This window comes from Eptatretus burgeri, chromosome 13, assembly GCF_056783735.1.
Source record: "Eptatretus burgeri isolate ZD-2024b chromosome 13, Ebu_testis_v1, whole genome shotgun sequence".
Lineage (NCBI taxonomy): Eukaryota > Metazoa > Chordata > Myxini > Myxiniformes > Myxinidae > Eptatretus > Eptatretus burgeri.
This window is the reverse complement of record NC_140973.1, coordinates 68,525,157-68,659,672: the sequence shown is the minus strand read 5'-3', so window position 1 is coordinate 68,659,672 and position 134,516 is coordinate 68,525,157. Positions and strand designations below refer to the sequence as shown.

General features: G+C 43.2%; 1 long non-coding RNA gene across 1 annotated transcript; it reads right to left on the bottom strand.

Annotated features, from left to right (window-relative positions):
* Positions 1-14,823: 14,823 nt before the first annotated feature.
* On the bottom strand, positions 14,824-84,563 carry LOC147014710 (uncharacterized). Its single transcript, XR_015050873.1, has 3 exons — positions 84,289-84,563; positions 54,223-54,374; positions 14,824-15,682 (listed from the first exon to the last, which is right to left on the bottom strand). It is a non-coding gene; the product is annotated as an uncharacterized LOC147014710 (long non-coding RNA).
* Positions 84,564-134,516: the final 49,953 nt, after the last annotated feature.

Below are 134,516 nucleotides of genomic sequence, written 5' to 3'. Positions count from 1 at the left end.
GTGGGCACCGAGCGTCAGGCTGTCCTGGACTCGTACAGGGCGCGCGCCGAGCCGCGGGTACAAAGTGCGGCCTTTCCGAGGAGAAGTCAGATCAGGAATGATACACGCCCACTTCTGATCCGTCCAATCAGCAAGCGCGGGGCGGTTTGGCCCCGCCTCCAGGCGCTTCGGTGTCAAATCGATATATGCAAATTCGAGGATCAGGGGAGACACGCCCCTTTTTCTCCGTCCAATGGGCGAGCGTGGCTCCACCCCCGAGCTCGTTCTGATCCAGAAATTTGCATATGGGTTCTCCTGCCAGACTATAAAGCGCCGAGCGCGGGGCGAATTAGTAACTTTGAGTTGGAGAAGGGTTGGAGGCAGTCGGCTGAGGAGAATCGGGTCTGGAGAGTGGCAGTCTGTCGGGGTTCGGAGACTGTCGGGGAGCTGCAGAGAGAGGAAGCCTGGAGCACGGTCGAGGTGATTTGCTGCAGTCGGCTGAGGAGAATTGGGGAGGAGGTCGAATAGCTCGGGTCCGAGGCAAGGAAGACGGCGGTCGGCGACGAGGTCGCAGTGGAGTCGCTCGTCGCGGGACCCAAGCAAGCCAGCTATCCTCTTTCCCCAGAGCATCAACAATTCCCCCCTTTTTTCCCCCCCCCCGTGCTGAGATAGTGCGAAAAGGGGGCCCCGTTCCCACCCCACTCCAAGCAGTGCCAACGAAACCCGTGAAGGAGCACGGAGTCGGGGCACCGCCGCCACATTTGCGGCTCATCACAAGACACGGGTAGGATCCACCCGGTCTCACGGCCCACAGGCCCGTCTACCCCCTTGTCTTTGAGGGTGGCCCTTTTCTTTTGTTTCTGTGTAAACGTGTGTTGTTGGCGCCGTCTGTAAAGTAAAACTGTGTAAGTGTTGCCGTGTGCTCGCGTAGTCGGTAGTAGATCTGCATTGTTGTGTTTCTTTTGTGACTTCTGCTTTTGGTGCATAATTGTTGTAATTGTATATGTGTGCTTTCCGTGTGCCGCGGAATAAATGTGCCTTATGTTGAACTGTTTTCCCATTTCGCTTCGTCTTTTCTTTAATTGAATCTCCATCTTGCTTCACGTAAAGGGTTGGTAGTGGGCTTAATACGCCCGATAATTAATCGGAACCGTCGAGGTCGACGATAACACCGCTTGGTTATCCCGATATTACGGAACGGGTCGCTTAAGTGGCCCGTGTCCGGAGTCGACCTGCGGCGATGTGCGATCGCCTGGTCTACCCTCCGTGTGGGTACTTAGGTAGGTCGAATTTGGCGAACAACCGTATCCCACGCAGGGGGCCGATTGGCACGATCGTGGTGAGGCCGAAAGGCCCACCCGTGACTAGTTCCCGGCGTTAGTCCGAGAGGGTCACGACAGAATTGTCCGTCCGGTGGCCGATGTGCCGCGATTCGAGTTACGTGGCCGCTCGCACGCCGGCGGGCGCGAATTCGCAACAATATATATATATATATATATATATATATATATATATATATATATATATATATATATATATATATATATATGTTGTGGTTGTGGGGGGAGATGGAGGAATTTAATGGGAAAGTTAGGATTGAATGGAGTTGTGTGGTGTGTGACGTGTTGGAGACATCTCGATGCAATTAAGTTGGGAGACTGTGAACTTAAGTGTAACGTGATACCACACAGGGGTGGTTAGGTGTTAATTAGATAGGGATTAAGGATAATTCCCCCCAGTGTGTGATTGCCCCCTGTGACATATTCTTATGTTTTTGTATTTACAAGCCAACCAGGAAGAAGTGCGTTTTTATAATAACTACAACTTTAACAACAAGCAAGCAAGACGTGCCAAGCAGGCAGAGGCCCCACATTCCTGGGTTTCCGTGTGAGCAAGCCACGTCCAGGAGGTGGGACGGTTGTTCATTGTGACGTCAGGAGAGATAGAGAAGTGAGAAGGTTGGTGGCTTCGTTGGTTCAGTTCGGTGTGAGGTCGCATGTGGTCGAGAGAGAACGTAGCTCGGAGATGGCTGGGAAGAACAGGGTTTTATGGCTGGCTTTCCTTTGACACATGAAGAAGACAACACGATTCTTGTATTCGTACTGAGACGAATTGACTCGCATACTGAGCAAGATGCTGGCCTTTGGCTCTTGATTGGGTCATGAGAGACGGACCCTGAGCCTCGTGTATGTCACCGAAGGGGATGGCACCATTCTGAGAGTGGCGGGTCTGTGAGGATGATCGACACATGAAGAGGCCGCGCGGGGTCTCTGAGCCCTAGTGCTGAATACCGCTCATGAATTGCCTGACAAACGTTCCCACTGCGAGAAACCGACTTGGCACAATATTTTGGGCATGCATATACATGCAAGATGAAGTGCCTCGATTTCAAGTTCCATAAAGACCATCTCTGGACCAAGCTAAGTGCCAGAATAAAGGGAGGATTTGCTTTTATTTTGTTTCCCCTTGTCTGTATTTAAGTCTGTGTGAAGAGGCACCTCCACTTTCGGGTAAATTTATCTCATGATTATTATTTTATCTGAATTTGTGTCCCTTTTAAATATTTGTCATTTTCATTAAATCCTGTGTTTATTTTAAATTGTTGTGTCCATGTATTTGTCGTAGGGTTCGAGTATAAACTCCCCTGTGCTGTTTTCCCCCTTGCCTCTGTCGCTTTGTCAGTGCCACGCTCCACCCCTCCCGCGTGCGTTAAAATCTCCGAGGATTAACGTGTCCGCCCCCTCAGGAAAACTGCTCGGCTATCCAACCTGGCGGTGTTAACTGCCCGTCACCACAAATTGAGTCGGGGGTTTAACCATAACTGCCAGCACCACGAAAATATGTACATGTATATGTGTATATATATATATATATATATATATATATATATATATATATATATATATATATATATATATATATATATATATATATATATATATATATATATATATATATATATATATATATATTGTTGTGGTTGAGGAAATTCGCAAACCACCATTCAGGTCCCGTAGGTGAGATATCTCTGTAAGTACATGTGTAGTTAGCCCCAAACCCGTTGTTTCGAGGGAATAAATGTGATTCATTCGGGCTGCGACCCTTTAAGATAGCCGTTTTTCTGTTCTATCTTTATTTTGAACCAACCACGTCTCAACCGCCATCACACAACAACCACCAACCGCAACGCCGCTTCACAACAACAGCAACGCCAACAGCCACGACCTTTACCTTCACAACTCGCTCTCGCAACCATCGCATCACCGCCATTCCAAGGGTCACCGTGGCCAGGGACCGCCACTTTAGACCCTCCACCACCTTCGCCTCTCCTTCTGCGGCCATTCCCGCACCGCTTGTGGGCACCGAGCGTCAGGCTGTCCTGGACTCGTACAGGGCGCGCGCCGAGCAGCGGGTACAAAGTGCGGCCTTTCCGAGGAAAAGTCGGATCAGGAATGATACACGCCCACTTCTGTTCCGTCCTATCAGCAAGCGCGGGGTGGTTTGGCCCCGCCTCCAGGCGCGTCGGAGTAGAATCGATATATGTAAATTTGAGGATCAGGGGAGGTTCACGCCCACTTTTCCTCCGTCCAATGGGTGAGCGTGGCTCCGCCCCCGAGCTCATCCTGATCCGGAAATTTGTATATGGGATCTCCTGCCGTACTATAAAGCGCCGAGCGCGGGGCAAATTCAGTTTCGTTTTGGGTCGGAAGCAGTTGGAGGCAGTCGGAGTTTTGGGCTCGGGCGAGTTGGAGAGGTGTGGCGGTGGAGAAGTGTGGCAGCGGCAGGGAGTTTTGGGCTCGGGCGAGTTGGAGAGGTGTGGCGGCGGCGGAGTGTGGCAGCAGCAGTCAAGACGGGTCTGGAGGAGAGTCGGTCTGTCGGGGTTCGGAGTCTGTCGGGGAGCTGCAGAGAGGGGAAGCCGGGAGCGCGGTCGAGGTCGCAGTGGAGTCGCTCGTCGCGGGACCAAAGCAAGCCAGCTATCCTCTTTCCCCAGAGCATCAACAATTCCCCTCTCCCCCCCCATGCTGAGATAGTGCGGAAAGGGGGCCCCGTTCCCACCCCATTCCCATCAGTGCCAACGAAACCCGCGGAGGAGCGCGGAGTCGGGGCACCGCCGCCATATTTGCGGCTCATCACAAGACGGGTAGGCTCCACCCGGTCTCGGCCCACAGCCCCGTCTGTCCCCTTGTATTTGAGGGTGGCCCCTTTCTTTTGCTTTTGAGTATATGTGTTGTCGGCGCCGTCTGTAAAGTAAAACTGTGTAAGTGTTGCCGTGTGCTCGCGTAGTCGGTAGTAGATCTGCATTGTTGTGTTTCTTTTGCAATTGCTTTTGGTGCATAATTGTTGTAATTGTATATGTGTGCTATCCGTGTGCCGCGGAATAAATGTGCCTTATGTTGAACTGTTTTTCCCGTTTCGCTTCGTCTTTTCTTTAATTGAATCTCCATCTTACTTCACGTAAAGGGTTGGTAGTGGGCTAAATACGCCTGATAATTAATCGGAACCGTCGAGGTTGACGATAACACCGCTCGGTTATCCCGATAGTACGGAACGGGTCGCTTTAAGTGGCCCGTGTCCGGGGTCGACCTGCGGCGAGGTGCGATCGCCCGGTCTACCCTCCGTGTGGGTACTTAGGTAGGTCGAATTTGGCGAACAACCCTATCCCACGTGGGGGGCCGATTGGCACGATTGTGGTGAGGCTGAAAGGCCCACCCATGACTAGTTCCCGGCGTTAGTCCGAGAGGGTCACGACGGAATTGTCCGTCCGGTGGCCGACGTGCCGCGATTCGAGTTGCGTGGCCGCTCGCACGCCGGCGAGCGCGAATTCGCAACTATATATATATATATATATATATATATATATATATATATATATATATATATATATATATATATATATATATATATATATATATATATATATATAGTATATATATTTTCTGTTTACATACACATATAAACTAATAAATGTAAATGTGTCAGTGTGTCTCCTCCATACCTCCAAAACCATGAAACCAAGCAGCCTGAAACTTTGCATGCATACAAATGGAACTCCAAGGAAGTACAAGAGTGAAAATTGGGTTTTTGCGTTAATTAAAACACCCCTTTTGAAGATAATTAACGGCCTTGTTTAACCATCTGAATACCATGAATGACCCCGACGTTGAATGAAAGCCGATTACCAAATGATGTTGATACTTGGGCTGCCGATTACCAAACAATATAAAAAAACAACAAGAATGAATACCATGAATGATCGGGTGTCAAATAAAAGTTGATTACTATATGATGTTGATGAAACTTGTGCAGCCGGTTACCAGACAATATAAGATGAATACCATGAATGATCGCGAGGTCAAATAAAAGCCGATTACTGAATGATGTTGATAATACTTACATAGCCGATTACCAAACATAACAAGATGGCGACTATGCATGACCCCCACCCCTTGTACATCATGACGTCGATTTCTTCGATAAAATAAATGTAGATACAAATTAATGTCAGCTTGACTACACAATGTAAAGTGACATTGCGTTAATGAAGACAGAAACACAAATCTATCCATATCTTAACGAAGACATGTCCATTGTGCGTGACTGTTTAAACGGTGAAGACGGACTGACCACGTGCCTGGACGTGGCCTAACTCTATGATTGACAGGAGCTTTGAAGCGCTCGAGCTGTGATTGGTTGCTGATCTTGTGGACGATCTGACGACCAATCACAGCATTGACGTAAATGTGAGGAGGATGAGGAGGAGAAAACAATTTGAAAATCCCTCCTAATGACAGTCAAACCTTGTGGTAATTATCTATCTATATATTACTTAAACTTTCATCTTGTATGTATGTATGTATGTATGCATGTATGTAATGATGATGATGAGGCATGTATGTTCACAAAATACAGCCAAAACGGTAAACGATAGCGCAAAAGTTTTCGGCCCACCTTACTCACCATTCGCCTGCGGTTTGCAGTATCAAGTTTCGTTCAAATTGGGCAATGAAAAAAATTATTAAAAAATCAATTCCCGATTCAGTCAAGTACTCTTCGGGAGAATTTTATCAATGCAAACAACCTCAGCGGTATAGTTTGCTGGAGCTATCTTTTTTTTTTTCTTGAAATGATTTATTAAAAAATCTCAAACACTTAGTATGGACAAAGAACGATTTATTTTTAAGCATAAAATAAACATCGCCATTTTGATCTAATACTTCCGTGTTCATTGATAAATAAAATTGTGTTTAGAAGATCATGCACAATAATTTCTTCGACTTTCTTTTCTCCGTTTTTTAGGTCATCTCTATCATCTCAGTAGAGATGACCTAATAAAGCCAGTCTTTAGGTCATCTCTATCATCTCAGTAGAGATGACCTAATAAAGCCAGTCTCGAAGTCTGGCTTCCCGTCCGTCCACAATCAAACCAAGTGGAGACAAATAACCAATAGTGGAATGGATAGAGGTCGATGAGACATGCACAATGATATAACCTTCAAGGTCGTCCAAGGTCGAGGTCAAGGTCACGAGGCTGTCAAAGTTGCGAAAATCGTCGATTTCAAATCGTATCTCCTCCCTCATTTATCAAGAGAGATCAAATGTTATTAGTGATTCAGATACTATGGACTATTATCTAGAACAACATGAGCCATTTTTTTGAAATTTGCTCTCGTTCCGATTTTATAGCCCTTCAAACTTCACTCTGATTCTTACATGTCCGGTGCTAATTTGAAGTGGTCATCCGGAGGCCGACGCCAATCTCTGAAGATGCTCCGGGTCCTGCGCAAATTTTTGCATATTTTGGCCCCGTATGGGCCGTTCATAAAGTACATACAAAAATGAGGAGGGTGGGTGGTTTAAAGCCCGCGTACGGGCTGCGTGCAGGGGTGGGTGGGTGGTACGACGGCTGCATACATACTATATGAAAGTGGTGTCGGACTACATGAAAGCATTTGAGAAGATGAAGGTGAGCCTGTCGTCATCGCGAGGGGGAAAATTATCCCCATTCACAGGAGCATTTTCGACGTGATGTTGAATCCGTGGATGTCAATAATTGTTCCATATTACTGTATTACCATTGTTAATAATTACTGATGCATTTGAGATAAATCTACAGTTCGTTGTAATCTTCAAGTATTGTGATGTGATATGAGACGCATATGGGGGTGGGTGGGTGGTCACTAGCCTGCATACAGAGGGGGGTGGGTGGTTTTGAAACCCGGAAGTAGAGCGTACGTACTTTATGAACTGCCCCTATTCCAGTCTGGCACAGAGTTACTTTTTGAACTTTTTTGAGTTAGGCAAAAATATGAGTTCTGCCGAGTTGTATTGATCATTACGATCACTGGTTATCGACTCGGATGCACACAGCATTTTGGTATGAGTGCAGACACTGTTATGCAACTCATGATTTTGCTTCTGTCGACCTCTGGCAGAGATGACCGGCACTCCCGCTCGGGGGTATTTTTTTTCTTCACATTGACGCACAATATCAAGTTTGGTTCAAATCGAGCAACGAAAACATTATTTAAAAAATCAATTCCCGATTCAGTCAAGTACTCTTCGGGATTATTTGATCAATTCAAACAACCTCAGCAGCATAGTTTGCTGGAGCTATCTTTTTTTCTCTTGAAATGCTTTTTTCATCAACCGCTGTTACAACGGGAACCCAATGGGTTCACGGGTCGTCTCGTATCCTTTATAAGGCGCATGATCGGCCACCTCATTCTCTGGGTACTAAAGGAATATCCTGAGTTTCCTCGCTGTCGTCTAAAGCCATCATATTTTTTGGCCTGCTCAGGTCAGGTCAGGTCAGGTATGGGAGCATGTGCCAGAACAGCGCGTCGCTGCGTCCACTTTCCGCCGGTACTCCAGGGGCCTCCGTCTGGCCATCCCCCAGGCAGATGCCAGGCCCATCCCCATCTCCTTGAGATGATGGTCAACCTGCTGCAACCACGAGGCATGTGGTCGGCCCACTGGCCTCCTCCACTCATGAGACTCCCTCGCTGAGAGAATCTGGTGAGCAGGATCAGCGTCAGGAAAACGAGCCACATGTCCATACAGCCGCAACTGACGCTCACAGACTATGCAGGTAACAAATCTCATCCGAGTTTCTCTCAGCAACCGCTCGTTGGACACAAAATCCGACCAGCGATAGCCAAGGATTCTCCGAAGAGACCTGGTACCAAAGGAATTAAGTCTCCGTCTCAGATCCTTGGTCAGAGTCCAAGTCTCGTATCCATAGAGCAAGACTGGAAGTACCAAAGACCTGAAGACTCGGACTTTCGTCCTCCCGCACAGGTACCGGCAGCGCCACACCCCATGATCCAGTGAATCCATGACTCCCTAAGCCCGACCCAGACGTCTATTGACCTCTGACTCGCAGCCAGCAGAGACATGAATGTCACTGCCAAGGTAAGTGAATCTCTCCACGACCTCAACATCCTCACCACAAACAGACACAGACAGGGCAGCAGCATCCAAGATGTCACTGAAAGCCTGGATCTTAGTTTTGACCCAAGAAACCCATAATCCCAGCGGCTCCGACTCCTCATTCAGCACCCAAAAGGATGTCTAAAGTCTCCGCAAAGATGACTTTGTATGTCAGATCAAGTTCGATCTGTGACCTGCTACAGGTACCATGTAAACCTGTACTAACCTGTTCCATGGTCGTGTTGTCGGCGACTAAACCGTCTCCCCCACCAGGTTTTCTGGTGAGGAGGGTGTTTGGATATGGACACTCAGCAGGATTAAAAACAAAACCTGTCAAAGGGCGGAGGAGCTCCTTGTGAGCCAACGGCCATCCATATCTAGTGCCCAACTGTGTCTGCGGACGTCCTCCTGCAGTTGGGTTACTTTCATGAGGAGGTTGGTGGCAGGATTTGCACTCCGGCCACCGTAAAACCCTTCATTCCGCAAAACGCAAAAATGCAAAAAAATCTGAAAACCCACTCCGTGGGAGTACCTCCTGTGCAGCTTCCCTTCGCAGGGCAGCTCACCGGATGACGAGATTGGGGCAAAGCCTTCGGGACCCCCGATCTTTGATGATAGGAGGGAAACCACGGGGTAACATCCCTGGGTCAGATTGCGGGAGAGCGTGTCGGAGTGGTGCTGAGATGTCGTCCACCAGACGGCGGTCTCCTTGGGTTAACCTGAGGCGGTCCCTTCGGGTGGGTGCCTGGAACGTCCTATCCCTAAGAGAGGATGATCACCTGTCTCTGTTATCATCCGAGCTCAAGCGTTTGGACATTGGGATTGCAGCTCTCTCTGAGGTTCGGAGACCAGATTGCGGCGAGATAATGGTGGGTGGTTACACCTACTATTGGTCTGGTCCCTCTGATGGTTACCATACCCAAGGAGTTGCTGTAGCTGTGTCCAATAAGCTGACCCCAATGATAATAGAGGTAACACCGGTCAATGAGCGTAAATTTGAGATTAAGGATTCGTCACTCCTTAGGTGTCATTTCCCTGGTCTCTGTTTATGCTCCGACTGAGGCGAGTGATCTCACCGTGAAGGATGCATTCTATGCCACGCTCGAGTCTGTGGTTGATCACTGCCCCAGACGAGATACACTTCTAGTCTTGGGGGATTTCAATGCATCGACTGGAACTGATAGGGATGGTTATGAGGTGTGTGTTGGTCCCCATGGGTCATGAGCTATGAACCAGAATAGCACTAAGTTCCTTGACTTGGCAAGAAGTCATGGACTTAGGGTGGCTGGAACCAGAGGCTCATCGCTGGACTTGGTATTCCAACGCTGGCGGTGTGGCAAAGGAGATTGACCATGTCCTCATTGACGGTCGTTGGAGGATGATCCAGAACTGCAGGGTCTACCGGAGTGCTCAGTTCCTCAATACCGACCACAGGCTTGTTGTAGCAACTCTAAAGCTGCACCTTAAATCTTGGAGAATGGTACCATCCCAGCCTCGGCTGGATGTTGGCAAGCTCAGGGATGAGAGAGTAGCTGAGGAGTTTGCGAACAGGCTGAGTGGACACTTTGGGGGTCTGGGTGCTTTGGGGAGTCCTGAAGAGTTGTGGAGTTCCTTCAAGACCACCGTCCTTGATGTTGCCGGTGGATGTCTTGGAGCTCACAGCAGGGCAAAGAAGAATTTTGTCTCTCAAGGGACACTGGATACCATTGACCAGAGTCGCAAGGCCAGGCTGAATGGCAGAGCTGAGCTGTTCAGAGAGCTGAGGCATAAAACTGTACGTGCACTGAGGGTGGACAAGGAGGCCTATGTGCGAGGAATCTGTGAGGGGGTAGAGCATCACCTGTGGACAGGTGATTCTCGTCCCGCTTACAGGATAATTCGCGCATTGCATTCATCCAAGCCCATCCTTCGGAGCACTGCACTTCGAGCGGAGAGTGGTAGGCTCTTGACAGAGGAGTCTGAAGTGAAGGCCCGCTGGGCCGGTTACTTTGAGCGGTTGTACCAGGCTGATCCACCAGCTGTCGAGTTGGACGTCAGCGGTGTTACAATCCCTTTTGCTGACCCTCGAATCAACTGTGGTCCACCTTCGCTTGTGGAAACACGGGCTGCGGTGAACCAGTTGAAATGGGGCAAAGCTCCAGGGATCTGTGGCATCCATGCTGAACTTCTCAAGGCTGGTGGAAATGCTGCACTCGTGTCGTTGCATGCAGTTTTGTGCTCTGCCTGGAACACAGGCATCATCCCAACTGACTGGAAGAGGGGCCTTGTTGTCCCTCTCTGGAAAGGGAAGGGTGATCGCCAAGACTGCAACAACTACCGAGGGGTGACGCTGCTCTCAGTGCCGGGCAAGGTCTTTGCTCGGATAATTCTTGATAGGGTTCGCCACCATCTGCTTGAGCACCAGCGTCCAGAGCAGTCAGGCTTTACACCAAAGAGGTCAATGATTGACCGTATCCTTGCCCTTCGTGTCCTCACCGAACGCAGACGAGAGTTTCGGCAGGGGCTGCTTGCAGCCTATGTTGATCTCTGTAAAGCGTTCGATTCACTGAATCGGGATCTCCTCTGGAGGATTCTTGGTCTTCGTGGGGTGCCACCAAAACCGATCGATCTGATGTCTGAACTCTACTCTGGTACTGAGAGTGCTGTGAAGTGTGGTGGTACCATCTCTGACTTATTTCCAATTGGTACTGGAGTTCGTCAGGGGTGTGTACTGGCCCCCACACTTTTCAGCACTTGTATGGACTGGATTTTAGGGAGGATGTCGGAGAGATCAAGCTGCGGTGCATCGTTTGGGAATGTCAAGATCTCTGACCTTGATTTTGCAGATGATGCCTGCTCAACCATGCCTTAACTTGAAACAAGCCACAACAATTTCCAAATGACAGTTTTTTTCACTTTCCTTACTCTTTTTTTGAATGCCTGTTCATCATAGCTACAAATCATTGGGTATATTGCAGTGCTTATAAACGCCTGGCGATGGTAGTGTTCGTGGATTTATTTCATTTCGGCACATGCAATAACCTCAAGAATCTCTTAAACTAAGCCAAATTACAAAATTTGAACTTGGCAGCAGTCCCGATGCTAAAAAAAATTGTTCACTTGACCAATTTGGACATTGCTTAGACGTTTCCGGGTGCACGGGTTTATCGACAATAATTGGTAATTGCTTGCCAAGCCAGGCATTCCATTGGAGTGCTTGCTTGAGTGCTTAAGGCACTTTCTGAGCACCTCACAGTCGATAGCGCTACAGTTCGTGTCCTGATCGGGATGTACATTCGACAGTTACGACAAGGTAGAGATAGTTATACAGCACACACAGATGTGGTACATATGGATCTGTAGGGTCTCTCCTTGGGTGTGTGGGCATGCCATGCTTGCTATGGGTGCTGTGGTGGCAGTTTCATCCCGTATATTATGTAATGGAGGTTTTATCAGGTTTTCCTTTGTCCTTACCACTGTTTCTAAACCATTTGGTCATCGGGATTGCTTTACAAAGGTTAAATGTTTCTCTTTGTGAGTTTCAAAGCAAAATATATTTGTTAACACCTCAATTCCGAGCCGTTTGCCATATGAACGTGTTATCTAAATTACCAAAGCCAAATTTATTTTCCACCCATCACAAGCAGCTGTTATAAATATTAATGTTTGTGCACATCCCCTTGAAACATCTATATAAAAGCAATGTTGCTTTTCAGTGAAAGCGACTTAAGGTTTTTGGGTTGTATACAGTCCGTGCTGTAGTCGGTAATCGCACTGATCCCAATCTGCTGATTCCCCAAAATTGGCGATGTTGGCCAAGCGTGTGTGTGTGTGTGTGTGTGTGTGTGTGTGTGTGTGTGTGTGTGTGTGTGTGTGTGTGTGTGTGTGTGTGTGTGTGTGTGTGTGTGTGTGTGTCTGTTGTTGTTCATAAAGCTTGACATCATATTCTCTCTGCTAACTCCCCTACCCCCACTCCCCTCTCTCTTTATCCCATCCTCCTTGCTCTACCCCCTCCCAATACAATGCAGCACCCTCCTCTCACATCTCTCTCTCACTCTCCTCTCCACCCTCTCTCTGTCTCTGGACCAATCAGGACGGTGGTTATTTCTGGGCCAGGTTTGTCTCCAGACGTGTCCGGACACGAGTTTGTCTTCGCAAGTGTCCGGGCAGTGTTTATGTTCAGACGGGAGTGTGTCTCTGGACGTGTCCGAGGAGTGTTTGTCTTTGGACAGCTTGGTTCCGGACGTGTCTGGGCGGTGTTTGTCTCCGGATGCGTCCGGGCAATGTTTGTCTCTGTGTGGTGTTTGTCCGGTGAAGTATGACCGGTCGAAAATGGATTTCAGGCATTATTTTGTTTCCGTCTTCACAGTTATTCTGTGCAGAATCATTTTGATGAGATGGTATGAATCGTAATTAATGCTCCACCATATGTCTTCCTTCCCATCCTCTCAGCTCACTTTGCCTTCTCTTTCCCCACACCTCCTTACTCTCTGTCCCTCTCTCCTTGCTCTGCCTCCTTCCTCGCTCACCCTTCCTCTCTTTTCTCCTCCACCTACTCTCTCTCCCTCATCGTCTCCCCATCTCAGTACTCTCCAGACACCAAGAAAAATTACAGAATTGTTGTACAACATCCATGAATGAAAATATAAAAAAATGAAAAAAAAAATGAAAATAAATATATGAAAAATCAAATGCAGGTGATTGACCTGAGACAATAGGGAAGCACGATTCATACGCTTACACGCACACCCCACTAGTATTACATAAAGCTCTTTCTCACCACTGACTGACTGACTGATTGATATTACAGATCGGTACCTTCAGGGTAACGTAGAAGGCTGAAAATTTGCGGGCCTATGGACATTGAAGCCGATATACCAGGAAAAATTACAGAATCATCATACAATCTCCAAAATTAAAATATATATATATATATATATATATATATATATATATATATATATATATATATATATATATATATATATATATATGAAAAAAATACAGGTGAGTGACCCGAGCCAATGGGGAAGCACAGTTTGTATGTTTATTGTAAGCATATCCTGCTAATATATATATATATATATATATATATATATATATATATATATATATATATATATATATATATATACACATACACATGGTGTGTGTGTGCGCGCGCACGCACACTTATGTACTACATGGAAACTCCTGTTTCAGTTTATGCCATCATTAGGTTTTAATGCAGGTTTTGTGGGAAAGATAATCTCCAAATCTCAGCGTGCCATTCAGGCGGTGTTGCATCATCAATCCTTGCCCATAATCCTTGTTTTACCCTCATTAACCTTACCTAAGCCAATCCTCTTATTTGCAGGTGATTGTGTTTCCTTCCCTCTCTCTTTCCCTGTACATCTCATTGCTTCTTGTATCCTACTGCTCCCCCACTGCTTCACTGTCAGTTTTTTTTTTTGCCTTTATACTGTCTGTTACCTTGCTCTTTCATGAGCCTTGACTTTGTCGAGAAATTATATATACTAGTAAAGAACTCATCCTTACAAATGGGCGAATTCCCCCAGAATTACAGGCATGATGGCTTGTAATATCCCCACCAGGTGGCACAACACGATACACATTTACACAATATTGAGCTCCCCCCCTCCCCCACACCACCCTGAACCTCCCAGGAATATTAAATTATTTTACCCCCTCAAACCATCCCTTCCACACCAAGTAAAACCAACAGTTTTAAACCCATTAACTCCAGTGGTTCAGGAGTTGCATATGCAGTAAATGAAATGAACCTACAAACAAACACACAAGCAACCACGCAGACACGCAACTAACACACAAGCATACATACGCACACAAACAACACACAAGCAGATCTCTTCCAACACTTCCCTTTCCCTCCTCCATCCTCGTCTTTTCTTGAGTTTTTAACACTAATTTTCCTGATTTAGCCCCTATCCTTGTGCATACACAACATTACAGCTAGATATTTGACTTCACAATGATATTGTAATGTTAATGTATGTAAATCTGTTAAAGACGATAAGAATATTCATATTTTACCATTTGTAAAAGATGTGGAAATACCTTAAATTGGCCCATACATTCAAACCAAACATCCAGTAAGTATCAAGTCATTAGTAAACTCCAGACTGATAAATATTTTCTTAAAGGAGAGTTCAAAGAACACCTTACCCCGCACAGCCTTGAGGAAAAGAACATGGGAAGGGTCTATTAAACTCTTGCTTTGCGTTTTGCACTAAACAAACAGCACTGGGAACTGCAATATTTGGCTGAATGCTGAATTCCACAATTACTCTACCCTCAGGGCATGAGGTGGTGTAAAAATTTTTCCCAAGTACTGATAAACGGAAGGTTTTTGAAAGTGCAAAGAAGGCGATTTGTGTTCTACAGTGTGCAACTATATGATTAAATTGAAATAAAATGAAGCTTTTAAAGTCTGTAAAAAAAACAAAGAAAAAATTGTTTTGCTGGAAGTTTACTTCCATCGATGCAGCATCTTTTATACCACCTTATTTAACATGTGACATGAGCTATTCGTGCCTGTTGTTTGTGTCCTTTATGATGTCCCTATAACAGTGCGTTTTCCATTTGGAATGGTTTTCATTTTTGTTTGACAGACGGACAATAAAACAATTACTCCTCTGTGTGCATGTGCGCTCGTGATGAGATTCCGTACAATTTTCTAATTTCGGAGCCAAAGTAAAGTACTGCTAAACTGTAGGTTCGTTTTCCGATTCATGTTGCGATTTGTGTTCAAAATATCAAATTCAATTGAAGTTAAGTAGTGCCTTGATCATACAGAGTGTTGTCAGGAGACAAACAGACAGACAGAGTGAACCAATTGCTTAACCCCACTTTTCACTTGGCACGTGTGGGGTAATGAAAAATTAGTCTTGCTGTTGATGGCTCTTTTGCTCTGAGGAATCATTAATTCCAGCAACGTCAGCTTCTTCTTGCTTCCCATAATGGTTAACATGCCTCGACGTCATGTTGATTTCATCTATCTTTAATCATTTGCAGTGGCTGGAATAATTCATGACGTTAGAATTGTTTTATTTCTTTTATCAAAATATAAAAGACCAAATATCGTGCAAAATATCTAAAAATGAAATTCTGTCAAATCCACCTCGAGTTGAACAATCGATGAACCAGCAGCATCGTGGTAAATGAGGAATTTTACAGGGTTTGGTCCTCAGGTCATATGAAAGGTGATGGAACCTGGGCTTGTCTTGAAGAGCAGGGAAAAGTGAGGGGACATGGACTCTCAAAGAAAATGGACCTGCAAGAATAGAAAAATAACAATTGGGATCAACACTTTAGATTTCTTTAATAATATGTAATTTTATATCGAACAGCAAATACCGCCCGTCGCTTAACTGATGGGAATATTAAGGGGGGTGGGGGGACAAAGAGGTGGAGAGAGGGAGAGTGGTGGGATAGAGAGAGAGGGTTTTTTTATTTATTTATTCATGAGCAAATACAACCTGTCGCTTCGCTGACGGGAATATTAAGAGGGACGGGAGAGAGAAGGGACAGGAGGGATAGAGGAGGCAGTGCGAGGGAAAGTGGAGGGAAGAATGTGGGGAGTGCAGGCAGACTACCAGGGCATTACCAGAGCAATAAAACGTGCCCAAACAGCAACATATTGTTTTTAACTGCTGTGTTCCATGTCTGCCAGCAACCCATTCTGGTGAAACGACCAAAATCAAGAATCACTGCTCACCTTCACTCATTCATTCCTCATTTTCCCCCACCTCTGGAACAAACTACCACACATTCTTCAATCCTACTCTTCCCTCCAGGTCTTCAAAACAGCTTTTTACCACAATCTCTTTTCCTCCCCCATCCAAAACAATTAACTTTTCTACCCCGATTAATCCACCCCAAATGCACCTCCTTCAAATTCCCTGCTTTCCTTTCTGAAAGTCCCTGTAGTGTCCATCTTGTTTACCCTGTGTACCCCATTCCATCCCTCTCCCTTCCACAGATCTCCTAATGTCTGTTCTCCACTATTTTGTGCTTCCCTCTCCCACACCTCGTGTCTCCTGCTTTCGTCGTTTTCCATTCGGTGTATTAACTCTTATACGAGTCTCGATGTTGTACACAAGAAAAGGCATTGCGTGTAGAGAGAAAGAAGGCAGCATGAGGGGAGAGTAAGCTGTGTGAGGGGAGGGGAAGGCAGCATAAGAGCAAGAGAAGGAAGCATGAGGGGAGGGTGATAGAAGGCAGTGTCAGGGGAATGAAGGTAATGTAAGGGCAAGGGAACGAAGCATGACAGGAGTGTAGGCAGAGTACCAGAGCAATACCGGGGTGATAAAATGTGCCCCAAACAGCAACGTTTTATTTTTAACCGCAGTGTTCCATGTGAAACCTGGCAGGAGCATTTGTATTAGCATTGCAACATACCCAATGATTCATAGCTATGATGAACAGGAATTAGATTATATGAGTGAGGAAAGTCAAATAGAAAAAAAACTTTATTGTGAAGAAATTGTTGCGGCTTGTTCCAAGTCAAGGCAATGTTGAGCAGGCCAAACAAGATGGTGAATTAAGACCCCATCGAGGGAGAGCAGGGTGTCCAAGGATGTGCATGAGAAAGGATACAATTAAATAAGACCGTTAATTATCTTCAAAAGGGGTGTTCTAATTTACCCAAACACCAAATTTTCAGTCATACACTCTCTTGTAGTTGCCTTCGTATGCATGCAAAGTTTCAGGCTGCTGGGTTTCATGGTGTTTGGAGTTATGGAGGAGGCATGCACGTGCACCCACACACTAGCATCGAGAGATGGATCTTGTACGACTAAATAAATAATCATTACAGAGATCTAACCAATCTAGTCTCGGACAGGATTAGCCAGCTGTTATCCTCTGTATTTGAATATTTACATTTGATGAGGAATCAGGTCTCAGACTAAGAATATTTCAATGATCACGTGGTACAATATAACACAAGCTAGCCAAGGTGATTAGCCCTTAATAAGGACATATATTGCAAAAATTCGGCTTTTCTTGGTTTTGCAACTGCAAGGCAGTATAATCCATCTTGCAACCTGAAAAAGCGATTTAAAGTACACCTTCATACAGCATAATATATATGCTTAGTGTGGAAACATCGGTTAATGTAGGTTTGGGAAACGCTGCAGCCAGTGATTAATAAGAACTTCAAATGATTTAATTGCGTCCTTGCAGGCAACTTTGTGTGCTCAGCATCACGCGCACGATGGGGGTAAACATATTCATTTCTTAATAGGATATCGATGCATTTAATGTCACCATTAACTCATGATTTATTACAAGAGACTCGGCAATACATTTGTTACACATATGCATTGGCATGTCTCATGTAGCGTAGTACGAATCGCATGTAGCTAACACTGCAAGAGCAAAATGTATGTACACATACTTGATGAAACTATTGTTGGTAGCAGAGTGGATTTTTTAGAAAACAAGAATGTTCATTTCACAAGCTCTTTGTTTGAACATTGTGCATTGTTAACTGTTAACTGTTCTCCATCTTTGTACACAGAATGCATGTGTTATAACACTCCTGTTCATCCTTGGGAGCCATCGACTTAAAACGTACTCAAATATATCGGGGAACCCCCTCCATCCTTTCTCTCTCCTATCATCCTCCCATCTCTTGATTTGCTGAATCCAACCACACCCATGCAAACATAATGAATAGATTTCTATTGTCACAATTTGACAAACGTCCAGGCAGGGAAAATATTCCTGACAATACATTGACATAAAAAAAACAAAATAAGGATCAATGTTTATTTTTGACATGAAAATGTGAAAAAGAAATTGGAGGAAAAATTAAATATCAATTGAATTGGGAGAATATTTCAGCCATATTGTTTGCGATGCAAAGATTCATGGGGGAATAGTTACAAGTGTTCAAATGATAATCGTGATGGAATTTTTCCTGGTAAAAAAGTTTTTACATTTTAATTTAATTTACCAGTTTAGCCGATGAACAATGTATAACAGCATCATATATTGACATTTTTATATATATTTTGTTATATTTATATATATTTTGTTATATGTATATATTTTGTTATATGTATATGTATATATATATATATATATATATATATATATATATATATATATATATATATATATATATATATATATATATATATATATATATATATACACGTAAAGTTAAAAAAAGTAACATCTAAAAATAATGGGACTGACTTCATGGAAATTTTATTCCAAAAAATATATTGAAATCACAGCTTGTCCCCTTCAAAATAGTTTCCCTCCAGTTTCACACACTTGTCCATCCTCTTCTTTCACGCTTCAATGCACCCACGGAAGGTTTCTTCTGGAATCCTCCGGAGCTCCGTCGTCACAGCCCTTTTGATGGCCTCCACATCAGGAAATCGGGTCCCCTTGATCACCCCCTTGAGCTTGGGGAATAGGAAAAAAACACAAGGGGCCAAGTCTGGCGAATACGGGGGTTGATCCAGAGTTGGCACGTTCCTCTCTGCCAGAAACTGTCGGATGATCAGGGCACTGTGAGCAGGGGCGTTGTCATGGTGGAGCACCCAGGCGTTGTTCTCCCACAGATCCCTCCTCTTGTCCAGGACTGATCTCATGAGGTGCAGGAGGATCTCCTTGAACACGTATTGATTCACTGTTTGACCCTGTGGTCGAAACTCAAAGTGGATGATGCCCTTGATGTCAAAAAACGCGATGAGCATCACCTTGACCTTCGACTTCGGCATCCTTGCTTTCTTTGGTCTTGGTGATGCCGGACTTTTCCACTGACGACTCTGCCGTTTGGTCAAGTAATCGTATTCGAATATCCATGATTCATCGTCAGTAATGACTCCAGAGCAGGTCTGGATCATCCTCGAGGCGCTCGATAATGTCTTGACAGACAGTGACTCTTTGCTGTTTCTGATCCTTGGACAACAGCTTGGGGACAATCTTTGTGCACACCTTGCGCATTTCGAGATTTTCAGTGATGATGATCCAGACAGTGTCCTTGTTGATGGAAAGTTCCTCAGCAATCATCCACACCGCAAGTCGATGTTCTGCACCCACCGTCTGCTTCACACGCTCGATGTTGTCCACCGTTCTGCTAATTGAAGGTCTTCCACAACGTGGATCGTCATCAACCACCTCCTGTCCCTCTTTGAACCTCTTGTGCCATTCAAATACACGTGTACATCACATGGTTTCTTCCCCGTAGACTTGCTGCAGCATTGCGAAGGATTTGGAAGGTGTTTTGTCAAGCTTGGCAACAAACTTCAGATTGGCTCTCTGCTCACGACTCATAGCGTGACGACTCAGCCTAGACAATGTGTAAAGCACGACTTGTAAAAAATCACACAATGAGTGCAGTCAACCATCACCAATCATATATATTGCTGGAATGTTGCGAAAGACTGTGACGCAACTCGTTCATTCAAGTTGTGTAAGTGGAGCACACAGCAGGCTCAATCCCCTTACTTTTTAGATGGACCTCGTATATATATATATATATATATATATATATATATATATATATATATATATATATATATATATATATATATATATATATATATATATATATATATATATATATATATATATATATATATATATATATATATATATATATATATATGTGTGTATATATATATATATATATATATATATATATATATATATATATATATATATATATATATATATATATATATGTGTGTATATATATATATATATATATATATATATATATATATATATATATATATATATATATATATATATATATATATATATATATATATATATATATATATATATATATATATATATATATATATATATATATATATTGTTACGGCTGTGGAAATTCGCATTACACCATAAAGGGCCCTCAGGTAAGATATCTCTGTAGGTACATGTGTAGTTAGCCCAAACCCGTTGTATAGAGGGAATTTTTGTGATCCATTCGGGCTGCGATCCTTCAGTTAGTCGTTTTTCTTTCTCTATCTTATATTTCAAACAAAAAAACCACCAACGATGCTCGTGGGCTTTTCCCGCCTGTTTCTTCCATTTGAGTTCCCCACGCTTGGTGTGAGGGAAGGGGGAAGGGCAGCTCGCCACCGATTGGTGGATGAACAGTGTGAGGCGGTCGGGGTGAGGGAACGCCCCTTTTCGAGAACCTCATCAAAGGAGGGTGGAGCCAAAAACGGGGCGGAGTGAAGGGCGGAGCCCCGCGCTATAAAAGACGGACACGGGCGGGGCGTCCTCTCTCTCTTCCTCCTCTCTCTTCCTCCTCGCTCTTCCTCCTCGCTCTTTCTCCTCTCTCTTTCTCCACTCTCTTCCTCCTCCTCTTCCTCTTCGCTCGTCTGTGTGTGGTTGTTGCTGTTGGTGGATCATTCGTCTACGAGTTCTTCAGAGAGTTCTCCTACGAGTCCAGCAGGAGGGAGTCGAGTCGGCGCATCCTCGTCCTGGGCCCTGTCGCCGTCTACAGTGGAAGAGGGCGAGCCTTCTGCCAGGTGCCGGAAGCCCCGTTCGTGGCACGGAGCGGCTACACATGCCGGCGCGAGGTGCGAGTCGCAGACCACATCGGGGAGGCTCGGATTCGAGGTCAAGGACGCGACGCTGGACGACGCGTGCAGGGAAGTCGCAACTTTCTCTTTTCCTTTGGGTTCGTGTAAATGACTGTGGGTGGCGCCTGTCCTTGAAGTAAAACTGGTTACGTGTTGCCGTGTGTCGGGTTTAGTCGGGACATCTCTTTTGCCTGTGATTGTGTATACGTGCCATTTCTTGACTTGCTTTTGCTTTATTGTACATGATTATTGTGACTGTAAATACGTGCCTTCCGTGCTGGTCTGCGTGTGCAATTAAACGTGCTTGTGTGAACTTGTTCCCCGTTTCGCTGCGTCCTTTCCTTTGTTTGAATTTCCATCTTGCATCACATAAGGGGTTCGTAGTGGGTTTAAAACGCCCGGTAATTAATCGGAACCGTCAAGGCCGATGATAACACCGCTCGGTTATCACTGTAGCATGGAACGGACCGCTTAAGCGGTTTGTGTCCGGAGTCGGCCGGTGGCGTCGTACGATAGCCCGGTCCACCACTCGCGCAGGTACTTCGGTCGATCGAATTTGGCGAGCAACCCTATCCTGCGTGGGTGGGCAATTGGCATGATCGTGGTGAGGTGAAACCCCCATCCGTGACTAGCTCCCGGCGTTGTTCCGAGAGGGTCACGACTGAATTGTCCGTTCCGGTGGGCGAGGCGGCCGCCATTCGAATCGAGCGGCCGATCGCACGCCGGCGGGCGCGAATTCGCAACAATATATATATATATATATATATATATATATATATATATATATATATATATATATATATATATATATATATATATATATATATATATATATATATATATATCATTCTGAGCAAATCATTCATTCACTGTGGACGCTTTTGCCATGCCATGTCATTCAGAGCGATTGGCTAGTGCTCTGTCACCCTGAGCAAGTGGTTCATGCTCTGTCACCCTGAGCGAGTGGTTGGTGCTCCGTCACCCTGAGCGAGTGGTTGGTGCTCTGGCACCCTGAGCGAGTGGTTGGTGCTCCGGCACCCTGAGCGAGTGGTTGGTGCTCCGTCACCCTGAGCGAGTGGTTGGTGCTCCGTCACCCTGAGCGAGTGGTTGGTGCTCCGTCACACTGAGCGAGTGGTTGGTGCTCCGTCACCCTGAGCGAGTGGTTGGTGCTCCGTCACCCTGAGCGAGTGGTTGGTGCTCCGTCACCCTGAGCGAGTGGTTGGTGCTCCGTCACCCTGAGCGAGTGGTTGGTGCTCCGTCACCCTGAGCGAGTGGTTGGTGCTCCGTCACCCTGAGCGAGTGGTTGGTGCTCCGTCATATTGAGCGAGTGGTTGGTGCTCCGTCATGTTGAGCGAGTGGTTGGTGCTCCTTCACCCTGTGCGAGTGGTTGGTGCTCCGTCACGCTGAGCGAGTGGTTGGTGCCCTGTCACCCTGAGTCTTTACCCTGCATTCACGAACACCATCCTTGATGTTGCCGGTGATTTTTTTTGGAACTCACCGTCGGGCGAAGAATAATTTTGTCTCAAGGGACACTGGACACCATTGACCAGAGTCTGCAGAGCCAAGCTGAATGGCAGAGCTGAGCTGTTCAGGGAACTGGGGCATAAAACTGCACATGCACTAAGGGTGGACAAGGATGCCTTTGTGTGAGGAATCTGTGAGGGGGTAGAGCATCACATGTGGTCAAGTGATTCTCATCCTGCTTACTTGGGAATTTGTGCATTGCATTCCTCCAAGCTCATCCCTCCATGAACTGCAGGAGAGGGTGGTGGGCCCTTGAAGTGAAGGCCCGCTGGGCCGATTACTTTGAGCAGCTATACCTGGCTGATCCACGAGCTGTCGAGTTGGATGTGAGGGGTGCTACTATCCCCATTTTCTGACCCTCCAATCGACTGTGGTCCACCATTCGTTTGTGGAAACACAGACTGCGGTGAACCAGTGTAAATGGGGTAAAGCTTCTGGGATTTGTGGCATCCATGCTGAACTTCTCAAGGCTGGTGGAAATGCTGCACTCATGTCGTTGCATGGAGTTCTGTGCTCTGTCTGGAACAGGCATCATCCCAACTGACTGGAAGAGGGGCCTTGTTGTCCCGCTCTGGAAAGGGAAGGGTTATCGCCAAGACTGCAACAACTACCGAGGGGTGATGCTGCTCTCAGTGCTGGGCAAGGTCTTTGCTCAGATAATTCTTGATGGGGTTCACCACCATCTTCTTGAGCACCAGTATCCAGAGCAGTCAGGCTTTACACCAAAGAGGTTAACGATTGACCGTATCCTTGCTCTTTGGGTCCTCACCAAACGCAGCCGAGAGTTTCAGCAGGGGCTGCTTGCAGCCTATATTGATCTATGTAAAGCGTTTAATTCATTGAATCATGATGCTCTCTGGAGGATTCTTCGTCTTCGTGGGTTGCCACCAAAAATGTTCAATCTGATGTCTGAACAATACTCTGGTGCTGAGAGTGCTGTGAGATGTGATGATACCATCTCTGACTTATTTTCAGTGGCTATTGGAGTTTGGCAGGGGTGTTTGCTGGCCTCGACACTTTTCAGCACTTTTGTTGACTGCATTTTGGGGAGGATGTCGGAGCAATCAAGTTGTGGTGCATCGTTTGGGAATGTCAAGATATCTGACCTTGATTTTTCAGATTATGCATTCATCTTTGCAGAGACTCTGGATATCCTTTTGGGGGCCCTCAAGGTGCTGAATGAGGAGTCGGAGCTGCTAGGATTATGGGTTTCCTGGGTCAAAAATAATATCCAGGCTTTCAATGACATCTTGGATGCTGATATATTTTCTGTACCTGTTTGTGTTGAGGATGTTGAGGTCATGGAGACATTCACTTACCTTGGCAGTGATATTCATGTCTCTGCTGGCTGTGAACCAGAGGTCAACAGATGTCTGGGTTGGGCCTGGGGAGTCATGGATTCACTGGATCATGGGGTGTGGCGCTGCCGGTACCTGTGTGGAGGATGAAAGTCCAAGTCTTCAGATACTTGGTGCTTTCAGTCTTGCTCTATGGGTGTGAGACTTGGACTCTGACCAGGGAGGGATCTGAGACAGAGACTTAATTCCTTTCGTACCAGGTCCTTTGGAGAACCCTTGGCTATCGCTGGTCGGATTTTGTGGCCAATGAGCGGTTGCTGAGAGAGACTCGAACGAGATTTGTTACCTGCATAGTCCGTGAGCATCAGCTGTGGCTCTATGGACATGTGGCTCGTTTTCCTGATGCTGATCCTGCTCATTCTCTCGGCGAGGGAGCCCCATTAGTGAAGGAAGCCAATGGGTGGTTAGAAATTTTAGAAATGACTGTCGACTTTTTTGGCCTTTGTTGACCTTAACAATACTTGTTTGGTGAATTCAGTGACCTGATGTGTAAACCCTCTTAAAATTTCAAGTCAATGGGATGAAAATATAAAATTTTAGAAAGTCCACCTAAGTTGTTGACCATTGGCCTACCTACCTTTTGTTCGATGTTGACCTCAAAAATAATTGGCTGGTTGAATTCAATGACCAAATATGCAACTCCTCATCAAATCTCAAGTCAATCAGATAGAAATTGACAATTTTAGAAATCCGGCCTATGTTGACCTCAAAAATAATTGGTGGTTGATTTCAGTGAGCAGATATGCAAATCATCTTCAAATTTCTAGTCTATCGGATGAAAATTGAAGATTTTAGAAATTCTGCAAATTTGTGGACCTTTTTATCTCAAAAACAATTGGTTCTTACTTCTGACAAACTCTACCATGTGGTGAAGTTTTGTGAAGATCGGTTTAAAATTGTGACCTCTTGACGATAAGCATAAGTACAAACACAGACAGACGGAACAACGCACACAACCAACCAACCAATATACTTGAGAAATCTTCGATTTTTACAAGTAACAGACAGACAGACAGGGGTGAAAACATAACCTTCATCCACCGTCGGTGGCGGAGGTAATAACTCGTCCACTCTTCATCGAAAGACCCCGTGTGTTATTTGACTTCCACCAGCAATCAATGCTAGCAGATGGGTCTACAGCTTAACGGGTCTCCAGCTTAAAGGTTCTCCATATTTACAGGTCTTCATCTTGATTGGTCGGTGCACTCCTTAATGAAACGCAATACCTGGCTTACCTGGAAAACGTGAACTTGACACGTTATAGTCGGGTCAGGAATCGAATCCAGACTCGGAAGCTAAAAGGTGTGCTATCTCAGAGTTATCTTGGCAGCCAACCAAACTGGTTGTGCAATACAAAAATTATATGAAAAATTGGTAAACGTTTTGCCAAGCAAAGGTGGTCACATATCACAAGTCTCTGAATGATCACAGTCATCAGAAAACCCAAATCGTCCATATGTGCTTTAAATTTTGATTGCAAAATTGTGTGTGACTGCACATCATACTGTGTTAAACAGGTAATACTGTATTAACTTAGAGGGGTTTACTGGAGCAAAAAGTCTGGTGTTGGCTGAATGGTTAAGGTGGTTGGCTTGAGATGTCGGAGTCTTTTGTTCTGGCCCATCTCACCTCGTTGAAATAACACCAGGTGGGTTGACTCAGCCTGTCATCCCTCAAAGGTAAGCAAAATGAGTACCAGCTTACTGGTAACAGGGGCACAGCATCAGCGGTACAGCCACTTCCTGGAAAAGATGATTTAACCAGCATCCACAGGCTGCATACTAAACAACAACAACAACAACAACAACAACAACAACAAAGTGTGCTTCCTGGAATTGCTCGAGAATGTCAGAGGGCTGAGTGCAGAGGGGGCAAAAGCCAGAGTTCACTGACCTGTCATCGATGTGAGAAAAACAGGCTTTGAGTTTCATTTCAGAAGATGCCAATAATTTTGAGAGCAACAAGTTCTGCAGAATGCAGGAGAGATGGATGTGATGATGGGGCACCAGCTACTCCATTCAGCTATGGACTGTGAGTACTTCTCATTGTTCTTGGAATAACTTGGAACGATTGAAGATGACCAGTCTGCGAATGCCTTTGGAGGCCAGCTTTGCTATTAAGGTTAGTGTTAAGGTTTGGGTCAAGACGCCCTCGCAGAGGTCCTGGTTGATGATGAGGCTGAGAGGTGAACAGAAGACTGAACCTCTTGCAGTTATTGACTATATAAATAGTTTATATGTTTGTTTAATGATCAGTCTGGAGTTCAAGAGTGACACTGTGAGATATACAGTACTTTAGTGAATCTCAGCACATTCTCATCCTTCCTTCACTGCTCCACGAAACCTCCATCCGGCACAAACAAAATTTTATCATTTACAACGGATATGATTTTTGGTTCAATGACTGATGATAATTTATAAAATTTTTGATATCTTCCCCTGTTGTGGAAAAATATATAATTTTTGTGACAAAAGAAAAGTGTGATATCTTGGGAGTTCGATCACGTTCAGGACCCCTGACAGCACCCTCACCTCTTATTCTATCTGACCACTGGGCAACATTTAACAGGTGATGATGCAATACTGAAGGTCTTGCACGAATATATTTGAGTAAAGTCCAGTATTGCATGTCTAAAATCGTTTGTGTTTGCTTGTATTGATTAAACCGAAAGTATTCATCTTCTTTTCTCTGACCTTCCGTGCGTATTACACTTGTGACGTCATTGTGAGCTCAAATCGGTGACCATGTTTGACCAAAATCGCGTGAATGATGCATAAAATGACCTCATGCTCTCCTTCAGACAACTCTCACACGCAGACCGACGGACAGGGTCGGCCTGTACATCTAATATACATGTCGTACATATCGGTGTCTACTAACTCACCATCCAAATCGAATCGGTTCGTTTGTGACCTGGTCTGTCCAGTGCGTGGTCCTTTTGCATTAAAACACGTCACGCACATCGTACAAAAAGGAGGGGGAAAGAGAGGAGGGAGGAAGAGCTAGGGAGGGAGACGCAGAAGGGGAAAGGTATAAAACGGAGGGGGGGGCATAGAGAGAAAAGAGAGATGTTACGGGGGGGGGTGGGATGGAAGGTACAGAGAGAGAGAGGGGTAGCGGGGGGTGGGAAAGAGAATTTCCATCACCTTGCATCTCATTTGATCTCCTCCCCTCTGTGTACATGGAACCTGTTTGTTTTGTGATGGTGCTTTAAATTCATGGAAGGCGTCAGCGGGAAGATGGATGAGGCTCCTCCACATCTCCTTCCCTCCCACTGTACTCAGCCAACCCCCCCGCCCCCCCCCCATGGGGGCCGTATGGGAAGCGCCTCTGTCGCTTGAGCCTCTCGCAGCTGCCTCCCACGGCCGAACAAACACGGGACATAACACAAAATGGAATTATACCGGAGATCGTCTTCCACCACGGACGCCATCGGTGGTGCCAGATAATCGATGTCGGGTATTCATTATACAAGGAGACAATCATTGATGCGACTAAATGTCTGTGCCTCAATCGATGTACACACATATACACATATACACATATATTTATATATATATATATACATATATATATATATATATATATATATATATATATATATATATATATATATATATATATATATATATATATATATATATATATGTACAGGCTATGTTCATGGGTCCTTGTGGAAATTGTCCTAAACAAGGTCTGCAAGAGTGTTATGAAGGGTTCATTTTTGTTTCATTATGGAGGATATGTGTTTGATTCACATCATGAATAGCCTCACGAGCAGGACGCCCATTCTTACTGCAGATCGTACTAGGGTGATCAGTAAGTCAATAGCTTTGACAAGCCATCACCATACTCATGAACCTTCATGGCTTTGTATCGGACATGTCCGTGTACATTCAACATTCATTTACGATACATACAGAGGGTGGGATTTAACAAAATGAGCGTTTTTGTACTATATAAAAATATTGGTGATAATGTAGATAGGGGTGGGGGACAGAGGAAATATTTGGTGATCTTTGGGGTTGTGGTGGGGGGGGGGTGAAGACCCCAAAATAAATAATATTGTTGCACTCACGAGACCGACCCGGTTGCATGGTTCGAATCCGGTGAATCATGTGAAACGATCATTACAGTCCCCAGCCTCAGCAACTTCCGGTCGGATCCCATGTCCAGAGCCATGTTACCATACAGATTTAAGACCTCAAGCTAAGGAGAGTGCTGCGCTAGTGACAATCACAAGGCAGATCTTAATATTTGGCCGAGCAACCAAGCCACGTGATGCCGGCTATCTAGCGGTACAGGACAGTGACCAACCTATCCTTTTAATTGGTTATCTCAGATACACCAGACAAAACTGTCAGATCAGATAGGATCAGCCAGGAGCCCAAGTCAGGTTTATACATGTATTGAAAATAAATACAAGAAGCAAACAGTAAATGACTCCCAAGTTACCCACGACTTGACACACACACACACACACACACACCCATGGAAAGGATCAGAGATGTACAGTCAACTTAGCAAATTAACTTCAGCCCGTGCATGTGCTCGACAGAAGAGATACATTTGGGATAAAGATGACACTGCTATTGGACCTTGTGCGACGAGTTCTGGAGACTCCGCTGCATCTCTCAATGGAGGTTGCATGAGTTGGAAGCCCAGGGCACATTGAGAGGTGTCGGTCCCCACATGACCATGGCGAGGAGGTGCGTAACACTCGCTCTGATGTCTATTAGTGACGCTCAGTCTTCAGGCACTTCCCACCAACGGCTGCGAGGTGTCTATCAATGACCCCTGGCCCATTGAGATGTAACTGTGGCACTGCTTCCCTTCACGTTCACACTAGATTCAGCATTGTGACAATATCTCGTGCAACGTTGATGTACGGCACAGCAAGCAAATGATGAGGCAACGGTGAGTGAGCAGGAATGAGGCAATGGTGAGCAAGGAGGAACGAACGATACTCCAACCAGGCAGCCACACGGAATGAATAATAACATCGTCTTTTATTACAGTGCTTGGGGCATGTAACCGTGTCTTACCCTCTTCTCAATTCACACACTGGCATAGACACCTCGGCTCGATTGGCTACCCAGTGCGGTGTGGGGGGACATTGTATTCTCTACGATCCGCAAATTTGCATGGGTGCCCAAAGCCGATTGGCTGCCTATGTGGAGGTCATGTATGCTTCTTGATCTGCTCATGCTCTTCAGCTGATTGGTTGTTTTTCTGTGGGGAATGAACGCATTGTGATCCATTCTTTGCCCCAAATTGACGCACTATGCTGAAAATTCAGTCCACAATTATTTAAAGCTCACTTGTGCCGGCAAGTTCAGTCCATAAGGGGGAACAAAAGACAGATGTAAGAAAAATACTCATAACATGATGGGAGGCTGGGGTTAGAAAAACAATAGGGAGGTGGATATCTATCAATTACACATGCAATGCATGTCTATTCACACATAGTACAATACACTTAACCAGACACTTAAGAAATAACTGGCGCTATACTAAGGATTCTTTCACCCCCTGAGGATCATTTCTGTAACACTACCCCCACAATCCTCCTTCAGGCTTCAGCCACTCCTGAGGCTTCACTCAAAATGGGGGGGGGGAGGGGGAAATGCCAGGCATGACACAATTTATCCAACAGTACAACTCCCACCCTATTCTAAAACAGCATGTATATCAAAAATTCAAAAATAGTTCATTTTTTATGTTAATTGAGTTGTGTCTCTAAGGCTACGCATTGACTCACTATGCACAGACTTAATAGCACTAAATTTGGATGCATGTAATTTAATATGTGGATGGGAAGAGGAATGGCTGTTTCACACCAGTGTTTCACACCACCCCCCACCAACAGCCGTGAGGTGTTTATCAATGACCCCTGGCCCATTGACATGTAACTGTGGTGCTGCTTCCCTTCACGTTCACACCAGATTCAGCATTGAGACAATATTGAGCACAACGTTGATGTACGGCCTCACCATGAAGGCCTCTTCTTCTTTTGCACAATAGTCCATTGAAATATTTTGAGTTTCTGGCCTGTCCTAAGTCCGAATTGGTATCAGACCCCCCCACCCCACATTGCTGTCTCTCAGGGCCCTTGTCCTGGCACAACATGCTTCGCTGGAGACCTTGACCCTAATAGCCTCTTAGCACCGGAATTCTTCGGCCTGGAGGGCCCACAAAAATAATTACACTCGGGTCACATGGCCTCTCAACATGGTGAGTTTAGGTCCGGTGTCCCCAAGCATGCACAAAAAGGGCCCACGTGGTCTTTCAATGATGGTCTTTTTCGCCCATATGGCCTTCACAATTAACAAGAAAATGACCATAATGGCCCAATAAACAAAAGGCCTTGATGTCCCGCAATAACTTGAACAAGAATGTGGCACAGCGAGTGAATGGCAAAATGGTTGGCAGGGCAAGCTGTCAAGGCATGGTTCGGCTTGTTGGCAAAGCTCCAAAAAGGCAAACAGGTGAGTGGGCAGCAGATGTTGCACACCAGCCTCCGATGGTACGAGCCGGTGCGTGACAAAATTTGGGAGTAAATGGGTCCTTGCAAACTTCAATTGCCCGACTCCATTACTTCAGCAGCCGCGAATGTCAAAAAAGGTACAAAGGTGGAGCATCGGGTTCAGAGTTTGAACGACACTCGCCTGAGGACCATTGATTGACACTCGCTCCTTCCAGTTCATACAGTGCCTTCAGAAAGTATTCACACCCCTCGACATTTGTCACATTTTGTTTTGTTGCATCCTGAATTTAAAATGAATTAAATTTTTAACTTTTTGTCACCATCCACAAAATACCACATAATGCCAAAGTGAAAACATGTTTTGAGAAATTTTTACAAATCAATTAAAAATGAAAAGTTGACATGTCTTGTGTCAATAAGTATTCAACCCCCTGAGTCAATACTTTGTAGAAGCGCCTTTGGCAGTGATTACAGCTTCGAGTCTTCTTGGGTGTGTCTGTATCCACTTTGTAGATCTGGATTTGAGGATTTTCTCCCATTCTTCCCTGCAGATTTGCTTAAGTTCTGTCAAGTTGGAAGGGGAGCGTTAGTGAACAGCAGTCTTCAAGTCTTTCTGCAGATTATCAATGGGATTCAAGTCTGGCCTTTGACTGGGCCACTCAAGGACTTTCACATTCTTGTTCTGAAGCTATTTCAGTGTTGCTTCGGCTGTATGATTGGGGTAACTGTCCTGTTGGAATGTAAATCTTCACCACAGTCTAAAGTCTTTTTCACTCTGAAGCAGGTTCTCCTCAAGGATTTGCCTGTATTTGGTTCCATTCATTGTTCCCTCTATCCTTACAAGTCTCCCAGTCTCTGCCGCTGAAAAGCATTCCCGTAGCATATTGCTGTCACCACCATGCTTCATGGTAGGGATGGAGTTAGCTGTGCTCAGTTTCCAGCAGACAGTGCTTTGTATTCGGGCCAAAGAGTTAAATTTTTGTCTCATCAAACACAGAATCATTTGCTTCGTGCTCTCAGAGTCTTTCACATGCCTTTCTTTTTGCAAACTCCATGCGTGCTGTCATGTGCCTTTATCTCAGGAGTGGTTTCCGTCTGGCCACTCTCCCATAAAGCCTAGATTTATGAAGTGCTGCAGAGACTGTTGTCCTTGTGGCAGGTTCTTCCATCTCAGCAAAGGAACTTGGTCGTTCTGTCAGAGTGGTCATTGGATTATTGGTCACCTTCCTGACCAAGATCCTTTTTGCTCAGTTTGGTTGGACGACCAGCTCTAGGAAGTCTGGGTAGTTCCTTACTGTTTCCATTACTTAATGATAGAGCTCACTGTGCTCTTGGGAACTTTTAACATGAGAAATTGTTTTGTACCCCTCCCCAGATCTATGCCTCCTCACTAGTTATATCTCCGAGTTCTACGGAGAGTTTATTGGATTTCATGGTGGAGTTTCTGCTCTGAGATGCACTGTCAACTCTGGGACGTTATATTGATAGGTGTGTTTCTTTTAAAATAATCTCCATTCAATTAAGCTAGCCACAGGTGGACTCCAATCAAGTTGTAGAGACATCTCAAGGATGATCAAAGGAAATTGGATGCACCTGAGCCCAATTTGGAGTGTCATAGCAAAGGGGTTGAATACTTATTGACACAAGAGATTTCAGGATTTCATTTTTAATAAATTTGAAAAAAATTCTAAAAACTTGTTTTCACTTTGGCATTTATTGGGTATTTTGTGTAGATCTGTGACAAAAATTCAAATTTAATCTATTTTAAATGCAGGCTGTAACACGAAATGTGACAAAAGTCGAGGGGTGTAAAGGCATTGTCTAAGCTAAGTTTGCCAGACCAGTTTTACTGGTTTTTTTATTCCGTTTTTTTTTGCTGGTCATGTTTTTCATCAAATTTTCTGTCCCAAACTGTATCATGCTATGTTGAATAATTTAGTTTGTGGTAGAGTTAAGTCAGGCCTACTGGTGGTAGTCAAGTTGTGCGTACCCTCTGTTCTTTGCCTTGTTTTCTCTCCTTTTGTCCCAGGTATTGTTATTTCTGATTCCTCCACACTCTGCTCCCCTTCCCCCCTCCCAGTTTTTGCCCTGACCCCTCCCCTTCTGGCTTTGCCCACTGCCCACATTCCCAGACCCCCCCCCCCGCCCTGCACCCTCTCCTTGTTCCTTTCCACATCCCTATTTCCTATCAGCAGCTCCTCACCCCCTCTTCCCCTGTCCCTAAATGTGTGGACCTCAAACATCTGAGGCCGCCATTCCAACCTGACATCTTTTAATCCAGGCTGCTGCTGACAACCCAGACATAATCTGTTTAACAGAATTCTCCTCACCACAGGACATCCCTGACTCCTTGGTGTCTCTCCAGTCTCTATGGCTATTGTGTCCTCTGGTTTGATCAACCTGAACCCTGTCCTGGCAGCAGAGTTGCACTGTAATCAAGAACTCTATTTCTCACTCTCTGTTTATTGCTCTTACACCTCCCAACCCACAGGAGTACATTTGGCTTCAAATTCCCTTCCACACCCACATCATGTTTGTCTGCACTGTCCTCCCAACAGTGATGACTCCATATACCCCTCTATCTGAAAATATGGACCAACTTTTAACCACTCATATTAACATGCAAAATAGCGAGGTGTTGGTACCTTTCTCACAAGCTATGGCACTTCAGCAAAGGGCTTCTCTGACTCCATGGTACTGACTCAATCTGTAAATTTTCCCACCCAGATTTCTGTCAATTACAAGACCATCCCTTTTGGATTTGGCAATGACCAAGTTCCTTGCCAATGTATCTTGCTCTTCCTATATCCAAATTTGTTTATCTGATCATGTGCTTGTGAAGGTCAACATCTCTCTGGCCATTCTCAGAGAACAACCTCAGCACCGGAAAGTCTGGCAGTTCACTCAAGCAAATTGGTAGGGACTGCAAGCAGCTATCACACTTCAGGATTGGTTTCCTATGTCTACCGCCCATGATTAATTCAGCATGGGAATTCTTCCACAGAATCCTACTCTTCCTTATGCACAGATTCATCCCATCTTACCCATCCTCCCACCCTTGGTGTACTGAATCCTGTGGTGATTCAGTCGCTGTAAAACAACTTGCACTTTCTTCCTGGAAGGCAAATCCGACTGAAGGCAACCTTATATCAATCCACAAAGCCCACAACAAGTGTGTGTCTATTCTCAGGAGAGTCAGAAAACAACATCTGTCCAACCCCAAGAATGAACTTTCAAACTTGTCTCACTCTAAAACTTGGTGTTGCCTTGTTAAGTCTATCTCTGGAATATGCTCCCCTCCACCCCTTCCTTCAATTCAATGGCACCACAGCCGACTCTGCATGTGAAATGGCCAAACGCCTCAATTCTGTGTTTGCTTTCAAATGTTGTATCCCCAATCTCTCTCTCTCTCTCTCCCTCTCCCTCTCCCTCTCTCTCTCTCTCTCTCTCTCTCTCTCTCTCTCTCTCTCTCTCTCTCTCTCTCTCTCCCTCTCCCTCTCCCTCTCCCTCTCCCTCTCCCTCTCCCTCTCCCTCTCCCTCTCCCTCTCCCTCTCTGTATACCCACCTTTCCCAATCATACTCTCCCTCTCCCTCTCCCTCTCCCTCTCCCTCTCCCTCTCCCTCTCCCTCTCTCTCTCTGTATACCCACCTTTCCCAATCATACCCAACTGCTTCTGGATTCTGTGTTTTCACCTGAGAAGGTGGGGAAGTTTCTGGCAACCCACGATTCTGATTCAGCAACTGGACTGGATGGCATCAGCTCATGAGTTATTAAAACCTGCTCTGCTGCTTTTACACTGGCTCTGTGTCCATTTCGCTATATCATTTGCACAAGGTCATCTTACATTTGCTTCAAAGTCAGCCAGCATTACAGAAAAAGGTGGAAAATGCATCCCAATAATAACAGAGAATTTAGATTCCTTCTATTCATCAGAAAGGTCATGGAATCCATCATCACAATTGACATAAAATAACCTTTACTCCAAGAGCCTCATCTCAGATCATGAATTCGGATTCAGACCTGGTCACTTTACCTTGGACAAGCTGCTTCTACTCTCCAAACAATGGATGGAGGCCCTCAATATCAGACATGAGATCAGAGTTGTCTCTCTGGACACATCTCGAGTTTTCAATACAGTCTGGCATCCTGAATTGCTTTCCAAATTGTCTGCCTATTGAATCCAAAGCCGCCTCCACTAATGGAGTCATGACTTCCTCCACTCTTGTAGCCAATATGTGGCTCTCAACTGAACCCTTTATTGTCCTCTTCCTGTCGAGGCTGGAGTCGCCCAAGGCAGTGTTCTAGGCCCCATCTTATTCCTAATCTTCATGATTGCTCTCACTGACTCTGGAAAATCCTCTTTATCTCGATGTTGATGACTCCACTCTCTGCCATAACATCCCTCATCCTTCTGACAGATAGACAGGCAGGCAGCAGCCTTTTTCCTCTCCTCAGACCTTTACAAAATCACAAACTGGTCAAAGACTTGTCATATATCTTTAAACCCTGACAAATCCCACAAAGTCATTCTCTCCAAAAGGACCATACTGCAAACCCTCCCATCTACTTTCCCAAAAACCCTCTCAAAGAAGATAAGTCACTCAAACTGTTGGGTCTCACTTTTGGCTATGATCTCTCTTGGGCAAGCTACATTTAAAAATTGGCCTCCAAAGTCAGATGCCGACTGGGAATCCTCCATCGTGCAAAGTCCTTCTTTGGTGCATCTGAGCTGCTATCCACCTACAAGCAGGGGCGGTGCTACCATAACGCCAACTCGGAAGCCGCCTCGGGCACAGATATCAGAGGGGTGCATTACTGACCTTTGAGGGACACAGTTTAATGCAAATTATTGTTTTAAGAAAACACATCATAAATGGAAAATATAACATTTCATTGTTCATAATAGTTTTTCGTTCATTGTTAGTTCATCACCAGTTTATTGTTTTCAACACTAACAATACTGTTTCTTTCTTTATCTATCTATTCTTCTTTCTTTATATATTCTATTCTTTCACTCTCAGCTTGGTGACAAAATTTGCAAATAAAAGGAAAAAGCACGCAAAGTGAGATTTTAATGACTCTGAAATTGAAACTTTTATGAGACGTTTTTAACTCTGTTTGTCTTGTTTTTTGTTTGTTTCTTTGTCTGAAAGCAAAATATTGTGGTAAAATAAATTTAGCAATTTAAAGTTTTGTGCTTTTTATTTTTTCTTCAAAACATCTGTTTTAAAAAATCGAAGTTGGCAATTTTTTTTTTTTGGGGGGATGGCATGCAAGTTGCTGGCATTGCCTTGGGCACAAAATAGTCTGGTGCCGGCCCTGCCTACAAGGCTTTCATTCACAGATTGATGGAGTTCTGCTCTCCTCTCTGGCTGGTGCCCCTGCCTCACATCTTGCTCAGTTTAATGCCATGGTATCTAAGGCCTCATAGAAACTTCAAAATCATTGGAATTTCTCACGATGAAGCCGAGTTTATGGGCCTATTACTTTACTAACGCAAACAGGTCTGTGGTCTTTCTGTCTTCTTCTGCCTCCTTTGTGGTGTTGCACACTCTCCCCTCTCAGTGGTTTGTCGTCCCCTCCCCACCCCAAGGCATCTGCAGGATGCACATGGTGCACCAGCAACCCCATCCTCGTGAAACTGCCAAAATTCAGAACCACTGCTCACTTCCATTTATGTGTTCCTCTTTTTTTCTCACACATGGAACCAACTTGCACATTCTCTTCAATCTCATTCTTCCTTACAGGTCTTAAAAGACAGCTGTTCACCACCATCTCAAATCATCCTCCATCCAAAATATTGATCTTTTCTACCCTCATTAACCCCATCCCCAAGCTCACCTTCATTTTCAAATTTGTTTGACTGACAGATAGTAAAAAATAAAATCACTCCTCTCTGCACAAGCGCAATCAGGGCAGATTCAGAGACAAAGTACTTACTGCCAAGCTGCAGGTTCATGTTCCAATTCGTTTTCTGATTCATGTTCAAAATATAACATTGGTCTCACTTTTCAAGTTGTTCCACGGACAAGGCAAGAAAATTGCCCTCAAGTGCAGGATAATGGACAAGGCATAAAACGACAAACATCGACAAGAAATTTTGACCACCTTGCATCATTATGATTATTTTTGGTCTATAATCGCTTTAGCAGCCCCAAGTGGCGTGCCTCCTCCGGGCGATCTGATGCGAATCAAACTAAGTCTGCAATTGAGAGGAATTTTCAATTTAAGGACCGGACTCTCTGGGACACAATTGGTGAGAGAGAATTACAATCTGCTCATCATGAGAGAGGTTGAGATTTTTTTTATCTGAAGTTTTATTTTTCACACCTAGTGAAACAAAAGAAGAAGTGAAAAATCATATTGCTTTATTACTAAATGGAGCAGCATCCGTCTGTGTGTCCCACTCCAAAGGGTTCCCACTTTTGTAGAATCATCAAAATGGTACCGTTGGAAAGCTAATAACTGATTTACTTGGAACAAAAAATTCAAAATTGTAAAATGTTATGTTAGTTTAATCATAAATATTCCTTTTATCAGGACTTGTAGCTTAATATGTTGGTTCCAATGGTGCCATTTCTATCATTCTATGACAGCTGTGACCCTTTAGGATAAAACGTGACAGACACGAAAGGAGCACACAAAATTATACATAGTAATACTTCTCGAGGCAGAGAAAAATATCTAAAAATACGTGGAAGCAGAACATAAACAACAACTGTTTTTTCCCCCAATTATGCAAAGACTAGCATATCCAATCAGTGAGGAGACTAGTCTTCTGTGCTATTTGTTCATATTTGTTAATGAGAACAAAGGAAATCTTTGCTATTTTGTGGTAAGTTTTTTTCAGTACATTTTAAAATTGCTTCGTTTACATTCCTTGTAATATTACATTACCTTACATTAATGTTACTTTACATTTTCATCACATGTACAGTGGAATAAAAGTTGCATTTTAAACTTTAGGTTTTTTTTTTTTTAACATGGTGTTATGTGAACCAATTTTACAGCATGGCCCAGAACAGTCAAGCACAGGGTGACATGCTGAGGATGGGAGAATATATTTGGTTGCCCTTTGTATAGTCGAAGATGGTGGTTCACATGAAACGTGTGAACGACCTGCTGAATATGTTTGTAGTGCAGAAGTTACTATGCAGAGAGCAACCCCACTCTAAGATAGCAAGCAGCGTAGCCTATTGTCAAATAACCTCCAAGATTTACTACCCACAGTTTGGGCAGGAATTTGTAATTTGTTCAGGGTGCTGGCGACAACCCATCTACTCTTCACAAAAGTCACCGTGGGATATTTAACATCCACCAACTAATGCTGGCAGATAGAATGCCAAGTTTAATGTCCACCAGAGTGACGGCATACACATTGATGAATCACCCTGCCTGAGAAACACCAGGGTCGGAGTCGGAATTTGAACCCTGGCTAGATAGCTTAGAGGTGAGTGTACATTCCTCTAGTCTAGGCCACCCTCCCAACCTATGGAAAGGATAATAAGTGTGTTAAAGTCGTATTTCAAAATGTTCATAATTACGATATCCGATTGTAATTAAATTTGTCACTTCACATCCTAAAACTATAAAATAGTCCAGCAGGTTAGCTCTTTCGTTCAGAAGATTTGTACACTTATCCAAAAAACAAATTTGGCTCACATGTTCAAGAAGCTATCTATCTTCTATCTATATTATATTACTAAAACTCTCATCTTGTATGTATGTATGTACCCGAAATACAGCCAAAACGGTAGATGATGGTGCAAAAAATTTCGGCCCACCTTACTTTATCAAGTTTCGTTCAAATCGGGCAACGAAAAAATTATTTAAAAATCAATTCCCGATTCAGTCAAGTACTCTTCAGGAGAATTTGATCAATGCAAACAACCTCAGCGGTATAATTCGCTGGAGCTATCTTTTTTTTTTAATGATTTTTTTATCAACCGCTGTTAAAACAGGAACCCAACGGGTTCACGGGTCGTCTGGTACCAAATAAAATTAGATATATAGGCATTCGGAAAAATGTCCTTGGGCAGCCATTTTCCCAGATGGCTACCAAATGTGTAAACGTGCTTGTCTTTTTCAATTCCAACATCCCATTTTGAATAGTCCTTCCATACAAGTCACCATTTTTCAAAATGGCCACCAAGATAACCGCCACATCAAAAACAGAAACATATTCACAAAACCTCCTGCGGACTACAAATCAATCCAGTTTCAAAGAGTACAAGTAATATTTCCATGGACAAACTCCTATATTGGACTCATGAAATGAAGTCTAAGTTTTTATGAACATTCTTCTTCACACGAACAAAGAGTTGTGGATTGGTGTGTTGACTTTTTTTCACTTGCATTGTGAAGACCTGCGTCCTTTTATACACCCACAATAAATCAATTCATGACAGGCCTTGGATGCCTCGGGCAGCGTTGTCCATAGATGCTGGTATATCCCTCTTGATTATTGGTCCAGCCCCACCCAAAGGAACGACAGGGAAGCTCGGGATGTGGAATTGTGCTTGACCCCACACATGTCCACCTTCATGTGATACCCATCTCACGTGCTAGTGAAATGCAGCTTTTGCAGGGAGGGAACCTGCTCAACTGCATTATTAATTACAAACAATGTTCTTGCAACATCTACATCCATGCACTTGCTTGTCCTGTCGTGCAGAAGAATGACAAACCTCTCAATTGTCTTCATGCTCTCCTCTGGAATGTATTGCGGGCATTAGATAGGCATAGACTGTGGTAAGTTCCAGCAGAGATGTCCATGCCCCCTGTGTCATTCTTTTTCCATGCCCAATGAAGGCTGACACTGTTACACTCCATCAAAGCATGATACATCGGAAATGCACGAGATCTATCTGGTCTATGGCTGACTGCTATCTCATGGGCTGCCAGGTAACTAAACGCTTTTTCCATCCCATAGGAAATCGATAACTCAGAGTTGTCAGAAATTACTCGAACAGCCATTAATGCAAGAACAGTCCATATAATATGAGAGTTCTATGATGACCATGCTGTGCAGCGTGAACCACATGAAGCGATGAATGGGTATCAGCCTCTTCATGGTTGCATGCTTTTGAAAGATCACAATCCTCTGGGGATGGAATGCAAGTAACAAGTTAATCAAATGGAACAAGTTCTTTTCCCATGCCTTGGTGCTCACATATGTACCATGCGGTTATCTGACAGAAAGCTGAACAGTTCCTCCTTGTTCTGATCCATGTGGAGGAAATTCTGCCAGTTTTTAAAGAGTGGCATGTCCAACAACCCTTCTGCGCACTCCCTTGCCACGTTTTATGTCAGCAATATACCTGTCCCAAACAAAAATCATATGACATTTTTCAACTGTGACAAGATGTAGGGGATGAAGACCTTGTCTGCATATTCCTTGAAAGTTTTTGCACTGGCTTGAGTAACTGGACAAACACAGCCCCATACAATATTACTGCTGTCACCAAAGGAGAGGAGAAATCACCGCACCGACCATCACCAGGGCCTTTGTCCACACCTGGATCGCATGTTTTCGTGTTCCATCAACCATCATGACTGATTGTGGTAGCCAGTTCGAATCTGCTCTATTTCATGAGCTGACTCAATTCATGGGTACCAACTGTTTGTGAACCACTGCTTACCATACAGCAGCGAATGGTATGGTGGATTGTTTCCACCACCAAGTGAAGTCTTCTATGAAAGCGCATGAAACTCCACACACTGGACAGATGTTGTACATATGGTCCTACTTGGTCTGCAAGCTGCTCTAAAAGACGACCTTGGATGCTCTCAAAGACGACTAGAGAGCCAGTGTATGGTGCATCACTTTGTCTTCCAGGATAATTATTCTCAGTTATCCGATGACAGCTTTCTCAACACCATCAACTATGCCAACCAGCTTCATTTAGCCATGCAAGGCCTCCAGGCAACACCGACACGTACGCCTTCGTCACGCCCGATTTTTGTTCCCCAGGAATTTTCTACGTGAACCCACATATTAGTATGGCATGGTGCTGTCTGGATACCCTTACAGCAACCTCATGATGGACCTTCAAAGTTCTGCAACACTCCGATAAGACCTTCATACTCGACATTAATGATGGTCGTGATCCAGTCTCCATAGATTGCTTGAAGCCAGCTTTTCTTAATGCAGCACCAGTATACCCACTCACTGACCAGCGGGTCAACACCTACTACAACAATACCCTTACCATCATATACGACTTGTTCTGGGCATCATATACCCTTCCTAGCATGATACCTATGAGAGTACATTTTGCTTGTTGACCATTCCTCTTTGCTGTGACCTTTTTTGTTTTTTTGCATGAACAGTGTACATCTCTTCTCCTACTCGAAATTGTAATTTGTTTGTACCTTCCATTCAATGAATGCACTAGGATGGGGAGTCGTGTAGCAGTATCATTTTGCCTTTGGGTTCGTGATATGTGCATTTGCTTTAGTTTTGGTAAAACGGGGTTTCCCGGCAGGGGTTTTGAGAGCTTTTACGTTGCAGTTGAATAAAGACTTGACTCGGAATCTGAACGTCTCGGACATATTTTCTTCCAAACTAAATTCTCCATTAAAGTGTTCCTTGGTGAAGCCATCACATTGCTCCTTCATTGTTATATGTGCTTTTTGCACTGTTACCACAGAAGGGTCAGCAATCATCTCCTTTGTATCAAGAATCACCTTTATAATTAGCTTTTTAATTAAGATGCATGGCCAGCATGAAGGCAGAGATATCATGTTTTTATGTTTGTTCGCCATTTTGGAAAATGGCCATCCATTATCAACACGAAGCCCCTTATAAAGTTATTACCCCAACCACGCGAAGCGAAAAGCGGGGTTAAGCAATTGGTTCATGTCTGTCTTTCCATCTGTCTTATCAGTTTATGATTGAGGAACAACTTATTTCAATCGATTGTCATATTTTGAGCAAAAATCGGAGCATGAATAGGAAGATAAGTTTGCTGTTTTACTGCACTTTGGCTTTGAATTTGGCTTGACCACCCATGTGCAGAGAGGAGTGAGATAATGTTTTCACTCTGTGTGCCTGTTTGGCAAGCAAAAAAATTTAAAACTCTCCCAAACGTGAAACGTACTGTTTTTAAGGACGTTATAAAGGACACAAGCAACAGGCACGAAGAACTAATGTAGCATGTTAGAATGTGTGATGCAATCGTCACTGCGTCAACGGTGGTAAAAACCCAGAATTAATTTATAATACACTTTAAACTTCTGGAAACCTTTATCTAAACTTAATTATATATACTTGAACACTGTAGAACACAAATCGCCTTCATTATACTTCAAAGAACCATGCTATATATTGCATGAGAGGACGTTGAATGTGAGTGGGAAAAGAAGAGGCCGCTGATATGGCTATATCTACGATTGCAATTGATGCTGCGTTCTATTTCAGTCACGCTAAACTTCCAAACTTTTAAAACGATGTTTAAAATTTTTTTTTTAATTAAAATTGAAGTATACACTTAAATGCTGTGCAGGGTATCGTGTTCTGTGAACTCTCTTGGGATCTTTAGTTTTTCTAAAGCTGTTTGCATTCCTTTTTTATGAAGATGTATATTTAGCCACGAAACGAGGGTTATACCAAATGTACCGTTGGAAATAATTGTTTTTATATACTCACCAACATACAGGTGGCCATCTTGGAAAATGGCCACCATTAAATATTTCAAGATGCCCCAACATCTATAACACTGGTCAACAACAAATTTGTTGTCTGCATTTTTTAAGCTGATTTAGGACGAATCTGATGCACTGAATCCAAAACTCACATTAGTTTTGTTCAATCAGGTCAAGTTTTTGAAATATGGCCACATGTCGTTTTTTACAATTTTTATTCACATGTACGCATGTGTGGAGCATTTTAGAAGAAGTTGGTGGGGGTAAAATGTCATGTCAAATAATTGTTTTGATTGGAAATAATTATTTTAATGACAAGAAGTATTCAGGTACGATAGTTCTGGGTGATTATGTCGAAAAGGGATCAGTTTGAAGTCATAAAACCTCAAAATCTTCCAAAAATTGGTGAGGCAAAGCATAAAGTTCGTGGATCAAAACTAAAGTTAATGGGGCAGATTTTGTAATAATGTGATACAAAAAAGTTGTATTTCTTCAAATCAGGCATCAAGAGTACCTCCGTTTTTTCTCTGAAGAGAAGGACTTGGTGTACTGTGCTGATATTGCGCAGCTTCTGCTCAAGCTTGGAGTGCCACAGTACGAACCCAAAGATTGGAGACTGTTCATTGACAGCAGCAAGCGATCACTGAAATGTGTTCTGCTACACAACGGCAACCAGTTTGCCTCTGTACCCATCGCTCACTCGACTACACTGAAGGAGAAGTATGAAGCGGTGAAGTACGTGCTGGAGAAAATTGGTTATGATCAGCATAAGTGGTTTATTTGTGTTGACCTGAAGATGGTGAACTTTTTGTTGGGACAACAGTCTGGCTTCACCAAGTACCCATGTTTTCTGTGCATGTGGGATAGTAGGGACCGTGCTCAGCATTACACGAAGAAGGACTGGCCTGTGCGGGAGGAATTGGTGCCATGCAAAGAAAGGAACGTCATCAACGACCCTCTGGTGGACAGAGACAGAATACTCTTCCCACCGCTGCACATCAAGCTCGGCTTAATCAAGCAGTTCACCAAGGCTCTGGACAAAGATGGTGACTGCTTCACTTACTTGTGCCAGGCTTTTCCAGGATTGACCATGGAGAAGTTGAAAGCTGGCATCTTTGATGGTTCTCAGATCCGTCAGCTCATCAGAGATCCAGAGTTCAAAAACTCAATGAACGAAGTGGAACTGGAAGCGTGGAAGACATTTGTTTTGGTAGTGAAGAACTTTCTTGGCAACAATAAAGCCAGAAACTACGCAGAACTTGTCAACAACATGCTGACTGCTTTCAGAAACCTGGGCTGCAACATGAGCATCAAGATGCACTACCTATTTTCACATATGAACCGGTTTCCTGAGAACCTGGGTTCAATGAGTGACGAGCAGGGGGAGAGATTCCATCAGGACATGAAGGAGATGGAGACCAGGTATCAGGATCGCTGGGACGCAGTCATGATGGCTGACTACTGTTGGAATCTGAAGAGAGACCTCCCTGCCGCTGAACATTCCAGGAGTTCGAAGAAACGGAAGTTCAAGCCCTGAAGTTTGAACAGTGGTGACGCAACATGCAATTTACTTGTACTTACCTTTATCAATGCCCACCATTCAGATGACAGTAATCGATGTTTCTATCATGTAATCAATAAATGTTGTTGGCAAAACATTTTTTTTTCTTAAAAACATGTTTAGGATGATATGTGTTGACAAAAATCAGCTGATAATGCCACAAAAATGTAATTGATTTTGTCACAAGATCTGATTTTTTCAAATCAACCTAGCACAAAAACCTGACCTGATGGAGAGAAACGGATGCCATTTCCTGATTCAGCAGTGCCAGAATACCCTAATTCACTTGTAGAAATCTAGACAACATTCAGAAAGTAAAAAATTGTTGACCAGTGTAATCATTTGAAATACACTTCTTAACACATGTATAAAATTTGATACTTATATAATAAAGTGCACAAGTATTATGTTATGCCACCGTGCCATAACAAAGTAAGAAATAAACCATAAAGGAATATAAATGTTAACTGCAGTAAATGATATGGAGAAAGCCACCAAGTCCTCTCCGTGATTGGGTGAAACACATGGGATGTCATGTCATCATCACAACAGTCTCTGACGCTTTAAGCTGTGGAACTCTTTCTCTTTTTTTTTCTTTCTTTTTTTTTCTTTGTTTCTTTTTTTTCTTTTTTTCTTTTTTTTTTCTTTCTTTCTTTTTTTGTTTCTTTCTCTTTTTTCTTTTCTTTCTTTCTCTCTCTATCTCTTTCTTTGTCTTTCTCTTTGTCTTTCTCTTTGTCTTTCTCTTTGTCTTTCTCTCTCTCTCTCTCACTCTCTCTCACCCCCTGCTGGCTGTTGGTTCGTTGTGTGTACTGTCATGGCCGCTCCTTGCTTCATGTCGTGAGTACCCCTCCTCTGCTGTGCTGTTTGGTGTTTCCACTTTCCCCATTTTTCGTTTCCTATGTGTTCGTTTTCTACTTGTGAACTTTTCCCGTGTTATTTTTTTTCCTTCCTATCTGGAAGAGAGAGAGAGAGAGAGAGAGAGAGAGAGAGAGAGAGAGAGAGAGAGAGAGAGAGAGAGAGAGAGAGAGAGAGAGAGAGAGAGAGAGAGAGAGAGAGAGAGAGAGAGAGAGAGAGAGAGACAGAGACAGACAGAGACAGACAGAGACAGACAGACAGAGACAGACAGAGACAGACAGAGACAGACAGAGAGAGACAGAGAGAGACAGAGAGAGACAGAGAGAGAGACAGAGAGAGACAGAGACAGAGACAGCCCACGGTCTCGTGTCGAGAAAATCGTAGGCCGAAGGCCTGTCATGGATGCCGGGGGAGGTTTTTCTTGTTCACTGCGATCATGTTCTTTGTTAATTCTCAACTTTAATCATTGATTTATTGGTGTTTGTGAAAACGCCTTATTTATCTCGGTAAAGTTTACTCACTTGTTTTCTTGAGTTAGAATGGCGGGTGAATGTTTCCGTGTCGAGATGTTCGAGTCACTAACTCGTAAAAACGCTGCTTTTTTTCTTCCCTCCCAGTGAGGTGGAACTTAACGATGTGTTTTCCGCCATCGGTAACATCGTCGGTTTACATAATATTCGTGCTGCTTGTCGCATGAATAAGAAATGTGTGGTGTTTGTGTCGGAGGAACACGTGGTCGCCACGGTGGTTGAGCTTGGCCTGTTTATCGAACCGAACACTTACCTCTCTGTGTTCGCTTTACAGGCCCCAATAGTTAAAGTTAACATCAATAATATCCCACCATTTATAAGGAATCAGGATTTGTGTAACCAGTTAAACAAGTTCGGTAAGGCTGTGTCGAGGATTTCAATGGTGCCGATGTGTAATGTTTGCGATAAATTTAAACCCGTCATGTCCTTTAAAAGAGTGGTTTATATGATACTACCTGAAAATGGAAAAACACTGAATGTTGTACTCAGTGTAAAAATCGACGGGTTTGAATATAAAATGTTTGCCTCCTCAGAGGTTATGACGTGTTTTGGGTGTGGAGCTTACGGGCACGTGAAGAGTGTTTGTCCCAATGCGGTTACACAGCCAGAAAGTGAAGGTGTGGTGAGGAACGATGCTTCCTCACCACAAACTAATGGGGAGAAGTTGAGTCAGGAGCCTAGCCCGCCCCCCCCCACAGGCTGAGGTGTTCGACGAATTGGACTCGTCCACCCCGACCGAGTTGGAGAGAGGGTGTGTAATCATGACGTAATTTATCCACCCCCACCAAACGAGGAAGTGAAAGTGGTTGCTTCCTCTCCTTTACCATCCACTATACAGGACAGTGTGGACGATATGGAGCTATCTGTTACGGATACCAGGAAAAAAGGCCAAAAACGGTCAAATGTTGATGCCTTTGATGCTAAGGAGCAGAATAAGGTCCAGATCGTGTCAGGCTCGGTGGATCTCCAAGGGACGTCTCACATTGGAAACCCCTTGGTGGTACCGGAGTCGTGTGCGGATGTGGAGACTTCGCTTGCTCCACTGGCCGACTCTGAGTGGGACACATAGAACAGTGAAGTGTCTCAGGATGTTTTAAGTGTTTGTCCTGTTAGCCAAACTTGTTCAGACGATTTAACAGTTATGTCTGACAGTGATGGAGAAATAGATAAAGGCGAAAATCCCTGTGAGTTAAATGTCAACCCCTCCCTCACAGATGATGATGTAAGGGTTGCAGAGGGGAAGGATATGGACAAGGCAAATTCGGAGGGGTCCGTAAACAGAGCAGAACTTTCTGTTGAGCCAAAAGTAAGTGTTCCACAAGTAATAGGAGAGGCCATAGATGAAGCACTTGATTCAGATGAAACATCTTCTACCCCACATTTCAGTGCTTTAAGCTCTCAAGAGGATGAAGGGGAAACGACACAACCTTCGTGTCTCAAGAAAATGTGATTAAATTCCTGGATGATACATTCAGGAAAAGATACGTAAAAATCAAAGATTACTTCCCGAATTTACACGATTTCTTTAAAACTGCAAGGAGTATGATTCGTGATCCTTATCAGGTTAACATGTCAGACCCTCAATTCCAAAGGTTAAGGAAATGTGTTACTCGGGCTGGTAAAGAGCTTCAAGAATAACTAACAGAATGAAGATAAAAGTAGCATCCCTGAACATCAATGGAGGCCGCAGTTGTGTGCGTCGCTTCCAGGTATTTCAGCTCTTCCAAAATGATAAAATTGATGTGCTAATGCTACAGGAGACGCATGCAAATCAGTCTTTTGAGGATGAGTGGTGTAAAATCTTTAAAGGTTGTCTTTTTTTCTCGAGTGCGCTTGTTGAGTCCAAGGCTGGTGTGGCAATAGTGTTGCATCCTCGACTCCAGCCTTCGGAGATAACTTGTAAGGAAATTTGCAAAGGTTACTTACTGTCTGAATTTGTCAGTCGTAACCTAAAGATTTGCATCACAAATGTTTACTGTCTTAGTGCTAACTCTGAAAGAGGTGCCTTTCTGTACAAGTTGGCAGAGTTTGTAAGCACCATTGACTTAACTATGTTGTTGTGTCTGGGGGGGGGGGGTTGACTACAACTGCACCCTCAACCCACAACTTGATCGGAACACTTGTGAGCCTCTTCCCCCCCAGTGCAAGGCAAGGCCTTTGGCACAGATTGTCAAAAAGTTTAAACTGGTGGATGTGTGGCGGGTACAAAACCGTAATATCCGTCAATATACATGGGTGCTAATATTAATTTTTACGTTAATCATGAAATGGTAAACATTTTTAAGAACTCTTATATAAGGCCGTCTGGTTTTTCCGATCATCACATGATTGTTATGGCGTGTGGCTTTCCTCATCATGTCTGTGGAAGTGCATATTGGACTTTTAATTTGAAACTTTTACAAAGTGCACATTTTATAGAAGCTTTTAAAATGGTTTGGGAAAAATGCGAGTCACAAAAGGATTCATATTTGAACTTAAGACAATGGTGGGACTGCACAAAGTGCTAAATCAAATGTTTTTGCCAACAATACTGCTCTTACAGCACATACAACGCTTTTGGTGTGATATCTGCTTTAAAAAACGATATACTTATCTGTGAGCAGAAAGCTGGATTGTCTAGCGTGAATGTCCAGCAGTTGTCGGAGAAAAGGACCCTTCTGGCTGAAATGGTGAAAGAGCGGGCGGTCGGTGCATTCGTCCGACTGCGGAACGAAAAAAATCCAACTTGACACACCAAACAAAGGGTTCTTCAATTTGGAAAAAAATGGCCAAGACCTCTCAACAAATCCATGCTTTGCGCTCTTCTGGTGGTGATTTGTTGACCTCCCAGAGTGATATCAAGCATGAACTACAACACTATTTTTATAAACTTCGCAAAAAGAGCTGTGAATAAGGAGAACAGGAATGTGATGCTTGAACAGCTCCCTTCTCTGTCTGAAGACCAACAACAATTGCTTGAGCCTGGCATTTCTCTTTGAGAACTTACTGCTGCGCTCAAGGATAGCAAGGATGGGAAAGCCCCTGGACTAGACGGCCTTCCGGCTGAATTTTATAAGGCTTTCTGGGACATTCTAGGCCCTACTCTTCTTTAGGTCTTTTAGGAGAGTGTTGAACAAGGTGAATTGCCAATGAGCTGCCTGAGGGCAGTTTTGTGTCTCCTTCCGAAGAAAGGAAACCTGCATGAGACCACAAATTGGCGGCTGTGTCACTCCTCAACACGGACTATAAAATATTGTCAAAAGCACTTGCAACCTGTCTAAAGGAAGTCATATCTTTCTTTATTGGCACTGATCAATCGTACTGTGTTCCAGAACGTTCCATATACGACAATATTTTTTTGGTGAGAGACTTGATCAGTCTCGGTCGAACTACATCTCCTGATTTTGGTTTATTACTTTTAGATCAAGAAAAAGCTTTTGACAGTGTTAACCATTCTTTTTTGTTTGATGTACTAAGGAGAACAGGGTTTGGGGAAAAATTAATTTCTTATGTTAAGTTATTGTACAAAAATACATCTTGTCTGCTGAAGGTTAATAATAGTCTTTGTTACCCTTTCCCCTTTCAGCGAGGCATCGGTCAGGGCTGTGCGCTATCAGGTATGCTCTGAAATCTATCCGTTGAACCTTTATTAGCTTTACTTCGGAACTCCGTGTTCGGAGTCTCTCTTTCACAAAACTCCAAAGTCGTTGTTTCAGCTTAAATGCTGATGATATTTGTGTTGCTATTGCAAATCAAAAAGATGTTTCTGAGGTCTCTCGTTGCCTTACCCAATTTGAACTTGCTTCCATTTCAAGGGTTAATTGGAAAAAAGTATAGCTTTTTGGGTGGGCCCCAGATCACCTTCCTCGTCCCTGCCTGTTTTACCAGGAGGAATAGTGAGGGGTTTAAATATTTAGGCTTATTTCTAGGAATTGAAGCATATGAACAAAAAAATTGGGAGAACTTCCTGGAAAAAATTAAATTGAAACTGGTAAGGTGTAGAAGATTGTACCAACTTCTCTCACTTAAGACACGGGTGTCAATCATAAACAACCTGGTGGTTCCATTTATTTGGCATAATTATCCCACTTGAACCTCCGAGATACTTGGTCACAGGCATTCAGAGGGTTCTGACTGATTTTTCTGGGGTTGCCACCGTTGGCTGAGCCCAGACGTGGTCTGCAGAACCCGAAATGCGGGTGGTCAAGATCTGATGCATATCCCAAGTCGGATAATGGCATTCCGAATTTCCACAATTAAGCGCCTACTGTACAGTGAGTGTGTTCCTTGGCGACCTCTCACAAACGCCTGGTTGCAGAAAGTGGAAGGTCTGAAATATGACCGTGAACTTTTCCTCATCGACCTGCAGCACGTTGACATGTCTCAGCTCTCCAGTTTTCATCAGAGCCTTTTGAATGCTTGGCAAGTCCTTGGAGTGCAACGTTTCGAGGTATCATACGATGCCCAAAAATTTGTACATGAGTCATTAGTTCGGAATCCTTTGTTCTCTAGAATTTCAACCTCCAGGTCGTTTATGCATTGTTTCACCAGTGTTGGAATAAACAGAGTGCGAGACCTGTTGTAGCCATCCTTGAATGCCTGGCTACCTGTAAGTTCACTTTCATTAAAAACTGGTGTTCGTTCTGCTCGTATTGTGGAAAATGTCTTGAAAGTAGTAATTCAAACCTTTCATAGACTAAACATCGGGTGGACTGGGGTGGATGAAGTGGTAGACTCACGTCTCTATTTCCCTGAACTTCAAATTTCCGCAAAAAAACAAGAGGGTGTGTTCTCCTCAAATTTAGAGGAAATTGGTGTGTTTCACGTAATGTGGAAATTGGCTATCTACAACATATGTCTGGAAGCATGTTTACCTGGTTTTACAAAACTGTTGAAAAATTGGTGGAATGAGACCTTACCTGCAGGAGCTTTTTAACTCCAGTGTGGAACAAAATGTATAGTTCTCCAACTCTTGGGTGAACTGGAGACCTGAATTTGAGACAAGCACATCAAGTGCCCTGGTCACACAGACATTACTCGATAAGTTTAATTCTTCTGTTCTAATTTCTTGTCCTTTTTGTGATTTGATTGAAAATGTTGCCCACGTTTTTATTGAATGTAAGAGATTGGTACCCCTCTTTCTCTTCCTTCAACAGCTTTTATATTGGTTCACGAGTCAGTAGGTGACCACTATATTCGCTATATGTGTGTGTGTGTCTGTCTGTCCCGAGCATAGCTCCGTGGGTTTTGATCCGATCATGATAAAATTTGGGTGAGAGGTTTGTATCATGATCTAGTTGTGTTTTCCTGAGAATGGGCGTGCTGCGACCATTATGGGTGGAGTCATGCCCAAAAAACATTTGTTTTTAGGGGGTAGCCGATTTCAAGTTACATCTTCTCGAGGGGGTTTGTCGAATCTGACAGGGGTTTCGGTATTTGGTTAGCCCAATGGCACCTGCATAGCCCCACAGAGCTCGATTTTTTTTTTCATTTTCGTCCCAAGGTCAAGGTCACAAGGTCACAAACTTAGAAAATGTCAAAAATATCAATAAATTGGGCATCGAGCTCCTAGGGTTTTCATCTGTTTCGAATGAAAGTTGGTATGCAAGTAGTGTTCTTTGAGTACTACAACTTTCATCATTTACGTTTTTCCCGATTCCCACCAGTTTGCCCATGGCGTCCCCTCGAAGGTCAAAAAATAAAAAAGGCGAACCGTGTTCAATGCTCGTGGACCATCGCCGTCTCCAGAATTGTTCTATAAATTTAATTTTGTTTTTTCCTTTCCAGTCTTTATTTATGGAATCGGGGGGGGGGGGGGGAATTATAAAAGTAAACCAGTCCTCTCATTTTTTGTCTTTTCTGTTGGGCATTGCTAAACTGGCAATTTATAAAACCAGGAAAGCAAAATTGAAGGGGAAAAATGCAAATGTGCTTTGGTGCTTTAAAGGTATGGTTTCAGCACGAGTAAAAATGGAGCAGGCTTATCTTTTGAGCCTGGATATTGTGGGTGATCAGTGGTACACTGATGAGGTTTTGAGTTTCTTTTCGTGATGGAATCTGTTTGTAAAAGTGTAAAGTACTTGCATTGGGTACTTTTTGCAGATATGTATTATTCTGTGGTGGTTTTGACATCAACAGACACCCTTGTTTGTTTTTCTTTTGTTGAATTTATTTTCGCTCGAAAATCTTTACCTTCGCATTCTGTGAAAGGTTATACCGGGCGTAGTGGCGTGCGCCTGTAATCCGGCTACTTGGAGGCTTGGGTTGGAGGATCGCTTGAGGACGGGGGCTCTGCACTGGGCAGGGTGTAGAGCAGCCCGGAATCATGGCAAAACCCAAATCCTGATCCCTGTGTCGTAAGAGGCGACCAGGGTTGCGTCAGGAAGGGCATCCGGCGTAAAACCTGTGCCAAATCAGTATGCGGATCATAAAGGATGATCCGCTGTGGCGACCCTAACGGGAGCAGCCGAGAGATAAACAACATTCTGTGAAAGGTTATGTTTTGGTCGGCGTGTATTTATTACCTTCGCATTCTGCGAAAGGTTATGTTTTGGTCGGCGTGTATTTATTTATTTATTTATTTATTTATTTGTAATCTTGTGATTCGTATAACTCAAAAAGTATAAAACCGAATTGCATGAAATTTGGTGGGATGATTGGTTATTAGCCAGGAAGCATTTGATTAGATTTTGGGATCGTTCGGGTCAAAGGTCAAGGTCAAGGTCACGAAAAGGTCAAAATCGTCTTTTTACGATAACACGGTCAATTTTTATTCAATTTGCATGCAACTAACGCCAAAATGTTCATAATTCAACGCCTCATCTTGCGATATGCAATATGACACAATGACGCCCATACTCTTGTTGCCGGTTAGGGGTCAAAGGTCAGGGGGGTCACGACCTTGAAAACGAGATTACCTTCTCTTGTTGAAACGTTGTATTCACCGAGCTTGTGAGTGAAGACTCGCCAAAACGACGTTAGTTGATTGTTGTTTAGTCCGTAGCCCCCGAAAGTCGGGGGGGGGGTCATGACATTATAGATATGTGGTTTGTGTCATAAGACCATTCATATGAAACCAGTTCCCCACACTCATACCAAGAACAAAAAAAGTAGTGGCGGCGAAGGTATGCACTCTATGAGTGCCCGTTCTAGTTTGGATTTGTTTCGATGGAGTGTGCTTTTTCTGGTGTGTTTTGATCTGGATTCTGGTCTTGTTCTGTCTCTCTCTGTCTGTCTGTCTCTCTCTCTCTTGTTCTGTCTCTCTTTCTCTCTCTCTCTCTCTCTCTCTCTCTCTCTCTCTCTCTCTCTCTCTCTCTCTCTCTCTCTCTCTCTCTCTCTCTCTCTCTCTCTCTCTCTCTCTCTCTCTCTCTCTCTCTCTCTCTCTCTCTCTCTCTCTCTCTGTCTCTCTCTCTCTCTCTCTCTCTCGCCCTCTCTCTCTCTCCCCCTCTCTCTTGTTCTCTCATTCTCTCTCTCTCTCTTGTTCTGTCTCATTCTCTCTTTCTCCTGTTCTGTCTCATTCTCTCTTTCTCTTGTTCTCTCTTGTTCTGTCTCATTCTCTCTTTCTCTTTCTCTCTCGTTCTCTTTCTCCCTCATTCTCTTTTTCTCATTCTGTCTCTGTCTGTCTCTCTCTCTCTCTCTCTCTCTCTCTCTCTCTCTCTCTCTCTCTCTCTCTCTCTCTCTCTCTCTCTCTCTCTCTCTCTCTCTCTCTCTCTCTCTCTGTCTCCCCCTGCTGGTCATTGGTGAGTCGTGCATGGGTGTGGCGTCATGGCGGCTCCGTGTGTGCAGCTGTGAGTACTGTGCTTTGTTGGTGCTGTTCCTATCCCCATTTCGTTTCCCTCTGTGTCACTGTACGTGTTTGAGGAGTTTTTTTTCTTTCTTTTCCCAGTTTTTTTTCTCTTCCTGCTGAGATGAGGGAGAGCATGCACGGTAAGCGTTTTTTCTTTTCTAAGGCCTTTCCAGAGCTTTTGAGGCCTGCGTTTCCTAGTTGGCAGCTGCCTTATAATCTCAAAAATACTAAAGTAGTCGATTGTTCTTTCCTTTTAGTTGATTTCAAACAGTGATACGTGTTGCACCAAGACCGAGCAAATGGCTAATGGGGATTTATCTCGTAAGCACGGATTATGTTTCGTCCCGCCCGAAGGTGTAATGATGGATGCCATTCTTCTCAAAATTGGAGAACAGATAGGAGTAGAAAACATTCGTGCTGCTTCAAAAATGAGCCACAAGATTGTAGTTTTTGTTTTACAAACGTGTTTAGTCGACATCGTTGTCCAAAACGGTTTATTCCTGGGAGATGATGAAACTTTTGTCCCTGTCTCATCAATGGATACTCCTGCTACGAAGATAATATTAAGCAATGTTCCGCCTTTCCTTTCTTATGAAGCGATTCAACAAATGCTTGGTGATTATGGCACTGTAGTGTCGAGAATTATAATGGCCCCGTTACGGACGAGGAACGACAGATTAAAGCATGTGGAATCCTTTAGACGTTTCTGCAATGTTGTGTTAAAAGACGGTAGAACACAGTTGAATATCTCGATGACCTTAAAGTGGCGGAGCATGACTACAGGATTTTTGCAATGACAGAAACTTTAATCTGTTATAACTGCGGGGCATATGGTCACACCAAATATTATTGTCCTGGCGGTAAGAAAGAAACATATGCTGCAGCAACTGCAGATGGACTGGGTCATGCGACCGCAACTACCACAGGCAGGTTGAGTAACGTGACTGTAGAGGCTGCAGGTAAACCAAAACATGTGACTACCCCTGTTGAAAAGGAATTGGGCCACGTAAATACGGATGCCGGAGGATGATTGGGTCACGTGACTACAATGGCAGAACCTCCCCTTCAAACCACAGCCATGTCGCTAGATTTGCCAAACCAGCCACAGATAGATAAACGACATACGTTAAAATGTTCAGGTGGGATTAGAGAAGGTGTCGATAGTAACCAAGTTGAAACAGCAGAAGGGCTGGAACCCTTGGAAGTTTTTTTTTCAGTGATGACGATAAAGACATGGAAATTGCTTCAAGGAGAGTTTTGAAATGGCCCAACATAAGCAATGAAAGTAATTGTAAAGGCAGCAAAGTGTTGATAGTCCAAGAAGATGGTGGTCTCGACAAGCCTTCACATACTGAACAGAATGGTGAAGCACTTGGAGATGAGCTTCCACCCATTGCTAATGTTGAAGGAGATGAGACGATGGACAAGAATGCTTGTATGCATGAAACAGAAAGCTTGGTTATCGAAGATAACAGTCAACTTGAGACGTATGACAAAAAAAGGGGAAAAAAACAAAAACTTACAGTGATAAGGAAGAAGATTCCTCCGTGCAGTGCCAGCAGGAAGAAAGCACCACTTCCGATACAAAAGGGGTCAAGGAACACAACTTCAAGTAAACAACACAGGTGTGGTCCCCGATGAATGGTCCTCCTCCTGAAGTGAAACTTTGGGGTCACTGCAGGGGGATAACAAGCAAAACGTAGTAGTAAAGGAGGAAATTGTTAAGTTTCTAAACTAAACCTTCAGGCAACGCAAGGTGCAAATTAAGGATTATTTTCCTGATATTAAAGTTTTCATTGCGACTGCAAAACATATGATACAGAGGAATGATGACTCTGTGGAACTTTCTGAACCACAGTTTCAACGCCTCAGGAAATCTTTGACAAAATCAAACAAAGAATTGCAGGAAAGAGTTTCTTTTTAGTGCCTGGTCCTTTCTCACCTAAACTTCGACAATGATGGAGTTAAAGATTGCAACCCTGAACATGAAGGGGGGTCGAGCCCCATTGCGAAGAATTCAAACGATCCAAGCTTTAGAGAGACCAAAGGCTGATATTATTCTCTTACAAGAGACCCATGCTACAAACACTAAAAACTGAGTGGGAGAAATTTTTGAGAGGGCAGTGGTTCCTAAGCGGGTTTTCCACACCCAAGGCTGGGGTTGCCCTGTGCTTAAATCAAAAGTTTTCCACACAGCAGGTTTCCTTCAAGGAAATACACAAAGGGCATCTTATATCTGTGGAGTTCTTGTGTAATGCACAAAAAATAATTGTGGTGAATGTCTACACTCTGAGTGATCCTAGAGAAAGGAATTTTTTTTCCTATTTTCGAAGAGTTCATTAAAGACCAGGACCCGACTGCGTTTGCTTACTTTGCTGGAGACTTGAACTTTACTATTCGCCCAGAAGTTGATAGGAATGGTCATGAGCCCCATGTAGCCTCAAGTAAAGGGTTGAAGGACATCATTAAGAACTATTGTTTTACAGACGTATCGAGACTACAACACCCATACCTGCATAGCTACACATGGTGCAGATGTCAGGACAGGTTTATATCAAGAGCAAGACTTGATAGAATATTTGTCAATAAGCCGATGCTAAATGTTATAACGACATCCCAAATTTTACCAACCGGTTTTACAGATCATAGTTTAGTTGTGCTTTCCTTTAAATTACCATTGCCATCAACCGGCAGTGCATATTGGACCTTGAATACTCGTCTTTTAAGTGACAAAAATTTTAAAGACTATTTTAAGGCTGTGTGGAAAAAAATTTGCACTTCCAAGTTTGAGCATGTAAACCTCCGAATGTGGTCGCAAAGTCCCAAATAAAATCCTTTTGCCAGCAATATAGTCTATACACAACAAAGATGGAATCTTACTCAATAGAGTTGTTAAAATCTGAAATTGTGTCTTGGTAGAAGGGAATATTGACGATGCTGGGAAGGACACACGAGATCAGCTGTTATGTGCAAAGAGAAATGTGCAAAGAAATCAGACCTTTACTCCCCTAGGAATGTAGAAAATGGAATGATACAGTAACTGATTGCTGGACTTCCAAAAATTGAAGAGGACCAACAACGAGTGCTCGACTCCTTAATCACGGCCAAGGAACTCGAAATGGCTATGCGAAGTTTAACAGACGGGAAGGCTACTGGGATTGATGGCTCACCTGGAGAATTTTACAAGACCTTTTGGAGGGTTATTGGACCTGAGTTGCGTGATGTTCTCGACGAAAGTATTTGCGCTGGAGAATTGCCACTGTCATGTCGGAGAGCAATTGTGTGCTTAATACCCAAAGCTGGTGACCTTCAGTTCGTTGAAAACTGGCGACCTGTATCGTTATTATGTGCTGATTATAAGATTCTCTCGAAAGTTCTTGCAAATCGCATGAAAGATGTGGTCGGTTCTATTGTACACACGGACCAGACGTATTGTGTGCCGGGAAGGTCTATACATGACAACATTTTTTTTAGTAAGAGATAGTCTTTCTTGCAATAACTGTTTGCTTGATAATTATGGGCTAGTATTTATTGATCAAGCTAAAGCGTTTGACCACATTAATCACCAATATCTTTTTTCTGTCCTTGAAGGGATGGGTTTTGGGAATTCGTTCATATCATATGTGAAATTATTGTACTCTGGCACTTTCTGCATGATAAAAGTTAACAATAAGCTATGTTCCCCCTTTCCCTTTCGGCGAGGCATTCGTCAAGGGTGTCCTCTTTCTGGCTTATTGTATGTGATAGTGCTGGAACCACTCTTGGTCTCCATTAGGCAACAAATGCCCCAGAATAATGGAGGCGTAGAAGGTCCAAGATTTGTGTTGACTGCTTTTGCTGATGATGTTTGTGTGTCAATTAGAGACCAAAACAGTGTCTTATGTTTAAGACATTGTTTGGGAAAATTCTGCACAGCATCTTCGAGTGAGGTGAATTGGAACAAAAGCACAGCCCTATGGTGTGGTCATAAGGATCTCTCCTCAATACCACCACCTCTACTCCCACAGGGTATGGTATGGAAAAATGATGGGGTCAAATATCTTGGAGTCTATCTTGGCAATCCTGAGATAGAATCGAAAAATTGGGAGGGTGTGGTTGAGCAGATTGGAAGTCGGTTAAAAACATGGAAAGGACTACTTAGGTCCCTGTCCTATAGGGGATGTAGTCTGGTTATCAATCATCTAATAGCAGCTAAGTTATGGCACAAAATGATTGCCTTACAGCCACCCAAAGGGAAAGTCCTTGCCATCTAGCAAGCACTGGTGAATTTCTTCTGGAGTGGCTACAACCGGCCATATTGTACTCTTCCCGGAAAGAGGGTGGCCAGGGCGTGATGGACATCTTTGGCCGAATCACTGCTTTTCGTCTACAAACAGCGCAAAAACTGCTGTTCACTGAACGACTGCCATGGTGTCCCTTTGCTTTCTTTTTGCTGCAACAGGCTGGAGGATTGCTGTATGACCGACAACTTTTCTTGATTGATCTGGAATGGATTCACCTTGGCTCACTTCCAACTTTTTACCAAAGTTTGTTGGAGACTTGGAAGGGTTTTAGCGTCCACCGTTTAATTGATGCTTATAACTGCAGAATGTTCCTCCAGGAACCTCTTTTCTACAATCCATTTCTCCCAGGTATTCCTCAGAGTAATGCCTTGATCAAAAATTTCGTACAAGGACGAGTCAATAAAGTGTGTGATCTCAGAGATTCAGCAGGACTGAAATGGAGACCTGTTGGGGAAATTGCAGCAAGCCTGGAGTCGAGATCGCTTCGACTCGTAGACCAAGTTATCCGAAGTGTGATTAGGAAATTCCGACTGCTGAATATTGGTTGGGAACGTGTTGGTATTGAGGAGGATTTTAGACTGGGGCTTCCAGAAATTAAGGTGCTCCCCCTTGTTCGCTTAAGCAGTGATCACCCCCCCCCCCCTTTCACTTGCAAACTAAAACTGGGCTTCATGATCTCTGTAGACAAAGACAAAGAGTATTATCCCCTTTTGGATCAGCACGTATAGCAAGGTGGTCAGAAAAGCTCGGACCTGGGTGCCCATCAGCTCCATTGTGGCCAGTGATGTACACATTACCGATTTATGGCCTATTAGCGGATATACAATGGAGACTAGCCCATTGGGCCCTCCCATCCAACACCCTGATACACCTTTTCAATAGCTCAGTGCAAATCACTTGTCCTTTCTGTGAACACAAGGAGGACCTTTTTCATGCATACGTACAATGCAGGAGAGTAAAACCTCTTCTTTCTTTACTTTCAAACCTTTCTCATAAACTGTCCTTTCCTTTCACTCTACATAGGTTTGTTTTTGGGGTACTTTTTAGCCTCCCATGCAAGGATTCTGGGGTCTTGATTAATTTCTTGGTGGCTGTTGCAAAATATAGTATATATAAATCTAGGAAAATTAAGATTGATAATGGTCATAGGTCCAATGTCATGCCCATTTTTAAAGGGTTCGTTGAAGCAAGACTTAAGTTAGAATTTAATTATTATGTAAGTATGGGGAATGTTAAGCTTTTTGAAAAGAAATGGTGCTGTGGTAATGCTTTGTGTCTTGTGGATAATTTGGAATTGGTGATAACCTTGTAATGATTAAATGGACGAAGATGCCTTTTTGCATGTTGCAATCAATAAACGGTTTTGCAAATCAAAAATCTCTCTTTCTCGTTCTCTGTGTCTCGTTCTCGTTCTCTCTGTGTCTGTCTGTCTCTCTCCCTCTCTCTCATTCATTTTTTCCATACTTTTCATAGATCTCTGCCGCCGAAGCAACTTCGTGAGCAAGGGTTATGCTGTGTGGTTTACCATTGCCTTCAGCAGTGGTTAGTGCAGGAATTTTGAATTTGCTCATGGTGTCAACCATAGCTCACCTACTCTTCGCTAAGGACACTGTGGGGTCTTTAACATCCACCAACTTTTGCTGGCAGATGGGACGCCAAGTTTTGACGTCCATCCGAGTGAGGGACAGCACACATATTGATGAATCACGTGTGAAACACCGGGATGACAGTTTATATAGCTGTATCGGGAATGGAACACAGTCAAGAGAGTTTCCAGGCAAGTGCATACGTGTCCCTCCAGGGCCTCGGCCATCATGCTACTGGGCAGGGATTTTGGGGAAAAAAAACACCTAACTCTGTTCTAACTTCTAAACACTCCACGTTAAGCTGTTTCAATCTTCGAAGTATGGGGTTAAATTGTTTCCTTTGCAGAGACGTTTTCTGATCTATTAGATATGAAAGTTCAGCAAGTTCTCGACATGACGTATTGTTGTTAATAATATACCGATTAAAGCATCACGTCATCGCCGGAACACAGAGTTTATAAAGGTTTTTGGTGGGAATTCAGGTGAAAAGATGAAAAGTTCTCTCGTGAAGAATTCTCAAAGCAAGTGCGAGTGTAAGACGAGCAGTCTCAGCCCTGGTCGGATTGAAGTGCAAGAGCAGCAGTTTCATCAGACGTTCTCCTCCCAACAGCCTTCAGGTAACCTTTAACCCCAGACCTGAGAGACATCTGTCAAGGTAAGTTCAAAGGAAAGCGGGAACCGGTAAGAAAGAAAACTTTATGATAAATTACAGACGGCACTTACTTGGTGGAATTGATCAAAATCAAAGGCCTTTTTATTTTTGACATTTTCATAAATTAAGTTACGTAAACGAACTCGAGGTTTACCTTCATCTCTTACGAGCCAAACGGGCTGACGGACGTGGATTGATCAGCAAATCCATGGCTTAGCAACAAAAACATAAATAGAGGTGATCCTTCAGTTCAAAGTTTTTTTATTTTATTTTATTTTTTTTTAAATCATCAGAGTGATCTAAGGCACGGGGTGGGACTTGCATATTGAGTTGCATCACCTGTACAGGGTAATGACGTTAGGAGACATGAATGTACCTTTGCATGCATTACAAGGATATGAGGAGACACAAGACGTGTATATAGTATGTGTATGGGATTTTAATGTGGGGTATATGGGATTGAACTTGGAATATATATGTATGTATATATATATATATATATATATATATATATATATATATATATATATATATATATATATATATGCATATGCATAGAGGAAATACTACACAAGATTGGACAATGAGTTACACGGGTACATAAGGGATCTGAACTCAGGGTTAGAAGGGTACATGTGGGAATTGAACTTGGAATCATATAACATTGTGACCAAGGTGCAATGGGAAAACCAAACAGTAAAGGAGGCTTGAATTGTAGTAAATAGGTCGACGTTCGAAAATTGCAATGAAAATAGTTGTCGAACAATAAGTTAATAAATTATGCATTCAGGTTGCTTCTTCTTGACGATTTAAAGCAAGGCCACGGACTTACTGATCAGTTCTCATTACACCCTTCACAGACATTTAGCATTTCCTTTAATTAATATTTGCTCGTATGTACATCGTTTGCCCCGAGCACCTGCGATCATTAATTTGAAATCTCTCGGTATAAGTGCCACGATAAGTAATTTGTTGTTAAAAAGGAGAAAAGTCAATAAGCCGTAATTTCTGATTTATCTGTTTGCTTGCGACTGAAATTAGCATAAATCAATGGCATCGTGAGTTTGTCTTGTTTAAGAAAGCTCAAATGGTGTGCCTGGTGAGCTCGTGATCACGATGGGGTGCATAGGTCGAGTGGTTCAGGAAGTTTGGTTTGGTTTGGTTTGGTTTGGTTTGGTTTGGTTTGGTTTGGTTTGGTTTGGTGGGGGGGGGTGGGGTGGGGTGGGGTGGGGTGGGGTAGGGTAGGGTAGGGTACGGTTGAAGGGTTCGGTGAGTTTGGTGAGGGACAGGTCGAGGAATGTGGTGGGGTAGGATAGGGTACGGTCGACGAGTTTGATGGGAGTTAGGTGGAGGGGTTTGGTAAGGTAGGGGAGGGTACAGTCGCGGTGTTTGGTGAGTTTGGTGAGGGTTAGATCGAGGAGTTTGGTGTTGTCGGGTAGAGTCAGGTGGAGGGGTTAAAAGAGTTTGCTGGGGGTTAGATGGAGGGTTTGGTGAGCTTGGGTTGGGTATGGTCGAAGGGTTCGGTGAGTTTGTCGGGGGTGGGATTCAGTTGGAGGGTTTGATTAATTTGGTGGGGGTCAGGTTGAGGAGTTTGGTGGGGGTTAGATAGAGGGGTTTGGTGAGGAAGGGTAGGGTATGGTCGAGGAGTTTGGTGAGTTTGGTGAGGGACAGGTCGAGGAATGTGGTGGGGTAGGATAGGGAACGGTTGACGAGTTTGATGGGAGTTAGGTGGAGGGGTTTGGTAAGGTAGGGTAGGGTACAGTCACGGGGTTTGGTGAGTTTGGTGAGGGTCAGGTCGAGGAGTTTGGTGTTGTAGGGTAGAGTCAGGTGGAGGGGTTTGGTGAGCTTGGGTTGGGTATGGTCGAAGGGTTCGGTGAGTTTGTCGGGGGTGGGGGAGGGGTGGGGTTCAGTTGGAGGGGTTCGATTGATTTGGTGGGGGTTAGATAGAGGGGTTTGGTGAGGAAGGGTAAGGTATGGTCGAGGGGTTCGGTGAGTTTGGTGAGGGACAGGTCGAGGAGTTTGGTGGGGTCGGATAGAGTATGGTCGAGGGGTTCAGTGAGTTAGGTGGGGGTCATGTGGAGGGGTTTGGTGGGGGTCATGAGGGGTTTGGTGAGATTGGTTGGGGTCATGTGGGGGGGTTTGCTGAGTTTGGTGGGGGTCATGTGGAGGGGTTTGGTGAGTTTGCTGGGGGTCATGTGGAGGGGTTTGTTGAGTTTGGTAAGGGTCATGTGGAGGGGTTTGGTGAGGGTTGTGCTCGTGCAAGATGTTTGCTCTGCAGTGCGCATTGCCACTTTGTCCGCGTTGCATGTGTTTTGGGTTTGCTAGACCTTCGCAGCTAAATTACAAGCGACGTGTTTTATATCCCCCGTGCGGGGCTGCCCAAAAGGCAGAGAAGTCAGGATAATTTCGGCGATCACATCCCGTCCACGGGTAGACAGCACTAACTCACCGTGATTAGACGCACCCTCGCAGTCCACCCGGATCTCTCCCGGTACGTCCCCCACCCTACAGCTCCGTTGATCTGTCCCACATCCCCCATGTCCATGCGCCCGAGACCGACAACGCGTCACCCCCGTGCCCGATTGGTTGTGGCACCCGCGATTGGGGGTAATTTAGGACTGGATCGTTCTCTGTACAAGACCCGACCAAGACTAACAGTTGTTCCACTCTGGCTTTGTATCCCGTGGTTTATCGCCACAAGGAGAGTACACGCGCTTTCCCTTTTACTATTTGATTCCACTCTCAGAGCCAAGGGGCAAATAATATCATAACAATTGTAACTAATCCGAGTAAGTGTTCATTTTTTTTTTGATAACCATTGTTATACGAGGTGTAAATATCGTTTAACAAATGGATAAGCATGTTGAACAGATTGCTGGAACTCTCAATCCAATGACAAGTTTAAAACAGGGAAAGGATAACCATCTGTAAGATAATTTAATCGAATGATTTATTGAGACACAAGATCGAGGCTCATGAAAGAGCGAGGTGATGGAGGGAAATTAATCAACGAATAGGGGCTACAGTTGGACAGAGTGAGAGGAGAGGAGAGACAGAGACCGGAAAAAAAAAAGCTACAGGTAAAAGTGTTGGGTTAATTGGGGTTCATGGGGGTAAAAATAAAATTAGGAATAAGTCAGGAAAGTATGGAAGGAGGAAACAAGTATTATAAAACGAACAACTACCAATTTTGTATCGGTTAACCCTTCCTATGCCAAAGACCCTTCATGCATTGAGAAACAAGGACGATTACAAATTACGTTTGCAAAAAATGGTTAAATCCATCCCTTCCCGTCACCCCTTTATATTCTCCATACATTCCCCTTCTCTCCTCTCTCATTGTTGTCTCTTCCGCAATATTCCCCCCCTCCACCCTGCCCCTATCCCCCTCCAACCTCCAATCCACAACTTCCACAATTTGCTCCTCAATCCCCCTGTCATCTACACCTTGTCTCATCCTTCGAAGCCCTTTGTGGTGGACATCGCTTTGGCCTTTCAAAGGGTCATCCAGCTCGCAAGGAACTACCTGTTGTTACCCCCATGTGTGAAGCAAGATGGAACTTTCAAAATTACGTATGGATGCTAACAAGGCCTTTCGTGCATGCGCTGTGTGTACCTTTTCAGTGATTCACTTCAATGCACTGGGGAATGTTTATCCTGCCGTTGCTCAGGTGAAATGCGTCCTTCAAATAGGCTTTTTAACATTATTTTTACCATTTAAACAAAAGTGACAATTTTAAAATCGTTATCCATAATTGTGTTTCTGCATCCAAATCGGACTCACGAAAATTTAGGAAATACGAGAAATATCTGTGGATGAAAGGTGTCGAGCTCGATACCATTTCCTGCTTACACGCACGCGCACACTCACACGCACACTTCTACTTTTAAGAATAGATGCAAAAATCTAGTATAATTTCTCTTGTGACCTCAGAACCAAACAAATAATATATTTATAACAGCCATCACAGTTCCCACCCACTCCCCCACATTATTAAAAGTAAAATCATCATTTTAAACGATTATTTTAAACTTACCTGTGCATTCACAAGCCGCATATAAAATATGTCCATCCCTTCAGTGTTCAGACCTTACACCATCCCAACTCATCGAGAGTTTGCAGTATGGACAGCTGCCCTTTCGGCAAGCTGAGATGGTTCTCCAACTCTTTCGTAGTGCAGAGGCACACCCCTTTCTCTCACGTACTTTTCCAGGTATTTTCGGCTTCTTTTATGAGCTTTGTTAGCTTTTTTAGGTAACAGTCCTTATCTTACACACACAATATACTTTAAGGTGCCCCAAACACCACTGTCTCTAGAGGTTTCTGAGCATGAACCTCAAGCATTCTGGGGTGGATTACGTCATTTTGAAAGTCCAGTATTGGTTCACTCCGTCTGTCTATCAGTCTATTTCTATGATTGAGGAACTACTTAATTACCTTCGCATTCTGCGAAAGGTTATGTTTTGGTCGGTGTGTATTTATTTATTTATTTATTTGTAATCTTGTGATTCGTATAACTCAAAAAGTATTAAACTGAATTGCATGAAATTTGGTGGGATGATTGGTTATTAGCCAGGAAGCATTCGATTAGATTTTGGGATCGTTCGGGTCAAAGGTCAAGGTCAAGGTCACGAAAAGGTCAAAATCGTCTTTTTACGATAACATGGTCAATTTTTATTCAATTTGCATGCAACTAACGCCAAAATGTTCAGAATTCAACGCCTCATCTTGTGATATGCAATATGACACAATGACGTCCATACTCTTGTTACCGGTTAGGGGTCAAAGGTCAGGGGGGTCATGACCTTGAAAAATATGCAGTTTTTGTCATAACGTGGTCAATTCTTGTCCGCTTTACATGAACCCAGCACCAAAATGTTCAGAATTTAATGCCCAATCTTGTGACACAATGACGTCATAACACATGTCACCGGTTGGGGTAAAATGTCGGGGGGGGGTTACGCCCTTGAAAAATATGCAGTTTTCAGCATAACTCAGTCAATTCTTATTCAATTTGCATGAAACCAGCATCAAACGAGATTACCTTCTCTTGTTGAAACGTTGTATTCACCGAGCTTGCGAGTGAAGACTCGCCAAAACGACGTGAGTTGATTGCTGTTTAGTCCATAGCCCCCGAAAGTCGGGGGGGTCATGACATTATAGATATGTGGTTTGTGTCATAAGACCATTCATATGAAACCAGTTCCCCACACTCATACCAAGAACAAAAAAAGTAGCGGCGGCGAAGGTATGCGCTCTATGAGTGCCCGTTCTAGTTTCAATTTAATTTTCGATTTGGAACACTGTAGAAGACCAATCGGAATATGAATTGGAATGTGGACCTGCAGTTTAGCAGTGCGCTGGCTCTGAATTTGTCAAATTGTATGGAAACTCATCCTGAGTGCGCATGCACACAGAGGAGTATGGTCATTTTTCGATAATTTCTCCAAAATAAGCTCATGGAGTGGGTCCCGGTGTCAGGCAGTCCATACGTACGTTTGTTAACATTTCACTAAAACATCTCCTCACAAACTAGCCGACTGATATGGACCAAATTTGGTTTGATGCACCACGACAACAAGGTCTCATGGGGTTGTGCTTCCCATCCGGATGCACCCCTATAATAGGATGAAAAGGTGGGTTTCACCGCAAATTCAGGTAATTTATTTTAAAATCTTCTCCGAAACTGACGGCCATATGCAGACCAAACTCTTCATGAAACACAAGGACCATGCCGTTAACTTAAGTTGTGCTCCCCATGACCATACCACTTCAGGAAGGAGTGGGGGGGGCATGACCCCTTCCCCCCTAATCCCTAATTTTCACTGCGCATGTTGGGAAAATAACCTTGAGTCCCCCATGGGGCTATTTTTTTTTTTAGTCCGTCTGCCTGTTTGGCAGTCAAAATTGAAAATCATTCCAAAATGGAATCTTCTTGTTGTTGGGTACATCATAAAGAATGCAAACAATAGGCACAAATGTCGAATTTAATGTGTTGAATAAGGTGGTGTAAAAAAGGCGACATGAACAGTGGTAAACTTCCAAAAATATATATTTTTTTTTCCAGCAACCTTTAAAACCTTATTTTATTTCTATTGAATTGTACACTTGAAAACTGAACAACACAAATCTCTTTGTTTTCACTTCCAAAAACCTGCAGTTATGTAGTACGTGGCAAATCAATATTGTGCCATGTCAACCAATGAAATTTACCACACTCTGAGAGCAGAGTAGGCAGAAGGTTCAGCTCTCAACTGTTCTGTCTGACTCATCACCTTAGTATGGTTGCTGTTGCTTCTGTTATTCAATGTTCACGAAAAAAGCTGATATACACAGACATGACAGAAGTAAATAGACACAATGATTTAAAAATAATTTACTTATTGAACATTTGAAGTATATTTGATTCTATTTTGAAACATACACTTGTATTTTGTAGACTTGCCATTTGCAGATTTCAATGCTTTTACTCTTTCAAGCATATAATTAACGAGTTTCGAAATTGTCTCTTGTGGGATTTCTACCCAGGTTTCCCACAAAAAGTTTAGCAATTCTGCCTGTGATTTTGGTTTCCTGGACTTTATCCACACAGCTCGATCCAATATGGCCCAGAGGTGTTCAATTGGATTCATGTCGAGACTGACTTGGCCATGGAAGTCACTTGATTCCATTTCTGTCCTGCCATTCTTTGGTCTTTTATTTACAGTGTGCCATGGAGCTCCATCTTCCATGAACAGTGTTGTTTCTGACAATCTGACCATCTGACCAGTAGAAGTCAGGGAGACGTCCATCCTCAAGGATAGAAATGTGTATAGTAGTGTTGATGTTGCCAACACACCCCACAAGCTCTGACCAACCAGCACTCCAGATTGCTCCCCACACCATCACTGACAAATCACTGTGTTTGACAGTTTGCTGCAATCGATTCAAAGAGAACTCTTGACTGGGAATTATCCAGACCCATACACATCCACTATCAGAAAATTGAGTAAATTGGGACTCATCTGAAAAAATGACAGTTTGCCAAAACTCCAAGGGTCTGTTGGCCATCTCGTCAGCCCACTTCTTTCTCCTTTGAATGTTGGCTGGTCGAAGAAGAGGTTTTCTCCTCGCTGCTCTCCCATAGTAGCCCAGTTGATGAAGGTACCGCACGGCAGTTCTTGAGCTAACCTGGACCTCCTCTGCAACATCTGCTGCCTTGCAATGGGAAGTTTTCTCAATGAACCGCTTGACAGCTCGAAGACACCTTTCTGAGGGCCCAGATCAACCAGAACAGGAAGTTATGGATTCATTGCCTTCGCTGGTGAATTGCACAATCACCCGATTGACCATAGAAAGTGGAATGCCAACGTTCTCAGCTATCTGATGCTGGCTAACTCCACCTTCCGAATGGCCAACAATTCATCCTTTTTGAAAATCAGAAAGTTTGTGTGCTCCCTGGGTTCAAGGTTAAGTTAATTGTCGTACAAGACCTGGAAAGTCGTTTCTGCAAATAAATCATCAAATATTATTTCAAATCACTGAGTAAAACTGCATTATACAGAAGAAATGAATAAATTTAAGGTGTCTATTTACTTCTGTCATGTCTCTGTAGATTGTACTTGGAAACATAAAGCAAGAGTTGAAAAGATCCTTCCCATGTCCTTTTTCTCAAGACTGGGTGAGGTTCGGTGCACTCGTAACTTTAGTTGTTGTCGTTATTGTCGTTGTTGTTGTGGAAAATATCCCAAAACTTTCCTGATATACTGGTAAAAAGTATATTTTACCAATATATCATTTAAAATATACTGTACCGGGTATTTTATTCATATAGGGCAATTTACTAATTGTAAAAGGAAATTGACTGGAAAAAGATCCAGGATATTCCAATCAAATCTGGGAATCGACTTGTAAAAGATATAGGGGATTGTAATCATAATTCTCCGACATCAACACGTCCTGGGAATTCTTTCAAAGAAACTTGCTCTCTCATCCACAGATTTATCACACCTCGTCTTCAGTTGTCCTATCCTTCATCCAGCCCTTGGTGTACTGAAGCTTGTGGTGAGGTAGTTGTGCTGAAAGAACTTGTGTTCACCTCATGGAAGGCAATCTGACTGAAGGCAATCCTTCCACAAAGCTCCGAGCAAGTGTGTCTATCCTCAGGAGAGCCAGGAAACACCAATCATCCTTCTTATCTCAAATCTGAACCCTCAAACCTGTCTCCCTTCTACAAATACTGGTGGTGTCTAGTTAAGTCTGTTTCTGGTGTATGTTCCCCCTCCACACCCTCCCGAACCTCAAATAGCTGCACAGCTGACACTGCACATGAAAAGGCTGAATGCCTAAACTCTGTGTTTGCCTCTAAACCTTGTGTACCAAACCCATCGTTTTCTGTACTCACCTTACCCAGTCACACCCAGCTGTTTGTGGCCTCTGTGTCCTTTTCTCCTGACAATGTGGAAAGCTTGCTGTCACACATCGACTCAGATTCTGCAACCGGTCCATGAGTCCACCTGTCTGAAAAACCTGCTCTGCTGCTCTTGCTCACCCTCTCACTGTTCTATTCACCCTCTCATTTGCTCAAGGTCATCTGCCATCTGCTTGGAAATCGGCAAACATTACATTATCTGTGTTTAAAGTATAAACATACCTCTGGTAGTTTGTACCTGTTGCTGCATTTGAGCCTGGGGAGTCAGGTATGGGAGTATATGCTAGAGCACACGTCGTTGCATCCACTCTCCGCCGGTACTCCAGGGACCTCCATCTGGCCATCCCGCAGGCAGATGCCTGGCCCATCCCCATCTCCTTGGGATGCTGATCAACCTGCTGCAACCATGAGGTTCATCTGTGCTGGACAAACAAACCGGAACAGATTATATAATCTGTGCCAGTCTGTCCATTTCCGGAGGAGCTTCCATTCTCAGGGCGGGGCTTCCACCATTCAGGGAGGGGCTTCAATATCAAATCACCATCTTTTTTTTGCTGTGGATGGAGCCTCTTTTGTGTGGCTCACACTTTCTTACACTGTCACGGCTTTATCTGAATGATAATTCGATATCTGATTTCATTATCTTGCCAAAACGAAGTTTTTGCAAGATATGTTAGTCAGCTTGTATGTTTTTTTATTTATTTATTTTTTTTGTCTGTAATCACGTATAAAAAAATTCTGCAGAGCACAGTTATGATTGGAAATTTTTGTAACTTCGCATATCAGAGGCCTATAGAGGTCCCTTTCAGTGCATAAAATTTTGAAGGTCAAGGTCACTTTGTCGCAAATCAGGGGAGTCGATGAAACCCTTATTTTTTTGAGTAATTTTGATCGGATCGTCTTCAAACTTCATGGGAATATAGTTCATGATCTGGCGCTCAGCTGATTAATTGTTGGTGGCGATTGGCCCTGACCTTCATGGTTAGCGCCTAAGGTCAAACATATTTGACCCCAAGGTCAAATTTTCAAGTTTTAGGAACCATATCGTGTCGTACCTCAAAATTGAACACCTCGATGAGTGCTTTCTGGATATGTCAAGCTTGAGACATTATGACGTCATTTGGTGACGTTATGAGGAAAACGCATATTTTTCATGGTTACTCTGTAGAACGATTCTCATCAGAATCTCTCGTAGGCAGATATTCCTCAAGGAGTCGCTCCTGGTGGATAGCAGCTCTGTTAACCTCAGTGTGACCTTAAAGAAGTCCACGTGGTCACCTTTTGGAAAGATACGGGTCACCCTGAGGGTGACATTGGTTTATTTTTTGTAGTCGCTCAGATGGTGTATGTTTCGGATGCAAAAAACAGGAAGAAAATTAATGTTTTTAGATAAAACTACATTTTAAGTGAAATTAAGGCCTGTAATATAAATCCATGCAGACTCCCACACAGCTATATCTTAACTCTAATTCACCTTCTGATTTCATTTTTTTATTGTCATTAAGATGGTTCAAGTTTCAGTTGCACCAACAGGTGAGAAAATATGGCGAACATTGGTGTTTATATGCAAAAATGCATTCTAATAGCCATTTTCAATGTATTTGGGCAGATGTGATGTGGGAGTTCTCATGAAGTTACCTTTTTATCATAGTTACCTTTGCTCTTCTCACTGAAGAAAGCTTCACAAAGCATCCATGATATGCTGCACAAGGTAAGCCCTTTGCTGTTTCAAAGTCTACCCAAGTACCAATACAGCTGCAAAACATTCACAAGTAGCATATACACGAGAATCCCAATGCTCCATGCCCCCCTCAGCCACTGGACCGGTTTCATCGCTTATTGGCGAATCATCAGTGACAGCGTAGATGATGATGTTGCAGGACATTTCAAATGATAACTGTTCAGTTTACTAAACAGCATCGTGCCCCTATTTTACTGTATCATGAAGGACATTGGTTTGTTTATACCGTGTATTTTGGTTATACTGGGTGGTTTGGTTATACTGGGTGGTTTGGTTATTAGACCGAAAGACATTATTAGAACAAGCTCTGCTGTGTTCTACTGGCTCTTCCACGAGCCTTGACTTTGAAAAAAAAAAAACCTAAGATAAAAACAACAACAATACGACAGGAGACCATGATTTGGCTTTGTCGGCCAATAGCCATGACAGGTGATGGTCAAGCATGGCGGGGATGTCACAAAGATTTTTCTGTATAACGGCAAATCATTTTTCACATCATCATTTACAGAAATGAAATTTTTGCAAGATGTGAGAGAGGAAGAAAATGTAAATAAATAATGTATCTTTCATTAGGTAAGGTTTTCATGACGCACCTGGCTTATGTAAATGAATTTGAGTTTTTTCGAAGTGTGACGTCCAAGGTGATCCATTGCTGCTTGCTGCAGCTGGAATTTTATTGTCCCTGTTGGAATTGTCTCACTTGAGCTTTGCCAGCACGTTTTCTCTGTAATACATATCAGTGATGGCAGCACAGGTCGCAGTCTTCACTGAAAATGACAACCGGCTTGTGACCGAAACCTTGATATGTCAAGAGTTTGCAATATGAAACTTTTGTTGACTTGAACTCCAGGCTTTCTGTGCCATCTCAGCAAAGATATATCTGAGTTTGTGTTTGGTGTTTTCAAAGGTTATAATTTTATCATTCAGAGCACTATTTTGTACTTTCAAACGATATCCCGTCGTCGTCGCCGTCGTCGTCGTCATCGTCGTTGCATATTCTTGACAGAGCGCCGGGGCTGTCAAAGCAGTCTCTTGTTAAGGGTTATACTGTGTCTTAAGGGTTCTGTTGGGCGGTTTGGTTATGCTGGGTGTTTTTGTTTTTCTGTGTGGTTTGGTGATACTGGATGGTTTGGTTATACTGGGTGGTTTGGTTATGCTGGATGGTTTGGTTATGCTGTGTAGTTTGGTTATATTGGGTGGTTTGGTTATGCTGTGTAGTTTGGTTGTACTGGATGGTTTGGTTATACTGGGTGGTTTTGTTCTACTTGGTAGTTTGGTTATGCTGGATGGTTTGGTTCGATCTGTGACCTGCTACAGGTACCATGTAAACCTGTACTAACCTGTTCCATGGTCGGGTTGTCGGCGACTAAACCGTCTCCCCCACCAGGTTTTCTGGTGAGGAGGGTGTTTGGATATGGACACCCAGCAGGATTAAAAACAAAACCTGTCAAAGGGCGGAGGAGCTCCTTGTGAGCCAACGGCCATCCATATCTAGTGCCCAACTGTGTCTGCGGACGTCCTCCTGCAGTTGGGTTACTTCTTATTAGGAGGTTGGTGGCAGGATTTGCACTCCAGCCACCGTAAAACGCTTCATTCCGCAAAACGCAAAAACGCAAAAAAATCTGAAAACCCACTCCGTGGGAGTACCTCCTGTGCAGCTTCCCTTCGCAGGGCAGCTCACCGGATGATGGGATTAGGGGCAAAGCCTTCGGGACCCCAATCTTTGATAGGAGGGAAACCACGGGGTAACATCCCTGGGTCAGATTGCGGGAGAGTGTGTCGGAGTGGTGCTGAGGTGTCGTCCACCAGACGGCGGTCTCCTTGGGTTAACCTGAGGCGGTCCCTTCGGGTGGGTGCCTGGAATGTCCTATCCCTAAGAGAGGATGATCACCTGTCTCTGTTATCATCTGAGCTCAAGCGTTTGGACATCGGGATTGCAGCTCTCTCTGAGGTTCGGAGACCGGATTGCGGCGAGATAATGGTGGGTGGTTACACCTACTATTGGTCTGGTCGCTCTGATGGTGACCATACCCAAGGAGTTGCTGTAGCTGTGTCCAATAAGCTGACCCCAATGATAATTGAGGTAACACCGGTCAACGAGCGTATTATGAGATTAAGGATTCGTCACTCCTTAGGTGTCATTTCCCTGGTCTCTATTTATGCTCCGACTGAGGCGAGTGATCTTACCGTGAAGGACACATTCTACGCCACACTCGAGTCTGTGGTTGATCAGTGCCCCAGACGAGATACACTTCTAGTCTTGGGGGATTTCAATGCATCGACTGGAACTGATAGGGATGGTTATGAGGTGTGTGTTGGTCCCCATGGGTCAGGAACTATGAACCAGAATAGCACTAAGTTCCTTGACTTTGCAAGAAGTCATGGACTTAGGGTGGCTGGTTCATGGTTTCAGCGCCCGCAAGCTCATCGCTGGACTTGGTATTCCAACGCTGGCGGTGTGGCAAAGGAGATTGACCATGTCCTCATTGACGGTCGTTGGAGGATGATCCAGAACTGCAGGGTCTACCGGAGTGCTCAGTTCCTCAATACTGACCACAGGCTTGTTGTAGCAACTCCTAAAGCTGCACCTTAAATCCTGGAGAATGGTACCATCCCAGCCTAGGCTGGATGTTGCCAAGCTCAGGGATGAGAGAGTAGCTGAGGAGTTTGCGAACAGGCTGAGTGGACACTTGGGGGTCTGGGTGCTTTGGGGGGTCCTGAAGAGTTGTGGAACACCTTCAAGACCACCGTCCTTGATGTTGCCGGTGGATGCCTTGGAGTTCACCGCAGGGCAAAGAAGAATTTTGTCTCTCAAGGGACACTGGATACCATTGACCAGAGTCGCAGGGCCTGGCTGAATGGCAGAGCTGAGCTGTTCAGGGAGCTGAGGCGTAAAACTGTACGTGCACTGAGGGTGGACAAGGAGGCCTATGTGCGAGGAATCTGTGAGGGGGTAGAGCATCACCTGTGGACAGGTGATTCTCGTCCCGCTTACAGGGGAATTCGCGCATTACGTTCATCCAAGCCCATCCTCGGAGCACTGCAGTTCGAGCAGAGAGTGGTAGGCTCTTGACAGAGGAGTCTGAAGTGAAGGCCCGCTGGGCCGGTTACTTCGAGCGGTTGTACCAGGCTGATCCCCCAGCTGTCGAGTTGGACGTCAAGGGTGTTACAATCCCTGTTGCTGACCCTCGAATCAGCTGTGGTCCACCATCGCTTGTGGAAACACGGGCTGCGGTGAACCAGTTGAAACGGGGCAAAGCTCCAGGGATCTGTGGCATCCATGCCGAACTTCTCAAGGCTGGTGGAAATGCTGCACTCGCGTCGTTGCATGCAGTTTTGTGCTCTGCCTGGAACACAGGCATCATCCCAACTGACTGGAAGAGGGGCCTTGTTGTCCCTCTCTGGAAAGGAAGGGGTGATCGCCAAGACTGCAACAACTACCGAGGGGTGACGCTGCTCTCAGTGCCGGGCAAGGTCTTTGCTCGGATAATTCTTAATAGGGTTCGCCACCATCTGCTTGAGCACCAGCGTCCAGAGCAGTCAGGCTTTACACCAAAGAGGTCAACGATTGACCGTATCCTTGCACTTCGTGTCCTCACCGAACGCAGACGAGAGTTTCGGCAGGGGCTGCTTGCAGCCTATGTTGATCTCTGTAAAGCGTTCGATTCAGTGAATCGGGATGTCCTCTGGAGGATTCTTGGTCTTCGTGGGGTGCCACCGAAACTGATCGATCTGATGTCTGAACTCTACTCTGGTACTGAGAGTGCTGTGAAGTGTGGTGGTACCGCCTCTGACTTATTTCCAGTTGTTACTGGAGTTCGTCAGGGATGTGTACTTGCCCCCACACTTTTCAGCACTTGTATGGACTGGATTTTTGGGAGGATGTCGGAGAGATCAAGTTGCGGTGCATCGTTTGGCAATGTCAAGATCTCGGACCTTGATTTTGCAGATGATGCAGTCATCTTTGCGGAGACTTTAGACATCCTCTTGGGGGCCCTCGAGGTGCTGAATGAGGAGTCGGAGCCGTTGGGATTACGGATTTCTTGGGTCAAAACAAAGATCCAGGCTTTCGGTGACATCTTGGATGCTGCTGTCCTGTCTGTGTCTGTTTGTGGTGAGGATGTTGAGGTCGTGGATAGATTCACTTACCTTGGCAGTGATATTCATGTCTCCGCAGGTTGTGAGCCGGAGGTCAATAGACGTCTGGGTCGGGCCTGGGGAGTCATGGATTCACTGGATCATGGGGTGTGGCGCTGCCGGTACCTGTGCGGGAGGACGAAAGTCCGAGTCTTCAGGTCCTTGGTACTTCCAGTCTTGCTCTATGGGTGCGAGACTTGGACTTTGACCAAGGATCTGAGACGGAGACTTAATTCCTTTGGTACCAGGTCTCTTCGGAGAATCCTTGGCTATCGCTGGTCGGATTTTGTGTCCAACGAGCGGTTGCTGAGAGAGACTCGGATGAGATTTGTTACCTGCATAGTCCGTGAGCGTCAGCTGCGGCTGTATGGACATGTGGCTCGTTTTCCTGACGCTGATCCTGCTCACCAGATTCTCTCAGCGAGGGAGTCTCATGAGTGGAGGAGGCCAGTGGGCCGACCACGTGCCTCATGGTTGCAGCAGGTTGACCATCATCTCAAGGAGATGGGGATGGGCCTGGCATCTGCCTGGGGGATGGCCAGACGGAGGCCCCTGGAGTACCGGCGGAAAGTGGACGCAGCGACGCGCTGTTCTGGCACATGCTCCCATACCTGACCCCTGACCTGATGGTTTGGTTATGCTGGGTGGTTTGATTATACAGTGTGGTTTTGTTATACGGGGTGGTTTGGTTATGCTGGGTGATTTGGGCTGTATTGGGTGGTTTGATTATGTGGGGTGGTTTATATGCGCAAGGTGGTTTAGCTCTTGTCTCCCAACAGACAGTCAGGTTAGGAATGTGGAATTTTTTCATGTTGCTGGTGATGACTGACCTACTCTTTTTACAGATATCATGGGATCTTCAACCTCGACCAATGAACAATGCCAGCAGATGTGACACCCAGTTTAATGTCCATCTGAGGGACAGCACACATACTCACGTCTCAGTCTGCATGTGAAACACAAGGATGGGAGTTTATTGTTGGCTCAGAATTCAAACCCAAGCTGGACAGTTCAAAGGTGACTTTGCATTTATCTGGGCTATCCTGCCATCCCATGTTACCTCGTAGAACAAATTAAAATATTGTATTTCATTTATTTTTTATGCCTTCATACAAAAATATGCAATTTGGTGTCTGTCTGTCTGTCTGTCTGTCTGTCTGTCTGACAGTGATACATTCGATCATTACTTATCTCATCTCAACCAAACTTGCCAGGGGAACTGGGGATCACTCGACAAGGGTTGTACCTATTTAATTTGGCCCATTCCCCAAGGGTGTTTTTCACCTTGGACAAACTTCGTGTCAAAGTGTATAAATAGCTTATTGTGGGCATTCCATGGGGCACAGGCACACTTACAGGAAATAAAAATTATTTCAACCACAAACTATCCCGTTAATTCTGCCAAATGTATTATCACCTTTCTGAACGTATGATCACCTTTTTAAACAGTCGCTACTGTTAAACAGAAAGAAATTTGGAGAAAACTCGACATCCTTGAGGCATTATATGTGCTTATAGATCTACATAGCATACAGACTAACAGATCTGAGCTGTCTCAACTTGCTGGGCCTCGAGCTAGGCCTCCAGCTAGGCCTCGAGCGAGGCTACTAGTTGGGCAACAATGATCGTTAACTAATAAAGGTGCTTAAATGAGTCTTTGCGCATGAATGATGTATCCCATTACCTGTGCGTTTTTTCAAGCCATCAGATGATATGTGGTTGTTTATAACTTACTGTATATCTTGTAGCCTCATATATGATTTATCCCAGCCTTGGCTTTAAGTGTGCCACGCAGTGTTGCCCCGACACCCATACGGCTCAATTGTGATCTTTATTCGATGTATTCCCCAACTGCTAATGGTCACTAGCATTGTTTAATTCTCACTTCAGGAGAACTTGGACAAAATTGGATCCACTTACACATAGGTAATGTATTCGCTAAGAGTCGCTGGTTCGCACACTTACCAGAAGTACAAATTATTATAACCATAATTATTATAACCAGTGGCCAATTTCTGGTGACAAACATCATCATAATTCTTCAAACATCCCCATCCTGCACTGCTTCCCAAAGCTCTGGCAGAGACAGCTTCGTTGCAGCCTTTACCCCATTCATCAGGCGAGTACAAGGTTTGCCTCTTCCTCTTCTTCCTTCAACCATACCCAGTATAGTTTACCTCTCCAGACTTTCCTTTTCTGCACACATGATGTGTCCAGTTTATGACAGTTTGTCTTTTACCATCAGTGTTTATAATGTACATGGTGGTCTAATTTCTGCAAACACTGATTTATTTGTTCTTCTTCCAGTCCATGGAATTTTTAACATCAGTCTTCAACACCAAATTTCAAAACTATCAATCTTCCTGTCTTTATTTTTCACTGCCCATGACTCACCTCCATACATTGCAACGAGAAATACCAGAACATTCACCAACCTCCTCTTGGTTTGTTTTGTCACATCTTTGTCAATCCTGACATTGCTGGTCCCCCCAACTCTAATCATCTATTAATTTCTCATACGCCTTCTCCACTCATTTCAATCTTAGAACCCAAGAAGATAAAACTTTCCACTATTTCCACGTGATCGTCTCCCAATGTGGACATGTCCATTTTCTCAGTTGACAAGATTTTAGTCTTTTTTTAGGTTTAAATAAAGATCAGATTTTTCACTTTCATTATTCACTGTCTGCAACAGTTTCAACATGTCCTATTTACCTTCTGCCAACAGAGTGGTATCATCAGCATACCTTAGGTTGTTAATACATCTTCCACCAATCCCAAGTATGCCTGGTGTTGGCTTAATGGTTAGGGTGGTAGGTGTGGGATCCCATGATCCTGAGTTCAAACCACACTCAGTTGTTGAATTAATACCAGGTGAGGTTGACTCTGCCTGTCATCCTTCCAAGGTTGGCAAAATGAGTGCTTGCATGCTATAATATTGTGCTGGAGTGGCGACCTGTCCAGGATTCTGTCCAATGGCCAAGGAGACTGCTTCAGCAGCACCAATGCTCTGCACAGAGTATCATCCCAATGGATGGATGGAATCCCAAATCCAGCTTCAATGTCATCCAAGTTACATTTTTTGGTCAAAATTAAGATAACCAAAAATTAATTGATCAATTCTATCTGATGATAATGGCATAATGATGATATTAAAACTGGAGAGTTCATAGAACACCTTGCTTTACGCTGTCTTGAAAAATATCAGTGAGGTCTGCGATTGGAAAATTTGATTGGTCGTGATGATGGTAAATGGAGTAATATTTTGTCTATGTACATCCTGCTAAATGGAAGGGTTTTGAAATTGCTAAGAAGGCGATTTGTGTTATACAGTGTTCAAGTATATAATTCAATTGAATGTTTTAGATTTTAGAGGTTGTATAATTTTTTTTGAGTTTAGCACCATTGATGCAGTGTCTTTTACACCACCTTATTTAACACGTCACATTGGTAATTTGTGCCTTTTGTTTGTACCCTTTATGACATTCTTAAAAGGTTTCCTGTTTGGAATGATTTTCAATTTTGTTTCACTGCCAGACAGGCAGACAGAGTAAAAAATATTACCTTACTTCTCTCTGTACATGTGCGATTTGGCATGCTAGCACCCTAAATAAATTACAAATTTATTCCTGAACCTTCATCGAATGTCAGGACTGACCAGCCGATTCGTGAAAGAATTTGACAAAGCTTCCCTTGCCCAACTCCACATTGAATGTGTGGATAATTGTTGCCATTACATAATAATAATAATAACAACAAGAAAAAGAGCAATCAGAGATTGCAGACCCTCGCCAAGACTTCTTTTGAGTGTTGTATTTTTATAGGTTTTAGTGTAAATTAAATATGGCTGCCAAACCATGTGACCGATGACATCATGTGTGTGAACATTTTGTTCCTCATGGACAGGCGGTCATACATGTAAAGTTTCGTCTTGATCTGTTCAGCCATTTCAGAGAAGATTTTTGAAGGTTATTTTTTTTTTACAATATGGTTGCCGAATCATGTGACCAATGACATCATCAATTTTTTTTTTCTGTTGATCATTTTATCCTTAAATGACCCTCAAAATATTTCATACTGATTGGATGTGGTGTTCTACATATGCAATTATGACGTCATGAAAAATTACACTCATTCCCCATGAGGAGTACTTGCTATGTGCCGTTTCAATTTTTTTCCTTGGTGCGATTTCAGAGATAGAGGTCCAAAGATTTTTCATTTTTCCAATATGGCTGCCACACCACGTGACCGATGATGTCATAATTATCATTAGAACATTCTACATGAGTAGTCACACCAATGGTGAATATGTTTACCATAAAATTAGTAGGTGGTTGAGTTCATCAACCTCATATGAAAATGTTTTTCAAATTTCAAGTCGATCGGATGAAAATTGTGGATTTGAGAAATGTTGGCCCAAATTGGCCTTTTGGCCGATGTTGATCTCAAAATTAATAGGTGGTTGAATTCAGTGATCTCATGTACAAATGCTCTTGAAATTTCAAGTCAATTGAATGAAAATTGACAATTTTAGAAACAATTTATAAATTTGACCTATTTTGGGTTGACCTTATGGCTGATATTGACCTTTTGACCTAAGATAGCCTCAAAAGTAATAGGTGCTTGAATTCACTGACCTGGTGTGCAAATCCTGTTCAAATTTCAAGTCAATCGGATGAAATTTGAGGATTTTAGAAAATTTGGTTCAAATTTGCCTATTGGCCGATGTAGACCTTTTCCGTCGACCAAATTTATGAAACTTCGATGCGGGACCGTCACGGGGTCGGTGACATTATTCTCTGAACATTTCAGAACGAACGGTTGGGCGGTTTGGGTTGGAGGCGAGCAGACAGACAAACAAACAAACCAGAATTTCGTTCATAGAATGAAAAATCTTGCCCAACCGAAGCACGTGAAGCGCAAACTGAAACAAATACTTGTGACACATTGATCAGACTCTATCGCTCGGCGTATAGAGACTTGTGGAAAGAGTCTTGATAATGATCTAAAGATTAATCTTAAGATTGAAAACTACCAATAATATATGGATGCTAGAGAACGTTCTGTTATCGCAGGAAGCATTTTTGGTTCCTTGACAAACTACAGATCTGGAAAGCGCTCATCAAGGGCTTTCATATGAGGTATTACTCGATATGGTACCTAAGATTTGAAAAATTGACCTTGGGGTCAAAACATTTCGACCTCAGGCGCTAACCATGAAGGTCAAGGCCGATCTCCACCAAAAACTTATCAGCTGATCGCTAAACCATATGCTACATTCCTACAAAGTTTTGAGAAGATTCGATCAAAATTACTCCCAAAATTAGGGTTTCGTTGAACTCCATGATTTACCACAAAGTGACCTTGACCTTTGACCTTGACCTTGACCATTATGTGTGCTGAAGGGTATTCCAATAATACTATGATATGTGTAACCACAAGATATTTCAATGAGAATTGCGCTCTACAGAGTGATTTAAAGGCGAAAAATAGGCGACGACAAACACTTTTATGAAACAAAGTGACAAACAAACAAAGAAATAAATAAATAAACAAACAAACTAACTTACCGACTGATACAATCTTGCCGAAAATTTCGGCAAGATTAACAAATACACACAAACAAACGGAGGTGATCAACATACTTGTGAAAAAAAAAAATTTTTTTTTTTTGTCAAGTAACAAACGGAGTTATAACTGAGTACTACTGCCTTCCTTCGGCGCCCGGCCTAATAGTCAGGATACTATGCAATCCCGTGGGATTTTGATGATTAGAAGATCCCACCTATATGAATGTGTTAAATAGGTACCAAAGAACATGAAAAACCATGTTGGCAATTTTGAAAGTGTTGCAGAGGGCAACAATCTTGGATTTCAAAATGGCCGCCATTTTATACCTATATTTGCCCTGAATGTGGATATGAATGTCGTAAAAAGCTGTTTTTTTGTTGTAAAATCTACATTTATCAAGACAAACAATTAGTGAAATACACATTTCTTGTGAACAGCTGAAATTCCATTAAAATTTGCAGCCATATTGAGTTTCAAAATGGCCACCTTTATGGCTTATTCTTGAATATATGTATATATTATCATTTCAGTGACAGTGACGCGCTTAACATGGTACAGATGATCACCCCTATCAGCCTATCTGAATATAATATAGGTACCAAAGAACATGAAAAGCCATATTTACAGTTTTCGTGTTGCAGAGGGCAGCCATCTTTCATTTCAAAATTAGTGACAAACAATTAGTGAAATACACATTTCTTGTGAACAGCTGAAATTGTATTCAAAATTTTCAGCTATATTGAATTTCAAAATGGCCACCTTTATGGCTTATTCTTGAATATATATGTATATATGTATATGTGTATATATATATATATATATATATATATATATATATATATATATATATATATATATATATATATATATATATATATATATATATATATATATATATATATATATATATATATATATATATATATATATGTGTGTGTGTGTGTGTGTGTATATATATGTATATATATATATATATATATATATATATATATATATATATATATATATATATATATATATATATATATATATATATATATATATATATATATATGTGTGTGTGTGTGTGTGTGTATATATATATATATATATATATATATATATATATATATATATATATATATATATATATATATATATATATATATTGTCATTTCAATCACAGTGACGCGCTTAACATGGTACAAAAGATCACCCCTATCAGCCTATCTGAATATAATATAGGTAGAAAAGAACATGAAAAGCCATATCTGCAGTTTTAGTGTTGCAGAGGGCAGCCATCTTTCATTTCAAAATGGACGTATTAAGGCCTATTGTTGCTATAAGGCCATGAATTTTCTATGAGGTTAGGCTAAGTTTCGTAGTTGAACATACACTTATCAAGTCAAGGAATGAATACATGAAAATTCAAAATGACCGCCAATATGACATCAATATTTCATCCTTTTGAGTCAGTCATACATTTTCCATACTACATGCTAGTTGTGTGGTTGGTTGCCAGAGTTTATTGCCTGCTTCAATCCTTGTGGAAGTTACAATAACTCATCTTCACTATCACTATCCTCCTCTTCATCATCTGAGAGAACTGTGTCTTCTGAGTTGTCACATGATTCTGAGTCCTCACTACAGCTACAAAGATCTGTGCAATTCAATCCATTCCTTCTGCATTTGCAGCGATTACTTGAACATCATGTCTTTGCACAGGAACATTTCACCAGATCAATTACTGCTTGCGGAGCAGGCGGCAAGGTTGTCATGACTGGTTTATATTGGCCATCTACCAAATTCCAACCACATTCCAGCGATTCTGGCAGGTCTGGATTTGCAATGATGTCATTAGTCCAAATCATGGCCTGGTAGTGCGGTCTCAAGATGGCATTACGCAGCGCAGCTTGGGTTGGAGGTAAACCTTCTGATTGAGCTTGCTTCTTCTTGAATAGCCACCACCTTACATCAGCGACATTCAACAGCTCTGTGTTAGGGAGATAATGTAATGACCTTTCTGACCTCAGCAGTTTTAATCGAAATATACGGCATTTTTAAACACCTTGTAGCTGGGCGACAAATGCCGCCTTCCGTCCCTGACTGCGAAATTAAGCGGGCGACAGATGCCGCCTACTGTCTCCAATTGGTTAAGTAGCATGAGCATTTGTAGTTTAGATTGCATCTGTTTTGTGAAATTAGGTTTTTATCATTGTGTAAACTTACATTATCTATGTGCTATTCATGTTCTCTATATTTATATATTCAACATAAACAGTGATGTCATGTAAACTTACCATCAAGTTAGTTGTTTGTTGGCTTGTTGAAATAACAATGGGTCAGTAAACGTCTGTTCAATAACATGTGGTGATTGTCAGATAAAGGCAGCCTGTACCCTCAATGTCGCCCTCGACAACATGTGTTCACTTACAGATACCTAGTTGCGCCACATTTCAGAACTTGGAAAAGGAAGTCCATTATGAAAAATATAGCCCGGGTAGTAATGTCCAGACCTATGTTTTTGTTGAAAACCTAGAAACGTATGCCCTAAATTCAATTAGCCATGAGTGATTTTATGTAATATGTGAAATTGCAAGCCAATAACGGCAGCTATTTTAAATAGGGCACATACCAAATTGCAATAAATAAGTGTGTGTATTTTGAATTGTTATCTAACATTAAACTCTATTCCTCTTGTATAACCTTAGGTCCTTACTGCGTATTTTTCCATGCAAAAAATCCTGAGACAGTTAAAGCTCATATTTTAAATGAAATATCAAATTTGGCAACCATTTTGGAAAACAAAATGGCTGCCATTCATTTATGTACCACTGGCAAATCCAAGTGTGCCTCTTTACAACACATTAAGCATCAAAACAGGATAGAAACCACCAAAGTAAGCTTTGTATGATGTTCAAAAGTTCCGTTAACCCTGACAGTACCATTGGCAGACTTGTATACATTAACTCTATGGCAGTTGTGAAAGTCAGTCACAAAAGGGTTAAGGTAAAAAAAGAGAGAAATTGAAATCCAAGATGGCCACCATCTGCAACACTTCCAATTTTGCCAACATGGATTTTCTTACTCCTTGGGACCTAAATAGTCTACCTCGGTAGGTGGCATGTTCTAATCATTTAAATCCCACGGGTCTTTATATCACAACATAGTCCCCCTGACTATAAAAATATTTTCATACTAGTAAAGATGCCCGTCTTGGACGGGCGTCACTGGCAACATATGGTAAAAGACAGATAGCATGAATGTATTTTAAACAATATATTATATCATTTTTATCCATTGATAATTATCATTCAGGTTTTCCCCTTCGACTGTCCTGCAGTCACTCCACTTCGATGACATTACCACGTAGTTTAGTGACTACACAACGTGTACCATTCATGAGTTCCGGAGGATCTATAGAGCGCATTAAAATTTCAGGGCACCCTACTTTAAAGTGATCCAAAAGGCCGGATCAGTTTCGTCTACATACTCATATCTTGTAGATTTTAGCTGATTCTGAAACTGTTAACAGCATGTCGATCGGATGGTTCTGTTATTTTTCTACGGTAGTAAACAGAAGTACGACTTAAGCCTGTACGCCACTATGCGGAGACCCGAGGACCTAATATTTCACAACAAACTAAAAACTCACAAAATTTGAAGATATTTTAAATTAACAATTTATTATAATATCAATTAAATATCATTTTTATCCATCGATAATATGAATTGTTCTGTACAACTATAGTTGTTCTCCTGGGATCTGCGCATCCATCCACGATCTATGTTCTAATGAAGTGCAGAAGGAATAATAAAAACAGCACCGTGCGGGAGTGTAGGTAATCTCTCCAAAGCTCTCGGAAAGCCTTAAAATGCATCACGATCGGTTTGATTGTGAACAGATATACGGACGGACAGACATCGAGATGGGTTTTATGAGGTCATCATGAAGGTACCGCTTGATATTACGCATTGAAATAGAGATATGAATACTCAAGTGAGTTTATTATATGTCTATGATTGATAGCTTATTGACAGCTCAATAACATGAGCAATTTACTATGGCATATAGTGATTAATAATAACATACTCTACAAAAGGTTTTATGAACTCATCTTAGTGGTCCTCTAAAAAATGGGAAACATTTTAATTTCTTTTTTGTACAATAATTCCTCCCATTTTGCAAAAGGAGAACATGAACTGTTTAACTACCATAATCATCAAAACAAATTTTGAGGGGCCTCTTAAGGAAGACAATAATATCATTACTACATATGTCAAAGCTTGTTTCATTTCATGCAGTAACAAAAATCTGATGGTGGAACAAAAAAAGGGGAGTGCCGAAATATTAATATAGATGAAGTTCCATGTTTTCAAAGCTAAATATTTCAACGAAATGGTCAAACATCTTCCAGTAGCCCCAGGGTCACCTATTATTTATAACTTCTTTCAAGAGTCGAGATATTAGCCAAGTCGAGACGTGAAATTATTCCTCGAGGTGTGTGGACAAACCTACATTTTCCTTCAGACTTACAGAATCACTGCTCACCACAATCGTACTTAGATTCTCATGATATATCTTCCGCATGTGAAGATAATGTTTTTAAATCTGAGCATCCATCAACTCAGTGTTCTCTTGTGCCTTTCACACCTATTACTTCCAGGTGGAGAGAACATATAGCTCTTTCTTCTCCTTTATTTGTCGCACTAGTTTGCACTTAGGTCGGAAATACAAAATATATTCGTCCCATCATTTGTGCCCGCATTGTGCCAGTTCCGCCAAAGGGACGAAGAGTCTCAAGGCCATTCTGTGGATCAAATTTCCAACTGGATGAATGCACAGCAGTACTGTATTTGGGAATGGTGGGTCTGCATTGATCTTATCAGTGACTCTCAACAAGGGACAAACAGTGGAGGAGCCACTTGAATTGAGATGCTTGTTAACCCAGTGTGCACTCTCTGGTCAATGGTTTGAGGTCATTTTGATTCTGTTAACAAGCTTTGATCCAGTGGTCAGAGATAGATACTTGGTCGTTGCATAACTGGTAAAGAAAGAGAGAAAGAAAGAAAGAAAAGCAGTTTTTGTTCTTCCAGCCATGATTGTATGGCTTCTTGCTCTGAACCTTCTCATTGTCAGTACTATATGTAAACCTTTCCTTTGATTATATATCAATTCGCTCTTCCATGAGCATTAACTTTTGTTAAAAAAAATACTTTTGACCATACCTTGGGTTTCTTGCTCAATGGACTGAGCTCCCCAATTGTAATCCAAGGGTTACCAGTTCGAATTCCAACCACTTTGGTCAGGCAATGGAAAACCATCCACTGCATTCGGCATACATGTCCTGTCTGTCCTGTAAAGAAGAATGGTGCATTGGATGAATGGATGGATGTGGGAAAGAAGGAATGAATGGAGGAAGAGAAGAAGAAAGGAGGGGGAAGGAGTTTAGTTTTCAAATTATAAACACTGTGACAAAATAGAATGGTTTACAAGCGGCCATATATTTATAAATGTATGTACGCAAGAATGGTGGAATTTTTTGACTCCTCAATAATGGGTTCTCCTTCCCCCTCACCCCTTATTCATCTCTCACCACTTCATACTCCCACACACTCCCCTTCTCCTCCTTTTCTCTCATAATATCTTTCCTTCGCTTCCTTTTCTTAATTTTTAATTTTCTCAATTCAGCACCCCACAGTGTGATCATACATGAATGGCCTGCAAGGGTTGATGGGATTCCCAAATCGTGTAGAAAATGACAAATGAGTGCAAAGGAAGCATGAATAATGCAATAAATGAAATAGGCAAACGATACAACAACGTTTTCAACCTCTGGTTTGAGTCGTGCCATTCCCCGATGAAATGCTGAATGTTGCACGTACATGTCATTGAAATAGTACCTCGATAAATTTGCGTTATATATATAAATATATATATATATATAAATATATATATATATATATATATATATATATATATATATATATATATATATATATATATATATATATATATATATATATATATATATATATTTTGTTGTTGTGGATCTCTGCCACTCCAGCGTGTGGGCGACCGCTTTTAGCTAATTGCGGTCGCGCGCCCACCGACCGTGGCAATCCAGTTGCAGCTTTCGGATCAACGCCGAAATCCAGCTACGGGTGTGTTTTTAACCACACCACAACCTTGTCAATGCTCTGCCCACGTGCTTCAGGGTCGATTGCCGAATTGTCGATTTACCTAATTATTCGTGCTGACAGACTACCGAGAGGTTGTACCTCAACGGGACTTGCTCGGAAATGAGCTGCTTTAAGCAGCTCTTTCCGTCTGCGATTGCCGAGCAGTTTATTATCGCCAAGCCCCGTTGGACCCGATTATTTTATTGGCTATTAATAACCAGCTGTTTATTCCGAATGCAATTATGGCAGTTCAATGGAGGAAGGGACGCAACGAGCAGGTGAATATTCAAACAATGCGGACATTTATTTTCAATGCAGGCACATATGCAATGAATGGGGGTAAGGGCCAAGACACGAGCAATAAGACCTACAGCCATTGTCTATTTATTATTTACATCCACTTATCAACAATTCCACTTATCGGACAAGGCGTCACAGACTTCCATGCAAAAACCCCAGGAAAGAAAAGAGAGAACAGGGCCCGTAGGCCTTTAATGGTCCTCAGAGCTGTGAAGACCGAAGGAGCTCCGCGAGACCGTGCAGGTTACCTGCCACCCTCGTGGTGACTCGCTGGGCGACCCTCGATGTCTCGTCTTCAACATGGCTGCTGGTGCAACGGCGGCTTGGTTGGTCCAGGCCTAGCCGTGCGGCCTGGTTGGTCGGCCCCGGCCGACGATGCCTCAGAGGAGCGAATGGGCCTTGCTCTTTTTGAGTTGATGCTCTTTTAAGAGCCCGCTCACTCCTCAGCGTCGCTCGGACCGTCCCGGGGCCCGATCACTTTCGACCGTTATGTCACTGGCTGGCGACCTCTCTCCGGCTGGCAACTTCGCTGCCGCCTCCACCGACCCACAACTCTGCACTGCACTGCAGGCTTGACTAGACTCCAGGCTCCAAACTCCGAACTGTAGACTCCAGACTCCAGACTGCCGACTCAACTCCGAACCCAGACCTCAACCGATTTATTGGCGTTTCAGCCCGGCCTTTTATTGGGTTCGGGAGGGGGGGTGGTGTTTGGTCTTTCACCTCTGACCCTTCACCCCCGCTGGCTCCGCCCCTTTTGTCATTCTGATCCGATCTTGCCGTCAAACGCGGACGTGGTCGTAATCACCGGCTTTCGCTCCAACGAGGGAGTCCTCGCGTTTGTCGGCAGAGATGCCGTTCATCTGTGGATGCTGTTGCTGGCAGAAAGATGGCGGCGCTTGTAGAGATGAAGGTGAGGAGATGTTGTTCGTTTTTGGATGCCGTCGCTGGCGGAAAGATGGCGTTGTTTGTGGAGATGATGGCGAGGAGATGTTGGCATTTGTGGCGAAGGTGGTGAGGAGATGCTGGCAGTTGTGGTGAAGGTGGTGAGGAGATGTTGTTTAAAATAAAGATAGGAAAGAATAACACTACCTCAAAGATGCACAGCCCGGCACACAAATAATCCCTGTTTGACATCGGTGGGGAAATCTAATCTGGACACACACTTATCGACATAACTGATCTTCGGAGAACCTGAATGGTGATCTGTGAATTTCCACAACCGTAACTATATATATATATATATATATATATATATATATATATATATATATATATATATATATATATATATATATATATATCCTGGTGTTGGCGCAGTGGTTAGGGCAGTGGCTTGGGATCCAAAAGGTCCTGAGTTCAAGCCCCGTTGGGCCACTGAATTAATACACCAGGGGGTTGACTCAGCCTGTCATCCTTCCGAGGTCGGCGAAATGAGCACCAGTGTACTGGGCCGGTGTATGCCCCGGTTAAAATAGGTGTACCATATCCCTGTGTCGTAAGAGGCGACCAGGGTTGCGTCAGGAATGGCATCCGGCGTAAAACATGTGCCAAATCACTATGCGGATCATATGGATGATCCGCTGTGGCGACCCCTAACGGGAGCAGCCGAAAGAAGAAGATATATATATATATATATATATATATATATATATATATACATATACATATACACATATATATATATATATATACATATACATATATATATATGGTATCTATATATACATATATATATATATATATATATATATATATATATATATATATATATATATATATACGGTATCTATATATACATATATATGGTGTATATATATATATATATATATATATATATATATATATATATAGTGTGCAGGGTGTGCTTACACATTGTGTAAGCATACAAACCGTGTCTCCCCATTGTCTCTGGTCGCTCACCTGCATTTTCTTTTTCATTAATTTTTTCCATTCATTTATAGTTTTACTCTAGTAGCTCATGTTGGTTTTGTATGCACTTGTATGTCCAGAGCTAAACTCTTCAAAAATCATCTAATTGAAGGTCATTGAACAATTTTTGGTTGGTAACACATTTTCCACTGACGGCGAAATTGGTGAAATGGCCACGCCCCTTTTTAAGCGAAGTACTTCTACCCGCCATTACTGTATCTCCAGAACCGTTGGACCTAGAAGATTGTGTGACCACTCAAAATGTTCGGAATGGCCACATTATTGGGGGTCAGTAACACATTTCCATGTCCAAAAGTCAATGGTTTTTCAGATATTTTCCAAAAACTGATTTCAACATGTTCCGGACTTCAATTATTCATAATTGTTCCTTCTTCTTTTGTTCAATTACTTGATTCCTGAAGAGTTCAATTACTTGACTCCTGACGATTCTCGGTGGGCAATAATCTGCATTAAAAAGATTACAATTAACCATTGTATTTCTTTGTTGTCGGAGGCGCTAGGTGTTCAAGTGTTAATGAGTTCTCTGATGGCAAGTAATTCTACCTTGGATCCCTGCTTGCTGTTACTATAACATGGTATGATTTCATTATAGTTGAATTATGCACATTAAAATCATCTGAACAAAGTTTTTGAATAATAAGTGCGTCATCTTCAATGAATTTCGCAAAAAAAAATTTTTACAGGAAACTTTAGTGCTTTCAAGGTCAGCAGCCGAAGGGGTTTTTCATGGGATTTCATGCGTTATATGCAACACTGCTTCAGGAAAAACGTTAACAGGTAAATTTCAGATGTAATAGCATCAGAACCCTATTTGGCCACCTGATGAACAATACTTCCCTTACCTCACAATGTCTATGGATGAAAGAGTGTGTACTTATATATGTGTGTATACAACGCCATGCTTGTAAAAATTAAATCTTTGGTACCTTTGGAACACAGGTAGATGGACCCTATTATTCAGCATCAACAATCCATTTTGCACTGGAATCAAACTTCACAACATCTCGACTGGAGCTGATATACCCCAGGAGGTTGTTGACGGATTTCTTGAATGCCTGGAAACTGGTGAGAAGAGTTATCAAGAGTTTGTTGAGACCAGATTTCAGAATATGGAGAAACACCTACATGACACAATACCTACTAACCGCAAGACTGTTTTCGTGAAGCATGCTTCTACACCGTCCACAGCGAAGAAATCGATGGCAAAAAAGATGCTGCAGAAACGATTAGGTACATTGATTATGCCAGAGAAAGAGGGTACAGCATGCTCGAGCTCCTGAAGTATGAATTGATCAGCACATCCCAGTTCCTCACCACTGAATGTAAAGATGGCATCAGATTGAAGAAGCCTGATAAAGCCTCCTTATCGAGAGAACTAGTCAATCAACTTCCAGAGGAGAAAAGGAATGTCAAATGTGATGCTCAGATGATAATAGTGGACTTCATGGCACTTGTGCGAAAACTACCAATGAAATGAAAGATGGGCCTTGACACATTTGGGCAATTGGCTGAGAGTCTTTCCAACAGCATTCTTGCTCAAGGTTCTGAGTCCACAAGAATACATTATTTTTGATTTTTATCAAAAATCATCAATCAAGCAAATGGAACGTGCACAGAGAAGTTCTTCTGAGGAAATCACTATCAGCATTAGGTCTGACAACCAGAAACTCCCTGTCGATCTTGATATGTTCTGCAGCTCAATGTTGAACAAAGAAAGGTTGCAGGAGTATGTCTTCAAGTAGATGCTGCAGAATGTTGTGTCAGAAAAGGAAATTATCTTTGGAGGAGTATATGGGGATGAATGAAGGAAACTGTTAGCTAGCACTGAAACACAGATCGCAGAGCTCTCAAGCAACCAAGAAGAAGCCGATGACAGAATCATGTTCCATATTAATGATGGTGTTGTGAAACACGGGGTTCAATCAGTCTTGGTTGACTCACCTGACACAGATGTCTTTGTCAACCTCATCTTCCACTTCAAGAAAACCTGGCAACTACAAAAGCTGTTTGTAAAACTTGGTAACCAGAAAAACAAGAAAACTGTACCAGTTCACCTGTTAGTTGATCAACTGGACAACAATTTGGTGTCGTTACTCCCAGCCATTCATGCACTTAGCGGGTGTGACAGTACCAGCAAGGTGGGTCCAAAACTGTCTGGCATGAAAGCATCCATGGATCTCTCCCTACTAGAAGGGTTTGGTGGAGAGGAACTGTCACCACAGATGATAAGTAATGCTGGAAAATTCCTTGTGTCTGGATTAAAGAAGACCGACTGTTCCACATTCGATGAGTATCGTTGGGAGCAGTACCACAACTCCAAGAAAGAGCTCGACTTCAACCAGCTTGTGTCCTGTTCTTCAACGCTACGAGAACACATAAAGCGAGCATATATGCAGTGTAAGATGAGTACAAGCTCCAATTCCTGCAGTCACCAAACCAGATCCACGCCAGTATGGTTGTAAAGCAACAGATGTTGGAATTACACCTGTGATACTGGCAGTACCGTGCAGGCCCGATGACCTGTCCCCTCCATGCAAATGTCCAACATCCTGTATGAGTACCAAGACGTGCACTTGCAGAGGAATGAACATAAAATGTGTGGTGTTTTGTGGCTGCAGTAAAAGCAAAAAGTGTAGAAATCCACATAATTAAACTCTAAAATATGGACAATGTGCAAAATTACAACAGGTAATATAATAAAGGGTCAGAACTGTATTGCGTACCATGCTGAAATCAGTTTTTGGCAAATATCTTAAAAACCATTGACTTTTGGACATGGAAATGTATTACTGACCCCCCATAATGTGGCCATTCCGAACATTTTGAGTGGTGACACAACCTTCTAGGTCCAACGGTTCTGGAGATACAGTTATGGTGGGTGGTCGTTCTTTGCTTAAAAAGGGGCGTGGCCATTTCACCTATTTCGCCGTCAGTGGCAAATGTGTTACCAACCAAAAATTGTTCAATGACCTTCAATAAGTTGATTTTTGAAGAGTTTAGCTCTGGACATACAAGTGCATACAAAACCACCATGAGCTACTCTAGTATTTCATTTGCGAATGCTTTCTGATGGTTCTGTGATTTTTTTTTCCAGGTTTATCGGCTTTGATGTTGATTGGCACACAAAATTACCTTGCTTCCCCATTGTCTTGGATTACTCACCTGCATTTCGTTTTCATTTATTTATAGTTTCATTTATGGATGTTGTCCGATGATTCTGTGATTTTTTTTTTCTTCCTGTGTACTCATGTCAATGTCCATCGGCACGCAAAATTTCAGCTTTATATGTCACCCAGAAGGCACCAATCTTTGATATCAGTGAGTCAGTCAGTCAGTGGTTAGAAAGAACTTTATATATTACATACGAGCAAATACAACCCGTCTCTTCGCTGATGGAAACAATAATGGGGGGGGGGGGGAGAAAATGTGACTGAGAGTGAGAGAAGAGGCAGGTGTAAGGTGAGAGGGGGGAGGGGAGGCAGAGAAGATGAAGAAAGGGGAGCTGGGAAGGTGAGAGTGAGAAAGGTGAGAAAGCGGTGGAGGTTGGAAGAGCAACACCTCACCAAATGTTGCTTTTCACTGCAGTCGGGAGAGGTGCATGAGGGAGACACACATATACACACACATATCCACACACATATCCACACACATATACACACACACACACGCACACACACACACACACACACACACACACACACACACACACACACACACACACACAATGAGAGTGACAGAGGTGTGGGAGGAGAGTACTGCATTTTATTAGGAAGGGGGAGCGAGTAGGGGACACATGAGTGAGAAAGAAGGGTGGGGGTGGGGGGAGGTGGAAAAAGAGACAGATGAGGGGTGGAGGTGGGGTTATCAAAGAGAATGTTATGATGCTTAATAATGATCAAACACAAACAAACAAAAAAAAACACGTCAGAACAGCTGAACACACAACAACACAACAAAATTTGTAAAGTAATCCATTGGCACATCTGCAAAAACTTTGATATTCCATTTCCAGAAAATTTGTGGGAAAATGAACCAAAAGCAATCACTGAAAACATGGAAGTACCTTTCAGGCACAACCTTATGATCTCAGCAACGCGTGAACATCAAAAAACAAAGCGTTGCGACCAGATCTCATACTTAGATACAAAAAAGAGAGAAGGCATTGCTAATTGAGGTGTTAATACAAGTGATTTTGGATTAACGATGCAGAAATCAAGAAAATGACCAAATACCAAGACCTCAAGCATGACATAAAAAGATCCTGGAAGCTGAAGAATGCCAAAGTTGTACTAGTGATGACGAAGAACCTCATGGGAATGATGACGAAGAACTCACAGATATATTAAAAACCATCCCTGTTAAAATAACGACAAACTACAGTTGGAAGTCGTCCTGGGCTCAGTAATGATCCTGAAGAGAGCCCTCGGCACAAAACTTTGAAAACAGAAAACCTCACAGCTTGGTCTGTGAATCGTGACCCCTGAATGAAATGAAGTTGGATACTTTGAGCCCACCCTCGGAGGACTCCATTCCACATTCTGAATCCCATATGGAGGTAGAAAAACTAAACACACACCCACACAAATTAGCAAAATTCAATTGAAAAATATGTCAAAGCACAGAACACAAAATGTCGATCTATGCTCTCTGCCTTCACAGCCAGATCATGGCAAACACGTGGTCGGATGGACCATATTATTTTAATCTATGTATTGATGTCGAAGTGAGGGGTGGATTATATTTAAAGGAGATCACACGAAAAGGAAAAACAAAACGATGTCCTGTAAAAATAGCAGATGAGACACCTCCCGAAGCACCCACCGCATAGCACTGCACGGCCCAACACAGGCGGAAGCGTACGTCTGTCTAATCGATGTTCGTTTGAGAGCATGGGTACTTTTACCAAAACGAACAATCAAGCAGCTTGGAGAGCATTCGCCAAGTGGCTTAAGCACTCATGCAAGCACTCAAACAAAACGGTTGATAAGAAACGACTCGTTTGGCACGCGATTAGCAACACATTAAACACACACTCCCAGAGACTCCCGAAATGGCAAATATGTCCGAATTGGACAAATGAAAACTTCTCTTGTAAGTTCTGCTTGTAAGTTCGATTCTGGAGCTTAAATTTTGTAATTCTTCTTTGCTTAAGAGATACTTGTGGTGATCGCATGTGCGGATATAAAATAAAGCAGCGAATGCTGACGTCTGGGTGTTTATAAGCATTGCAATGTACCCAGTGATTTATAGCTATGATTAACAGGCATTTGATATGAGTGAGGACAGTGAAAAAAAAAACTTTATCATCAAGAAATCGTTGCAACCTGTTCCAAGTCGAGGCATGGTTGAGCAGGCCAAAAAACATGGTGGCTTCAGACCCCAGTGAGGTAACCCAGGAAGTGCCTAAAGACCCAGAGTGCGAGGTGGCTGAGGGTCGCCTGATGAGGGATATAATTAAATAATGCCGTTAATTATCTTTACAAAGGGTTTTTTTAATTAAGCCGAACATCCAATTTTCACTCTTGCATTTCCTTTGAGTTTTTTTTGTATGCATGCAAAGTTTCAGGCTGCAAGGTTTTATGGTTTTGGAGCTATGGAGGACACACACACACACACACACACACACACACACACACACACACACACACACACACACACACACACACACACACACACACACACACACACACACACACACACACACACACACACACACACACACACACACACACACACACACACCCTTTTATTAGTATATATATATATATATATATATATATATATATATATATATATATATATATATGTATATATATATATATGTATATATATATATATGTATATATATATATATATGTATATATATATATGTATATGTATATATATATATATGTATATATATGTATATATATATATGTATATATATGTATATATATATATGTATATATATGTATATATATGTATATATATGTATATATATGTATATATATGTATATATATATATATATGTATATATATATATATATGTATATATATATATATATATATATATATATATATATATATATATATATATATATATATATATATATATATATATATATATATATATATATATATATATATATATATACTGAGAGTTTGCGAGCAAAGATTGTGATAAAAAGTGAGCGTGCAGCACTCGCTACAGCTCCAAACGCCTTAACTCCTGCTCCATGAAGCAGAACTGGATCCAATAAAAGTGCTCTGAATGCTTTGCTTGACCTACCTGCCAAAGAAGAGCATTGGATTCTTTGTCTGCAATTTTGGATGGAAGAAAAAAAAAAAGAGTTTGTCTTGGCAGAGAGATGCAGCACGTATTGAATACTGACATTTCCGACCGATTGTCATAATGACAACCTTCCCACTGTACTTCTTTCCACGATACTGGAAATTTGCTCTAAGTAATCACTGCTTCAGCTACTTCAAACGACCATTATATCAATAGGTGCCATTCAGAGGGTAATTTGTATGTTAAGTAAAGTTTAAATGAACCCCTGGTTTATTCAATGCCCCACATTTTGATAGGAGTGTGGTTTTCATAAGTTGCATTTCTTTGCATTTTCCGGAAACATTAAGTGCCCTGGAAGAGCTTTTTCTTTTGCATGCAGTACAAGGCTGTGGGGTTGCATCATTGGTTGAGGACTTGGCTGTGCATGCCACTGACGCTGTGCCCCCTGTAGGCTAGGGCAGTAATTTGTAATTTGTTCAGGGTGCTGGCGATAGCTCGCCTACTTTTCACGAAGGACACCTTGGGATATTTAATGTCCACCAACTAATTTTGACAGATGGGACACCTAGTTTATCATCCATCCGAGAGACGGCACACACATTGATGAATCACCCTGCCTGTGAAACACCAGGATGGCAATTTATAGCTGGGCTAAGAATCAAACCCATGCAAGATAGCTTAGAGGTGAGTGTGCGTACCTCTAGTCTATGCCATCCTTCCAGCCCCACTAGAATAGCTTAAGCATCCCCTTTCCACCGAAATCCTGCCCCCTCTGCAAGGAAACTCCACCTTCCACAGGGAAACCCTGCCTTAAATTGGTCTGGTGAAGTGTTTTACTAGCCATAACACCTTTTGGGAGAATGTTATGCCCCTTGGAATGGAATAGTTTGATGTGTGAACAAGGTAGCAGACGATGGTAATATTGTATCCCTGCTGCCAATACTAAACCTAGATGGTATGGATGGATTTGCTGGAAGTAATCCTGGCCTCGATGGCCGAATGGATGCCTTGCCCCCAAAGAGGGCAGGCATCCATTCTGAGAGATCGTCGGACTCCCTAATAATTCACACCTAGCAAGTATGCACTCTAAGCAAATAAGTGTGGCAAAGTTCTCAGCATGACTTCCAGATGTAAACTTACTTTTGAATGACTTTGTCTTGGTTTGTTTGGCATTCCCTTCTGAATACTTCTCATGATGCTGGGTATGTAAGTACTGTATTCATAAATATTCAAGTGTGTTTTTCGGAAATATAAAAATAATGTTTTTGAAAGTCAACGAATGATCTTTGCAGCAAAAATATTGGGATGACCAATAGTCCTAAACATAAAAAACCCATGGAGCCAAAGGAGGATTTCACTCAGCCTATTTGGCATTCCAATCCGAGCGTACAGCTCCTGACCCAAGAAACGCACATTTGAATTTCGGACACAGTCTTCATTTGTCCACCATATGCACCGTCCCAGTAGTTGGTTAAAAGATGTGCTGATGTCTCCTAATGTCGCTCTCTTGCTTGTGATACATGTCCAAGGTCATCCATCTGTGCCTTGTTCACTCTGCAGAGACAAAGGAAACCAAATATCTATTACCAAGATCGCTGAAGTTCCATGTGTACATGTACATCTTCTGAATGTATAGAAAAGGTTCATATTTGGTGAACTATTCCGCAGTCTCTCAATGAATCTGAGCATGCACACTTTTGCAGGAGTCTTTGTGTATGCCGCGGTTCAAGCTCGTTGATCATGGCCACAAAATCTTCCATTCACACGAAATGTGTCGTATTTCGCCGTGGGCACTGTGCCGACCCATCCTGAAAGAATGGCAGCACAGAGAGAAGAATGCAACAAGCGATCAGGGCTTAGGACAGAGAGGCAATTTGTCTGATGGTGGTAGGAGGAAAAGAAAAAAAGAACCTTTGCCTTCCGCACTGTGTAACTCGAATCGACAAAACGGCAAGTAATTGGGCCTGCGGCGGTGAGAAAAAGGGCGAGGATGTGGGCCAGAGGGGTTCGACTGGATGTGATGTTGAGGGAAGAGACATATTTATAACATAAACCAGGCCCTATCTGGAGGAAGACATCAATGGTGTGGCCAAAACAATATGACAGAAGGTTATATGAGCCTGAACTGTGAGTTCTTCAAAACGTAGTCTAAGATGTGGATCGTTTGTCCCATATAGTTCGAGCCAAGGGTACCTTGAGGATTCAAGTGTACCATGAGGATTCAAGGGTACCTTGAGGATTCAAGTGTATGCCACCACCATGCGAGTGCAAATGGAAGAGGACACTGTGCCGAGCGAAGGCGTTCTGCCGCAAAGATTTCGGAAGCCATTGCCGAGGTGCTGCAGGTGACGGTGCAGTGGAGGACATGATGTGATGGTGGAGTTGTGGGGGTTGGGACGGGTGTTCGTCTCTACGGTGTAGAGATTGTGCAGCAGATATTCCTTGCTTCATGATTAATGAGCTTGACTCTGTAATGAACTCACATGTCCGTGTCAGCATTTCCTGGCATGGGAAGTCGTGGCAGGGGGTGCTTCCTGGGCCATAGCAAGGCGTCAGCTCATGGTCTGCAGGAGCTCGAACCCTGGGGAGAGTGACACAAGCTGTGTGCTGAGACAAGTACACAGAAACGGGCCATGAGCACTGAGAGCAAAGACAAACTGCTCGAGGCAAATAATTAAATGTTGATAACACAGGCGTAACATATGATATACTCAGCAAGGCTTATAACTGACAAAATGTGCTGACGTAAGCACGGAGTGGAGAGAGGCACAAAGAAAATTAAATCCACGTTTTGAATTATTTCTTCTTCCTTTCAATTGTTTCCGAGCGTCGTTTCAGCTGAGAGATTGAAATGAAGTTACAGAGTGTGATGGACATCGTTTTGTGGAATCTTCATTGCCTTTCAGAACATATGGTCCATATACTCATGGCCACCTTTTCTCAATCGTTGATAAACTCATCTGATGATTTTTTACTGTCTAGTGAATAATGAAACAAAAGTAAAATTTCACATTACCTTCTTTTTTATGAAGGTGTATCTTTAATTAAGCAGCGAATGTAACTTTACATTGAAAACTCAGTTGCGGGATGTCGGTGGCACTGTCTTTTGAAGGGGGGAATTGTCATGCCTGATCCCATAAAGTTGATCCTAAGCCACAAAGTGTGGACCGGCAGTATGTGTAGACATAACCAGGAAAGCCAAGAAGATTACCTCGTTCAAAGGTCATGAATATGCCAGTTGGTTTTTTTATCAAAAAGAAGAGGAGCGTTCAAAATATTATCCAAACGAGAAACTCGTGATATTCGAAGAAAAGGCAGTTTATCTGTTTTTCTCAAAATGTAGGAAGATGAAGAGGCAGGCTTGCTGGATACCCTCGAGGTATGTACACTTGCCGGTGAGCAGTCCAGCCAAGGTTCAAATCCTGACCGAGCTATAAACTGTCATCCTCATTTTTTGCATGTCGGGTGAGGTATGATTGTGTGTGTTGTCCCCTGGATGGATGTAAAACTGGAGGACCCTTCTGCCAGCAATGGTCGTTGGTGGATGATAAATATCCCACAGTGTCTTTTGTGAGTAGTCGGCGAGTTATCATCAACACACTCAACCAATTGTGCATTCCCACCCTGACTGACTGTTGTTGGGAAAGAAACGGCAAACCATCCAGCACAAACAAACACCAAGCACAACCACACCACCAAACACCCTATCATTTGCCCTCGTTCATCTTCCATCTGCTTAGAAGTCAGTCAACATCACTGCATTGCATAAAATTGGTGCAAAAACCGATCCCATTAACTACAGATCTATTTACTTGCTTCCAGTTAGAAGCAAGGTCATGCAATCCATTGTCACAGTTGATATGAAATCATTCCTTTTCTCCAACAACCTCATCTCAGATAACCAATTCTGATTCAGACCATGTCACTCACTCCACCTTAGACATGCTTCTTCACTCACCCAACAATGGATGGAGGCCCTCAATATCAGACATGAGACAAGGGCTGTCTCTCTGGACATGTATCGTGCTTTCGACACAGTCTGGCATCATCCCTTGCGCTCCAAACTCTCTACCTCCAGCATCAAAGGCCAACTCCACACATGGTTTTCTGACTTACTCCAATCTTGTAGCCAATGTGTTGCTCATAATGGAATCCTTTCATCTCCTCTCCCCGTTAAAGGCCTCGAGGCAGTGTTCTGGGTCCCATCCTATTCCTGACCTTCATCAATGATCTCTCTGACTCCCTGAAAAATCCCCGTTATCTATTTACTGATGACTCCACACTCTATCGTGTCATCCCTCATCCTTCAGACAGGCAGGCTGCAGCTTCTTCCCTCTCTCTCTTGACCTTCACAAAATCACAAGATGGTCAAACATTGGAAATGTTTCTTTCAATCCTGACAAGTCTTACACTCACAATCTTTCTCCAAAAGTACCAACCCTCCCATCTCCTTTCATCCTCTTGAGGAAGTTCAGCCACTCAAACTCCTGGGTCTCACTATCAGCCACGATCGTTCTTTGGAAAATCACATTTTAAAAGTTGGCCTCCAAAGACAGTCGCTGACTGGGCAGTGGGCATCCTCCATCATACAAAGTCTTTCTTTGGCACACCTGAACTCATATCCATCAACAAGGCCTTCAACTGCAGCTTGATGGAATACTGCTCTCCAATCTGGGCTGGCTCCCCTGCCTCACACCTTTCTCAGTTTGATGCCGTGGGAAATAATTCCTTTAAGATCAGTGGAATCTCCCACGATGAAGCTGATTTTATGTGCCTATTACTTTTCCATCACAGCCAGGTTGGTGTTCTCACTGTCTCCTACATCCTCCGTTCTGATTTTGCACCTTCTTCTCTTTCCGTGCTTTGTCCCCACAAGTTCCTACAAGGCAATCACAGTCCACCATTAACCCCTTTATGGTAAAACTACCTCAATCGAGGATCACTGCTCACCTCCACTCATTCGTTCCACTTTTTTCCCACCTATGGAACCAAATTCAACATTCTCTTTGATCTTTCTCCAGGTCTTTGAGACACCTGTTCACCACCATTTCAGATCATCCCCCATCCCAAACCATGATCTTTTCTACCCTCATTAACCCCATCCCCAAGCCCACCTTCCAAATTTCCAGTTTTTCCTTCCTAATGGTTTCCTTGTTTATCCATCCAGTTCATCCCATTCCTCCCCACATCTATTTTTGTCCAAGTTTCCCTCTATTTTGTCCTTTAACTCTGCTGTTGGCATTTCCCCCTCTCTCCAGAATTCATTTTGTTCTGTTGCATGTTGATCTGTTCAGTGTTCCAGCTCTTCCATGACCCTTGAATCTGTATTCCATAAAAAAACATAACCAAACCAACCAGCATAACCAACGCAACCAATATAACCAAAGCACTCATCATAACCAAACCATCCAACATATCGGATGCTGAGAGTTTGCGAGCAATGATTCTGATAAACAGTGAACGTGCAGCACTCACCACTCTAATCAAACCAAACTACCCAGACCACCCAGCATAACCAAACAAACCAACATATCCAAACCAACTAACATAACCACACCACCCAGCATAACCAAACTACTCGTCATAACCAAACTACCCAGCATAACCAAACAAACCAACAAAACCAATCCACCCAACATCATCAATTCTCCCAACATAACCAAACCATACAACATAACCAAACCACCCAACATAACCAAACCACACAGCATAACCAAAACAGCTAACATAACCAAACTACCCAGCATAACCAAAACAGCTAACATAACCAAACTACCCAGCATAACCAAAGTACCCAGCATAATCAAACCACCCAGCACAGCCCAAACCACTCAGTATAGCCAAACTACCCAACATAACGAAACAACCCAACAGGAGCCTGGTCCTGGGTCTGTTTTAGCCTCACTGACGCTCTGTTTTATTGAAAGACCAGACCGTTGAACTTTTTTTTCAACTTCAGTAAATTTGTTGATAATTAGTGTAGATACCGCGAAAGGACACACACGACTCATGCGGTTTGGCCAAACTTGGACAAGACATATAACTACCTCCACATTCACTGAAGTTACAGTTGAGTTAGATAATGATCAAATCTAGCAAATTTCACCTTTCGAGAAGTTAAACTTTTAAACTGCTCAAAGTAAATGTACTTGTCCTTCTTCCTGAGCTCTGTTTTCTTCCCTCTTATACGAACGGGATTGTGGGATGCACATAATGATCACTTACATCTATGCACACTGTGCTCAACCCCAGCAAAATCACATCAATCTCAAGCAATGAACAACAACATCCATTGGTCCAGTGAGAATCACTGATCGATCTTTTATTCCATTTTGCAATTAGCCTCCAGTTTCCAAATTCAGAACATCAGATTTCAAGCACAGAGGTTGAGACTAAACTTTGAATGTTAACATTTGAGGAATAATCCCCCTCACCCTCCCATGGTACTACAATCTATCTATAATTCCAGGTGTGTGTGTGTGTGTGTGTGTGTGTGTGTGTGTGTGTGTGTGTGTGTGTGTGTGTGTGTGTGTGTGTGTGTGTGTGTGTGTGTGTGTGTGTGTGTGTGTGTGTGTGTGACCGCTGTTTCTCACCAACCACTGGTCGATCTAATTGAAACTTGCCAAGTATATTGCTGGGTACCTGAGGTTGTGCTTTTTCAATGTTTGATATTAATCGGACAAGTGCTTCCCAAGTTATGGCCATTTATTTACCAACCAATGACATGACACGTTGCTGCGACCATTTATTTACCAACCAATGACATGACACGTTGCTGCGTAGCCCGGTGCTCGGCCGGCCGACGATGACGTCACGGACCGTCCCGGTTACATGGCAGCGAATGTCATGGCAAGCAAAGACAGGGAGGTAAACTTGATTTTAATTTGGATTTGAATTAACTCTGTGTGTGGAAGTGTGGTTGGCGCGAGAGCGAAGGAACGGCCTGTGTGGTTGTCGTTTCTGGCTCGCAGTTTGAAAGTTTTTTTTTTTTTTTGCACGAACGTTTTTTTTTTTGTTTTTTTTTTCCTCTTCTCTTCTCTTTGTGTTTTTCCTTGCGATGACATTGCGAAAAGGCAAAATACGTTGGCGCTAATTGAATAATTGGCCATTAAAACTCATTTTTATCCATCCAATCCATCCAACGTTTTTCCGTTTTTCCAATATGGCTGCCACACCACGTGACCTATGACTTCAAATGATCATTAAAACATTCCACATGAGTCAACGCACCGATGGTGAAAATTTCATCTCAATCTGACAAGCAGTTGCTGAGAAAAACACAAAAGTTCTGTGTGGACAAACAGACAGACAAACAAATGGACACAAATGCAATTTTTTTTTTTTGGTATACCTTGTCGAGGCTCGTGTGAGAGCTAACACACAACGCACATCAAGGGGGCATGAGACAAGAGGGGCGGGAGTGGGAGGGACAAAACACTGGGGAACAGACACATTAGGAGATCTGTGGAAGGGAGAGGGATGGGACGGGGAACATGGGGAATAGAAGATGGACATTACAGGGACTTTCAGTAAGGAAAGCAGGGAATTTGAAGGAAGTGGGGTTGGGTGGATTATCGGGGGTAGAAAAGATCGAGGATTTGGATGGGGGGGTGGATAAGAGGTGGTGGTGAACAGCTGTTTTGAAAGCCTGGAGGGAAGAATGGGAAAGAATAGAGTGAGGGAGTTTATTCCAAAGGCGGGAAAAAAGAGGAATGAAAGAGTGAAGGTGAGCAGTGATTCGTGATTTTGGTAGTTTTACCAGAAGGGGGTTGTTGGCTGACCTTGAGCGCCCTGAGGAAATGTGGTGGGGACAAATCGCAGAGAGAGTTGGGGGGGGGGCAAGGCTGGAGAGGAGACGGTAGAAGACAGAAAGACCACTGACCAACCTGCGGTGATTGAGTGAGTGGCCCAAAGACTCAGCCTCATTGCGGGAGATGCCGATGATCCGAAATGCCCTGGCTTCTACAGCATGAAGCCGAGAAAGGTGGGGGGCAGGAGCACCAGCCCAGAGGGGAGAGCAGTACTCCATCAGGCTACGGACAAAAGCTTTGTAAGTGGTCAGGAGCTCAGGAGGGCCGAGGAAGGACTTTGCACAACGGAGGATTCCCAGTCGGCGACTGACTTTGGAAGCGAGGTTTGAAATGTGGCTTTCCCAAGAAAGGTCGTGGCAGATAGTGAGACCCATAAGCTTGAAAGAAAGGACTTCTTCCAGAGGATTGTTGAGAAAGTGGATGGGGGGGGGGGTTTCTAAACGGTCCTTTCGAAGAGACATAGTGAGAGTGTGAGATTTGTCCGGATTGAAAGACATGTTCCACGTGTTGGACCAGTTTGTGATTTTATCCAGATTTGCAGTGAGCGAAGAAGCTGCTGCTTGCTGGTCTGAGGGATGACCGATGGTACGGCAGAGGGTGGAGTCGTCGGCAAAGAGAAATAGAGGATTTTCCAGAGAGTCAGAGAGATCATTGATGAAAACCAGAAAAAGAACAGGGCCCAGAACGCTACCTGGAGGAACTCCAGCCTAGACAGGAAGAGGGGATGAAAGAACTCCATTTAGGGCCACACGTTCACTGTGACAGGAGAGGAAGTCTGCGAGCCATGAGTAGAAATGGCCTTGGATACCATAGGAAGAGAGTTTGGTGAGTAGGGCGGGGTGCCAGACTGTGTCAAAAGCACGTGATCTGTCCAGGGATACAGCTCGGATTTCCTGTCTGGCATTGAGGACCTCCATCCATTGTTGGGAGAGCAGAAGCAGCATATCCAGGGTAGAGTGAGCTGGCAATACCCTCTCTTTGGTGAGGGTAACAATTACAGCACTCAGTTGAGCGCACACCTTTGCCAGGCTGAACAGTTTAAGTTTTCTTTCCCACTGATAGGCAGGATCTGGATTCATACCTGAACCAAAATGTAATCCTTTTGTTCTTGTCATCTAACCAACTCATCCACCATCTTTTGTCATAACTCATCCACAACTTTTTGAAATATCTTACCATGTATTGTTTATGGCCCCACCTCCTAATGGTGAAGAATGACAAAAATTATCAGATCTGGATCCGGTTTGCATCTTCACCAAAATTGAATCAATTCTTCCTTGTCAAACACCAAACCTGTCCACCAAGTTTCATCCGAATCCGTCCACAACATTTTGAAATATCACACGATGTATCATTTTTGCCCTGATCTAACAATGATGAAGTCAGGACAGGTATAAGCCTGGTGTTGGCTTAGTGTTGTTCAGCCCCGTTGGCCGCTGAATTAATATACACCAGGAGGTTGACTCAGCCTGTCATTCTTCCGAGGTCGGCAAAATGAGTCCCAGTGTACTGGTAACGGGGACACTGCATCAGTGGCATTGCCGTGTCCCAACCAATGATGCAACCAGCAGCCACAGGCTGCACTCGATAGAGAGAAGACAGGTATGGGAGCATGTGCCAGAGCAGCGCGTCACTGCGTCCACTTTCTGCTGGTACTTCAGGGGCCTCCATCTGGCCATCCCCCAGGCAGATGCCTGGCGCATCCCCATCTCCTTTAGATGCTGATTAACCTGATGCAACCACGAGGAACGTGGTCGGCCAATTGGCCTTCTCCACTCATGAGGCTTCCTCGTTTGGAGAATCTGGTGAGCAGGGTCAGCATCAGGAAAACGAACCACATGTCCATACAGCCACAGCTGACGCTCACTGACTATGCAGGTAACAAGTCTCATTTGAGTCTCAGCAACTGCTCGTGGGACACAACGTCCGACAAGCGAGAGCCAAACATTCTCCGAAGAGACCTGGTACCAAAGGAATTAAGACTCCATCTCAAATCCCTGGTCAGCGTCCAAGTCTCACACCCATAGAGCAACAATGGGAGCAGCAAGGATCTGAAGACTCGGACTTTCATCCTCCCGCACAGGTACCGGCAGCACCACACCCCATGATCCAGTGAATCCATGACTCCCAAGTCCCAACCAAGATGTCTATTGACCTCTGGCTCACAGACAGCAGAGACATGAATATCACTGCCAAGGTAAGTGAATCTCTCCGTGACCTCAACGTCCTCACCATAAAATGGCACAGACAAGATAGCAGCATCCAAGATGTCATTGAAAGCCTGGATCTTTGTTTTGACCCAGGAAACCCATAATCCCAGTGGCTCCGACTCCTCATTCAGTACCTTGAGGGCCCCAAAAGGATATCCAGAGTATCCGCAAAGATGACTGCATCATCCGCAAAATCATGGTCAGAGATGTTGACATTTCCAAATGATGCACCGCAGCTTGATCCCTCAGATATCCTCCCCAGAATCCAGTCCATACAAGCATTGAAAAGTGTGGGGGCCAGTAACACCCCCTGACAAACTCCAGTAAGAATTGGAAATAAGTTGGAGATGGTACCACCACATCTCACAGCACTCTCAGTACCCATAGTTCAGACATCAGATTGATCGGTTTTGGTGGCACCCCACGAAGACCAAGAACCATCCAGAGGGCATCCCGATTCACTGAATCGAATGCTTTGCAGAGATCAACATAACATGCAAGCAGCCCCTGCCGAAACTCTTGTCTGTGTTCAGTGCGGACCTGAAGGGCAAGGATAAGCTCAATCTTTGACTTCTTTGGTGTAAAGCCTGACTGGTCTTGGCACGAGTGTTCATTCGGATGGTGGTGAACGCTCTCAATAATTATCCGAGCAAAGTCCTTTCCCGGCATTTAATCGTTGAGTGGCAGCCTTTTAATTATATTATATTATATTATAACCGCACTAGAAATCGAAGTGTCAACATCACTGTCATGTCGAAGAAAAAAAAAAAGCATGGAGTCTGGAACACTGACAGGTTCCTCCTGTGAAGCCCATTTTTATATACCAATTCCCCTAAACGCTGCCAATATGCCATGAAAAGGTAGCTGTAAGTTATAAACACGTTCAGTAAGTTCTGTGGTCGTCCGGAAGACGTCAAATACGTCTACATACATCAATGTGCGTTGGAGATACGTTACACATAGGTTCAAAGCACGTTACTCATAGATTATAAATACGTTTCGGTTACGCTAAACATTACCTCGACGTGTTTCGACTTATGAGTAACTTGCAAGTAACGTGTGTCAACGATCGCGTAACGTACCTACAACTTATGGCCAGCGTATGCGGAATGTGTGAGTCATACGCTGGCATACGTCGAAAAATTTTAAGCATGTTGAAATTTGTCGACGAGTTCGGCGTACTACGACGTATGCCAGCGTGCTTCAACGTGCTCTTAACGTATACAAAACTTACCCATAACATATTCGACATGTGCCAGCGTTAGAGACAAATTTTTCATACGTCAGCAGACGTTGGCTAAATCGTCAAGGTGTGACAGCGTCTTAAGCAGGATGAGAATCACTTTATCACAGGTGATGCTGCACTCCCTCACAGATTCCTCACACATAGGCCTCCTTGTCCACCCTCGGTGCACGTACAGTTTGACGCATCAATTTACTGAACAGCTGAGCTCTGCCATTCAGCCTGGCCCTGCCTCTCTGGTCAATGGTACCCAGTTTCCCTTGAGTGTCAAAATTATTCTTCGCCCTACGGTGAGTTCCAAGACATCGACCGGCAACATGAAGGATGGTGGTCTTGAAGGCATGCCACAACTCTTAAAGATTCCCCAAAGCACCCAGACCCCCCAAAATCCCCACTCAGCCTGTTCACAAACTCCTCAGCTCCCCTCTCATCCTTGAGCTTGCCAACATCCTGCCTAGGCTGGGATGGTACCATTTTCCCGGATTTAAGCTGCAACTTCAGAGTTGCTACAATAAGCGTGTGGTCGGTATTGAGGAACTGAGCACTCCAGTAAAACCTGCAGTTCTGGATCATCCTCTAGCAACCACCAACGAGCACATTGTCAATCACCAGCTTTACCTCACCACCAGCGTTGGAATACTGCGATGAGCCTGTGGGCGCTGAAACCATGACCCAGCCAACCTAAGTCTATGATTTCTTGCAAAGTCAAGGAACTTAGTGGCCTTATGGTTCACAGTTCCAGACCCATGGGAACAAACATGTCTCATAACAATCCCTATCAGTTCCAGTTGATGCAGTGAAATCCCCCAAGACTAGAAGAGTATCTCACTTGGGGCACTAATCAACCAAAGATTTGAGCATGGCACCGACTGCGTCCTTCACGGTGAGATCACTCGCCTCAGTCGGAACATATTCAGAGACCAGGGAAACGACACCCAATGAGCGACGAATCCTTTATCTCATAATATGCTTGACTGGTGTTACCTCAATTATCATTGGAGTTAGCTTATTGGATACAGCTGCAGCAACTCCTTGGACATGGTAACCATCAGAGCAACCAGACTAAGAGTAGGTGTACCCACGTACCCGCCATCATCTCGCCTCTATCCAGTCTCCAAACCTCAGAGAGTGCTGCAATACCGATATTCAAACGCTTGAGCTCAGATGATAACAGAGACACGTGATCATCCTGTCTTTGGGATAGGACATTCCAGGCACCCACCTGAAGGGACTGCCTCAGGTTAACCCAAGGAGACAGCCGTCTGGTGTATGAAACCTCAGCACCACCCCGACACGCACTACCGCAATCTGACCTGGGAAGGTTCCCCCGTGGTTTTCCTCCTATCATCAGCGTGGGGGTCCCGAAGGCTTTGGCCCAATCCGGTCATCTAGTGAGAGGGCAGCTTCACAGGACGTACTCCCACAGAGTGGGTTTTCAATTTTCTTTGCGTTTTCTTGTGTTTTGCGGAGTGAAGGGTTTTCGGTGTCCAGAGTGCAAATCCTGCCACCAACCTCCTAAAAAAAAGTAACCCAACTGCAGGAGGACATCCGCAGACACAGTTGGGCACTAAATATAGATGGCAGTTGGCTCACAAGGAGCTCCTCCGCCTTTTGAAGAATCCAATGGTGAAGAATCACAAAAACTATCGGATCTGGATTCAGATCTTCACTAAAATTGAAACAATTCTTCCTTGTCACATCCCCAACCTGTCCACCAAGTTTCATCCTATTCATTCGACAACTTTTTGAGATATCGTGCTCCATATTGTTTTTGGCCCAATCTCTCAATTGTGAAGAATCACAAAAAAATTCGAGTATCTGGATCTGGGTCTTCACCAAAATCTAATCATTTCGGCCTTGTCACACACCCAACCTGTCCACCAATTTTGTCTGAATCTGTCCACAATGTTTTGAGATATCCTCTTCCCAGATAGACCAACAACAGGCAGACAGGGGTGAAAGCATAACCTCAGTCCACCTTCGGTTGTGGAGGGAATGATGGTGGATTGAATAGTGGGGGAAAACAGTGGCGAACAGAGACACGATGAGATCTGTGGAAGGGAGAGGGATAGGGCAGGGTACATAGGTAAACAAGATTGATACTACAGGGACTTTCAGGTCCTTTCACGACAGGGACCTTCAAGAAGGAAAGCAGGGAACTTGAAGATATGTCCAAAGAAATGGCCGTAATCTCATGACTGAGATTGAAGGCTTCCATCCATTGTTAGGAGAGCAGAAGCAGCATGTCAGAGGGTCTGAAACCGAACTGATGATCCGAGATCAATGTGTTGGAGAAAAGTAAGGATTTGATGTCAACTGCAATGATAGATTACATGACCTTGCTTATAATTGGAAGCAAGCACAAAAGCCTGTAGTTAAGTGGATCCGTTTTCACACCATGTTTGTGTTTTGCAGTGATGTTTGCTAGCTTCCAGGCAGACGGAGAACAGACTAGAATGAGGATGAGGAAGAGCAGCAGAGTAGGTTTTTAGGACGCATGCACTGGTGCCATCTGGGCCTGTCGTGGAATCAGTCGAGGTTTGCCAGAAGCCTTTCCACCTTCTCAAGTGGGAAAGACACAGTATCCAGGAGCAGTTGGGTATGAGAGTGGAGGGAGTGAAGGATTGGTTACACAAGATTTGGAGGCAACAAAGGAGACTGTTGGAAAAAAAAAAAACAGTGATAGGAAACAAAGGAAAGCAGACTGTTGGAATGGCTACAGTGGGAATATCAGGAAGTGGTGGATGGCCTGGCACTCAGATATTTGTTGTGGTTTACTATCACGATGTCCTATCAAGCAGTTCACAACTGCATGCGGGTTTTCATGACGTGAAGTAATCAACAATCTGCGTTGTGTGTCTGCAATGAATTCCAAGAAATTAATTCTCCTCCATAATCACAAACTGCGATATTTGCTGTCGTCATATTGCACTTACGTCATTGGCCGCCATGTTGGTTTTAATTCACAATGGCACAACTCAAGGCATTTTGGGTGGTCGCTCGACTACCGTTATTCTCAGGTTTTCCGTCTGTCTGTTTGTATGTAATGGACAGCTCTGGAGGCCAGAGGAGTCAACCGGTTTTGATTAAACTTGACTGTTAGGTTCATACCATGATCTAGTTGTATGCTTTTGAGCACCGTTGCTGTGGACCCCACCGTTGCCGAGCAACGGGACTTTGAAATTTTTGAAAAAATCCGAAAATATTTATATATATATATATATTTTTCGAACATCAAAAATCGGCTTCCGCACTATAATCAACCTCTTTGTCAAAAATTTTCAGCCCGATCCGTCAAAAACTGTATGACTAGTATGCAATTATATAGCGACCACCTATGTCGCCTACTGGCTTGTTCCATTACTTTCATCTTCAGACACCCCGCAGGCACCCCACAATCAGTTCATTCCCTCCATCTCCTTGTTCTTTCCTGAGTCTCGATCGTATCGAGAAAAAAAACTGTCCCCGAGAGAGGCAGAAGCTGTGTATGTCTATGCTGTGCAAGTAACTTCACAATACAGAAGGTAACTTCTCCAGCACTAAATGGTTTCTTGACACTTATGCCATCTTTGGTGCAACCTATGGTCAAACATGTCTTGGGATCTCAAACATGTCCCTGGAATCATTTTAGGGTCTTTCAGTCCTGAAGCCAAAAAGTAAAGCTTCACCTGCTTCAACATGCAGTTCCTTCCTCCATACTGCAACTCCAGTGATATCCATAATCTGACGTATCGACAACACCACAGTCAGGATCTTGGAGTTTTTGTTTCTCCATGGTATCCACATGATTTCAAAAACCTCAGGGTATGGACCACTCAACAAGGTGACCCAAGCGCGCATGCACACATAGGCGGAAGGTAATTTTTTTTTTAGTCTGTCTGCTTATCTGGCAATCAAACAAAAATAAAAATCATTCCAAACAGGAAACCCATTGTTTTCTGGGACATCGTTTTCGTTTAAACGAATTTAACGTTTTCAATAAGGTGATGGAAAAAGATGATACATCAATGGCGGTAAACTTCCGATTCAATGTGTTTTTGTTGTCGGATGTTTTTTTTTTTCATATGTCCTTTAAAACTTAAAAAAAAAAAAAATTATATATTTGAACACTGCAGAACAAAAATCGCCTTGCTTGCACTTCGAAAACCTTCAGCTTAGCAGAACTTGGTCAAAATCTTGCACCATCTCAACCAATCAAATTTGCCAGGTGCTCTGATGGTGGAGTAACAGTGATATTCAGCCAAAATGGTGGTGCTCAGTGATGCAACGACAGAGCCAACTTCATCCAAAAGATCTGTTTGATTGGTGTATTTTTTTTGTTTCTCAAACATTGTTGCAAAATCGTCAGTTTCTCCGAGAAGAGTCGGCAAGAGGTTCAGCTCTGGACTGTTCCGTTTGACGCATCGGCTTTTCCTGGTTGCCATCATGCCTGTTATTCAAAGTTCACGAACAAAGCTAACTTCGATCGTGCTCGGAAACCAAAGCAAGAGTTGCAAAGACCCGTACCATATCCTTTTTCTTAAGATTGTGCGAGTTAAGGAGTTCTATGAATTCTCTTCTCTTTTTTTTATTTTTGGTCATTTTTGGACATAACTTCAGCACAAGTGAATGAAGGATAGAGTAATATTTTCTCGTAAAGTTTGTGTATTAATGCCTTACAACTGGCACGTAAGACGCAGGTGAAGGCCCTTTGCTCACTCTGCTTGTGCCATTGCTACCTAATGGAGGGAGTGATAATGATAGCATTGAATCAAGTCGGGGTATGGGCACCTCATGTACTGAAAGGGTACCAAAATATACATGTGACAACTGTGATGAAGTGTTTATCTGAAGGGTGGCATGCTTTCAAATTCAGCTCTCCCTGCTGGCAGTACACCGAGACCGGTTTGACTTTATCGGGGAGTGGAGCCCAGACAAGGCAGCTCAATGGCCAAGCATGCTACCAACTGAGCTATGCTGTTGCCCTTGCCCTAGGAGAAGAAAGGGTGTGAATTGGAAACAAGCTGAGGACTTGACTCCAGTCTCATCTCAGACTGACAGAAGCCAAAGTAAGATCAGAGAAAACAAGCCAATTATTCCCCAAGATTAATGACAAGCCTGCTTTGATGAAGGAGAGGTCATTTGATCTATAGAAGAGAAAGAATAGAAATCCTTGTTTTAATCGCTGCCAAATTCCAATCCGACTAAAAGTGCTTTTCGATATGGTGCAAGCAGGTGGCGCAGCATCGTGAATCCTGCTGTTTACAGAGTCGTTTTGGGGGATGTTAAGCCAATTGACCCCCTTTGCATCGACGTCCCATTGTACACCTTCAGAAGAATAGGTTTTTCGACTGTTACCATGGAAATATGCAATCTACTAATGAACTATAACAACACTCGGGAGAGTGCATATCTCCGCCAGGCCAAACGGTTTACGTTTTGTACTCGACTGTTAGGCCCGATATGGATCCGGACCTGAACCCAAATCTAATCGGCTTGTTCTTGTCACCTAACCAACTCATCCACCAAGTTTCGTCTGAATCCGTCCATAATAGTTTGAGATATTGTGCTAAATATCGTTTTTAGTCCCATGCTCTCAATGCTGAAGAATCACTTAAAATTCCAGTATTCGGATCCGTATCCGGATCTTCACCAAAATCTAATCAATTCGTCCTTGTCACACACCCAACCTGTCTACCAAGTTTTGTCCGAATCTGTCCATTTCTGTTTGAGATATCCTCCCCACAGACAAACATACAGACAGACAAACAGGGGTGAAAACATAACCTTCATCCACCTTCATTGGTGGAGGTAATTAAACAAGAAGTAGATCTACTGTGTAGTAGAGAGAAGAGAAAAGAAGAGAAGAATAAGAGGAAAAGTGACCACAACTACTTCTTTCAATGGTCCCAATTATTTCCATCTTCTTATGAGGTTGGTTGGGAACATTGTTTATCGGAATTGATTGGTTACCAAACTCTTTCAGGAAACATTCAACTGAAGGTGGCTGGAATGTGTAATTTGTTCAGGGTGTCAGTGATAACTCGTCCACTCTTAACTAAAGACACCAAGGGTTCTTAGGTCCACGAACACACCCAGTCCTGGCAGACGGGCTCGAAAGATTAACGTCCATCCAAAGGATAGCACACACATTGATGTATCGACCTGCCTGCAAAACAGTAGGATGATAGTACATAACTTGGTCAGGATTCAAACCCAGGGTAGATATCTCAGAGGTGAGTGTGCGTACCTTTAAGCTATCCTGCCAACCCATAAGGGGAGAAAAAGGAAGGGATCAGGTTTTGAAAAAAATCCACCATGAATACTCCATCCTGGGCTTGATGGTGGACCAACTGATCTCCTCCCATGGCTAAGCATCCTCATACATTGGAGATGTTGCTACTCATGCATTAGGAGACCATCCTTGGTCAACGCCTTGCATGTGCTTTAAAAGGGTTGAAAGCCGAAGCCCGTCGATCTGGATGAAATCCAAATGAATTTTGATCATCATCTGAGTTTATGGACTAAACAGCAACAAGGTTTGGCTCAGAAAGCACAATGGACCCAAAAATGTGGAACAGTGAGCCAAACCTTTCTCCAAATCCTATCCCGAGAGCCTTTGCGGTCCATTGTAATTTGTGAGTCAAGAAAGGCCCATTAGCACGTTCGCCATTTCTCAACTATCAGTTTTTTGACGTTAAAAGGGAACAGGAAGGTATTACAGGAAGCAGCTGATCTCCCAACAGTGCCTTCGACATTCTAAACGCCACATCGGGCCCTCTTTCCCCGAGACCAATTGCAGAAGGCGCAATGCCGCGTAGATCACAGCCCCGCTACCGGCGATGGGCGTCTGGGCCGAAGCTTGAAGGCCCGTCGGGATAACGCCCGCAGCAAAAGCAATCAGGACTTGGCGTTGTTCTGTCACGTCCACTTGTGTTGCAGGCCTGTCATCGGGTCGAATGGTCCTTTGTCTCGTCGCCCGCACACTCATTCATTTTGGAGAGGGCCAGTAGTGTGACCGTTGCTCCGCTAGAGGGACTCTCGAGTTACGATGTAGTTTCTCCCTCGTGTTTCATAATTATCGTCGCAAGTATCGTCAGAGCAGGGGAAAACTCGACTCCATTAACGACAAACGAACTTTCAATCAACTTGAAAACTGTGAACTTTGAAAACAGTAGGCTGTGACTCAGGACGTTGATTCAAAATGCTTTCTCAACCTCGTCATCTTCTCAACAAGGCAAAGAGAAAACAACTGACAGAAAATATACTTTCTGCACCATTTATTGAAACCGCGACAAGAGTCCTATAAGTGTTGCCGCTACCGCAACGAAAGATGAGCTTTATCTCTTCCAGGCAATCAAAGCCTTCCTGGTTTTGGTCAACGAAAGCCATTTGAATGACATCACAAAACGTGAACGCCTTCAACGAAGTGGACTTTCCACGAACAGTGGTTTTAAGGGAGGGTATGCAGGTAGCACACTTACCTTTAAAGCCGGCTAGCCTAAGTTCGATTCCGATTCCGAGTATAATCTGTTGGATTGGTCCTTTGCAGACAGGGTATAGTTGCATCAAAAAGTTTGCCGTCCATCAGATTAAAGTTAAGCCGGGTGTCCTGCCCGCGAGCATAAATTAGTTGGTGGACGTTCGGGATTCCACGGTCGCCTTCGCGAACACGAGGCGAGCTACCTCCAACACCCTGAACAAATTACAAATTCCTGCCTAAATCAGCTGTAGTCGAAAGTTAGACCTGGCCAGCTGGTTGGTGAAAGACTTGGGGCAAAAACTTTCCCGACCAAACCTCACCAGAAAGTGTGACTAATTGGAGCTGTTATGAAGGTGATGGTAGTAGACTGGTAGTAGTAGTTGTAGCAGTAGTTGTACTAGTTTTAAACGGCTTGGCAACATGCACTTCAGTGGCAACAAATTAGAAACAATTACAAAGATAAAGGTCTTCATGTATAAATTACCAAAAAAAGAAATAAAAATAACTTTCAACATGTGACAGAATAAAACCAAGAGGGTATAGGTATCTTCGCTTTTCTCCTTCACTTCTTCCAGATTAAAAAAGTACCGATAATTAGACCACAGACATACAGTTTAACTAAGAAACATAGCTCGGGTGGAGACCTCACCCCGAGCTATGTTTCTCAGCACAGGCACAGCCGTCGGTTTTGCTCCGATGGCACCGCTGTCATTCCACCGCCCTCCTCTTTAGCGACACCCCCGGCCTACCTGCGGGTTAATGAGCGCCCGTGGCTCACAGCCCGTCGGTCCGTAATTAGCGCTAATCACGGAGAACGCCGCTTATGCCGCCGCCGGAGCCTCAAGACCTCAGCAGAACGCGACGCGCGGGCAATGTGCAAACGCTGTAAGAGCTAACAGACTGTGACCGCGATATATTTTCATATCTTTAACAAAGCTGAGCATCTCGGGTCCCTTCGCGGTGATTCAGCTGATGTGGGCCGCGGTACATTTTTGTCGTTCACAGCTTCCTCTGGATCCAGGTTTGTATTGTTAGTATCCTTGCCAAAAAAAAAGCAGAAAGACTTGCACCTGTCTGTCATAGATCTAACAATCAGGTCATCTCAGAGGATCGGACAGAACCGGCCCACTTCCAGCTATTTGAGGACCCTGGCCTTTCAAAAATAAATAAATAAATAAATGACAACAAATGAAATCAAAATAAAGACCATCGTGAGCTTCAAGAAAGAGTGAAATACAATTTGAACATTATTTGATTTAACAAATGCTTTTCTCGCCTTTTTCTGTGCAAATGTACGAATTTTTGAGGATGAAGCTAGCTTTCATGCAATGTCGCAGTTTATATGAAGCATGGCGAACCCATTCAAACGTTCTTGTCCCATAGTTGAACGGCGATCGTTCTTTCCTTGCTTCAACACATTGAAGGTGCGTTCACCTGAAGCCACTGATGCGGGTAAACCGACAAAAATATGCAATGGATATGATTGTGATCTTAAGAAGCACCCCCAGAGAGTCCACTTTAATATATTACACCTTTACCAAATCACATCTCTTACCTGCTTACATTTGCATTTCTAAGGTGAGAGTGTGTGTCACATTTTGATCCGATAGGGAGGCACATAAAAAGAAGTCACGAAACTTAACAAATGCCAAAAAAAAAATTAACAAGTGTCTGAATTTGAGGCCTCCTTTGAACTTGAGGCCGAGGCCAAATGGCCCTCTTGGCTCCACCACTGACTGGCCCTGACAACAATGTGGCATTGCCTTCAACATCGTGATGATGTAAATGATAATTGAGTACAGGTGAAGTGGTATACGTCTGACATGTTAATGGATGACATCCTAGATTATGCAAAAAGAGAACACTGTCCTTGCAGCTCAAATTTAACAAGTCTGGCATGGCGGTACAAGGCACGGGGGTGAGCAAGCATGATACCCTCGGAATTTGTTATTCTTTCAGAGTGTGTAATGTCAGTCATGACATTTGTCGGTTAGTAAAGATCGACAATACCATGAATGTTCTGAACGGATGTTCTAGGTGGAGCTCGGAGTGAAGGTTCTAGGCGCAGCTCAAAACTGATGCAGATGCATTGTGGGAAGCCAAAAGCTTTGGCTCTCTGCGAAGCTTACAGCTGCCGCAAGCTTACATCACTTGAAGAAGCTTACATCGTGTTGTGAAGTTTATACTGTATCGCGAGGTTCATATCAAGCCACGAGGCCACCAGTGTGACCAGTCCCATTCAACGTTTTTATCTACATACAAGTGCTACTCATTAGTATAGGGAGGATTAAGGTGGTCAGTATATCTGTCGATGTAGCTGATTGTAAGACTTCATGTAGTAAGAAAGATTGGAATGTGTTTTGTACGTGTTTTCATGTGAACACATTGCACATCACTCACGTACATTTGTGCCATTTGTATAACGTATTTCGACGCCATTTAAGGTCTGTTTCCTGTTCGTTTGATTCATTGTATTTCATTTATAGTGTAACTGTCATGCACTTCTGAAGTGTTGTTGTCATAAAACAAAATCATTCCTTTGCAGTTTCGCGGAGCTTTTCGGAGCTTTCACGGAACTTTCATGGAGCTTTCACGGAGCTTTTCGGAGCTTTCACGGAGCTTTTCGGAGCTTTCACGGAGCTTTCACGGAGCTTTCACGGAGCTTAGCTTACGAAGCGATTAAAGAACTTTCTCAAAGCCTCTTTGGGAATAAAAAAACGGCCGAAGGCTTCTGCATGAACACTACTCCTTGTGTCTATGTCTGCGTACAACATCCAACGAACCTGCGAAACTACGATTACAAAACCCCTCACGGCAGATAAGTGCTTGCTGCCGTTAAAGAATGTCTCCTCTTCGATAACAGATCATTTACTCTTCACAGAAGGAGATCTTTATCATTCACCAACTCATACCAGCAGATTGGATCACACCAAGCTTCGTGACCGTCCAAAGGTGTGCTCACTTTTTGTTGGAAAGCTCTGCCTTCAAAGCACTAATTCGATATCATCAACAGTAGTCGGGTGGAAATCGAACCCAGATTACACACACTACACTCAAATGCTACCCTCTGTATCATCCTGTTGTCCTCTGAATAATAACTACTATATATTGTCTTAAATTCTACTGCAAGTTAAATAAATACCTAACACGTATACAATTCATACCTGTATAAATAATCGATCCTGTTTATATTTATTTGATAAACTCCTACAGTATTTAGCGGATTTCAGCTCACCTTGTCATGTGTACTCAAACTCCCCCGATGGTTGTCCTCAGTGTGTTGGTGTCACAATCCCTTCAGATAAATGTTAATAAGGAAAATCCGTACCGTCACTGAAAGTCAGGAGGGTGTAATGCACAGCTGTAAAATAATCAACGAGTTGTGAGGAGATTAAATAACAATGTCGAATTGATGAAAGGTATCAATCGTGTTGAAAGACCTCGTAACCGCAGCAATGGACAGAGCCCTTTTTGAAGTCAAGCTTTAAAATCAACGAAGACTGGGTGGTGGCACCTGGTTTCCATTCAAGCTTTGACAAGAAAACATAATCTGCTTCAAAGGCTGGGAGTGGTCATTGAGGAAAGTAAGATGGCAGGCTTATTAAACAGGTATTGTGCTTCAACTTTCACACATGAACAGTCAGGAGAATTGATTGCCAATAGCTGCTGAGAGTATCTATCGAGGAGGTGAGGATGGGCTTTTACAGAAGATCCAGGTTGGAGTGGAGGAAGTAAAGGAACAGCTAATATACACTTGAGAGTATTGAGGGAAGTGGCTGAGCAGGTAGGTACGTGAGGTGTTAACGGATATTTTCAATAGCTCACTGGAGTCAGGACAGGTGCAGGAGGATTGGAGAGTAGCAAATGTAACACCATTATTTAAGAAAGGATCCAGAGAAGAATTGGGAAACTATAGACCTGTTAGTTTGACTTCAGTTGTAGGGAAGGTGTTGGAGACATTAATTCGGGATCAGATGAGGAACTGCAATCCTGTCTGTACCTGTTTGTGGTGAGAATGTTGAGGTCATGGAGAGATTCACTTACCTTGGCAGTGATATTCATGTCTCTGCTGGCTGTGAGCCAGAGGTAAACAGAGGTCTGGGTCGGACCTGGGGAGTCATGGATTCACTGGATCATGGGGTGTAGTGCTGCCGGTACCTGTGCGGGAGGACGAAAGTCCGAGTCTTCAGGTCCTTTGTGCTTCCAGTCTTGCTCTATGGATGTGAGACTTGGACTCTGACCAGGGATCTGAGACGGACACTTAATTCCTTTGGTACCAGGTCTCTTCGGAGAATCCTTGGCTATCGCTGGTCGGATTTTGTGTCCAACGAGCGGTTGCTGAGAGAGATTTAAATGAGATTTGTTACCTGCATCGTCCGTGAGCGTCAGCTGTGGCTGTATGGACATGTGGCTCGTTTTCCTGACGCTGATTCTGCTCACCAGATTCTCTCAGCGAGGGAGTCTCATGAGTGGAGGCCAATGGGCGGACCACGTGCTTCGTGGTTGCAGCAGGTTGATCGGCATCTCAAGAAGATGGGGATGGGCCAGGCATCTGCCTGAGGGATGGCCAGATGGAGGCCCCTGGAGTATCACGGGAAAGGACGCAGTGACGCGCTGCTCTGGCACATGCTCCATACCTGACCTGACCTGACCTGACCTAAATACAATTAAATAATACAAACTAATTCAAGGTCGTCAGCCTGGGTTTACCAAAGGTAGTTTAGAATTCCATGAAGTTTACCAAAGGTAGTTTAGAACATATCTTTTAGAGTTATATGAAGCAGTGTCTGATTAGGTGGATGCAGGAGAGGCAGTGGACATAGTATATCTAGACTTCAAGAAGACATTTGATAAGGTACCACATCGGAGGTTGTTAGCCAAAGTGAGGGCTTGTGGAGCGGCCTCCACCTGCGTCTGCTTTCGTTGCATTTCCTCGTAGAAGGTCAAAGGTGAAGTCAAAGTCCAACTTCTAAAATCATCAATTTTCAACTGAAAAATCATCAGTTTTCATCCGATTGACTTGGAAATTCAAAAGCAATTGCAAAGTGTATTATTAAATTGGGAAAACAACTATTTTTGAGGTCAAAAGGTCAAACTTATAAAATCATCAATTTAAATGTGAAAAATAATCAATTTTCATCCAATTGACCTGAGCTTTGATTAAGATTGTTAATTTTAATCTTGATTAAATGCACAGTTTGATGTATCCATGTCAACCTTTGGAGAGGGTGGTAGATTTTGCAAGTACTGTGCTCTGCATGACGTCTTTTTCTTGTTTGGCTGTCTGTCTGTTTATCTACTTGTGTGCAGGATATCTCAAAGTTGTGGACGGATTTGGATGAAATTTGGTGGGCAGGTTGTGATTATGACAAAGATGAACTGATTCAATTTTGGTGAAGATCTGGATCCAGATCAGGATACGAGAATGTTTTAAATCTTTAAAACGATTCCTCACCATTGAGAGATGGTGCTAAAAACGATATATAGCATGTTATCTCAAAAATTTATTGGGCATGTTATGTTTTATTGGATCAAGCATTGCGTGGAGGAGGTATGCGCTCCACCGAATGCCCTTCTAGTTTGTGTGTGGTGTGTTTGTCGCGCTACCCCCCCCCCCCCTACAGTTCTGGGCCGATTACATCCGCACTTGCTACATCGGATGATGCCAATTAGTCTACAGGGGTGCTTTTAGCTTTGCCGGTGATGTTGGGGTGGGGAAGAGGATGGATGCAAATTTTCCATGTAAATGTGTATCATGTAGCGCCGCTCCAGGTGAGAAAGGGTATTACAAGTCCCCACCCTTTACTGTACAGTATTCCTGTCCCCACGTTGTCCAGTGCAATTAGCTGTTTTGAAATATCAGCAGTAGAAATGTTTTTGCCTCATGCACATAACACAGGTTATTTATTTTTGCCTATACAGAGCTGTCAGTTGCCTATGCACCACCCACATAAAGGTATGTGTTAAAAGAATGCGTTGCATGCTTGGAACAAGATCGCTTGTTTGGGGGGGGGGGTACCCTGCTCATAATAAATAATCTGGAATTGCCCCCACACACTAAGCAAAAAGCGGGGTTAAGCAATTGGTTCACTTCTGTCTGTCTGTCTACAAATGACAATGTATGATCGAGGAATAACTTAATTTCAATTGAATGTTATATTTTGAACATGATTCAGAAGACGAACCTGTAGCTTACCATGACTTTGGCTCTGGATTTGTCCCGATTGTACATGTGCAGAGAGGAGTAATAAATTTTTTTTCCCCTCTGTCTGCCTGGCTGGCAGTGAAACAAAATTGAAAATCATTCCAAGCAGGAAACTTACTATACTGATTTTAGCGACGACGACATAAAGGACACAAACAACAAGCACGAATAACTAATGTTTCTTTCTGGTTTGGTGTTTTCTTGCTCATGCACAAATCTCATTGGATAGTCTGTTGAGCTTTTCACATACTCCACTAGTCCGACACACGATGTCCTGTGCACTTGGTTAAGTTCCATCAAACCACCTCCCCCTTCTCGTCTCGGCAAGTACAACCTCGGTATGTATTGGTTTTTGTAGAATATTTTGTGAATAGTTAGTTTCTTTGTTTTGGTGTCTAAATTGTTGATCTCCAATTGTGGCCAATTTATAATTGCACAGCTCTATTGGAATACTGGTACTGAAAGTTGGTTTACAGCATTGGTTTTGTTTCTTGGGAGAGGGATGACTTCAGAATTAGTCTTATTCTGTGACAGTACTCTTTGCTGATTATTTCACACATTTTTTTGTGTTGTACTTTGGGGGGGGGGACATTCTTCAATTCCAAGGTATTTACAGGATGCGTCATTTTCTAGTTCCTGTGTTATTGTACTTTGATTTATTGAGATGTTTGTTGTTTTTGTTTTTCCTTGTACAAATTGTGCAAATTTTTCCTTGTACAAAGCCAGACATTACATCCTTCCTCTTCTCCAATGACCTGATTTCCGATCATCAATTTGGTTTCAGACCAGGTCACTCTACCCTGGATATTCTGCTTCTGCTATCCCAACAATGGATGGAGGTCTTCAATGGCGGACATGAAATAAGAGCCATATCGTTGGACATATCACGTGTCTTCGATATGATCTGGCACCCTGCCCTGCTCACCAAACTCTCTTCCTATGGTATCCAAGGACATCTCCACTCATGGTTCGCAGACTTCCTCTCCTGTTGCAGCTAACATGTAGCCCTAAATAGAGTTCTCTCATCCCCTCTTCCTATCCAGGCTGGAGTTCCTCAAGGCAATGATCTGGGCCATGTTGTTTTTCTGGTTTTCATCAATGATCTCAACGACTCTCTGAAAAATCCTCTTTTTCTTTTTGCTGATGACTCCACCCTCTGCCGGACCTGTGATCTCTCAGATTGGCAAGCAGCAGTTTCTTCGCTCACTGCAGGTCTGGATAAAATCACAAACAGGTCCAACACAATAACATGTCTTTCAATCCTGATAAATCTCACACTCTCACAATGTCTCTCCAAAAGGACCATCTGGAAACTCCCCCCATCGACTTTCTCAACAATCCTCTTGAAGAAGTCCTTTCATTCAAACTTCTGGGTGTCATGATCTGCCATGATCTTTCCTGGGAAAGCCACATTTCCAAACTGGCCTCCAAAGCCAGTCGCCGACTGGGCATCCTCCGTCATGCAAAGTCCTTCCTTGGCACACCTGAGCTCCTGACCACACAAAGATTTTGTCTGCAGCCTGATGGAGTACTGTTCTCCCCTTTAGGCATTCAGGATCATTGTTATCTCCCGCAATTAGGCTGACACTTTGGGCCTCTCACTTTCTCACTGCAGGCAGGTCGGTGGTCTTTCTGTCTTTTTCCTTCCTCTCTCCAGTCTCGTCTCCCTGCTCTGTCTGCGATATGCCCACCCCTCCCTCATATTTTCACAGGGTGCTCAAGGTCTGCCAGCAACCTCATTCTGGTTACACTACCAAAATCAGGAATCATTGCTCACCTTCATTCTTTCATTCCTCTTTTTTCCTGCCTTTGGAATAAACTCCCACACTCTCTTCAATCCCACTCTTCCCTCCAGGTCTTCAAAATAGCTGTTCACCACCACCTCGTATCTTCCCCCATCCAAAGCCACAATCTTTTCTACCCCCGTTACTCCACCCCAAACTTACCCCCTTTAAATTGTCTGCTTTCCTTCCCAAATGTTCCCAGTTGTGTATGGGCCTGAAAGTCCTTGTGATGTCCATCCTGTTTACCCCATGGACCCTACCCCATCCCTCTCCCTTCCACAGATCTCCTGATGTCTCTGTTCTCCACTGTTTTGTCCTTCCCTCTCCCACCCCTCTTGTCTCCTGCCCCCCCCCCACTTGTTGTGCATTCTGTGAGTTGGCTCTCATATGAGCCTCAACAATGCGTGGAAAAAAAAGAAAAAATGTACATTTGTCACATTTGTCAAGACTAAGCTCCATTTGAATGTCCTCTGAGTTCTGCTTTACTAGTTTCAGTTGATCTGCCAATTTATATCATTCAGTGCGAAGAGTTTTAGATCCTTCGTGTACAGTAGGTGTGTTACCTTTCTTGGTTCATTGGTAATTTTTTCTGTGGTATGTTAGATTGGATCAGTGTCCTTGTTCATTGATGAGGCTATTCAGTGGATCCAGAGCCAGAAAAAAAGACACAGTAGGGGGAAGGCTATCAACTTGTTAGATACCACGTCGAATCTTTACTCCTGGGATTTAAATTTTCTTGACTCAGTCCAGTTCCTCATGTACATATTTAATGGTTCAGGTTGCAGTGCCCCCTGACCTGAAGTTCACCTCGTATTCCGAGACCTCTGCTACTGCGGGAGCCTTTTGGGACACTCATAGCAGCCGAGGAGCTCCATGATTGGCAGTTTATGTGATATGTGAGGAGGATGCACCTGTGGGCACGTGCTTTTTGTGGATGCCATGACTTTTGGGGGAGGGGTGCGGCGTGGGGGGAACATTGTGTTCAACGTGAGGAAGGGAGTCAGAGACAGAGATGCTCTTGCTCGTGCCTCAGAAGGCAGTCTTTTCGGCCAGCCAAGCCATCATCGGGGTGGTCACGACTCATGGTCACATTGATGAGCTCATGCTCAAGACTGGGTGGGCATGCTACAGGTTCTGAGGTGGTGCAGCTACTGGCCGTGTGTGCGTGGTGTGCCAGGGTCCCATGCGGAGTGGCTCTTTTGTGGTGGCTTCCGCCAGCTCTTTGGAAAGCTGTCCGTGATGTTCCCTCAGGATGCAGAGTTGGCCTGATGGCCACCTGGAAGATGTATCGTCAAGGCAGAACCAGAACAGTCACATATGGGATGACTTGAGGAGACTCAGCAAGGAGCAAGATTGGACTATTAGGAGTTTCAGTGATTTGTGTTCATGCCAGTCCTGCCTTTTTATTGCTTTGCATTCAGTTTTGATTCTGCTTTCTGTTATTCTGTATTTCTGCAATTCTGGAATTGCATGAAATTTAGCCTAACGCTACCAAGTGTAATTTCGAATATACCATTCAACCAACATGAATGACCTCTTCAATGCACTGGAAAGCCCTCTTCCTTGTTGAAAACTCGACATTGTATTCTACATTAATCCATCCATTGACAAGCAAACAGCGCTGCATCACCTTCTATTGATCTGGACTTGAATATATGCTGGTCTGATAAAAGGACCATATCGTTCAATCCTAACAAATCTCACAATCACCCTATCTCCTCTGGCAGGTTAGTCAATCAAACCCTCCGATCTATTTCCATGTTCAGCCACTGGAAGAGGTTCAGTCTCTTGAACTGTTCGGCCTCACAATCAGCCATGACTTTTTCTAGGCTAACAATTTTGCAAAGTTGGCCTCCAAATCCAACGATAGTCGATGCATCCTCAGTCGTTTTCCGTTCTTCCTTGGAAAATCAGAACTTCTTTCAGCCAACAAGACCTTTGTCCATCTCTCAATGGAGTATTGTTCACCCACTATGTGCCCTAAAATAACATCTCACTCTCCTGGATTCTGTGCATTCCAAAGCTCTCAATTATTAGTATCTCCCATGATGATACCGAAACAAAAGTCTTGTTGCTCTCTCAATCACAGACAAGTTGGTAGCCTTTGTTCCTTAACCACCTCTTTTCCGGTCGAGCCCCCTCTGCTCTCTCAGCAATCTTTTTCTCTTTTTCTCTGTATGGTCCAAACCTGCCCAGCTCCTCCAGTGTGCATCATTCTTATAGTAACTCCCTCCAGGTAAAATTTCCCAAACCCAGACTTCCAAACCACCTCCATTCATTTGTTCTTTTTTTTCCTATTTTTATATGCCCGATATATGTGTGTATATATGTATATATATATATATATATATATATATATATATATATATATATATATATATATATATATATATATATATATATATATATATATATATATATATATATATATATATATATATATGTATATATCTATATATATATATATATATATATATGTATCAGGGCGTATTATGTGATACTGGTCGTCCGTCCGTCCGTCCGTCCATCTGTCTGTCTGTCTGTTCCTGTCCGCACTCTAACTCCCAAAGTTTTCAACTTTCACGTTTCATATTTAGTACATAGGTACAGACTGTGGAGACGGTGTGTCGCGACATACGTTCGTCATCTAAAGTGGTTGCCATGGCAACCAGGATGCTGTTTTACATGTAGTAGCACAATTCTGTATATACCTTCTTGTTCGGGCGTATATTGTGCTCACTTGAGCTCTTGTTGGAACTGCCTTCTTCAGACTGTTCAATCACAACATTTTGTCCAGGGATGTAAACAGATACTACACTGCCATCTCATGTAATAAGCCTGGTGTTGGCTTAGTGGTTAGGGTGGCGGCTTGGGATCCCAGTGTCCTGAGTTCAAGCCCCGTTGGCTGCTGAATTAACACCAGAGGGTTGACTCAGCCTGTCATCCTTCTGAGGTCGGCGAAATGAGTGCCAGTGTACTGGTCCCGGTGTATGCCCCGGTTAGAATAGGTGTACCATATCCCTGTGTGTCGTAAGAGGCGACCAGGGTTGGCGTCAGGAAGGGCATCCGGCCATAAAACATTTCCTCACAAAAAGCCAAACCCCTGCACAGCAGGGAAAAATGGCTGTAAAAACGGTCATTTTTTTTTTTACTGCCATCTCATGTCATCCACCATCTCCACTTGTGATATTTTATTTCCCCCCAACAACCCTACCAACCCAACCATCTTACTTGCAAGTTAGTGAGTTTCCTCCCCTCCTCTTTCTCCTCTTTTCCTGTTTGTTCTCATCGCTTTCTTGAATCCAAATGTGTCACAAGACCCACAAGTTGCCATTTTACCCGCTTTCTCGTCATTTTCCCCAAGAGCTTCAATTTTGTATTCACAAAAATTTTTTTTTTCATGAGTAACACAAGGCAAAGGTAAAAATAATGAGTTATACACAATCGTGGTAAACAGTTATGAAGACGGTGCTGCATCTACTGTGACATAACAGCCATATTATTGTTTTCTGTCTGCCTGTAGGTCCTCAAAACAACCATTAATCCAAGATTTGTGGCCTCACCATGAACTTCTTCAATCATTGTGCCCAATCTGACATTCACTCAAATTGTAAAACCCAAACCTAAAAATATTAATACTTCTTTGGTATGTTTTCATTGTTATGAAATTTTCCGAGGGTGTATCACCTTTCATTTTATGAATCAACTGCCGATCTAACTTTGGCTGCAAAGGAAACTCTCAATGACCAATTGGCTTTTAAATATCTTGGGTGGTCCTTACCTTCCCTCAGTGGACAATGCACAAAAGGAAAAATAAGTCAAAAGCAGGAAACCATTGGTTTAGAGATTTAATGGCTTAGCCAGTTTGAAGAGGAGAACTCCACAAGGTTATTCGCACCTGTTTATGTTTGGCTCTTCTTCACCATGACTCGATTCCCAAACATTGAACTGTATACAAAACTGGAAGGACTATGGCTATTCATGTTGCATGCACCATTGTGTTGTCACCGCACAGAAGACCCTTTTCTTTGCACACGCCGCCATGTTGCTCGGCCCAGTGCATGATTCACCATGCCCGCGTTGTGTTATGTTTACATGAGAAAGTGTTCACATAGACTTTGATTTTCAACTCAAAATTAGCATTCAATATTCAAGATCTCCCGAGAATTTATCACGCGAGTCAAAATATATCTGCTTCGAGTAGGTCTACCAAGATGGTGCTCGGTGGCAACAAATTCACATCGCTTATAATCTTTCAGTCTTATTACAGTTCAATGTTCCCAACCCGATTGCAAGCTATTGTATTAGGTGATTTGATGCGTGGTGTTGCATCAATGTGTGGTCCCTCATCTGGACATTAAGCTGGATCCCATGACGTCTCTAGTGAGGAAGAGTTGGCGAGTTATCCCTGGTACCATGAACAAATTACAAATTCCTGTGTAAACTCTGGGTGACAAGTGGGTCCTATCCTTCTTGGGTCCTTGACACCATGTTACACTGCTTTCTCTCTCAGAGTGTGGTTGCTCTCTGGGTTGCAGTTCTGCACGATAAAATGGATAACATGCTCCCAGGTGTTCACACGTCATGTGTGAATTGGCGGTCTTCGGCTACGAAGGGCAAACCACCAAAAATGCTTGGACTTTTTTGATTATTAGAATGATTTGAGCAACGGTTAGCTCAATCAGAAGGATCAAGTTTTAAAACGGCTTTCAATGTACGCTCTTAACACCAGAACTGCCACTTTATAACTGCTGGCAGTGATGACTGACCAAGACATCCCACTTTGATGCAACCCCGCTTTGATCGGAAACCTGACCCATTATGTCCTCTTTATTCAATTTAATTCAGAAGGGATTTAATTTTTTTTTTAATCAATATCAAATGGAAGACCAAATTAAATAGGTCGTGCATTGATTGGAGTCATCAGAAGGACCCCGAAACAAGCAAAAAGCAAAGATGGAGTCATCAGGTGGAACCTGGATAGGATTCGTGTTTCAGCTGCTACTCCACGACTCTCAAACCCTTCCAGGCACAGCCAAGTGAGCCTTGCAGAAAAATTTCTGCAAGAATTCACTTCTCCTGAAAGAGACAGAAAAAGAGATAGACCTATCAATTATTCATGAACACCTTGGTATTCTCAAGGTTTGGGGAAAATGTGTGTGAAGTTTCCACTCGATCTGTCCAGCTGTTCTGGAGATTTTTTTTTATGGGTTTTAGTGTAAATCCAATATGGCTGTCAAACCATGATGTCAAACCATTCCCTATGACATCGCAGCTGGAACGTTTTGTTCCTCTTGGATAGATGATCATACCTATAAAGTTTTGCTTCGATCTGTTCAGCCATTTCAGAGAAGATTTTTGATGTTTTTTTTTTCTTTTCTTTTTTTTTTTTTGAGATCATAAAAGTTTTTTATTTTTATTTTTTCAAAATTTTTCATACTGATTGGATGTTGCGTTCTATGTATGCAATTGTGACGTCATCATGAAGGCACCTTTTGAGATCATAAAAGTCAAACTTATTTCCCATGAGGAGTACTTGCCATGTGCCAGGTTACAATTTTTGCCTTTGTGTGGTTTCATAGATGCAGAGGTCCAATATTTTTCCATTTTTCCAATGTGGCTGCCACACCAAGTGACCTATGACGTTATAATTGTCATTAAAATATTTTGCATGATTAGTCACTTCTGTAGTGAAAATTTCATGCTGCTCTGACAATCAATTGCAGAGAAAAACACAAAAGTTCTGTGGGGACAAACAAACAAACAAACAAACAGACAGACAGACAGACAGACCCAAAAGCAATACCTCTCCTCTGGCGTGGATAAAAATCACGTACACAATACCTCAAAGGTACAGTATATATATATATATATATATATATATATATATATATATATATATATATATATATATATATATATATATATATATATATATATATATATATATATATATAATCGTTACATCATCGCAACAAACTGCTTTATTCCTTCTAAAATAGAGGAATACCTCATAAAAATGGATAAATAATGACCAATGATTTCTCACTGGTCAATGAACAAGACAAATGTAAACAATGAATGTGATTTTGACTTTGATTGTGATGGATGAAGAAGAAGAATGAGGAACAATAACAATGAAAGAAAAAAAAAAGAGTGAAACCATGGAGGGATAAAATCTCAAAAAAACAACCAAACAAGGTAGGAATGGCACCACATTACGATGCCACAATAAGACACCCCAATCCTCTTCTGGTTGAGCATCACAACATCTTTTGACATTGTTCCATCACAATCCCACAACAAAAGTAAAACGTCAAAATATGTCGTGATGGTAATCCATGAGGATTGCGGTGTCGTGTTGTGGCATTGTAATGTCGTGTCATTCCTACCTTATTTGGTTGTTTTGTTGAGATTTTATCCCTCCATGGTTTTACTTTTTACCCTCGCCAAAGGAGACGGTATTGCATTTGGGTCCATTCGTTTGTTGGGTAGTCAATCTAGTCTACCCTTATTATCAGTATTTCCGTTGATATGTTGGGTAGTCAATCTAGTCTACCCTTATTATCAGTATTTCCGTTGATATGTTGGGTAGTCGATCTCGTCAAAAAAAAATTTTTTTTTTTTGAAATTTGTTCTACCATTATTATCACTTTTTCCGTCGATATGTTTGTCTGTCTGTCTGTCTGTCTGTCTGTCTGTCTGTCTGTTCGGTCCAGTGCTCCGTTAATGCAATGGCAATTTCGATGAAACTTGGTTGGTAGGTTCATACCATGACCCAGTTGTGCGCAAATGAGAACCGTTGCTATGGAAACCACCGTTGTCAAGCAACGGGACTTTGAAATTTTTGAAAAATCATAAAAAATTAATTTTTTCGAAAATCAAAAATCGGGCCACGAGCGACTGTGGGCAGTACATTCAGCCATATTGTCAAAAATTTCCAGCCAGATCCTATGAAAACTGTCGGAGAAGATACACTTTGAATGAACCCTGGACGAAAACAATAAAAAAACGAAGTTCGTTATATCTCAGAGACTATGAGTCAGATATACATGAAACTGGGATGATAGATTCATGGTATGTCCTAGTTATGTGTGAGAAAGAACCGTTGCTATGGACCACTCCGTTGCCTAGCAACGGCCGAAAAACCTCAATGTGGGGGTATTTTAACGAAAAAAAACAATCTGCAGCATTAACCCTTGAAGCTAGAATCATGAATTTTCTTGTGCTTAATTCTCAGGTCATTCCCCATCGAACGGGCCCATCACATCAGGTTCTATTGGGTAGGGGACGACCTATGTCCGCCTACCGGCTTGTCTGTCTGTCTGTCTGTCTGTATGTATGTCTGTTCGGTCGAGTGCTCCGTTAATACAATGACGATTTCGATGAAACTTGGTTGGTAGGTTCATACCATGACCTAGTTGTGTGCAAATGAGAACCGTTCCCATGGACCCATCCGTTGCCTAGCAATGGACCTTTGAAATTTTCCCAAAAATCTCAAAAAAAAAAATTTCAAAAATCGGGCCACGACCGACTGTGGACAGTACATTCAGTTATATTGTCAAAAATTCCAGCCGGATCCTATGAAAACTGTCGGAGAAGATAGACTTTGAATGAACCCTGGTCGAAAACAATAAAAAAAAACGAAGTTCTTTATATCTCAGAGACTATGAGTCAGATATACATGAAACTGGTATGGTAGGTTCATGATATGTCCTAGTTATGTGTGAGAAAGAACCGTTGCTATGGACGCTTTTGTTGGCTAGTAGTGGCTGAAAAACGACTAAATTCGACTTGATCGACTACCCATGTCCGCCTACCGGCTTGTTTGTCTGTTTGTCTGCACAGAACTTTCATGTTTTAATCCATAACCGCTTATCGGATTGAGATGAAATTTTCACCATTGGTTCGACTACTTATGTAGAATGTTAACATCATAATTATGATGTCATACGCCACGTGGTATGGCAGCCATATAGGAAAACAGAAAAAATTAGGACCTCTCTATCTCTTAAACTGCACCACGGAAAAAAATTGAAACTTGGTACGTAGCAAGTACTCCTGATGGTGAATGAGTTTGATTTTTTTATAACGTCATAGGTGCCCTCGTTATGGCGTCATAATTGCATATGTAGAACGCCACATCTGATTAGTATGAAAATTTTTGAGGGTCATCTCAGGATTAAATGGTCCACAGAAAAAAAAAATTATTACCTCATCGGTCACGTGATTCGGCAGCCATATTGTTTAAAGAACAAATTGAGGCGAAACTTCACACGTTTGACCGCCTGTCCATGAGGAACAAAACGTTCAGAAATATGATATCATAGGTCACATGGTTGGCAGCCATATTGGAGTTACCCTAAAACATATAAAAAATACACCACTCAAAAGAAGTCTTGGCGAGGGTCTGCAATCTCTGATTGCTCTTTTACTTGTTTTTTAAATGTTTGTTTGTTTCTTGTAAAATAAGGATTGCAAAGGTCAAATAAAAAATTAATTCCAGAAGTTGATGCAGTGTCTATTACACCACCTTATTTAACACATTACGTTTGTTCTTTGTGCCTGTTGTTTGTGTCCTTTATGACGTCCTTAAAAACAGTATGTTTCCTGTTTGGAATGATTTTCCATTTTGTTTGACTACCAGGCATGCAGACAGTAAAAAAAAAAAAAACGATCCCACTCCTCTCTGTGCATTTGTGGATGAATTCAGAACCAAAGTAGGGTAAGATGGCAGGTTTGTTTTCTGATTCATGTTCAAAATATAACATTCAATGTAAATTGTTGTTCCTCGATCATAAACTGACCATTTGTGGATGGACGGACAAAAGTGAACCAATTGCTTAACCCCACTTTTCTCTTTGGGTGCACAGGGTAACAACACGAACACCACTTTCACCACCATTGGGAATGTTATTCAAAGTAAATAATTTGAAGTTAAAAACTTTGATGTTTTTAGGAGTGAAAGATGCTCAGGGATTTGAACGTTTCGTGTGTGTGTGTGTGTGTGTGTGTGTGTGTGTGTGTGTGTGTGTGTGTGTGTGTGTGTGTGTGTGTGTGCGTGTGTGTGTTGTTGGTTGTTATTACCTTCGCTGAAGGAGAGGGAATTGGTTATACTAGTGCATACCCGTACGTGCGTAGCCGTACGTGCGTAGCCATACGTGCACAAAAACAACGAAATAACTTTCAAACTGCATGACAGAAACAACAACCACACAGACCGTTCCTTCGCTCTCGCATGCCCGTACGTGTGTGGCCGTACGTGCAAAAAAAAAACAAACTTTCAAACAACCACACAGGCTGTTTCTTCACTCTCAAACGACGACTGGATTGGGGCATTGTGTTTATCTATAAATGCGCATAAGAAATCGAGAAATTATTAGAATACAGTAAGTCATCACTATCCGGAAGTCCGTACATTGTAACCCATAATGGGGAACGCAGCTGAGGATCTCTTCCCCAACGTCCACGCCTACGCAGCAACGTGTCCTGTCATTGGTTTGGTAAATAAATGGCCATAACTTGGGAACCACTTGTCCGATTAATATCAAACCTTGAAAAGGCACACACTCAGGTCCCCAGCAATATACCTGGCAAGTTTCAATTAGATCAGACCAGTGGTTGTCGAGAAACAGCAGTCACACACACACACACATACACACACACACACACACACACACACACACACACACACACACACACACACACACACACACACACACACACACACACACACACACACACACACACACCGATTGCTGGAATAATAGATAGATTGTACACGTTTAGTATAAAGGTCATGACGAGCAGTGTGTACACCTTTAGTGTAAAGGATGTGATGACTGCAGTGTCCACCTTTTGGTATAAAGGTCGCGACGAGTCCACTGTACATCTTCAGTGTAAATGTCGTGACGAGTCCAAATGCACATCTTCAGTGTAAATGTTGTAACGAGCCATCTTTGGTATAAAGGTCGTGAAGATCCCAGTGTACATCTTTGGTGTAAAGGTCGTGACGAGTCCGATGTACACGTTTAGTATAAAGGTCGTGATGAGCACTGGGTACACCTTTCGTGTTAAGGATGTAATGAGCGGAGTGTCCACCTTTTGGTATAAAGGTCGTGAGGATCACCAGGTACACTTACGTGACTGCGTACCTTGTATGCTTTGATCAATTCATTGCTCAAGAGCAATTTCGGTGTGAGAATGCTTTATAAATCGTCGGGAAGGCGAACGGTCCAAGTGACAACGCCCAAAGCGGCCTCGACCCTTGTGTGACCATTTTCACCAGGACGAGGAAACGGGACGCCCTGGGCTGGTCGTGCCCGAACTGTCCGACTGTGGGAAACGCCCTTGACCCAAATGAAAGGCGATCTGCTCCTCGATTCGGACGCGCGGTCTTCGCATTTTCCCTTGTCCGCACAGGCAGCCTGCGGGTGGCTCCATTGAGCGTTTCATACACGAGATAATGCAATTATAAACATCAATAGATACACAGTCACTGGAATCATTATACTTTGACATTGATGAATGAGTGTCGAAACCTGGCCCGTATTCTCCCCTCACCCCAACCCCATCCTCATCCTCTCCCCCAAACAGCCCCCACCTGTGTCTTTTCTCCTTCACCAACCTCCTCAAACCCCGCATTTATACAAAGCCATTCGCGACGCGGAAACGACCAGGCCACCAGATTTTGTTTTTGAAAAGCCGGCTATCTATACCGATCTGGAGGAACCACGTGCTGTGCCATCAATGTTGAGAGATCGGTGGGTCAGTGGACCTGAACCACGACGGTTAGTAACCATAAAGTATTTTTAAAGCGTACCGATATATAATGATGGGTTCGCCCTCTAAGTTCGACCCATCACGTTTATTCACAAACCCCCAAAAACCCAGCCCCCACCCCCCCCCAAAAAGAGTTTGTCTTGGTCACAAGTTGATTAAAAGATCTCTTCTTGGAGATTTTTCCGGACTCGGACAGACGGCGCTCCACAATGCACGTGCCCAGGATACGTGGGCAACAGCGTACTCCACAATGCAGCGCCCCTTACGATAGCACACCACGTAGGGATGGTGGTCCGAGTAAGATGACGCCGCCGGGATTCAAACGGAGGAGCAGACATGTTTCAGCAGCACAGATCTACCCTGTTGCGATACGTAAATATACACACCAACCATACGTGTTTATCATTCCATGAACTGTGGACGATTGGCATTTACAGAAGAATCAAAGTTATGCGGACTCAGTGTGACGTCACAGATGTCACGTTCTCTTTCAGCACGGATGGAATTGTTTTTTTCAGAACTGTTGATTTAACAAACAAAAGGAAGAGCTCCAGGCAGATTCAAACTCGTATATGAGAGCTTAAATGTCCAACATATAAGAAATCTTGCACAACACAAAGGTGAAACAATTAAATGAATGCACGAACACCATTAATAAGCACGCAGGTGCCAAGACCGTCATCGTGACAAGCGGAGAGTATTTGTTAAAAGATTTTTATCTTGCCAAAACGAAGTTTTTGCAAGATATGTTCGTCAGCTTGTATGTTTTTTTTTTTGTTTGTTTTGTTTGTCTGTAATCATGTATAAAAAATTCTGCAGAGCACATTTATCATTGGAAATTTTTGTAACTTCGCATATCAGAGGCCTATAGAAGTCCCTTTCAGTGCACAAAATTTTGAAGGTCAAAGGTCAAGGTCACTGTCGCAAATCAAGGGAGTCGACGAAACCCTAATTTTTTGAGTAAATTTGATCCGATCGTCTTCAAACTTCATGGGAATACAGTTCATGGTCTGGCGCTCAGCTGATTAATTTTTGGTGGCGATTGGCCTTGATCTTCATGGTTAGCGTCGAAGGTCAAACATATTTGACCCCAAGGTCAAATTTTCAAGTTTTAGGAACCATATCGTGTAGTACCTCAAATTGAACACCTCGATGAGTGCTTTCTAGATATGATAAGCTTGAGACATTATGACGTCATTTGGTGACGTTATGAGGCAAAAGCATATTTTTCATGGTTACTCTGTAGAACGATTCTCATCGGAATCTCTCGTAGTCAGATATTCCTCAAGGAGTCGCTCCTGGTGGATAGCAGCTCTGTTCACCTCAGTGTGACCTTAAAGAAGTCACACATGGTCACCTTTTGGCAAGATACGGGTCACCCTATGGGTGACATTGGTTTATATGTTTTTTTTTTGTCTATAATCACGTATAAAAAATTCTGCAGAGCACAGTTATCATTGGAAATTTTTGTAACTTCGCATATCAGAGGCCTATAGAGGTCCCTTTCAGTGCACAAAATTTTGAAGGTCAAGGTCAAAGGTCAAGGTCACTGTCGCAAATCAGGGGAGTCGACGAAACCCTTATTTTTTGAGTAATTTTCATCGGATAGTCTTCAAACTTAATGGGAATATAGTTCATGGTCTGGCGCTCAGCTGATTAATTTTTGGTGGCGATTGGCCTTGACCTTCATTTGTTTTTTTTTTGTTTGTTTGTTTTTGTCTAATCACGTATAAATGACTCTGCAGAGCACAGTTATCATTGGAAATTTTTGTAACTTCACATATCAGAGGCCGATACAGGTCCCTTTCAGCGCATAAAATTTTGAAGGTCAAGGTCAAGGTCACTTTGTCGCAAATCAGGGGAGTCGACGAAACCCTTATTTTTTGAGTAATTTTAAACGAATCGTCTCCAAACTTTATGGGAATGTAGTTCATGGTCTGGCGCTCAGCTGATTAGTTTTTGGTGGTGATTGGCCTTGACCTTCATGGTTAGCGCCTGAGGTCAAACATATTCGACCCCAAGGTCAAATTTTCAAGTTTTAGGAATCATATCGTGTAGTACCTCAAATTGAACACCTCGATGAGTGCTTTCTAGATATGTCAAGCTTGAGACATTATCACGTCATTTGGTGACGTTATGAGGCAAACATATTTTTCATGGTTACTCTGTAGAACGATTGCCATCGGAATCTCTCGTAGGCAGATATTCCTCAAGGAGTCGCTCCTGGTGGATAGCAGCTCTGTTCACCTCAGTATGACCTTAAAGAAGTCACACGTGGTCACCTTTTGGCAAGATACGGGTCACCCTATGGGTGACATTGGTTTATTTTATTTGTTTATAGATTTCGAGCTTTTGTATATTAACGGTATGGTAGGAAGGTGAAGAGGTAGTAGACTCACCTTAGAGCTGTTTGACTAGACCAGAAACTGTCAGATTGATGCTTCAGCAAGAGAGTCACATCATTGAGTGCATTCTCCCTCGATGGACCATCAGAAGTCTATCAGTATTTTTATTTTGTATACATTGGCGAAGCTCGAATAAGAGCTAACACAAATAATATATATCAAAGGGAGGAGACAAGAGGGGTGGGCGAGAGACACACAATAACAGTGTGGAACAGAAACATGAGGAGATGTGGAAGGGAGAGGGATGGGATGGGGTACATGGGGTAAACAAGATGGACACTACAGGGAGTTTCAGAAAGGAAAACGGAATTTGAAGGAGTTAGGTTTGCAGTGGATTAAAAGGGGGGGGGGGCGGGGTAGAAAAGATCAAGGTTTTGGATGAGGGAAGATATGAGATGGTGGTGAACAGCTGTTTTGAAGACCTGGAGGGAAGAGTCGGATTGAAGAGAGTGTCAGAGTTTGTTCCAGAGTTGGGAAAAAAGAGGAATGAAAGAGTGAAGGTAGGCAGTGATTCTTGATTTTGGCAGTTTCACCAGAAGGGGGTTGCTGCAGGACCTTGAGCACTGCGGAAATATTGGGGGGACAGAGGAAGGAGGGCAAGACCACAGAAGAGTCAGTGGAAGAGAGAAAGACCACCGAACTGCCTGCAGTGAGAGAGTGAGAGACCCAAAGTCTTAGCTTCATCGCGGGAGATACCAATGATTGTAATAGCCTTGGTTTCCACAGTATGAAGTCGAGCAAGGTATGAGGCAGTTGCATCAGACAATATGTGGGAAGCAGAACTCCAACAGAATGCAGATGAAAGCTTTGTCAGTGATTAGGAGCTCAGGTGTGCCAAGGAAAGACTT